Source organism: Glycine soja, chromosome 15, assembly GCF_004193775.1.
Source record: "Glycine soja cultivar W05 chromosome 15, ASM419377v2, whole genome shotgun sequence".
Classification (NCBI taxonomy): domain Eukaryota; kingdom Viridiplantae; phylum Streptophyta; class Magnoliopsida; order Fabales; family Fabaceae; genus Glycine; species Glycine soja.
The window spans coordinates 8907936-9029831 of NC_041016.1; the positions used below are offsets into that span (position 1 = coordinate 8907936).

Sequence of the window (121896 nt, forward strand, 5' to 3'; positions counted from 1 at the left end):
AACATATACAACTTTTTTTTTCAATTTTTTATTATATAACATTGGTTATTTAAATAATCAATGTTGAAAGTCCTTAATAATCGATGTTGAAACCTGTTTTTTAGTAGTGTTGGTCGTATTGGTTCCACTATTAGATAGGTCACGCAATTAATCAGGGATGACTCGGTCAAACCAGACTGGTTAGTACCGAATCCTGATTGGATTGACCCGACCCGACCGGTTTTACAAAAAAAAAATGAATCACTTCTACAACGTCGTTTTGATATCTCATTATTATCAATTGTTATTTTGGATTTTGAAATATGAATGAACTTTTCTTACTCAAATAATGTTAATTATATACTTATATATAATAGGTACATATATAATTTTAAATTTTTAATATATATCGGGTCAAACCGGACCAATTACTGACTCACCAGTTAGACTACTGACACACTGACCCACTACCTTGAACTTGACTGAGTCAACGATCAAACCGAATTTCACAAGTATCGCTTCCATTCTCACATTCTTTTAGAGTGTGTTTAGATAAGGAAATTTAAAATTCTGAGAAATTTTAAATACTTCAATTAGAATTCTTTTATTTTCAAAATTTTGTGTTTGAATAAAAAAAAATTAAAATTGTGAGGATGAAAGAAAATGAAGGCAAAGAAAAGAGAAAATATGGTTGGTTTGTGCTTCCAAAGAGAAGAACACTGATGCAGCATAAGAAGTCGCACAGGAAATGGGACACGACGATGTACCCCATCACACCCGACTATACAGTTAACGGCACAAGGTATGACTCAGGCCCTCTGCGTCGGTGAACACCTCCGCCGCGTGATGGATAGTGGCGACTGCTCCCCTAACTAACAGATGTAGTTCTATGTGTCCCCCTACCTCCACACTCGATCAATGCTCCACGAGCTCAAACGGTATTTCTTGAATAAGAGGATCATCAACGTGAGGGAAGAGTCGCAAGTTCGAGAACGAGATTTCAGGAACTTTTCAGGTGGAAAAGAAGATGAATGTTATAAAAGAAATACGCGAACGTTTTGGAATATTATATAAAGAAGAAAATTTCAATTTTTCATCTTTTAGAAGAAAATTGAAATTTCACATTTTTAATTGTTTAAAATTCTATTTTAAAATTCCAAAAATTTAAATTTTTCATGAAAAAAATCCAAACAATAAATTTTAAATTACATAAATTTAAATTATCTGAAAAATTACTTTTTTTAGTTAAAATTTTCTATCTAAACGCACTCATTCCGCACCAAAAAAATTATTTTACTTCGTTTATACCATATTAACCTCATGCTGCGTTTTTATTACCCTACTTAAGTTTTTGCCTTTTGTTGTGTGTAATGGATGTTGGATTCAAATAAGGATACACCATCCATTTAAGCTTGTCATTAGTCATTTGAACAGAAATAGAGATGTGTAAAGTTCCCATTTGAAATAGCTTTTGAATATTTTAATATCCAATCACTTTTTGATCTCATGCACAATAAGGAAGGTAGGTGATCTTTTGCTTTCTTAAGCTAATCACACGTACCCCGAATCTTTGGCATCACACGTCTCAATCCTATATTAAGTTTTATATAAGTATTCAAAAGGATTTTGAGTATCATCATGAAATGTGCCTACGTAGCATATTAGTTTACGATATGTTAGTATACGATGTTGTATATACAATATTAGTTGTTTCTTCTATCTCTTATTTCTTTTATTTCAATAAGCTGAATTACGCAATATTCTATATGAAACAAAACTTCACCAAAAGAGCGTTGAGAATAAAAATAATTCTAAATGTTCAAGACGCTTAACAAGAGTAGTGAAGAACGAATAATAAACCTAATTGACTGGCAAATTCTTGTGGAGATTACTTCATACATTTTTTTTTTTTGCTATAGTTGTAGATTCAAACTACTTTTTCAAATGATTGAATTTTAAGTTACTTTATGTAAACATCAATAAATATATGAACTAAGTTAATTGACCCTATTGGTCCAGTCTCTGCGTGGCATTATCTTTACTTTACATTGGGTTACTCTGCCATGATAAGCTTTGATCACTGGCCAGTGAGGGTCCCTAATAATTTCGATTTTATAATTTCTTTTTAATGACAAAGATCTTCTTGTTTGCCATGTGTCACTGCCAATCTTGACAAATTGACCGTTCCTTTTTATGCGAAACGTACTTAAAAATGCCACTACTTTTTTTTTTGACAAAAAATGCCACGACTCAAAAATATCCATTTCATAAAAAAAATGTTGATCATAATAATTCAACCAACTTTTTTTCTACTGGAATAATGTAACCAACCTAAAATATTATTATTTGTTATTGAGTTATAGGTAAATGGTGACTAACTCCCTGTATAATTATGAGCGTGTGACATTGTTATGTTACCTGCAGTAACAAGTGTTTGAAATTTATTGAGAGCATATATATATATATATATAAAGGTTAAGCGGATGAATAAAGGTTATGGATACGAATAATCCTCCGAACAATAAAAAAATAATAATACGCTTCTTTATTGAGAGCATATATATTTTTGTTAAATTCTTATTTTTCAAGTTTTTCATCATGAGATTCATTATAATGTTTCCAAATATTCATACCCTTCAGACCCAATGATTTTCATGATCAAAACCATGTTGAAAACCATGGGAAAATGGTAAAAACAAAGTACCTTTATGATGGACAAAATCAGTTTTTGGAATTTGTTGCATTTTGATTCTTATTAACCATGGTTTCTTCATCAAACTTGTCTTAATTAATTCCAAAACATTAGAATATGAGATCTCAGTGGTTTTCCCATTAAAAGAATAATTTTAGCATAAAATCGCATTGTTTAGTGATGGGTGTCTAAACTCATTTTGGAAACCATTTTCGTTTTCAGATTTTGGCACCACTTTTGGTCCATTATTTAGGCTTATTTTTTTCCCTTGAAAATGGTTTAAATTTAATCATCTATATGTCATTTATTGACCAGAATCTAGAAACTCGTAAAATGGTGCCAAGATTATAGAAAAAATCGCCCCAAAACATGATGGGTAGCGACTCAGACCCTTACTGAAATAGTAATATTTTTATTTTATTTTGGAACACAATTTTAAATCATTTCTTAATTGATTGAAGACTAGTTGTAAACTTGTAAGTTGTAATAAGAGACCAGTAAGTGAATAGGCAGTGATCACACAAAAGCAAGCTAGTATGATGCCAAACAAAATCAAGCTCAAAGAGGGAAGAGGGGGGGCAACAAATAAATAGAAAGACCAAAAGATTTGAACACAAGAAGGGAAGAAGTTGCAGTAGGTCTATGCATGAAGCCAAACGAAGAAGTCAAATTTTGTGATAAAAAAATAATGGCAAGGAAAGATATGAGAAAAAAAGGACGAAAGGAATAAAAAGAGAAAAATTGAAGTTGCAAGAGGAAAATGGGGAAGCAAGAAAAAATGAATTTTATTTGTGCCAATAAAACAAAGTAACACAAAATAGCCAGTGATCCCACAATTATTTGTACCCGATCTCTCTGTTATTGTGGAGCATCTGCTTTATTGCTTTACGCATTCTCATTTTTTAAAAGAACCTTATTTTATAAGTTTGTTTTTTTGGTTAAATATAATTTTGGTTCTCTTATCTAATTTAATCCGTAATAATTTAAGTTTTTTATTTTAAAATAAAAATATTTAATCTCTTATTTTAAAATAAAAATATTTTAATCCTTTTATTTAAAAAAAAATATATTTTAATCTAATTTTTAATTTTACGTATATTTTATTTCTTTTATATTGATTCAATTGAACCTTAGAATTAATATATCTATAAGATAGTGTGAAAAAATAGTTTAATTAAGTACAATGTAAAAAATAAAATAAAAAAATAGAAAATTAAAGATTGGAGAAAAAAATTTAAAATATGAGAATTAAAATTATAAATTTTTAAAAATTTGAAAATTAAATGTATTTATTTTAAAATAGGAGACAAAAATTATGAATTTTTAAAATAGAAAGAATAAATATTTTTATTTTGAAATAGAGAAACAAGTTCCATATTAAAAAAAAAGAGACCAAAATTATACTTAAGTCTCGTTTTTATTTTCCCACTTTACAATTCGTTTAGGCTTCTGTTTGTTTGGGCTGTTGTGATTAACTTTGGGCTTCTGTTGTATTATTAGGAATTTGGCCCTTTACACAGTCTTTTTTTTTTTTTTTTTTTGTATCAACGACACAGTCTTCCCCATAAAAAAATTGTCACATAGTCATTGTGTACACGAACCCTTTTTGCAAAATTTAAAAGCCGAAAGTCAATTAACCTAACTTTAGAAAATGAGAGAATCTGTTAAATAAAGGTACACGGGGACTAAAGCAAAAAAAAAAAAAAAAAACTGCTCAAATGTAAGAACTAAAACATATTTAAGACTCTCTCTCTAAAAAAACATATTTAAGCATATTTATGATGATTTTAATTGTATATTTGGTAACACCATTTTTTATACAGCTAACAACTTAACTCATCTCACTGTTAATGTTTGCAGTAATATATTCAGGAATAACACTGAAATTAGTAAGACATGCATAGTTGCTAGACGCCCTGCTAAAGCATGGGTCACTAGATTGATCTATCTTTTAATAGAACTAACTTGAAAATTAGATTCTAAACTCACTGAGATATGATGAGACTGAATTTGGAAAGATCAATATAAGAAGTTTGTATTGCATCCACTCCCCTCCTCTAACTGGAATACTCGCGGACTTCCAATCTATTAAGGCTTTGGCAAAACTCACCCTTGTTGTCTTCAAGACACATACCATAACCAATGCCCGCTTCATCCCCATATTTGGTAACACCCTTATTCTCTATTTGTTGCGATTATTTTTAATTCTATATATCTTTTAATATAACTAATGTTGCGTCCACATATTTTTTTCAAATTGATTTTTTAAGTTATTAATTTAATATTGTTAATAAAATGTAAAAGTCATTTGAGTTCCGATAGCATTGAAAATCAAAAGCTATTTGAATTAATTTTCTTTATTAAGAAAATTTAGCTAGCTTAATTGTAATATCTTGTCCCATCATTTTATTGTTGTCACCAACATTATCATTATTATATAAATATATGCTTTTAAATTTATTTTTTAATTATTATTTTAATTCAAATTAACTAAATATTAAAATAATTAATTTTTATTTATAGTTAATTGTATAATTTTAACTTTGTTGTTTAATTGTGTAACTATTAAAATAACTAATGTGTATTTTACGTTATTATAATTAATGAAAGAGTTAAATTATACTTTTAGTTATATTATGTTTGACTCATTATCTTTTTAAAAATTCAATTTTTTTATATATATTTTTAAAATAAGTCAATGATTATTTTGAAATAATGATCATTTTCAATTTCAAAATATAATTTTGATTGTTTTAAGATGTGACATTTATCTTACTAGATGAGTGTAAAGTATAAAATTTAAGTAATATTCAAATTAAAAATAATCATAAACATAATAAAAATGACCTTAAAAAAATAATCCATTGAACACCTAAAAATTGAAAAAATATATATAGGTTTTTTTTTTTTAAAATGGAAGGGCAAAGCCCCAACAAAAAATCTAAATCTATATAAGTGTTACCACTTCAGCCACTGGGAGCCATTATCCCTGAGCTAACTTCTCCACTCGACGAATCATCTAGAACCTTACACAAGTTGGAAATGAACCGTCCAACCTTGGGCCCACTATGCAGTCTGTATTTGAAGCCTAAATTCAAAAGTAACTGAAAATATTTAATTTTAATCAGAAAACAATACTCGATTCTTATTTATAAAAAATTAAACTTAAAATGATATTTATTCCTTTGGATAAAATCTAATTCGTAATATTTATTGTTTAATTATTTTTATGTTTTTAAAGAAAAATGTATTATTATCAACTAAGTTAATAACTTTTTTTAATCTTAACAAATCAGATAATTAGGTCCTAATATAAAGTCCTCTTTAAAAGTGTAGAATGAACTGGTGATGTCATAGGAATTCATTTGAAAGTTGATACAATAACTGAGGTGTCTCCCTTTGTGGTTACATGGAAAAGAAAAGAAAGGAAATTAAGAGGGGTAAACACCCCCTAAGGGAGGAACACGGTACCTGAGCAGCAGGTGATGAAGACCCAACAGGGGCATCCAGAGATGCAAAGTCTCATCACTAGCCAGTAGTGCCTGTGGTTCTCAAAAGACAGCTGAGGGAAGAAAGGTGGCTTCTCTTAGAACATGAGAAGTATTGGCGGACAGTGCCTTCGAGTTAGCGCCATGATGTCTGCAATGACAGCATGTAAATGAAAGGTTGTGGACAACTCTAGAAACCTAAAGCCACGTGACCCTCCATCCAGAGTGAGAACCTCTCTTTAGTAGCTACCATGACTCATACTTGAAAACTACTATTGATTATCTATGTTTACTTTTCTTGCTTGATTATTGTTCAGTTTTTCAATATACTAATGTGTACGTACGTGAGACTTTATTGGGGTCTGTTAGAACGTGAATTTGAATTAGTATCTAGTCGACAAGTTAGATGATATGGTAAATTTTGTTGTTTGTGAAATAACTTTGTGAGTGACTTTTTTGGATTGTTGTGACTTGTACAATGAGAGAAAAAAAAAAAACTTGATCCCTTTCTTTGCCTTGACAGTTGACACTCTTAAGGGAAAAAATTTGCTAAACATAATCCTCAATTATTAAACATTTTTTCTCTCCTTTTTCTTTAACTTTTATGAAGACTTGTTGTCTTCACGACATATTATTCTGGCTGATACCAATCTTTTTCGGTGTAGTGACTGTGATATTTGAAATTAAAGAATATGGGAGTAAAACATACGCGCTACTTGTGTCCCAGTTTAAACACTTATGAACCTAGCTTCCTATAATAATGCACGTAATAGTGCACGACCAGCTCTGAAACATTTACGACAAAAAATAACTCAGAAAATTTTGAGCAGTTAGTGGGGGGTAACAGAAGATTTCTGAAGTCATCATGAAACAAATTCTTGTGCATGCATATTATATTAACTAAAGGTGATAAAATTTATTTTCTTGGAATAAGAACGTCTGTGGAGAGGAAAGGGAGACAAAATAATTCATCACCCAAAAAATAGGAACGAAAAAAAAAAACAATGAGAAGTGAAAGGGAAGAATTTTTTTTGGATAAATATTTGAACGTCTGAAAGAGAAAGAAAACTTAAGAATTTAATAGTCATTTGCACTTATTTTATAAAACAGTTTTATATTATTATTGTTGATATAACTTATAAATAATGATTGTAAAAATTAATAAACTCATCATGATAAAATTTGTCTGTGCATAACCCATATTGTTATTATAAAATTAAAGAGAGAAAGATATAAAGTAAAGTTATTATTACAACAACATTTATATAGCATTTTATTATTTTATCTCTATGATTGTATTAATGATTAAATTTCATACTTTTTTTCTTATTTATCTTTTAACTGTAAAATCTCTTGTATAAATGATTGTACAAAAAGAATTGCCAAAAAAGAGTGCGCAGCTCAAATACATGTTGCATGCGATAAGGCCACACCACAGCATTTTAAGCAGTATATGGACACCTAACAGTTTGCGGGCCATGTTGCGTGACCTGGAAGGAAATATTGAATGGTTTTAGATGCTTTGGGACCTCAGTATTATGTCTCCCTCCCTCTTCTTTCAACTTAATTTGTTTCCACATTTTCAATTTTTCCCCCAAACCTTTTTTTTTAAAAGCTATTTCGATCTTATTTTCTATTTTTATAAACATTTATAATGGAATAATATGATCTTTTGTCGTAATATATTTTAATTAATCGTCTTAATTTCTTCCATCAAATGTGACCTTTCATCACAACCTCAGGAAAGAAAATCAATGGAAGGATTTATTGGCTAAGAGACAAGAGTGATGCTCAAATGCAACACACACTGAGAAGATCTTAGACTTACGGCAATAAAATTAATTATGTTGTTGGTTTTTTTGTTATTCATAGACATCAAACTCAAGTATGAGATAATATATAATAATTTATACATAATGCTTGATCAATCGAGTTAAATTTCCTTATAATTATTTTATCTTAATATTTTACAAAGTATTAAAAAGGAAATAAATGTAAAAAAACATTTAAGATTTTTTATTTAATGAGTAAGAAAATTAATAAAAAATAATGTTTTCAAAAAATTGATCTGACTTTAAAGGAAGTGAAAACAATTATTCTTCATTCATTCACGGTCAAATCAGTTTTAATATATATATAATTTTAAAAAAATAAGTTAGATAAAATTTTAAGTTATTGTAAAAGGATCATATCCCATGTCTTATAAGACAAAAAAAATAAATCATAATGAAGAGTTGAATAATAACAATCTCTAAAGATATTATGCATGAACCTTTATTTATTCAAAAACATTTTAGAATATTTTTTTAAAAAAAAGTAACAAAAAAAAGACAAAAGGTTTTTTTAAAATGACCATTTTAATTTTATTTTTTTTACGTTGATGCTCACTCTTATTGGTTTTTACCAATTTGATTTTGTTCTTGATTAGTTATCTACTTCACCATTTTTTTTTTGGATTATCTTAACCAGCGACTTGATGAATTCTGGGTTCAATTGAACCAACTAATCTAGTTCAGTTTCAATAATTATAATATGAATTAAGAATTAAATATATTTATTACAAAACATCATCTTATTTTCACTTAATTTCTATTTTCAAAATTTTGTACAAAAAGTAATCAAAATATGATTATCTTTATTTTCATTGATTTCTATATAAATATTTAAAATCAGAAAACATTACAATAATAAAGTACTATCATTTTAGAATTAATAGAAATATATACTTTGCCTTTAAAAAATCATTTTTACAATTATTTATAAAAATAATATTAAAAAAACATTTGTCAAACTAAACAAACCTTCCTAATTCCTATACCTTGAATAGTTCAATCAGATTCCACAAAACTTGGCTTTTTTTTTTTTTTTAAAAAGAATTATTTCTTTTAAAGATCTGATTCCGCGCTTGGAATCACTGCTCTGCAAAATTGGTGACCAATGCTTCAAGTGCAAGCCTTCAACATCCGAATTCCGAAATTAAAATGCTTAAAGAACATCTTGTTCTCCTCAGTCAAGTGCTATATGGAATGAGGTACTGCATGTTACCTCACTCTCAGCAAAGTGTTGTTTCATTTTCTCCACAGAAGAAGGAAAAACAGTAATTCATAGAATGACTTTGTTTCGTAGTATCAAATTATAGGTCAATCTCTTGGCGGTTGGCACTTGTCTAATGTGTTTTTTCTTTTGTTAAGTTACATGTCACTTGTACTCTTGGAACTTTTCGGGGCCCAACAAGGATAGGGATATATCCAAAGTATGAGAAGACTGCAAAAGTCTCTCTCTCTTTTCATTGTGGCCACTTAGAATGCATTGCATTCATGATATATTGCCATAATCAAGGAAGCTCTCAATTATAAATTGACCCAAAAAAGTCTCTCTCTCTCGCTCGCTATAACTAATTCTCTTTTTTAAACAAGTTAGCATTCACGAGACACCCTTGAAACTTTTCTGCCTCTGAATTCTTCTTTATGCCGCTAAACAACCTAATCTTACTAGGAAAAACCGTGAAAAAAATCCTTCTTCTTCTTTCAAATGCTAGCAATTTCATTTTCAATTTTTCATTACACCCCTTAGCATTTGGCTACAAGCAATGAAATCCCAACATGCTTCTCTGTTGTTTCTGCTTGACAGTTAAATGCTGTTGAGAATTTTTATTTTTATCCATCACAATTCACAACTTTGATACACCAAGTTATCATAGTTTTTATTTTATTTTATATTATTGGTAAGAATAAAAAACAAGTATTCTGAGAGTTTACAACAATTTACTGCTCAATCAATCGAACTAGACCCCTAGATACGAAGTTATCATAGTTTGAAATGAAGTAAACCGTGGCCTAGTTAAGTAAGAATGACTTTCAAAGGGTCTTGATTGAATATACATACTCATCAAGATGGTTTAATGAAAACCCACAAACACTCTTCATTCTTAGTTGGAGCTCATGTTTCAAAATCAACTCTCATGATGAAAGTTTCCTATGACTGTATGTTTTGAAAAGCATCACATCATAGCAAAGTGCAAAGGTTTCACAATCACAAACTTGTTTTCTAGGTTCAATGGCGGGGTCATGTTTCCACGGGCTTAGGCTAAGGATGTCTAAGAGTAAAGCTTTACCAGACCCTTCATCTTCCTCCAAGACCCAGTTGGAGAGTGACGCGGAGAACGTAGAAAGGAAGAGATTTGATAGCATGGAATCGTGGTCATTGATATTCGACTCAATGGAGACATGGGAGACTTCAAAGGAGGACCAGGAGGGAGAAAAAGAGGAATGGGCTGCAGACCTGTCTCAGCTTTTTATAGGTAGCAAGTTTGCTTCTGGAGCTCACAGCCGAATTTACCGTGGAATCTACAAGCAGAGAGCTGTTGCTGTGAAAATGGTGAAGATTCCATCCCAGGATGAGGAGAAAAAGGCCTTACTAGAGGAGCAATTTAACTTTGAAGTGGCTTTGCTTTCACGTCTCATTCATCACAACATAGTGCAGGTTCGGTTAATCTACTTGTCCTAATGGTAGTTTGTTTGGTTATCATTTAGGGGGTTTTGTCTATGTGGATCTGAAACTTGGAGGAGTAAGCAAGAAAAGAGCAAAGTTTGCGAGTTAATTTATATACTGTACATAGTTTTGATTTTTCCCATAAAGAGGCACTGCTACTTGCCACTTTAGGGAAAGAAAATGATAAATTTTATAAACGAACGACTAAGGTCTTGTTTATCTTAGTAATAGTTTAAAAGACATAAAAAAGAGGAATTTAAATAAGTAGGTTGGCTCAATAACATATACAATACACCTAATTGCTTCCAAAGATTGAGTTTTCTATCTTTCTTATTATTTTGTCATTTTTGGATGAGTACTGCAGTGATTTATCTTCTTTTTTTTTTTTTTTTTATGTTGAGGTGGGGCAGAGTCCCGAAAAAACAAATTACACACAAACTAAACGAGGCAAAGATAACCCCATAGCATCTCTAATTAGAGATTGAAAATAGAAAGCAGGAGGTAAATGGACTAAATGATTTATTTTTGTACTTGGCGTTCTGGAAAGACCATGAGGTATCCTATTTTGAGTATTAGACAAATTTGATTTGGCCTTTGCCACAAAGTAATTCCCTAGTTTTGAATGTCAACAACCACAATGGAAATTTCATATTTTTAAAGTTTATATCAATGGAGGATAATTTTTTTCTTATGAATTAACTTTTGAGATTGAATTAGATTTATATTATAATATGATAAAGTGTATCTTAGTAGTTGTTATTGGTCTGGGCCTGTTGGGCCATCCATTATAGGACCAACTGCATATTAAGGTTGAATTACATCTAAACCAAATTTTAAGAAAAGTCTAACATTCATTCATGTGTGGTAATTGATATTGTAACCTTTAGCTGCAGAGGTTTCTGAAATGCCTCTACTAATGGATGCATAAGCTTAAATGACCCTTAATTTACAGTTTATTGCAGCATGTAAAAAACCGCCCGTGTACTGTATCATAACAGAATACATGTCACAAGGGACTCTGAGGATGTATCTAAACAAGAAAGAGCCGTACTCACTCTCAACGGAAACAATACTAAGGTTAGCTCTAGATATATCAAGGGGCATGGAGTACCTTCATTCACAAGGTGTGATTCACAGAGACCTCAAGTCAAGCAATTTGCTTCTCGATGATGACATGAGGGTTAAGGTGGCGGATTTTGGTACATCTTGTCTTGAAACACGATGCCGGAAAAGCAAAGGGAACTCTGGAACATATCGTTGGATGGCACCGGAGATGGTTAAGGAAAAACCTTATACTCGCAAAGTTGACGTGTACAGTTTTGGTATTGTGCTTTGGGAGCTCACAACTGCTCTACTTCCCTTCCAAGGAATGACACCAGTGCAAGCTGCTTTTGCTGTGGCTGAGAAGGTAACATGGCTATGCCTGAACTCTAAATGATGTCTTCTTTATTTTGTTAATTTCTTTTAGTTAAACGATTGCATCACTTCTCTGCTTGGCAATTCTGATAGTTTTATTGATTGAATGTTTTTCTGTAATCCCTTTTGGACTTATTCTTGTCTGCTCTACAAAATTCCTTCATGGTACACTAACGCCTTAGTTGGCCTAATGATAAACTAACTATATTTTTTGTCTAATTTGACACATGACATAGTTTTTGGACTTCGGGATGTGCATGGTTGGGTTTCACAAAACCAAATCAGATCCTATTTGAAACCAAACTGGATTTTAAAATCAAACTATCTTTTTTTCCAATACTAGTAGAGTTTTTTACCAAATCAGTTTCAAATTGGCTGATTAACAAAATTGGATTTGATTCAAAACTGGATTTAAAATCAAATTTTAATTTAAAATAGGTTTTAAAACTAGTTTTTGAATCAGAATTTATTTCAGAATTGGTTTAAAATTGGTTTTAAAATGAACTTTATATAAAAATAATAATTCAAAATTGAAATCAGATGTGGCATTGTCTGAAAGATGATTGGTCCGGCAAGTTCTTTGGGTCGGTATTATACTCAATGATTGGTCGGACAAGTTCTTTTTAATCAGAATTATACCCAATAATATGGGAATTTCTGCCTTGAAAGAGTTTGACTGCTAAATAAGGATGAAGGAAATTGTCCTTTACACATTATTTGTTCCCCCTAATGGGACTGCGAAGAAATGTGATATCTCTGACATTTAATTTTTATATGCATCTGGTGTGATTAGATGCAAAAAGGATCAAAACACAGTAGCTATGCGGGTTGTCCCTTTTAGTATTAAAAGAAATAGTAGCTATAGTTACTCTAGTAACAGAAATATCTATGAATAGCATATCCAAACAGGAAGTTTGACCTGGATCTCTCCCATTACCCAATCTTTTAAAACCTTATACAACAAATACATGTACAACAAAAACAATTTTCAAAACTTTTATCAATCCTCTAATTGACCTCTTAGAGAATCGTCTCTAAGGCAGAGCTAATTGGAGAATCCTGATCATCTAGGTGCTGATGCCTCATCTAGGTGCATCCACATTCATGAGGCTTATGAGTATCTTTTGCCATTTTACCCATTCACTTCCATTTTAGTAGTATATGTGACTGAATGGATCAATACCATAGTTTCAGTGCCAAAATATCTTTATTCAGGGAGTTCTGCTTTGCAGAGAATTATAATCATGTGAGGACAAAACATTTCAGTGTCACTCCTAAAGGTGAGGACGAATCCAAAAGACACGGCATGGAGTAACCACTAATTATATATTGTAACTACAAATAGTTTTTCTCATGATAATTTCAGTGTCACTATCAGTTTATCATGGTTTACTTGGCCATAGCACTTCCTTATATAATACAATCTTTCTTCAGACAAAGCAAACTACGTACCTCAGCTCAGAATACATATAGCATAAAATGTGTGTCCACTAATCTTTATTTCCATACATAGATAGTTATCAGTAGTCACTAGTCAGTGTAATTAAACTACACAAACACAACTAATAAATGACTCTACTAGTTCATGTTGCATCTCACCTGTTGTTTGAGATTTAAAACCTGACATCATGGTAGCAATCCCCGAATTCCCGTAATGGAAATCTTGAATTACTTGAACCATGTGAGGTAGGTATTGGGTTACATGTGCAGAAGCAGAACCTAACATGAGCAATGATCATGGATTATTTTAATCAAGACTCTTCAACTTTTTTGTTGAAAAGTGTAATAGTCGGTGCATGTGTCTTCTAGTCCTAATAATGGGAAGCACCGATGCATGGGCCTTTGGATGCATGTTTTCCCTCCCTAGTCCCAACAAGCATCCCTTAATGTCGCTCAACCTGATAAAAAAAAAATGTATGACGCTAACATAGTAACATTTGTGACATTTTGGTGCACACATTTGTCAAAAGTAGTCCTTGGACTATGCATAAAAGGCTAGCCGCTATGGTGTTATCTCGATTAGTGCTTTCCCACGAGGCACACACATCCCCTTAACCCCATAAAAAGAAGGAATAAACAGCATTTTTCTCTAAAATTGTGGGGCGTTATTAGAAAAATGTCAAATAAATCTCTCAAATAATAATTTGTTTCATCTAAATCCTATCATTTTTTATTTTTTTATTGATAAATATTAATTATTAGTTTGTTAATTTTTTATTATAAAAAAAATCAAATTCACAACTTTTTTTTTCTTTTTCTTTTTTACTATTCAATCAATTTTATATCTCCTATTGATCCTTAAACATATTAATTCACACATACTAAGTATTATACTAATGTTAGAAACGAATACTTTTATAGGATTTTCTTTAACTGAGAGACTAGTGTGATAACATCCAATAACTTTGAGGACAGAAGTAATTGTTAACTCTAAAAATAAACCCTGGGATTTGCTGAACTCCTTACACTACTTGAAATCTTTGTGTACCTTGTAATACTTTTTAAGTCATAAGCATGCATAATGAAAAGGCTTAATGCTGTCATAAGTAAGTAATTTAATTTAAAAACTGATTGAATTATTGTTGATCAGAATGAAAGGCCTCCTCTGCCAGCTAGTTGTCAACCAGCACTAGCACGTCTGATAAAGCGATGCTGGTCAGCAAACCCCTCGAAACGGCCAGATTTCAGTGATATTGTGTCTACTTTGGAGAAGTACGATGAGTGTGTGAAAGAGGGCCTAGCACTGAGTCATCATCATTCATCAGGCCTAGTCAGCAGAAATGTTATTATTGAACGCATAAAAGGCTGTGTATCAATGAGCTCCTCCATACCTGTACATGCTTGATTCCCCCCTACAAGGTATATATATATACATATTATTGTCGTAATCTACCATATGATGCTCTTATTACTTTATAGAGTCCATCATATAGTTTGTAGTTATACACGCTTCTTGTTCTCTCAACTGTGTATTATGTAATTGTACTTCAGGAAAATGTCGAGTTTGGCTTTTTTTTTCTTTCTTTCTGTGGCAGTAAGATGAGCTATTAGGTTGACAAATGAAATCAAGAATTGTATCACTGATGAACGTGTCATACAACACAATAATATGGTGAGTTTTGGATCAGTCTAGTAATTGTATGTGAGGGCATATGGTGGATAGTATGTGTGGAAATATGGTCGATCAGTCTAGTAATTGTATATGATAGCTTTAAAGCTTTTCTTTGGTGTGGTGGGAATTTTCACATCATCATATCATATTAAAATTTTGGATCAGTTTCTCTCTTTTTAAATGTATAGTAATTTTAATGTGACTCGATCTACAAATTTAACATGACAGAATCACTTGAAAATTTAACATTTGAAAATATAGGTTCCTCTCTCCAATACCCCTGCTTATTAATTAAATTCGTGTGGGTTCCATTCTACTGTTGATAATTCCATTTCGAAAATAATATTACTCGCGTGAATTTTAACTAGTTAGAAAAAAAAAGTGTTGTAGGCATTGTTAAAGAGTGTATGGTTAATACTCTTAATATATTGTGGCTCTATGCCAAAGTTGAGTCAAGGACCATATGTAATTAGCAAGATAATTTGGTTTTAAGTTCCTAAAGAGTAATATTATTTCTTTCTACAAATCTTTCTACAACTTTATAAAAAAATATTAAATAAAAATTAAATACATTTAATATTTTAGAAATATAAAAGACATATATAGTTACCACATAAAACAAATAAGGAAGAAAATTAGTAGAAAGATTTAGAATGATTTTTTGAGTTAGAGATAAAAAATGTTTCTCAACTTCCTGGATGAAAGGGTAAAAAATTAATCTCACTGAATAATAGTTGTCAATCATTCAAGAAAATTTTAATTTACACTTGGATCATTCATTATTATTGCAAGATGCCAAAATTAGATGTTCCAATTACTTCTTCTCATGTTTTTTCATATATAAAGCCCATTGTGCATTAAAGCAACATTCACAATATTTAAAAGATGGCAGCAAAAAATCAAATCGCGAGAAGTAAACAAACAGTTTTAAGAAATAAATAAAAAAATCAACACTATTAATTAGTAAGGCATAATTGTGAAGAAATCATTAGATCCTTAATGGTGAAGAGAGGATTTGTTTCATACTTTATAGTTAATTACTTCCATCGAAATCAAATATCATAAAAATATAATTAATTTACCTTGATTGAGAACACTAATTAACTTTAATTAATTTTTTCAATCTCATTTTAAAAATGATTTTTATTTCCTAAAATATCTTTTAGACTAATTGATGAAAGACTTTATTTATTTGAGAACATGTTTCAAATGCAAATACTCTCTACATTTTAAAAGTCCTTATTGGTATTACAAATTACAAGAATTAAACAAAAGCAAAATTATATAAAGCATATTTTAAAAATAATTTTATTAAATATAATAAAATTTATTTATATATTTTAAATCATCATACATAAGTTTAGATTTATTTATATTGAAGCCTGCATAAAGTAACATTCATGATATCTAAAGTTATAAAACTAATTATTTCACGGAAATCAATTACGATATTTACTCTTAGTCCTCTTTTCCTCTTCCCTGTTATCCTTATTATTTTATTTTCACTCACTCAATCTTTCTAAATAATAATTTTGGCTATTATGCCGCATGTATAACGAACAGCAAACACAGTAATATGAAAGTAGCTCACCAACTACCAACAACAACCGGAGGCTAAGCGAACTCAGCAACAGCATCCATTCACCAAACAACTCTGAGGGCAAAGTATCATCAGCAACTAGTACTATATTCCACCTACCTCCAACGCAGACATCAGTCTTAAAACTTCACAATGTTGGAACCTCAGTGTAAATGATACCCTTGTCCTTGATTTTAAATATTTCCTCATTAAAGTATCTGTTTGTTTGTGAGGAAAGAAAAGAAAAATAAGTAAGAAATAAGGTATAATAGAATAGAAATTAATTTTATAAAATAATTTTAATTAAAATTAATTTTAAATTGATGTGATTTATATTTTAATTGTAAATAACCTAATCATTTAATCCAAAATTATACTTTTAGAATTTATTATAAAAAAACAAAGTTTAGTTTATGTTAAAAATACAATGAGTTCAGTTGATTTTGCATTAGTGTATCTTATTATTCTTATTTAAAATAAATTCAATAATTTTAAAGTCGACTCAAATGTAATTTAAGGTAATATGTTTTAAGATACTTCAGTTAATTTTTAAATTTTTTTTACTAGATGAAAGATTTATTTGATTAATTGGTAACAAACTTTTTTTTATCAGTTTCTAACTTCTTTTCAAAATATATTTGAAGTAGTATTTTTTTTTTAAATACTAACTTTTATATTTTCTTTTATTCTTATCTTTAATATATTTATTCAATTTTTTAATTATTCTTTTTAAATAAATCATAATTTTATTATTTTTCTATTTTTTAAACACTAACTTTTATATTTTTTTTCATTCTTATTCTCAATATATTTATTCAATCTCTTAATTACTCTTTTTAAATATATCATAATTTTATTATGTTTTTGTTATTTTATACTTTTTAGTTATTTTAATCGTTAATCCTACTAAACACTTATAATTCAATTAACTAATTTTTTTAGTTTCCTATTAATTTTTTAATTAATTTTATCAAACATAGTCTAGATCCTTTATTTGTTCACAATCAAAAATTAATATTATACTCTAAAACTTCAGTCTATTTTAACACTTTATTGATCGTTGTTATGAAGCTTAAGTATTGTTTTTTCAGATAATTAAGAATAAATTAGATGAATTAAAGTATATATCGTATCATGATCGGAAGAAAAAAAATCCAAAGAAAAAAGTAGGGATTTAAGAGAAATTGATCCATCATCTCTATGCTCCTAGTCTAATTCGTTCTGTATATACAGTACTGCTTTACTGTTTTCATTTTCTTTGTATTGAATCGGTAAAAGAATACTATATTAATTGTAAAATATAATGGATAATGACTCTACTTCAGGGTTGGAATTAAGATAAGAAAGCTGCTGATGACGGGAGTATTAAGAACGTAACGAACTTAGTCGATGGCTAGATTGAGTCAGAAGAAATTTGACCAATGAAGACATGATAACCATGGATGGCCTTTTAAGACTCAGTAAAAGCCTTTGAGAACATAAAATACATAAAACTAAGTCAAATACGTCTGGTTTGGATCAGAAATAGCTGATTTTTAGAGTCGTTATCATACGCACTCGCTGAGAACTTAGATTGACTTAATGTTATTGAAATGAAAATAGCAAGTAGGTGGGAATTATCTTAATAACAAAACCTCAAATTATTTCTAACGTTGTGTTTCGTTTAGAAGATAAAAATAGATGAGAAAATTTTAAATTAAAATAGAACTAAAAGATGTAGATCTCACAAAAAAAAAATATAATTTATTTTTAATACTATTTTTTTCCTTTCTATCAACCATACCATAAACGAAAACGAATGGTATTAAAATAACGTATTTTTTAAGGCATTTTTATCATTAAATTACATTTAAAATTTGTTTAATTATTGAATAAACGAGAAACAATGGTTAAATTGACGCAAGAGTGCAAAATCTTGACTTTAGACTAAGTCCTAGCATCAATGTATATATTTTTTCTATTGGCTTTCACATAGAGTTGTTGAAGACAGTCAATTCAACCTTAACTACAAAGTAAGCACAACAAAGATATATGCTCCACGCTCTCATAACCATGTTTTCCTTCATGAGTTATGTGGGTTGTTTGTTACTATTTCCAAATTCTTTGTGTTGAAGTTGGATGAGTTTTTCTTTAATTAACTAGTTCAAAATGAAAAGGTGAACTCGATTTTTACTGACTAAAATCTTTTGATTTGATCCTATTAACAAAAGTAGTATAAACTTGTAAAAGATAAAAATTCTCCTAGAAGCGATGTTCAAAATCTCTCTTATTATTTTCACATTTATTTCATTTCATTTATCTTATCATTTTTTTCTTTGTTACTATTTACTAATTTTATAGTCCAAATGGTCTTCCAGGAACTTCCACTTACTTGATGATATATTAAACTTAAGTACCAAAAAAATACTTAGGTGCCTCCAATTTTAGTTGAATAGAATGCATCTTCATTTTAAAAAAAAAAAAACAAAAAAAAATGAACTACCTAAGATTTTGATTCAGTCAAACCCATCAAGTTAATTGAGTTGAAACTCATGCTTAATTATGATTTTTTCTTAAGTGTCATTTAGAGTTACATGAGTGTGTTGAACAATTAATGTATCATTTTTCTAACTTAACTACTTGTATAAAATATCAAATCTTAGGTATGAAATTATCTTAAATACTAAGAGAAAATTTTTGCTGGTCATATTTATTTTACTTAAAGGAAATGCGCAATTTTGTCTTTTCACGTTGAAGAAAGGCGTATGAGAAGATACACGAGTTCTCTTTTTCTTTTTCTTTTTCCTTTTTTTGAAGTAACAGTTCTGTTATTTTAACATCGAATTTTGAATATCATATTTGATATTTTAAATATATATTTTTTATTTTTTACTTAATTTTTATATGCAAAAATGTATCAAATGAAAATAATATTTTTATACGACAGTATGGTAAATAAATTTTAACCAAATTTTAGTATAAATAATTGAGTTTTTTTACTCAATATAAGTAATTGAGATTAAAACATAAAAAATATGTAACTTTGAAAAGATACGTAAGTTTTATAAATAATAGTAAATCCTTTTGCACTCATAAATAAAAATAACTAATTTTACATTAATTAAGAAATTTAATTGACATTTTTTAATTTTTCTAATCTCAAGTAAAAAATAGATTATTTTTAAAATGTCTTTTATTAGAGCTTGTTATCATGAATAAAGTAAGTAATTGAAAATAGAATTATAATTACATAAGGGTATTTTAAGAATGATAGTATTAAATAAAACAAAATTAGTTAGATTAACTTATATTTAAATCTAACATAGAGACCACTTGATATTTTCTCAAGATTTATATATAAATAAAAAAAGTTTCCTTGTTTCTTAGACTTAAATATAAGTAAATTTAACTAATTTCACTCCTAATTAATGATATCATTCCTAAAACATCTTTTATTTAATTGCAATTATATTTTCAAGGAATCTATTTTATTTATGGTATCAAATTTCAATGAATAACATTTTATGAATAAGTTATTTTTTTATTTGAAATTAATAAAATTAAATGATTCCAACTAATTCTCTTAATATATGTGAAAGTAGTTATTTTTACTTATATATAAGAATTCATATGGAGTATTTAATTTTGATTATTTATTGTTCAAAATCATTGTGGAGTTTAGTAATGATTCAATGATCTAGTCTAATTTTGAAATAATACTTCCTCAACTCATATCTAAGAAAAAATAACTAGTTTTATATCAATTTAAAAAGTTAGTTAATATTATTTAATTTTTGTAATTTTAAGTAAAAAAATAAGATTATTTTAATTTTTTAAAAAATTTATTATCATAAATAAAAAAGAATCATTAAAAATAAAATTAGAATTAAACAAATAATATTTTAGGAATAGTAATATTAAATAGGCTAAAATGAATGAGATTTATTTATTTTTAAGTCTAAGATATAAGATAATTTTTTATTTATATATGAATTCAGAAGAGCATTTCCAAATTCTATGGTCCTAATATCTTGTTCAATCGAGATATGTCTTGGAAGACATAAGTTGGATGTCCTAACCTATACTAGCTAGTATGCTAGACAATACGATAGACACTGTCCGTCAAGAATGAATTTCATGCTGCAAGTTGCAAGATTATTTTTTTACAGAAGCTTAGGTATCTCCTTTTTGTGTCTAAGAATTGAAGCAACATAGAAGCTTATTCTTAACGTGCTTACGAAATGGACGTTTCCAATTTATCTGAAACATTTAGGAAATGGAGCATTAAGATTAATTCTTAATTATAATCTTCTCTTATGAAATCACTGATATTATTGTCTTTATCTCCATTAACACATTATCGTCGTTGTCAATATTGTTATTATATTTTCACCATGTAATAACAATGAAGACAAGATTAGTTTTAAAGGTTTTTCATTCCATCATAATTTTTTTAATTGTGATTTAATTTTTATAATTAAGAGTTTATCTGAAAATTGTGAGAATATTTATAAACGTTTTAATACAGTGAATGACATTGTCAATTTTTTTAATCCAAGTGATACTAATTTGAACAAAATCTTGAACGGTAAACTTACACTTTCTTTTTCCATTTCTCATCGATATTCTCTTTTGAAAACAATTTTGTTCTTAATATAGTTAAATATTAATATATGTACACTTTTTTCAATAGATATTTAGATTTTTGTTCCTCACAATCTCACATTATGGGAGACTACTACTTTCACTTAACCTATCCTCCGTTAAAAACTTTTACAATATTATGAGGAATGGAACTTTTTGCATTAAAAACAAACAAATATGATGTACGTGAAATCGTGAATAGCTAATAGTAGTACATTATATAAGGCGTGCAAATAAAGTTACTCAAAAGAAAGTTTTAGATGACTTGAGTTTATAAGGTAAATCATATTCTTAATTAGTTAATCTTGACAAGCGCGAGACACTTCCCTTTTTAGTTGATTAGTAACTCCGACGTCTAAAATCACCTGCAAAAAAGAATAAACAATTCTTTTTGAGGACCTTGCAAAAAAAACAATTGTTTTTTAGGGGGTTCATATCCTTGAAAAGAAAATCCGAACTCCATTGAAACATCTTTGTACATATTGGAATGCAACGGAAAAATCAAACTAATTTATTGTTACATTTGTTTAACAGAATTAGATATTTTGTCAAAGAATTTTTCCTTTATGTTTCTTGGGAGTATATCATTAACAGATATAATTAAATTCATTGAGTTTTTTTTTTTTTTTGGTGAATGAATTAAATTCATCGAGTTTACTTCAACTTTGAGTCTCACAGAAATTAAGCTGCAATAATGCATGAATCGTCCTTTCATCGTTGTTAAGAGGTGTTTGATTTATAGGCATCCATCTAATTTTAGTATTTAAAATGTTTAAATACTTTGGATTAGCTGTACAAATAAGATATTTACATTTAATACACGAATGCGATCGAGATAATAAGAAAATCATAAATGTTCATCATCTGACATTTTTATTGTTTGTACCCATTGGTACATTTTAAAATTTACAAGTACAAGTTTTCACATAAAAGTTCATGTATTTTTTGTAGGAATTACTTTTCAAAACAATATTTCAAATAAAAAATTATAGGAAAAAATTTGAAAATATTAGCATTAGTTGTATTATAACTTATTAATTTGTTTTCTGTACCAATGAATATTTTCAAGCTTATGAATTTTATATTATGATTAATTTATGGATCATTAAAATAAAAATATAACGGTAAACATTATTGATGCATGAAAGCATTTCTTTTTATTTTGCTAATGTTGTTCAACTATAAACAATACTTACTAGTATTATCAGTTATTAATTGTTTTCATAAACTATTCATTAATTTGATCGCTATTTACTGTATATCCACAATAATAAGGAAATGTTGTTTTCAAAATTTTAAAGTTTGATATCAAGCATTGTCAACTAAATAAAAGTATCACACACGTCATTTAGAACATCAGATTATACACGAGAATATTACATACATAAATATCTTGTACTTAGATAACATTTATAAATATTTAAGATATTTATATATCTAATATTATTGTGATTATTGGTGGGGCGTGAGAGTTAAAATATTTTGAATACGAAACAACTAATCCATTCACTAGGACGATACAAAACATATGGAGCCAAAGGCAAGACCTATGTGCGCCTACAAATACCAGTAATGTAGTAATACAAAATGTTCAATATCATCAAAGTAATGAATTTGGTTTGCTCATTACGACTTAGTGTGTGTTTATTTTATAAGTAGTACATGTCTTAAATGTAAAACAAAACGAAGAATTTTGCTAAAATTAATTGGGAAGTAGTAGTTAAAAACTTGGAATAATTGGTAGATGGTGGTGGAAGTGAGGTGGATCTTTTAATTAAAAAAGAGTGTCATGGAATGAATAAATGAAAATGGATCTACACACCTAGGAGACCAAAGTTTTGGAATTGAGTGTCTATTTCTTTTGAATCCAAGCCCCTACTTTTGCCCACCTCCTTCTTCGCCACACATCTTAAGTCTTATCCCTATCCTTCAACTTTATTTACATAAGAAATTTTATTCGTTTTTTACTATTCATCGAAATTACAAAAACATGTAGTTCGCACTTTAATATAAGTCAGTTTTTGAAAAAAATTGTCTTAAAATAAATATCATTTTTTAATATAACATTAATTACTCATTTCAACAGTACTCATGATAAATATTATTTTTGTTTTTAATATTATTTTTTCATTTATTTAGTAAGATTAATTCTGTAAATTTATTATTTTTATTTATTTATATATTAATTTTTCTTTATATGCGTAAGATAATCTCACCCAACATCTATGGCGTTCCGATCTTTCCGATTTCTCACACGCTTCGCCAAACCCCACAACCCCTTCCCCTCCACGCGCCGGTCCCCACTCTCATCTCTCCACGCGCCTCCACCTCACCACGACCAACCCAACCTCGACGACCGCCTCGTCCTCGACCAACTCTCCCACCTTTTCCCCACACTCACTTCCAAATCCCAAAACCCTGTTTTCCCCAATCCACACCCAAATGCAGCAAACGCTGTCGATGCGTTTTTACCCCCCGAAGACAAACTGCGCGGAGTATTCCTCCAGAAGCTAAAGGGCAGGGCCGCAATCGAAAGCGCGTTGTCCAACGTTGCTGTCGACGTGGACCTCGACGTTCTCAGTAAGGTTCTAAACCATGGAAACCTCAGTGGTGAATCCATGGTCACGTTTTTTAACTGGGCAATTAAACAGCAAAGTGTTCCCAAGGATATTACTAGTTACCACGTGATTGTTAAGGCACTAGGAAGAAGGAAGTTTTTTGATTTCATGATGGATGCGTTGTGTGACATGAGGCGAAACGCCATTGATGGTGATTTGTTCATGTTGTCTGTTGTTGTTGATAGTTTTGTCAGGGCCGGTCATGTGTCTAGAGCAATTCAGGTGTTTGGGAACTTGGATGATCTCGGGGTGAGGCGTGACACCGAGGCTTTGAATGTGCTTTTATTGTGTCTGTGCCGGCGGTCTCATGTTGGTGCTGCGAATTCTGTTTTGAATTCGATGAAGGGAAAGGTGGATTTTGATGTTGGTACTTACAATGCTGTTGCTGGGGGGTGGTCTAGGTTTGGTAGAGTGAGTGAGGTTGAGAGGGTTATGAGGGAGATGGAGGCTGATGGGCTTCGTCCTGATTGCAGGACGTTTGGATTCCTTATTGAGGGTTTGGGAAGGGAAGGTAGGATGGATGAAGCTGTTGAGATTTTATGTGGTATGAAGGAGATGAATTGTCAGCCGGATACTGAGACTTATAATGCAGTGATTTTCAATTTTGTGTCTGTTGGGGATTTTGAGGAGTGTATCAAGTATTATAATAGGATGCTGAGTGATAATTGTGAACCTAATCTTGATACTTATGCTAGAATGATTAACAGGTTTCTCAGAGCGCGGAAAGTGGCTGATGCACTTCTGATGTTTGATGAGATGTTGAGGCGAGGAGTTGTGCCTTCTACTGGGACCATAACGACTTTTATCAAGCGTTTGTGTAGCTATGGTCCACCGTATGCAGCTTTGATGATATACAAGAAGGCAAGAAAATTGGGGTGTGTGATATCGATGGAAGCTTATAAGATACTGCTTATGCGGCTTTCTATGGTTGGAAAATGTGGAACGTTGTTGAGTATCTGGGAGGAGATGCAAGAATGTGGGTATAGTTCGGACTTGGAAGTTTATGAGTGCATCATTAGTGGTCTTTGCAATGTAGGACAACTGGAAAATGCTGTTCTTGTTATGGAGGAGGCTTTGCGCAAGGGGTTCTGCCCAAGCAGGCTAGTATATAGTAAACTAAGTAACAGGCTGCTTGCTTCGGATAAATCAGAAAGGGCTTACAAGCTGTTTTTGAAGATCAAACATGCCCGTTCCCTTGAAAATGCAAAAAAATATTGGCGTTCTAATGGTTGGCATTTTTGAACAGGCATGCTAATCAGAAGCTCTTACAGTAGATCCTCTTGTTTGCTCTTCACTTAGCTGGTCTTTGAGCCTGCTTGGATGCTTATTTTGAAGCTGATCCCAAGTGCATCAATCTTTCCAACTTTATGCGAGGTTGGGTAAATTAATTGGAGAAAAATAACTTTATCAACTTCGAAATACAATTTTCAACTAATGTTTTTCTGCCATGTCTTCTACTGTCTCTATCAGATATTTCCGCCACCATTGAGTAGCTTTGGATTAGTTTTTTTTGGGGGATTTATTTAGGTATCTGGTTGCTTCTCATTGCTATTTGGTTGATTGTGAGAATCGTAATCTCCTACATGATTGATTGAGTTCAGCTGCAATCTGGTTTTTCCAATTGTTTCCATTTGATTTTTGGAAGATTGTGAGGTTTGAAATTGAAAGTTTGTTTTATTTTTCTGAAACAATGAGTTTAGGGATTTCGGTTCTATGCTAGAGTTTCTCCTAAGATGTTTTCTGATAAGTCAGCCAGACAAACAATAGTTTGTGGTTTGGTTATTGGAACTTGAAGGATTTATCCATTACAAGTTGAATGATCTTGGTTTGGTTATGCTGTGCCTTTGGAAAAAGATGACTTTGAATGGGTTTGATAATTATCGTTGCTGAATGACCTTTGCTTACACTGGTTGGGAAGAATGGAAGGTGACATGTCATTCACACAAAGGGGAATTTCGTCCAGTCTCATTAAGAAATAATTTCTGAAATTGTATTCATTTAAAGATGAGAAATCAAATTTATAATAATATAAGAGTTGATTATACTTAAAAAAAATCAGATTCAGAATTATTGGATAAATAATGCAAAATGCTGATATAGGAAAAGCAAATGCTGCAAAAAGTGTTCCAATGAAAAGATTCAGTTATTTGAAGTCGATCTTATAACAAATTAAAAAGAAAAATAATTTTGCATAGGACTAAGTAAAAATGGTAACAAAAGAAAATGGCAATAAAAAATAACAATTGAACGCATTCACAAAAATCAAATAAAACAAATAAAAAATGAAACTGACCCCAATATTTTTCTATTATAACCTTATAAGATGAAAACTACTGCCTAGTTGACATTTTCTTCTTTGAAAAAGTAGAAGGAATCATAAATCATAATATTATTTTCTAAAATGAGAGATTTATCTTAGGAAATAAAGTAAGAAATTATAATTATTTATTGAAATATTAATAATTGAAATTTTTATAATTATGTAATTTATTCTTTAGTCAATGACTATATCCCTTTAACAGCAGCAAAAAATATGTTAGTAAGGTAAAAGGGTACTTAATTAACCCTTTACATATTTGTTCAAAATTAACCTGCTGTTATCTTAAATAGCCTAAATGATAATATCCTAAGCACTCCTTAAACAAAATATTAATATATTGTAGTCATCATAAAAGAAAACCAACCCCCTACATATTTAACTTATATTCCTATGAACCTATCCCCCATAAACCTGATACCTCGTATAACCGTATCTCATCATTTCCTATACCAATCACAAACCAAAAAGAAAAGTATCATCCCCTAACACCCCCACTCGCCACATGTGATAGGAGAAGAAAAAAATCTACAACACATAGAAAAAGAAAGAAAAAAAAAAGAGCATGAAAAATCTTAAAGAATTTGATCCAAATTGTTTGATGAATGTGTTATTTATATTTTTTTATTAAATAGTCTCATAAAATTCATTAAAATTTATCATAACAAAAAATTCATAAAAAAATTAACTTTTAAATATCACATGATTTATAATAAGTTTGAAAAAAAATTAATTGAATAGCAACTAATTTTATTGTACTCTTAAAAAAAAATCTTAATTGTCTTATAAATTATCACAAAACTTATTTATTTTTATTATTAAAAAAAATTAATTAAATACCACAAAATTTTAAAAAAATTAAATTCTTTAAAATCTTAATCCAATACATCCGTTGATCAATGTTTGACAAGATTTTTGTAATATCAATATGAAAAGAAAATCCAAAATATTTGTGACTAACAACTTATATATTTTAAAAAAATATTTAATTTGACAAGGTCTTCACAATCCCTGTTATGCATTATAGAAGGAGTTCTGGTGGAGGGGTTGCGCATACAATACTTGTCTGCTTACGAAGTTTTTATCGTTCTATGACTTATTTTGATGCGCCATTGAGGTGTTTGATACAGTGTTGTGACATCATGACGCCGCCATAACGGCATTTTGATTTTGTAAGAATGGCCTCCGCCATCCATTAGGCTCTATTTGGTCTCATATAACGGTGTCTGCCATTTGAGATATAGCGCAGGCCATGGCCGATTGTAACATTGTGGCGGTTTACGACCATTAGAAACAACCCAACCCAACCCAAAACATAACTCTTTGTTATTATACACCAAACCCTTCATGTGCATATCCGAATCTCTTCTCACACTCACTCCAACCCTATATGCGAAAAACCTTCCCTCTGTGCAAAGCCATTTTTCCATCTGTATGTCTTAAAATAAAAAGTAATGGCAAGAGTTATATTTTGAAGGTTGATGAGAGAAATTATATATATTAAAAGGTAATTTAAGAATAAAAATTATGTATACCAAAAGAAATAATTATTTTTATTAATATATATATTTTGTCCATCACGCCATCCGTCATATTGACATGACACATAAATGTGCTCACTGTTATCCACCATAAAATAGTATATTGATAACCTTGCTTTGATATAATAATATTGAATGTATCTGACATCAGAAAGATTAGAGATTAAACGGTCTTCTTACTGAATATTAAATCAATAATTAAAAAATAACAAAAATATCAAATTTACAAATAGCCTTTTAGACTTTAATTACCAAAAAAAATCCTTATATTACACGACAAAGACTATATATCATTAAATGAACAAATGAGTTAACCTATGTTATTTGCAACCTAAATAGAAGTAAAAGTATTTATTGGGTGGTTTGATTTGATTTTAAAATTAAAAGTCATCTGGGTTAAAAATAAAATAAAAATACAGTTTGAATTAGTTTGATTCAAACCTTAATCAAATCAAATTAATCTTTTATAATTCTATAAACTCAATTTATATAATTATTATGCAATATTATTTTTAAAAAAAAATTCTATTAAATTTTGTTTAACATATTTTAGTTAAAAATTATTATTTTTACTTCCATTTCACAGTAATATAAAATGATATTACCAAATCTTTTTTAACATAATTTATGTATCACTTATATTTAACATTATTTTTTTTAACATTATTAATACATTCTTTTAAAAATAATTTAATACAAAGAAAAATACGTATCTTAATTATACAACAAAGAAAAATTAATAAATTATTTATTATTAATTACCACAATAAAAAACAATGTAATTACAATATATGATTTATTCGGTTTGTTTTGATTTTTATATAACAAAATCTGAAACAAAATTAAACTGCAAAAAATGTCATTTTTTTAAATTGTTTTGTTGGATTTTGGTTTAAGTGATTTTTTTTTTATCAATTTAATGGTTTACAGATAATTATAAGTAATGTCCTATTTAAAATGGTAATCACTAAATTTTAAGTTTTGTAATAACCAAGCGAAAGAAATCTAAAATAATTTAACACTAACTCCCTTTAGTTTTTATAAAATATTTAAGTTGACAAAACTCTGGTATTGACCAAATACAAAAGAGATTTAAAACGATTACCATTAACAGTCAATTTTCATAATAATTGTCTAAATAAGAATTATATTTAAACCAACTTTTATGTAGGGAGACAACACATAGTTTATTTTATTTTTTAAACTCAAGACAACACAGAGATGACGGAATGTAATTAAATCCTCATTTGTATTAATTGTTTTAACTTCTTAATGTGATATTCTCAGTTATTTCTCTTGGTTTATAATAAACAAGCTAAGTATTTTAATTTCAATAAAGATTAAGACATAATTAAAAAAAGACTACCAGTAATTAATATTATCACTTTTTTAAATCGTAAAATAAATAAATAAAACTTTTAGAAGTGGACGGTTAGAAAGATACTGAACAAATTATATATTACTAACATTTCTCTTACTCAAACACTACTTAAATGTTTTATTTTAAAAATTAATTATTGATTAATCCAATAATCTAGAAATAAGAATGGAATAAAAAAAATACAAAGACATATTATAAATCAATTTCAATTTTAAAGATAATAACTCAAATGAAAATTATAAATACTACTTATTTTTAATTATAATTCTTTCATTTTTAAATGATTTAATTTTGTGTAGTAGGTAAATAAAAGTAAAACATGACCTTGAGCAAAGAAAACTACATCAATAAATGAAAATATGTACCAAAAAACACATCTTAATTTGTCACTACATAATTGTACTTTATTTTAAATATTATTTATAGATTATTACATTTTAGATTTTTATACAATTTAAGAAATTTAATTAAAATAACTTAAGGTATAAAACATTTTATACTATTATTCAATTGTAGATTACAATATAATTAAAATTTTGAAAATTTACAAAAAAATATTTTGAAAATTATATCTAAAATAAATTTTTATTAATTAAAATATAAAAATACTTACACTAACATATATCAAAATTAAACTCAAACTTAAAACTTAAGTTACTTATTAATAAAAGTAATAATATGTTTGGCATACAAGAATAAAAGCCCACTAGAAGGAGAGGAAAATAATCTATAGACATATCTAATGCTAAATGATAGATTGAAAAGGAAAAAGAGAAAAATATGATAACTATTATAATATAATAAAAAATGTCGAAAGGAATAATAGATATTAATAAACTATTATAATATAATAAAAAAATGTCGAAAGGAATAATAGATATTAATAAACTATATGAGATTTAAATTTATATATCATTAAAAAACAAGACAACAACAATGAAAATTTATAAATATAAAATGTTATGAAAATTGTCAATTAATTGAATGAACCCTTAATTTCAATCGAGGTACACGGGGCCAAAATGTCATTCAGATTAAATAAAATATGAATGAAAATGACTAACTTTTGTGGAAGAAAAGATAAAACTCGGACTTTAATTATATTCCAGTTCAATTTTTTTATCATCTAATTGTATATTATTAAATGTTAAACCACTATTTTTATAATTAATTTTTTTTAATGAAATCATGACATGTAGATGGTAAAACATTAAAAATGCTGATAAGTTTTTTCTCTCTCACACCTAAACCAAAATAAAAATATATATTTGGACACCCTGATGCTATTTTAAGAAAATTATACGTATAATAAGTGATATGGAATAAAAAGAGAAATACAGAAAAAAAAATATTGATAAATGATTTAAAAAAATTAGGTGTGCAAACATCATGGTTAAACCAAAAATACTACATGGTGTCCCAAACTATTAATCGCTCTCATTTCACAGGTTTTGTATGAGTGACAAATTATCTCATGAAAATGAGTTCTTAAAAATCTTTTGACAAAACAAAATTTATTACTACAAAAAAGATATCATTTGTAAGAAAAATAAATTTTGAATTATTTTTTGTATAAATGTTTAAAGGCTTGATTTTCCAATTTTCCATGACATTCTCGTGTATTCGGTTGTAAGTTTCCTTAGAAAGAGAGATATCATGAACAAAAGCACCAAAAAGTAGAAAATTTCCTCGAAGACATGAAATGGTCAAATTCTACACATTAAATTGAACAAACAAATATACTAGAATGAGAAAAAACTATCGTATCAAGGAGAGGAAAAAATATAGCAAATTAATCATTCTTGACTGGCAAACGTACCAATTAGCACCTTGTACAAACAAGGCTCCAGTGAAATTCAACACCGAAATTGAACAACAAATATACTAGAGTGAGAAAAAAAAAAACAGTTCTTCCTCCCATAATTAAGCCAAGTTAAGTACCTAAAATATTTGAGGAGTAAATAACTTTTTTCACAACTATTAAAAAAAATTGTTAATAAAAGCTATGAGGCACCACCCACCACTTTGCCATGAATTGAAAAATGAAACAAGAGGATTCATAACTTGATATGTATTATGACTTGATTGAGAGATTATATATAACAAAAAAAAAAACCCTGAATTACAAAACCAAACGGCCATTTCTTTTTAGACATTGCAGGGTAGTAGCAGTGATTAATGTACAAAAAAAAAGGAAAAAAGAAAATAAGAGAGGAGGTGTAAATCTTAAAATCTAAACCTACCTTTCCTCTTCTTTTTTCTCTTCATTATCTAATTTTCTTCTTTCATTATTTTTTCTCTTGGGAATTCATCCATCATTCATTGGCTCACTGTCCCCACGCGCCCCAAATCCTTTCACCAACGAAACTCATGAACCTTCTCACCGACCCTTTCTCTTCAACCACAACCCCTTCACAACTTTCATCGCCACTAATATTAGTGTGAATCTCCACCACCGGTTCCGACTCGGCCGATTCGCGACTCGGCGAACTCGCTAACTCGGAGCGCTTCAACTCGCTCGAATGCGCGTGCTCGTGCGTGTGATTACTACTAGTAGTAGTGCTACTACACCCTTTCTTGTTGTTCCTCTTCTCTTTCTTTCCCTTACCGTTCTTCTTACCCTTGTTGCCCTTTTTCGAAAGCGAATCCTCGTAGGCGTCGATGATCTCGTGTATGAGCTGGTGATTCGGTGACTCGTCCCACCTAACCCAGTAACTCGTGTAGCAGCAGAAGCAACTGCAGCTGAATGAAGGGGAATGTTCGGTTTCCGCGCCGGTTTTCCGCCGCGCGTTGCCGGAGAAGGTGGAGGTGGAGGTGGCGGAGGAGGAGCAGGAGATGAGGTAGGAGAGGACTTCTCTGTCCTCGGGTGAGAGCGCCGCCGCGAGGGTGAGGATGGCCGCCGGGAGGAAGGAGAGTTGGTCGGAGATGAGGGGTGGCGACGGGTGAACCGTCCCTTTATGGTAGAGCTTCTTCATGAGGAGGGAGAAGCTGGTGATAGAAAGAGAGAGAAAGTGTTGTGGTGTGGTGTGGTGCGTTGGTTACTCTTCTCTTTTCTTTTTTCTTATCTAACGCTGAACAGAAAGAGAGAGAAAATGGGAGAGAGCTTTGGACTTTGAAGGGTTGGGACAGTTCATAATCAATTAATGAGGGTCTCCTTTTTCTTTTAAAAAAATTACTATTTTTTTTTTTTGAAAGCATGAGATATTGATATGTTAATTTTAAAAAAATAAAAAATTAAATTTAATCATTCAATATGAAAAATATAATAAATTAATTAGATTGTGTATGCTTGTTATTTATGGCACTTTTTAATTTTTGCTAAATATTGGAGAGGTTGGTGACGTAGATTTTGGGTTAGGGAAATGTTCCACTGCTTTATGTTATGAGTGACATAGTGTAGGCTTGTTATTAGGGCAGTGTTGTGATGGGACCATGTCTCTCATCTGCTTCTGGTTTTGAACCCCTTTGCTTGTAGGGATTTCATATATCTTATTGCAGTGCTGTTACTGTTATCACTTTGTTTAAGGAAAGAAAAGAGAAAAATAACAATCACCAAAACGCGAGTTTGGGTCTTTTTAATTACGCGTTATTTGACTTAATCACATTATTTATGTGTATGGTCCTTTTCTTCAATAAACATTCTCATTTAAAAGAAAATTCATGTACTTTATATTAAACTAATAAAAAATTACAAATCAAAGAAACCAAAAATAAAAAAATTTAAAACTGAACTCATATTTATGTATTTATTTTATTTATAAATTTATAACATTATTTATGATTATATTTTTATCTCTTATATCTTTATAACATTATTAAATATATTTACCAAGTTCTGAATATTTATTTTAAATAGTATATTGTTAAAAAATTATACTATTGCTAATCATATAATGTCTTATAGATGATATATTTGATATTTTAAATTTTTTATTATGTTTATTGTATATTTTATAATTTGTTAAATATTTTTTTCGAAAAAAATAAAAATAAAAAACTAAAAATTAATTCAATTCAAAGTACTTTTAATTAGATTGTATTTAAATTATAAAATTAAATTGATTGAATAATAGATTAAGAAACTTAAAGTTACTGGATTAAATTATTTTTCTTTTCAAAAGTAATTTAACTTGATCCATCAACACTCAAATTTTTAGTTGAGAGGTGTGTCTAGATGTAGTGTGTGATGGTGTCTTAAGCAAGATTATCGTTTGGTTGGTCGTAATATTTTTATTAATTACTTTAATTATTTTTATATTAAATAGTCTAATAACAGTAACTGTGATATTTTTGTTGAAATAAAAAAAATTATCCCAGCAAAACTAAATTTTCTCACGATTTTTTTGTTTGGAAAACTTGGCTAAAAATAGTTCCAAGAATTTTACTAGAATATTATTTTTTTAAAAAAATATATATACTAAAAATATAAATAGTAATTATTTGTATTGTAATTTATAATTATTTTTTTTCTTATTATGTAATAAAGAAAAAAAAATCAAATCATAAACGAATTCTCAAATTCTCAGACTCTCTTCTCCTTCTATTATTTTTTTGGTGATTTCTCTTTCTAAGTTGAGCCATCATAACATCGCCAACAACTGCCGCAAGTACGTCATAGGGTTTTGTTTGGTGGGATTGGTTTGGCCTATATATAAAATCTATGATGGCCTTTTTACTCCCTCACATGAAGTTGTCACTTCTATTATTGTTATTATTATTATATCAATTCTATATCGTTATCTGCATAATGCTTTATCGTGAGCAGACTTGATTTATCTTCTTGATATTTAGTTTTTATAAACACAAAATTTGTATTTCTTTAATTTCAGCTCAATTTAGTCGAAAGTAATATATAATTTTACCATAACTTGTTATTTAGATCGTGAACTTTTAACCTTGCGTGGAGGTGAAACTTGTTCTAGTTCAAACTTTCATTTCAAATTTAAGTCGTTTTTTCTCGTGATTAATATTTTAGTATTAAATTAAAAGATGATTGAGTCAAAGAGATCTAGTTTACCTAAATTATTATAAATTTGTTGATATTATTTACGATGGAATTTTACTGATAAAAAAGTTATTGAAATTTTCATGCCAAACCGATCCAAAATTCACATACACTGTTGGCAACGTTGGGCTTGAAAGTTGAAACTATATATATATTTTTTAATTAAAGGAGAAAAGGGAGCGAGAAAGGTGTGGCTGAGTTTATTTGGATTTGAAATTAATCAAATGAGTGTTATTTTCAAGTATTTTAAAAGTATAGGTTAGTAGGTTACATTAACTTTGGTATACATAAATAGAGTTTCAAATCATTTAGATTAATATAAAATTTTATAAATAAATATATATTATATAATTTTTAAAGGGTTTGCTATGATTTATTGTTTAGTGTAAAAATTAATTTAAAATCATTTTTAAAACAAATTTTAATAAACTTGTTGTAAGAATTTATAAACTTGAATAATAGCGTAAAACTTATTTATATATATGGTTAATATCAGGTCCAGACATTTTTTCTGACGGCAAGAAATAATTTATAATATATTACCACACAAAAAAATATCAGTAGTTATCATAAAATATGTAATGTTATCATAAAAAATCCAAAATAATTATGCTTTTATAAATTATCATTATCTTTTTATGTATTTTCATACTTTAAAAATGTTATATAATTTTTTTAGTGTCAATTCTATCAAAAATTAAAAATATAAAGAAATAAGATTAATATGAATTTATTTTTCCTTTTTTAATTCTTATATTTTCTTACATTCGTTTTAAAACAATTCATCTTATGGGATACTATCTATTTTTCTGAGGCAATTTTTTATTATTATTAAACTTACAAATAAAAATAAAAGAATCTTGCGGGGGCAATTGCCCCCACATCCTATGACCTGCATCCGCCAATGCTTAATATATTAGTTTTAGTTAAATTCAACTTTCAATCTAATGATATATTTTGAAATAAATCATTTAATTAAAATATTCAACAATATTAAAATAGATATATCTTTTACCAATATTTTTTATCCGCATTGAGATTTAAAAACACATTTTTTAAATATGTATTAGATAGACATTAGTAAGTAGTGGTGCATATTTCGGTCAACATTATTTTGTATATTAATCCTGACATAAATATGAAATATATACGATTTTGTTGAAAGCGATTATGATTGTCTGTTGTGAGTCATCAGCACACCAACAAGATGTGTATTTATTTTTTAATATAATTTATGTCAAAGATTAAGATTCAAATTAAATTATTTGGTTAAGAAATATAAATTGTTATTATTTCTAACATTTTAAAAAATGAGACATAAAAAATTGATGAATATATATTTAGAGGAATTAAAAAGATGTTTAATCCTAACTTATATTCATATATTATTATTTTAATACTTGCATGAATTTTCATAAAAAATTTTCTTGAACGAGAGTATTTTAGAGATTTTTCATTATCTTTTATTATTTCAATCTATCATTTGTATTATTTAGTTCTAAATCGAATTTTCATATTTTTAAATTTTTTATATATAATAAAAAATAATATTATATCATAATATAATTTTTTTATTATGAATGTAAAATAAAATATGTTAAAAATATTTGTTTATTATAATAATATAATTTTTAATTATAATATAATTCTTATGTTTAGAAGTATTTACATGTTAAAAAATTAATTATATAAAACAAATATTTACTCTGTGCAAGCACGTACTAAAATATTAATTGTATAAAAAAATTGTACAACGTAAAAAAATGAGGCTACGAAGCAAAACAAAGGGAAATGAATGAGCTAGGTTTCAATTCTTCCTTAAAGCCAAATACTTACTAACTAAGAAAGCTTAACAACCAAAAATATCTTATAAACTTTGACCACGCCACATCTTATTTAATGTAAGACAATATCCGAACATAATACTACAAAAAAGACAACATCCCAGCAAGAAAAACTCCACACTATATTTAAGAGAGGAAATAAAAAAAAATTAAGACATTTGGTTTGTTTTTATATTTTTATTTTATTCAATGTATTTTTTATTGATAATTATGAATTGTTATTTTATTTTTATTTTCAAAATTTCACAAATGAAATAATACAAACCAAGACAGAGTAACTAAGGCGACCATATATGGATGTGCGAAAGAAATATTTTTTTCCTTCCCTTTTAGTTCCTCCTTTTGGGCAAAACAAAATATAACACCTTTTTAAACTCTATTCCATAGTGTTTTACTTTTAAAATGCATCAAACACAAAAATAAAATTTAGGCTTAATTGCATTATTTTACCCTCAAAATTTTACAATGTTGCTAATGTTATATCCCCTTCCATTTCTTTTTTCCATATTTTGTCCAAAACAACACAAATTATGTTCTCAAGTTAAAAAAATGCCACAATGAAGACATTTTGTGGTAGTTGTTTTTCTTCTTTAAACAGCCTTAATTAAAACAATTTTTCATTAATTGTGATTTTTTTACATAGGGGTAAAATTCGTGATATTTCATAAATTAGAGGCAAAATTCACGGAAAAAGTTTTAGGAGCCAAAATTTGAGACATTATTATAAAACTTTTGGGACAAAAAGTACAGTTAAGCTTAAAATTTATGTTCATCTCATTCTAATATGTCAAACCTTGCTGGAATTCGTACTCAAGTTTTGAGCTGCAGATTGCAGAACAAGAGCGCAATGTGTACACCAAACATGAATTTAATATCGTTACTATTTATCTTGTAAGGCTCTAAAGGATTTTTGTATGGTGATGATGATTCAACTAGAACTTTGAGACCGAGGGGGTTATAAATTACTACAACGTGCTTGTTTACTAATCACTAGAATTAAACACCTAACCAACTAGTTTACGAGCTAAAGTGATTTTACAAATCATATATAGTAGTATAGATGAAGTCAAATCAAGCTTGCAAGTTGCAACCAACAAATTGTGGTTTGGAGGGTTCAAGATGGAAAGGAAACACGAGTTTGACAGTTGTTACAATTTATCCAGCTCTGAATTTTTGAGCAGTGATGATTCAAGTAGCACTTTTGGAATAAGAATAATAGGAGAGGGGTGGGGAACATTATTGATTACTACAACGTGCTTGTTCACTACTAGAACTTCAACTCTTAACCAACAAGTTTTATCAATGAGATAGTGACCAAGAGGCTTTGTATGCTTAAAACATGATAGCTATAAGATGCATTTCATCTGTCTTCTTTAAGGATTTCAGATGTTTGCTATTTGTTGGGTACTCCATCTTCATTATCCCAAAAGAATCATCCCTATTTATTGACTTCATATTTGGCGTTTTGCCTAAAGAAAAAATAGCAAGTAGAAGGATTAGGTAGGTAGAGAAAAGCCACTAGCAAGAGAGAGAGGAAAATTGGGTTCATAACGTTAAATCTGATATTGTAAAATTGGGCACACATGTTTTGGATAATTGGTTATAGATAATATTACTTTACACAGAGACAATCATGGCTTAAGATTTTCAATAAAGTCTGTTGTTATATAGATAGTGCTCAAAAGCCAACAGCTTTTTAGTAAAAAAACAGTTTTTGTCAACTCGTTGTCTCAAACCCTAGATAATATGGATTACCCCATAAGTAATATCCAGCTCTGAATTGGTCCCCCCTAGAAAGAAGCAGAAAATGCAGCATAGCTACAGTAGCAACTTGCAAATAAATGAAAAAAGAGGGAAAATCAAATTGGCCAGAATTCCAGAAAGTAAATAGGGCTCAGAAAATAGCATTACTGGCTATTTTGTTATTTACCACTTTTGCATCACAATTTTCTGATGAAGTACATTATGCACCTATTCATCCATCGTCAGATATCAGAAAGTTCCAGGCTTTTCAGTTGCTTACATTTAAGCTATTTTCAGCTCAAAGATTATTGATCCCCTTAATTATGATCCATGATCATCATTGCTTTAAATTTCATAAATTAAATCTTTAGCTTAAAGCAGATTATTCCATTCACCCAAAGCGAAAAAGAGCAGAAGTATAGTGTTTTTGTGAGATATAGGAAAAAGAAAAAACTAATGGTTAGATGTATGAAATGTTTAGCTGAGGTCAAAGAAATTTGTTAAATATTGACAAGAATCGAATGCAAAGATCAATCAGAAGGTTTCCCCATTAGATCTACCATAAATATGCGATGCAAGATACTTATCACTTGTGATTCTCTCCTCACCAACATCTTTCAGCCATTGAGTTAGAATAACTGTCTCTCAAACCATGACTCTAGATATAGTAACTCCTCATTGCTTATAGAGTGGTCAAGATCAGGATAAGGCTGCAATTAAAATACATGCTAGTATCATGATGAAATCAAGGGGTTCTATTGGAGGTTATAGAAAATTAGTATTCAGTTAAGAAGTTAGATAGGAATGTGCTCTATAAATAAGAGCATTCCATTGTATAACTATAATCTTTTATCAACCATTTTACACTGAGTGTTTTCTATGGAACTCCTCTACTATTCTTCGAGTTTTATGATCTTTGGCCTCATCCAATGGGGCATTACTTGCATTTCTTCTCTGAATTCTAATAGGGTCAACGAATGAATTATTGAATTGTTGAAAACTTGAAATCACAGCCACAGCCAAACACCAATTTTTTCAAGGAAGGGGAAATCTTATTGTCCGGCTTCGAACAAGACTGTTCAATCGACCATTCCTTGGGACCACAATATGGATGTCTGCAGTCTGCAGACTTTTATTTACACTAGGTCTATAAATTAAATGGATGAGTTTTTTTTTTTTTTTTGACAGAAAATTAAATGGATGATAAGCATATACCGATTGAATAAAATAGTATTTGGAGACAGAGTATACAAATTAGTATAATGCCTTAATTAAAAACCACATACTCCCCGTTGACTGATATAAAATCACGTATATTGACTGATGTAAAGCACCTATTTGGTTTAAGAAAACATTTCCTGTTTTCACAAAGAATTATAAAAATGTGACATGAATATTTTTGTTTTCACCATTTTATATACGAATATTTGAAAATAAGAAATAAAATGAAAACAAGATGATAACTATTTACGAAAATAGAAAATAGTTAAGTTTGTGCCAGCAGGCAGCAGTTATTTCCTTGTTTATTGTGACATGCACATTGTGAACAACTTTAACATAATTAAAGAGATGAAGAGGTAAGTTACAGTTGCAAGGGAGTGGAGGGGAAGGAACAAAACAAAGCTTGGAGCCATCTACTCCTCACCAATTGATGATGTATTCTTCTCAATTACCACTAAATCCTAAGTCCTAACCCAGCGTCCCAGCCCAACTTTTAAATCATACAACCATGCCCAAAAAACAGAAATATAATATTTTTATTAAAATTTTCGATAAAAATATGCCAGCTAAAACCCCAAAAACTAAACAAGACATATCATTTACAATTTTAATAAAATATTTAAAATGTTAATTTAATTCAGTTTTTAAATGTTTAATTTAATGATCATAAATACATTAATGTAATACAACTAATACTATTTTCATTCATTTATAAATTATATTATCTTTTAGTTTGATTATTGTAAGTTTAAATGATTAATATTTAAATAATATTGATTTCATTTATTTTTTGGCATGCTTAATTAAAAACATCTGTATATAAGTATTTTTTATTTTATACTATTTTTTTTTATAATTTCGGTCTACAATTGGAAAACAAATTGCAACTGAAAGTACATTAAATAAATCAATAAAATACATTTTATTACATGTATGGATCATAAATAAAAAATATGATTTAAAATTATTTGTGGATATTGTTATCTTTTAATCATTATTTGTTTCTAAATTTTTAAAATGAATAGCCATTAAAGCCATATTAATTTTTAACAAATAAAAGGTATATATTTTATTATCCATATTGATAATAATTGGAAAAAAAATTCTTAATATAATATGAGTAATTACTATTTTAACTTATTGATACACTTTTCTTTTTTTAATCTTATTATTATTATTTTAATAAAAATATATTCAAACAACATCGATTTAATTGAATTCATAAATGATTAGTTATAATGCCTTTCAATTTGTTTACCCACAAGACGTTACACAAGTTAAGTTGTTAGTAGTTTGGACCTTCTAAACATATGATAGTGGTTTCAATTCCTAATTTTGTGAATAGAATAATATTTATAGGGAAGAGAAGTTGTCCTTTAGGGATTAGTATAATTATCTAAGACTTTTAACTTTTCAAAAAAAATATTTTTTTTCTTCTAAATTTGTATAACAAACCGCAACTGAAGTATTAATGTAAATTATAATGATTAGATATTATTTTAAATTATTTATGATTACTGTTAACTTTTAATCTTATCCTTCTAAGTATTTACATTTTTATTTTAAAATTTTCAAGCACGTGATTATACTAGTTTTCCTCCCCAAACCAAAATAGGTCAACGTGAGAAAAGTGTTGACCGAGTTCAAGACACGCGTCGCAAAGTGATTTGACTACGGTTGCGGAGTGGATCTCCTACATCGTAGATGATTACGGTATATAATAATAATATAATAATATTGTATATAAATATGTTGTTTTTCTCTCTTTGCCGCAGTGTTAGAAGCTGAACCCGTTTCGCCTTCGATCAAAGGGAAGAACAAACATTCAATTCATGGCGGCTGCAAAGCTTCAAGCTTTATGGAATCACCCAGCTGGGCCTAAAACCAGTGAGTTGATTTCGTCGAATTTGTTATTTTCTCGCGCTTCTGATTTTCATTGCTGAGTGGTTGATTTTTTTACCTGAACTTTTTTTCTATACATAAATCAGCGGCAGGATTTGGCATAGATTACGAATTTTGATTTATTAATTTGATAAAAGGTCATGTTACTGCTTGATTTACAACCTAAGTTTTTTTTTTAAAAAAAAAAAAACCTAATTTGACATTGGATTGCATCTTGAGAAAAGGGTTTTTTTGTGGTTGAAACGAAACTGTTGGTTAGATATTTGGGAATGTTGGAAACTTGGGCTTCGTCTATTAGTTTAATTTCTGAACATAAGGAGACGGTTGGGTAGATAAAATGAAAATGAGATGGATGACCTACAAAAAATTGAATGTTAATATTTTGTAATCTGGGTAAAGTGGAAGACACCAGCAAACAAACTTGTGCATTCAAATGAGATGCTGCTTTGAAGGGTATGATCATATTCAAATATCACATTTTTTTTAAGTATAATGTTTGCTAGATTTTGTATGAAAAAACTGGAAATGCAGTCCTTGTTTGCAGTAAATTGGAAGTATGATCTTGGTGTTGTATTCTAACTTGATTTAAAGAGTGCAGTGGAACTTGAATTTGTCTTTCTGTAAAGAAAAAATAATGGTAATTAGTTTTGGAGTTGCAGTTGGAAAGTTAACAATTGTTGAATAAAGAGTCCAGTGCAGTCATTTATATACATAGATTTGCTTGTGTGATTGTGTTGTACTTTGTAAACATCACTTGCTCAAAGTACCAATACCAAGTAGATTGTATTTTACAAGTGTACGGCATTAGTTTCCCACTGATTCAAATTGTTCTCTCTTTTTATGTTTTTAGTGACCAATGTTATTATCAAGTGTTAACATTGTCATTGTCGTCCTATATAAATGCATAGATTAACCCATTACTTTATGCAGTTCACTTCTGGGCACCTACCTTTAAGTGGGGCATCAGCATTGCCAACATTGCTGATTTCTCAAAACCACCTGAGAAACTTTCCTATCCTCAGCAAATAGGTATGCATGTACATAAACAACCACATTTACTGTTATCTATCATAGACCAGTCTCCCTTCCTCCCCTCCTCCCCCCCCTCTCTCCCCCTGTCTCTGTCTCTGTCTCTCACGCATGCACCCACATATGCTTTTTCTTATATTTGATCCTTATCTGCATATCTGGGTTCCCTGAAAGGTGTAGACTACACTTAGTATTCAAGTTGCATGCAGTTTTAGGGTATACCATTGTGTATTGGGTTTTGTTTATATCCATACATTGCTGATTACTTTTTTGGTTTTTATGCAGCGGTCACAGCTACTGGAATTATCTGGTCTCGTTACAGCACTGTAATCACCCCAGTAAGTTTGATTTTTTCTAAAGACAGATTTCTTTTAACTGGTCCATTTAGACGTGATTGACATATTTCTTTTAACTAGTTCATTTAGACATGATTATTTATGGACCTCCAAAGAAAGCAAAACTTTGTTATTACCTTCATCACAGTACATGATGTGTACATAATTCTGGTTTGTAGTTGCATAATTCTCTTGTATTGCAAAAGTATGACCTTGTTACAACTATTTTCCATGTTACAGAAAAATTGGAACCTGTTTAGTGTAAACATTGCAATGGCAGGGACAGGCATATACCAACTATCACGCAAATTGCGGTAAGGGATATTTATTTAATTTTGTTTTGGATGATTTCTACTTGATGACCTTGTGTTCTTGGGTTCTAATCACAATCAGATTCTTCCCTCATGTGAGATTAAGTTTGCATACATCTCACTCATCCTATGCCCCAAAATATTGGGTCCATTCATCAAAAAAATCAAATTTTGATATTTTTGCACAAAGTTTAAAGAAGGCAATAGGGAGTGAAGAAAAACAATTGCAATTTTATTTTAAACTCTGCAATGTGATAACCTTAGCTATATTTTGGTACTGTTGCAAAAATTGTTGTTGACACTAGAACCTATTCTCCATGATAGATATATTAACTTGTGTTACTTTCCAGGCATGATTATTCCTCAGAGGCGGAGGTGAAGGCCGTCACAAAAGAATGATGTTAAATTTTTTAAAATCTCGAAAGTTATTGTGTACTTGGATGCAGATGCCCAGGCTGTAATTTCCGTTATATAATTGTATTCTTACTTGGTAGTTCATTTGTACTTTTGCAAGTTTCAAACTGTCAAAAGCATTCTCACTTGTGTGTTTTTTCCATCTGTATTTGATTGGGGTAAAATAAGGGAATCAAGATAAGTGGGCAACTGAATACAACTGGTCCCTAATGGGCGTCTTTGATATTTCTTATTATCATTATAAATCACAGGTCTTAAAGCAATCACACTTGCAGTTCATCTGCCACTTAAAACTGGTTAGCATTCTAATGCACCACGGTATATGTGCTTTTTAGATAGCTTAAATATTGCCTAGATTTCGAATGGCTGAAATTCAATTCCTGTTAAACTTGTAATTTTCTGCTTTTAATTTTAGTTTTTTTGTAAGTATTTTTAAAAAAGAAGTGTTGAATTGATCGTTTTTTGTTTTGTTGCTAAATGATAGTGTTAACGTGACGAATGAAGTCGTTAAGTGTCATCATCAAATGATCAGTACCAAAAATTGTCATCAAATGATATTAAATGTCATGTTATTCATGTCACAGGCTAAAAAGTAAAAAGTGTCATATTATTAGTACAACACCAGTAAGATTGCAACATTTTATACTTAAATTTTTGTAAATACAAAATAAAATATTACAGAGACTAAAAATAAAATAAATTTACAGGATTTAAAAATAAAAAATTAAAAAGTGACATTTGTTGGGATGGAAAAATATTCAAGGCTTGATTTGGTTGAGAAGAAATGGAGTGATAAGGGACAGAAGTTTTTAAAAATCAGTGAATCTAAGTGGGTGATTGGACAAGATTAATAAACATGAATTCAAGTTTCTCTCTCCACGTACGTAGTTTAAAATACACACAGGAGCTATGGAGATTAACTTCTAATTCTCGAGAATCTATTTTGTAGAAACAGAAAACAAACATGCTATCACGCTTCTACACTACTTTAATTCAATTACTTTTTTCTCTATTGACTTTCTTTTCTTTTCTTTCTACTCTACCAAATCAATCCTAAGTGTTACCATTACCATTAAACCACCATCTCCATTAAGTATGGTGGATCTGAGCTAATCTTTGAAATAATCTACCAAAAATGAAAGATGAAATAAACTCAGACCATACATGATGAGGAAACCATGGTAGTAATTGTAATTCAAAAGGCCAAATGATTTAATTCTAGTCAGTAGAAAAGCATCAGAAGCACATTTGCATCAGGAATGCTATTTATTTTATTTTGAAAAAGAAAAAAAAAAAACAATTTAGCTCCACACCATTGTAGTTTCAAAGTCCAGAATATCCTATTTCAATAAATATCTGGAAAAAATCTGTCCAATGATTGGGAAAAAGGTACACTATCCGTTCCTCCAATACATATTACATTCAGCCCGGCAAAGAAACTCAACAAAAAAAATCCATATTATAGGCATATTCGTTACAATAATCCAACCTAAAATAACCAGTGGTTGAACATAAAGCCAGGGGAAAATTCCCTCCCATCAACAAGGTATATAGACTGAATCATTTATGTTCTCACTATCTGGAGAATCATGAGACCCCTGTTCATGTTTCAGTACCACTTGAGTTAACTTGCATTACTGGCCATCTCTCGTTTGATTAGTTTTTGAATCAGAATCATGTTCATCATCATGTGATGTCAAGCCCAAACTTAAATCCAAGGTGCTTTCATTCAGATCTTGGCGCACCACCTGATTTTTGTACTGAGACTGAAATATAAAAGACCAAAGTCGCTATTAACATATTAAAAAGAAATGGGATCAAGCCCTTCACTAGTCACTGCTATGGACTTTAAATTTAGTAACAGACACAACAAATTAGAGAGATGTAAATCACTTATTACATGATTGTAATGCCCAATCCATAAATTTTTAAATTGCCTAATTTGAAGCATAAAAAGTGTCCAAAGTTAAAAATGAAAGATCAGAACCTTCATTGTCTGATTTTAACCTTTGTAGAATAGATTGTGGGCTGCAGTTATTACTTTCTAGACGATACTTTAGAAAAATGGAAGAAAACGTGGAAAAACATGAAGTAAACAAAAGAGACATGAAAAGGTTTACCTGACTTTCTTCCATTGGGACATCATTTATGTCAGGTTTTTCATCCAAAGTCTCATTCTTGCGAGTTGCCTCTGCTGCACCTGAATCAACATCAATTGGTTTAGATTCCTCGTCAACCTTCTCAGTACCCTCATTTTCTGCAGCCTCATTTTTTTGCTCCTCTAGTAGAGCAACCTGCATCATCAGACAACCAAGATTACCACACCTTCCCAAACCTAATTACCAATTTGACAGAATAAACCAGTATTGATTTATTATCATCACAAAAAGCATGAATACAGAATTGATTCATAAATGGTGTAAGTGTACCACAGATGACTTCAAGTACACCAAGGATCAAAAGCTCTGGCTAGTCCAGCATAGTTATTACTGTTGAATATCATCAGTTCTGTGACAATTTTTAACAACTCACAAATACAATACTGTGCATTTGAAAGCAAAATAACTGGTGATTCTTGTTCTGAGGATGTGTTCATACTTCATGGGAAACATGACAAACACCAATGAATGTTGCACATACGATTTCCAACATTAGTGCATCCAATGCAACACTATAGTCTACAGCAATACAACACATAATTATGTCCCTCAAAAGACTATAACATCCATTTGGTTTGACATCAAAATTAGTCCAGAAGTGTCTGTTTACTTGGACCAACAACTTGATGTGACTGGTTTGACACCAACAATTTGTTCCCAAACACATGCATATTCAACTAAAAACCATCTACCGACAAGGAAGTTGAATTAGCCCCTGCCCCAAAACAGAAATACAGAAGTTGAAGAGAGAGATTAGGATCTACGCATGCAACAAAATAACAAATGATTGAAAACCAATTTGGCTGTGTGAAGAGTTCTCACAAATGGACCCCCTTTCCATCTCCACCAAAACAATCCTGGTCTCCAACACTTTGGTTATCATTCTATTTTTCTTTTTCTTAGAACTTTAGTTCAGATATTTGAGTGATTGAGTAACTTAACTTTCAGCACTAGAGTTGTTCTTTTCATCCATCACATAAATTGCAGACTTGCCATTATCATAAGTTGTTTCTAATCCCAACCTTGGACCAAACTAACCCCCCTTTTTGATAAGTTTTCTCTTTGATTAATCTTTATTTTATCATCACTCATCAACTCGAGGCTCTAGCTCAAGAGAGAATTACCATACTTCCACACCATCTTGGTGCATTCAAACTACATTGACTTTCATTTCTTAAACAAAGAACTTAGACACTTGGGATGGTAATAGCTAGGTGGGGGATCATCATCTGTGTTTCTTGTTCTTGATTCAAGTTTCTTAAAAGTTTAGACCAAATGATAGATCAAGCAGTACTGCAGAGAGGGTAGTTTCATACTATGACATAAGAATATAACCCAGCTAATTTACACCCCCCCCAATCCCTCGATTTTTTTTTTTTGTAGGAGTTAGAAAACAAATCTGTTCTATCTTAATGTTCAGAAAGTCACCAAAATAAAAAGGCATTTTCATATTTTACAGAGCAATGAGAGAAAATTTGATCTTAACAAATTAAAGATACTAGCATTTCTTATCTTTCTTTCTTTCCTCCATTGTTTATAATCACTGAGAAAAACAGATTCTATGATATATATGTCCAAGAATCAGAAATACCCTGCACTGTCTTGATGAGCTGATTGTAAATTCCAATCAGAATTACACCTTGGAAATTCAAATACTCACAAATACATACACAGGAAGCAACCAACGAACAACAATCTCGATTGAGTATCAATTAGATTCCGCCTCCCAATATCCGAACAAGCAAATCTTAACAGGAAGAAACTACAGTTAACAACCAACAATTTGTAATCCGGTTATTCCTACATTTGCTCTCATTATCTTTTATAGATAAAAATAATTAAGAAAAAATGGATTGACATCAGGACACGACTTTCAACCGTGTTCCAAAACAAAGGGACAAAAAGAAACAAGCAAAACCGAATAAGACACAAATTATCATGACATTGTAATAACTACAAGCAAACCCATTTATACAAATGCAAAAAAAAAAAAAAAAAACATATCACACGTGTCACCAACTATACAAGTGAAATTTCCATCCCATATATTTTAAATTTAATGAGTTTTCAGTAAAACCCTAAACTAATAAAAGGAGCAGAAGAATAATACCGGAACATATTTGAATTTTCTTCGAGGCGGTTCCGCGGGTGGCTCCGGCGGCGCGTCCTTGGCATTACCGTTAGCGTTGGCGTTGTTGGTGGTGTTCTGGCTTTGGGTGAGAGGGGTCCACTTGTAGAGGAGAAGATGAGAGGCATTGGAAGCGTGGTTATTGGCGTTGGAATTAGAGGAAGCAGAAGAGGGGGACACGTGGATCCATTTCTTCTTCCACTTCCGCACCGGTCCAGTGAACACCGTGGCCGGTCCGTACCGGGTCGAGGACCGCCCCAGCCGGGCCCCAACTCCCTCCATCTAGCACAGATCTCCCAACTTCCCGCTTCCGATCTGCCTCCGCTAACACTAACACACACACACACACGTTTTTTTTTTTATAAAAAAAAAGTTTTATTTTACGATAATATTTTGGAATTCTCTCCCTCTACAAAACCCTTTCCTTTCCTACACATTCTCTAAAGACAAACAGAGCCTTTCTTTTTATCCCCTGGCTTCCGTCTATGGGTGAAAGATCCAGTGCGTCACTTTTTTTGTGGTGGTGTTTACGCAGTGGCCAATCGAGACCGTTCATAATGTGCAATGTGTCACTGTGTAGTGTGTATGATGGAAATGAACCGTGTCGGATCTCATACGCTTTTGTTAAAATAGAATTTTATAACTTTATTTTTTCAACCACCACCATAATTAAGTCTTTGATTTGAAACTTAATGACACTTAAAGCTAAGTGTATTTAATCAAGTCTTTCTTCATAAACTCAAGGTCAACTCAAATTCATTCATTGGATACATGTATAACTATCAGTAAGTTAAAATTTAGATATTAAGTTCATTTGTTTAAATTTATTTATTAAAAAAATGTTTTTTTTTTATAAAAAAACTAGTGTGTTTATTTAAACTATTTTTACTTTAAAAAATAGTTTTGTGCTTTTAAGAAACAAATTTTATATTTTTCTTAAAAAATCATTTAAAAAAGACAACTATATTAGAAGTATATTTTATATTTTAAACAAACGGACGCATAACCTTTAGATTCATATACTGTGTGACTTACTGGCAAAAAGAGTCCACCATAAAAGTGGTGGGAACAAATTTATCATTTCCTATGAATGATAGTAAATGATTGTTTTTAGTTCTTCCTATTCATAGAAATAGCAGTGCTACTTCTCATCATTATCTCCAAGTGATAAAGTGAAAAGATGAATACATACAAATACAAATGACACTCCAACTTTTAAGTCAAGCTGTCTTCCAATAGAAAGGCAATAAAGGAGGAGATTATGTAGTAAAGTCTGAATGAGTTTGGTAAGCTATCATTGTTTACTAGGATCCAAACTTTGTTCTCTCCCTAATGGCTTTCGTGAGATGTCTTTACACCATTAACACCTTGAGTCACATAATAAAATATTACCATTTAAAATATCATATTTTATCCAAAATTAAAAATCCCAATTTTTTCTATTCAATTTGAGTCTTTTAAATCACATCAAGTTTTGAACTTCATCATTTTTCCTTAATAAAAATGGTGTCCTCTTCTTTTTGTTTATGTTCTTTCCACCGGAATTCTATTACCTTGGTAAACTGTTTTTGCAATTCCAGAAGCAGGCAAAGCTTGAATTTCATTTGGAATATTTTATTTGTTTATTTAAATTTCCAATTCACCATCCTTCCTCTTCACAATTTTTTTTCAAGCATAATACTATCCCAGTGCTTAACTCTTGTTTGTGTTTTGATAATTATTCCAATTGAAAATGTTGGGTTATTTATTAGATTTAGATGTTGTGTTGGTGGGGCTACATTTACCAAGGGAAGGGTTGGAGCATAAAAGCTGTACCCTTGATCTTGAATGTGCCATAGTGGCTGTAGCTATATCAATTCCATTGCAGAAGCTAACTGGCCCGTTGTTGTGATATCCTTTTGGGGTCTCTGTCAACAAATCTGCTTACCGAGCTTCTCACATTCACTCTCTTCCTCTTAAAAGTTCATTTTTCTTACCCTTTTGGGTTTGTGCTGAGAAGGGGAGAAGAGGAAAGTAAGCCTAAGATTTCGCTTTTTTTGAAGACCCTTCTAAACACTTGCAAATTACAATGGTCACTTTCCAGGCAATCTGCTTTTGATATTTCAGCAGCTTGCGTCTATGGGTGCCTACATACATATTGCATACACTCTTTATTTTTTTCTTTGCCTTTGCTAAAATTTGAAATTCCTATATGTGAATTTATCTGCTTCCAACTGTCTTTACTTGTCTATCCAAATTACAGTGTAGCTACCACCTGCCGATGATGATAATAGTCACCAAAACCATCTTTCAGGACTGAATGGCATTGTCATGCCTTGCTGTTATTATTCTGCGATTCTGAGGCCGTGGCTATATAAGTTTAATTTTATTTTCGTTCTCCCTCATGTATTTTTATTAGTTTCAATTAATCACTTTGTTTTCACTCTTGTATTAATTAGACTTGCTAAATAATCTTAAGGCTTGCAGATTTCTAGTGACTTGATATTATGCTTATAGATATTTGCTATGAATATTATAGTACTGCCCGGACAGAAGGAGCCTTGGAAATTGGATTGTAAAGAAAGGGAAGATATTAATTTTTAAAATAAACAAAAAATATGTTAAATTTATTTTAATTTGTCAGCCCTCTTCTAAAATCATGCTCATACTTGCCCTGGTCCTTTTTATAATAAATAGATTTTAGTGTAAAATACTCGGCAGTGTTCTAAAACAGCAGGTCTCTGAGCTCTGTAGTATGAAAGGACTAATTGCCTGATTGTATTTGTATCTGAAAATGTAACTTCGTTCGTCCGCAACGAATTTTTCCTGCTTGAAATACTGCATGCAAAATTGAGTTTTTGCCGATGAAGACAACTTCTCTGTTTCCCTCAATGAGCCAATACAAACAATCCCTCAAAGAGCGATACTGAATTGGTGGTTAGCCTATAGTTCCTTGGATCTCTAAAGTAGAAAATTAAGGGGGTGTTTGGTTTGATTGTTTTCTGTTTTTATTTTCACTAGAAATAAAAAATGGTGATGAAAATGTATTTGGTTGGATTTCTGTTTTCAGTAAAAATATTTTTTCGAACGAACCAAAAATTGAAAACAATAAAATCTCATTTTGAGTTGAAACTAGAGACTCATTTTGGATAAAATGAAAACGCGATAACAAAAAATATGATTTTAAACAAATTTAAAAATATGATTTATTTGATGCTTGTACATTAGTGATCTTACATGTAAAACAGCTTTTTCCGAGGCTTGTGGCTCTCTTTCTACATGTCTAAAGAACCCGCATATCGATGCCGTCTTCCTGGCATGGACTGATTCAGTGAAGAGGACTTTGAACTTCATCCTTGAAGTTTGTACTCTTTTCAAGTTTCAAATATTGACATGATAATATTTAATTATAATAGATTATAATGTAATTATTAAAGGAGACTGAATTGTTGTAATGGTCATAGTCATTATCATTATTATTATTGTTTCAGACACAATTATCATTATTATTGTCATTATTAGTAATATCATTATTTTAGCTTCTATTATTATCATTACCAATATTTATTATGATTATTTTCATTATCATTATGATTGTTATCACAATTGCGTGAAGGTAGTGAAAGGTGTGAAAAAGATATTGAAGGATGAAGCTTGAAGGAAAACCTTGGAGGAAAAAAAAAAGGGACAACTAAAAAAGTTTAAAAGTAGAACAAGTTTAGATAAGGATGATAATGGGTAGGATATGAATATAGTACTTACTTCCATACCTGCATTTAAAAATAATATTTGTACCTGGTTTCAAATCCACACACATAATAATTTTAATTTTCATTTTTGTATCTATATATCCATGTGTGTGAGAGAGATTAAGATGTTAATAAACTAATATTAAAGCATTTCTTTTGTTTTAATATGTCATTTTTTATTTTAGTCCCAATAAATTATATTTGTGTTAATTTTAATTCATGGGGATAATCATTTTGACATCATCAAGTGATGATATAACATGATGACATAATCATTTTGTTTGTCATATCATTTTCTTTTGTAACCAATAGTAATTATAATGAAAAAAAAAGAAAAATAAACTTAATTTGGAGGAACTAAAGTGAATTTTTTTTAAGGATGAAAATATAAAAAAAACACTAAATTATGAAATAAAAAATATATTTAATCCTAAATTTTTAAAACTTTTAGGCAATTTTCTTGATCATATATTTTTTCATTTTATATTCTTTTTGAAGTTTTGTTGAGTCATAAGCTTTTGTCTTGTTTATTGTTGTATGGTATGAAAATAAAGGCATCTAAACTACAATTGTTATTGAATAAGGTACTGCATCATAATTACAATACTTACAAAATAATACATTGATATACGGAAGATGTTTAGATAATATTATATTTAAAGTTTTAAGTCTGTTTTTTTCGCAAGCTAAAGTTTTCATTAAAAGTCAAGCATGAGATGCAACTTAGCAAAACACCACAAACTGAAAGTACAAATTGGACAAAATAGAAAGTTGATATCTAAGTGCACTATACCAATCCAAATGGCATCAACCTACCAAAACCCTATTTATGAGTTTGTCTAAGTGATAAAATTCTTTTATGTGATATCTTTTATGGATTCTTATTGAATTAAAAACTATTTTCTTTATAGTTGTGTAATAATAATCTTAAACCAATGCTAATTATCATATCACATGACCATAAAGAAGACAAAAATTTCAACTCAATAAGAGTCATCAAAGGATATTATATGAAAGAATCTCTTAAATTTAAGATAATACAACCATTTTAATTTAAGTTCTAAATACTCGTATAGTTTCTCTTGTCTCACACAACTACAATTACTTCCTTTTGCTGGTGGGTACATATATTCCCCCTTTTGTGACAACAGAATATAACAGAAATGAAATGACTCTCCCAAAGTATAGATTCTCTTGATTGATAAGTTGAGCTTTTATGGGTTTGTCCCCCATAACTTTTTTTACATCTCATCCCCACTTTTTCTTTATTTAATGATATTTCTTTGGCTTGTGTTTCCTTTCAGCTCCAATTAATAGTTGTGTCAACCTGATAGATATTACTTATTTGCGGCTGAGTATTCAAGTCGATCTTTATTAAAAAAAATTAAGCTTTAAACAGATCTTTGTAATCCTCTCTTTTAAATAATCGATCCATCCATCTGCTCTCCTTATTTATCTCTATTGAGGGATATCCATTATTTCTCAATTTTCATTATTGGAATGAGCTCAAGCTTTTGTTGATGTTTGATCAGAGAATGATGAAGACACCTCGAGTTCTAATGATATCAAAGAATTTGATTAAGATATCATGATGTTGTAGAGATGTAAACTTATTGTCAAGAAGAATTAAGGTGGCATTTGGTTTGAATATTTATTCTCTGTTTTTATTTTCAAAATTTATAAAACATATATTAACAAGAAAATATTCTAAGGTGTTATTACATTTTTACTTCTTCAAAAAAGATGAAAAAGGTTGATTTGTTATTTTCAATTTTGAGTCTGTTTTTTAAAATATTTTCTGAATTTTAAACAAACATAATTTTACTCTTATTTCTACTTTCTTTGAAAATAAAAATAAAAAACACTCAAAGCCCTACCTAAGAAATCTTGAATGATCATAGGCTTTTCTTTCCCGTCTTAATTGGAGAGTTTTGAACAACTTGGACCAAAGTAATTGGCCTTAATAGAACAAATGTTGAAACTGATGTGATATTCGTGAGTGATATTGTGACAAATTTTTTTTTTTCTGGTCATAAATGGCAATGTTGAACACCTGAAGTTTTGAGACTGAGTTGGCTGTGGCAATAGAGCAGCTAGCAAAGCATACAGACTCGTACTAGTACTAATTTTTCTTCTTCTTTGGCTTCGATAAAAAAAAGAAATTGCCTAGGAATCATCATCTCATTAAAATTGCAAAATTAAAAAAATAGTAAAAAAAATGATGCATTTAATGATATTAGAATCTGAGAACAATGAAGAACGACTTTTGAATGAAGCAAACTTGTTATTGTGTTGCTTCTGCTGGTGTTCATTATTGAATTTGACGATCTAAACTACTGTAATTAAACTGATTTGAATTAGTTTAATTTATATTTTTCCACTTCAAATTTGAACAAAATAAATTGAAGCATGCATCTAGAGACGAGAATGGTGAAGTGGTACACTCACTATATATGGTCCGCTCACTATACACAGTTATTTCAATTTTAAAGTGAGACTATCTCGATCGTTTTCTTGAAGTGCTAGAGAGTTGAATAATTTATATTGTAATTTAGCTTTTGGTGAATAATTTATCCACATATGCTATACTAGTAGTTTATTCCTGATGATGTGCCACTGCGTGGCGCAATGCAATTCATTTTGGGGGACCACTGGCACTAGGCATAGGAAGTTGGAGGCAGACCAATAAATGTCTTTGCAATTATCTTTCAACTGCTCTCCCAATGCCATTTGGATTGGATTTGAAGGCTGTATATATAGATCCTTTTCCATTTGCCAAGAAAACGATTCTTTATCTTACTGTACAACAATTTTTCTTTAACATTATCTTCCCATATAAATAAAAGAAATGCTAGCATAGCAATGAACCTTGCTTACTAGTTACCACATCTATGATCTACCTATAAGACAAAAACATGCCAGAGCTGTGCATCAAAGAAATTGTTCTCAATTCAGCACTTTTTGAGGCTAAGGCACTTCACAGTTCACACCACCACTCATGAAATCCAATTCCAACCATCAAGAAAAGCACTTCTATACAAAGTATAATGAATATGACTTCAATCATGCACCAAGGTTATCAGAATTAAGCACAGCTGTCAAATGGCCGATTCTGAACCCAGTAATAGTGGCATAAACATCCCTGCAATTGTGTGCTTTAACAGGTCGCACTTCAAATCCCATGGACCTTTTAGGAAACAAAGACTCATCAGAAGACAATGGCAATGATGCCCTTTTAGTTGCAACTGCATTGGTTGTTCGCTTGTAAGCACTGAACCACTTGGCTTGCATGTACATATTTCTCCTCCATGGTGGTATGTGCAGGTTCATTCTTTTCATGGATCCCTTAAGAGCAGTGCACATCAGCCTTGCAACCTGCTTCATCTCTTCCACTTTACCCACAAATATCAATGGGAAAACATCTAGCAAGGAAGAATATTGATCTGTGGGACGAGCTATTTCGAACTTCCCAGCAAGGGAGACTTCAACTATGTAGCGTTTTCCCTTAAAATTGACATCAATGTACTCATAATCACCAGCTGTTAATCTTCCATTTTTCTCCCACTTGGATTTGCAAAGACCTGCATAGAGAGGGGTATATAATTTATTAAACCAAGTTCCATAACTAGATGACCATTTCAATAATATATTATTTTACTACAATATAAGTATAGTATATAACCATATACTTATTGGTATATGCATGCGGCTCATCAATTGGCAACTTGATATGTATGCTATTTTGAACGTAGAAAATAAAAAATAAAAAAAATACTGTACGTGCATCCTGACTGGGGCACATGAGTATGATGAATAACACTTTCCCCTCTCGAACGATCTAGATGTAGAGATAATATAATAGATTAATCAATTTAATGAATTGATCCAAGGAAATAAACCAAAGGAATGGGAATCATTTTTTTTCTTTCTAGCCAACCATTTTGAAATGTGCCAAATTAAATTGATGATCGAGTTGAATCAAAATTAAGCTCATTTAGCTTGGAGCAAGACAAGAAACAAGAGCTAAACGTTAATAAGGTAGGACAAAACTTAGATGTTGTTCTTAAGTATGTTTGGTACTGTTCTCAAATAAAAACTAGAAGAATTTTATCTTAATAATTGATTTTTAATGTAATTCCAATTCTGATGCTAAAAACACATAAGAAACTGTATGTAATTTTTGTTTGAATGCTATAACAAATCAATTATATATAAGGACCATAATATTAGTAGCATGTAATACTAACCAGCATCAAAACCTTTTTCTCTCAACAGAGACATCAACCTGCGTTTGGAATAGTTTCCAACAACAACTCCAAACGCAACTTCAGCCTCTCTCCTAATTTTTTCTTTGTCGTCCCTTTCATCCTCATCATCATCATTCTCATAAAGCAAACTCCGCAACATTTCCCTCTTCTCCGAATAAGACCACTCAGTTTTTTCAAACTCTTCTTCATCGTGACCTTCACGAACATCACCAACTTCTTCTTCTTCTTTTTCTCCGGTTGTTGCCTCGTTCTTCTCCATGAAAGACTTCACGAGATCAGACAAATCGGTCAAACTCTCCGGCGAGTGCTCGCTGCCGCTGCTCTCGCAGAGCCCCACACGTGCCACATCAGCGTCAAACGCCGCCGCCACTCTCTGAAACCTCACTGGAATCCTTGCCATATCTAAAAGAAAGAATACTATGCAATATGCATCACTGTCACATTTTTCTATTATATATATCTTTTGTCTTATGTTGCGAGGTGTTGTGCATGCAGATGCTTGTGTTGTGTTTGTTTTGTTGTTTGTAGAAGAGGCCAGGTTCAATGAACTTCAAATAAGCGTCTATATTCATTGAATCAAACTCAGATTTTGCCACGTGCAGAAGTCTGGGATGAATTTAAGTTGTATTAGACATGATAAAGTAAAAAAAATAAGGTAATACTATAATATAATGTGATTTTATTAGATTTGTTGCAAGTAATTAATGTATGTGCTGTATATAAGTATGTATCAATTTTTATATGGTATCTTAAAAGTTAAAATAATTAAATTTGAGGCTGCTAATATCTATCATACTCTTTTTTAGCTGATGTGCATTCGTAAAATATTCCAAAATTTTAAGACAAAAATATCCTATTGGCCTATTCATTTAATTGATTTTTTTAGAACTGTTATAGTTATTTTAAAAGGAATAAAGAAAGCATTTCTCTCTCCTTCCTCATCTCAGCCATCTCTCCTTTCCATTATTCATGCAGCATATCTTGTAAACTCTAAATTGAATTAATGTTTACAACAATAATCTCAAGACAGGTCTCTCTCTCTCTTCTGTATGTACGTGTCTTTGTGAGAATTAAACGGATTCAGTGTTTGGGTTCCGTTAATTTATGCTTTGTAGAGTTTAGCCTTGATATATTGCTCTAAAAATTCACTTTTTGGTTTCCAGATTTGAGGCTTCATTCCACAAGGAAACTAGTGAACCAAAGCAATGATATTTTTTTTTTATGATATTCTCCTTGTGCTATACCTTAGTAGGTATATTAAACCGATTTTTGTTGCAAGCTTAAGTTTAACTTAAGAAATTATTACTAGTAAAATAGATTGTTGTTGTCAAATTATGTTTTGATTCTTTGTAATAATAACATTTACTCATTGGATTTGCCGTTTACAAAGGCTGTAATTTTTTTCCCATCTAGTTTCACTATTAGCCTTATGTTAATTTTGTCGATTAACTGTTCATACTTTTTGTTTGTTTTCTAGTTCCATTAAATATCAAGACTTTTCCCTGTGACATTTTTAAACAACATTTTTTTTTCATTTGATTTCGTTAAGTATTAGGAGTTTCTTATTTAATCTCTCGTTTTGTTAACATACAAAACAATATACGGGAGGAAATTTTTGAAGGGATAAAATAAAAAATAAAAATAAAATGGGAGAATGAATAGAAAAATCATAATATTTTAAAGACTAAAATATAATTTATTTATTTATTGTCGAAGGGGATAGAGTTTTAATAAATACATTTATATACAAATTAGTGAGGCTTTTCTTTTTTAACTGTGAAAGCATATATGCGATCTAGCCCTTATGCTTTTGTTGGGCCAAATGGGCCATGCCTGAAGTCGGGCTATTTTCTCACTAGTCCATATATCATGTGCAATGTCATTAGGAAATTGCTATATATACCCTCTTTATACTAATGCACTCCCCCTTTTCACTTTTTTCCTCCCCAAACTATCCTACAATACACACTCCCCTTGTCCCTTTCTCCCCCATTTAATTATTTTTAGATCTTCAATTTCTGTTACAATCTAATTATTTTTACTACCCCTGTTGATTTTTGCTACCACAATTTACATGAATTAGATTTGATCTAGATATAAAATTTGTAAGTAATTCCAATTGAGTATAGAAATTGTTTGTGACACATTCTGGTCCACGTGTGAGTTTGGGCAGATATTAATGTGCTTCACTTTTCAGTTTTGATTTCAGATCCGAGAGATTTGGTGGGAGGGTCCAATGAGATGGAGAAGAGGAACAATGGTTTGGTGCATGAGTTGTTAGCTAGTGTATATCACCTTACGAGACTAGAGTATGGTATAGATCAACCCGAAAAGGTCTGCATAAAAATATTTGTCGCAAGAAAAAATCCCAGAATTCCTTCCATTTTCTGGGTTTGGAAAAGTGCGGATTTTCAAGAAAAGGAATTGTCTTTGACTCTTTGGAAGAATGCTTCAATCATGAAGTTGGGGCATTTTAGGAGGGAGTTTGTTTTGCCTGATAGGTTGAGTTGAATGTGTTTGTTGCTTAAGCATCCAGGCGTTTTGTGTTTCCATTAAGTATTAGATTTACACTACTTCTTACATAGTCTTGTGTTGGGTCACGGCTTGTGTAGATAAGGATCCTTTGGAGAGTTGATGCTCAAGGGGTTCATAATACAATCAAAGATGGTGCCTCCTCAACGTGGAAAAGAGGAGGAAGACATGAATATATTGGTTAGGGTAAAAGGATGGGAAGTGTTTTTTTTTTTTTTAAGAATTACAGAGAGGAAGAAAGAGATGAGAATGCGTTTAGTAGGGTAGTTTGGGAATAAGAAATGAGAAGGGAGAATACATTAGTATAAAGGGATTGTGGAAATAGCAATTGCAATGTCATTATTGGCAACTTTTGGTTTTTTTTTATCTTAATCATATGATTCAATAGTAAAAATGGATTCTAATTAATACAGAGTTTAACTGGATAATAACTGGATAATAAGTAAAATTTGACTATAAATTATTTTTGTTAAGAATCAAATTTAAATATTATTCGAACTTCAACCTTAATTTTAACTTATCTGCAAACACTTACCAATTATGCTAATGTTTTGTTTCGTGCTTCATTATTCTAAAAGGCTCCACTGTCCTTTTGTTTGGCCGGGGAGGCAAACTTTTTTATTTATATTTTTTGCTAATGAAAAATTTTCACAAAAAACTTCTAGGAGAACTACCAGAGCAACATCCGCACCAAACGCATTACAAATAAATTTGATTATGAATTGTATTATATTGCCCTCATTTTAAATATAAGAAAAAAAACAATTTACCGTAATTAAAAAAGTTAGATCACTATATTTAATTGTATCAATTTCAATTAAAAAAAATTAGTTTATCCTTCATTAGAACTTGGTATCATGAATAAAGAAGAGATATTGAAACTAACACCTTAATTAAATGAAGGATAATTTATAGATATTAGTATTAAATAAGGTAAAATTATTTTAAACTTTTTTATATTTGATACCAATAAAAGAGTGGTTTTTTTTTTGTATTTGAAATCAGAGGGAGTATATGTTAAGATTGTGGATGTAAAAAAAATGCAAAATTTTTTAATAACTATTTGCCTTAAATATGTTTATCATACTTGAAAAATAGATTATTTTTACTTTACCACCTAAAATTCACTTTTGTTCATCTCCGTGTCTAACATTTTTTTATGTTTCACTGTAGTATTTGTCGTTAGTCTTATTCGGTTAAGTGATGGTATGATAAACGAAGTATCACGTCATCAACGCCTAATCACTGACACATGTACCCAAGTTTTCCACATCATTTTTTATTATTCAAATTATTTAAAAAAACCAATTTTTATATTAACTAACTAATAAAATTGAAAAGAAAACCCTGAATTGTCTCTTCCCCTTGTCTTTGTCTATTAAAATTTACTTTTTTGTCTCTCTCACACCACCTCTATAAGCATGTCATGTTTAGTGCTTCACTACCAAAACACTCTCTCTCTCCTTCATCTTCTACTTCCTTCTATTACCTAGTCTAATTCTACTCTCTTTTAACCAAATTATCTTTTCTCTTTTCTTCTAACCAACCATGTCTACAACATAAGGTTTTTCATGTTAGTTCGCTTTATCTTCTTCTTCATCTCCAATTGAGTTTAAAGAGAAGAAAGTGATAGCTAAAAGGGTTTGTTATAGTTGTCCTTAACAATGATTATGAATATGATCTTCTTGTTAGCTGAGAGATAGAGACTATTAGTAGTCTCTCTCTCTCTCTCTTTGTTTGTCTACTTGGGAACAAGAATGAGTGGCGGCTTTTGGAGTGGGTTGGGATTAGGTTGAGGATTACGAGTATTGGAAGATGGACTGGGGACTCGGAGTGCCGCTAAAAGCGATGATGCACGACGACACTGACAGGCTGTGAGGATGGTGAGGGTAAGAAGAGAAGTGCGTGGTGGGAGAGGAGCTTCGAGGGGGGCGTTAGCAAGGGTGTCGACGAAGATGGGGCCAAAGACGTCATGGCTGAGGTGTGTGGAGAAGGAGTTGGTGGTACGGCGAAGGAAAGAGAAGAAGAGGCAGTGCAATGGTGGCCAAAGAAGGGAGTTAGTTTCGGTTTGTGGTGGAGGAATGGATCTTTGGAAGAGGGTGAGAAGATCGAGAAGGAGAGGAGGAAGATGACGAAGGAGAAGGGGAAGTAGGAGTGCTTAGGAGTTGATAACGTGAAAATTTTGGATATTTGTTAATGATTAAACATTGATGACGTGACATTCCGTTTGACACGTCATCACTTAACAAAATGAGACTAACGACATGTACTAAAGTAAAATATTAAAAAAAATTAGGTACGTAGATGAACAAAAATCAATTTTAAGTAATAAAATGAAAATGATCTATTTTTCAACTATGAAAAACATATTTAAACCTAATTATTTAAAAAGTTATATCTGTAATATTTTTTTAATTAATAGTATAAAAACCTTTATATTAATAATTTATCAAAATTAAGCTCATCTTAACATTCTATCACTTTTCATTTGAAAGTTTAATGATCAAATAGAAAAGATATCTTTTTTTAAGAGAAGAGAAAAGACATTTTGAAAACTGTCGTAGTATTCGTTTAGAGAGAATGATGTATATACAGTACAAAATTTTAAATTGTGATCTAATTACAACTTATAATTTATAATATATAATACATGATAAATTTATTGATTTTATAATAAGATTTCACTACAGTTTGGATTTGTTTTTTATTTAATTGGTTTAATTTGATTATTTTATTAATAAAAAAATTCAATTTTATCTCTTAATTTTCAAAATCGCATCAATATTGTCTTACGCCTAATTGATTGTAACAATATTAGTGAAATTGGACAAGTATCACTTTCATTCAATGTGGCCTCTTATACTATTACGATCTATTAGATGGAAAGCATTATATTGATGTCATTTTGAAAATTACGAAATCAATTGAACCAAATAAATAAACAAATAAGATTAAAAGGGTAACTTAACCTCACAAGTTAATAATAATCTTATGATAAGTTATACGTATAATAATTTATGATTAGTTGATTATGTAAAAAAAATTACATTGAAAGTGAATATAAATTAAATTTTTCTTTTTACCTTTTTCGTTAATTTCTTTTTTTTTCCTTCACACTTTGTACCGAAGTCTCTTTTCTAAGAAAATATTTGGTAAAATTGAATTATAAACCATAAGTTAGGAGCTAAAAGCTTATAAGCTACTTACTCAATTCCCAAATAACTTATGTTTTAATGTTAATAGAGGAACATGGAGCAAAAACACGAAAGTCACAAGTGGGTTCTTAGACTTGTGAAAATTTTGGGCCTAACTCAATTCTACTCCAACGATAATAAGAGGATAGGCACGCCAAAATGTTTCTTTAAGTAAAAAAGGATTTCAGGTAAATAAGCTAAGATAAACATGGAAAAAAAATTAGGAACTTATAAATAACAAAAATCTCGAAACTTCCCTCCTTCAAATCCTAAATTCTTATTATATAAGATCATTCAAAATTTATCAAACTTTCACCAAATTCATACCTTGCAAAATTTTAAAAGAAGAATCAAATTCAAAATTCATCATAAACTCCAATTATTTTATATTTTAAATTAATCTCATAAAAGATAACATAATATTTTTGTAATTAAAAATAAAATTATATTTTTTAAAAATCAAACCGTTGTCAAGGTATTTTTATAAGTTTGGCCCATTTTAGGTTCATAAAATTATATTCTTAAAAAAAGAAGTATTCATCAAATAATATTTATTTGAGTTTAGTGTTCCCTTTATGATAAGTATTTCATACGATTGATATTCATGTTTTCATCCCACATTGCCAATTCCCGGAACCTCCCACTTAGAGGACACAAATGAACCCCATAAGTGACTGCTATTCTATTCCCATTTTTTCTTTTTCTTTTTCTGGGATGGTTGTTGGTTGCATAATATTTCATTTTTATCACGGACTCCCCTTTTTATTGTACCGAAAGTTTTTCAGTGGGGCTGGGGAAAAAACCTTTTAAATCAATTTTTGAGTTTGTATTAGTTGGGCATTTCAATTTTACCTCTATAAAGAGTTATTTATTTTAATATTCTTTCATTTTATTTTTCATTAGCATTTTACACCAAAAATGTTAAAATAAGTAGCATCTTATAAAATTAAAAATTGTCAGAATTTTTTTAAAAATTTTCAAAACTAAAATGCCTAAACTAATTAAAGTGTCATGAAGGGTTACTTACACATTTCTCTTAACACTCTTTCTTATTAATTTAAAATATAGGTTTTTTTTTCTAATTTATTATTTTAGTTCGATTTAGTCATCTATTTTTTTGTTTAATTTGATCTTCTATTTTTTTTGAAAAAGTTCAATTTGGTCTTGTTACCTATTCTCGCAAAATTGTCAGCAATGGAGTACACGTGGCAAATGACATGTCCTTCCCTTAAGTGAACACGTGAACACAAATTTAACGACGTTATGCAAAAATGGATGATGAGGACCAAATTGAACCAAAAAAAAAATAAATTAAAAAATAAAAAACTAGTTTAACATAAAATATATAAAATTATGAATAATATTCATAAATAAAGAATAAGACCTACACAAATTTATAATTTTCAAAAAATTTGGATAAATAACAAAAGTTTATTAATAATTGTATTAATTAGTAACATTTTTTTCTTATGAGAAAAATAAGGAATACAATCAAATGTGATGAAGGGTAAAGTAGGGGGGCAAAATGGTTTGGCCCACTCCACCATCAACCTCCCCCCCCCAAAATATATCAACCCTCTTACATTTTATATATATATATATATTTAAAGTATTTGTTTGTCTCGTTTTTGTTGAATTAGTCTATCAAAATTAAAATATTAAGAACAAAATAAATAATAAATATATTTTAATTAATTTTATTTTCTTATAAATATTAAATAATAAGTACTTGTTAAAAAAATTGAATGTATCACCTTAAATTTTTTAATAATAATTTATTTAGATAAAAATAAACTAATTAAAAATAAAGAATCCAATAATGTGATGGAGGGTAAACCGGTAAAGTGGTCCATGAATGGTGAAAATCATGGAAGCCCTTCACATTATTGTGGTAAAGGGCATAGAAATAGAAACAGCTAGAATAAGAGTACCTTCCATATACACACATTGACACTACGCAATTGACAATTGGTTACAGTGAGTGTGGGAGGAGAGTCACAACTCACAACAACCAGTCCTTGCTTTGCATCGTGTGAGTTTGGGAGAGGAAGGAAGCTACTCGAAAAGTGATTCCTTCCTCGGCGAAAAAAAACCAAACCATTCCTTTATAACCATAAAGTGCCTTCTTTTTTCTTCACCACCACTCCATTACTCTCTTCACACTCCACACACACACACATACATACCTCTACCTTGTGTTTGAGATTGAGGAATATAAGAAAATGAAAATGGGTAAAGGGATGATTTTTATTGTTGCTCTGGTGGCCATTTGCCTTGGTGGGAAATGGGTGGAAGCGCAGGTGCACCATGTGGTCGGAGCAGACCGTGGTTGGGATCAAACCTCAGACCTCGTTTCCTGGGCTGCAGGCAGGGTCTTCAGGGTTGGAGACCAAATTTGTAAGTCTCTAATTCTCTCTCTTTTTATTTACCAAATTATAGGCAAATGCCCAGTATTTTGTTCTGTTTTTTTTTTTTTAATACTTTTTTATAAGCATAGCTCAAGGAACTAAAAAAATATTTATCGTGTAAATCATAACAAGATATGATAAAATAAAAAAGATTATTCACAGATCAAATTTTATTTATTTCAATAAAAATATTTTTACTTTAATATTCTTGACCATTTTCCTTAAATACCGGTTAGCATTTGTCTATTTTTTTATAGAATTTTTTTCTTACATGATTTGGGGCTTGCCGTTGATTATGTTATTGATGTTCTTCCCGAAAAGCAACGAATTAATGAAAGACGAGTATAACACGTTTGCTTTCATAGATTGGCTTTCCCCGTCTGTTTATGGTTTCATTTAAACGGCGGAGCCCAGGCACTGCGGTTGTTAGATTGCGTATCTTCTAGGTTTGCTTTCGTATATGTACCATTTTTTCTTTTCACAATGGTGATATTGATACTGGTGAAAGCTTATTACAATATTACCTCGTACAAATTACTCAAATTCCCAATAGATCTTAGTTGTTTCATATGTGTGCCATTAATCAGTGGAAGCATAGACTTGGCTCCTTTTTGGAATCGCTTTTTAGGAATTTTTTTCAATGTTTTTTTGTCAACAAATAAAACCTACTATCTTTTAATTCAAGCACCCACTTAAATAAAGGAAATAAAATGAGTTAAAAATGTATGGCATTATTATTTGAACAGTGTTATTAGTAGGTAGCATTTATTTTAATTTGACGCAATACTTGTATTATAAATTTATGTTAGGGTTATAACATGCAAGGATGAAATGAGGAATCAAACAATGACCTCAAAGATAAAAATGAATTATAAAAATATTTTTTTAGAGGAAAAATGTATCATAAAAATAATTATGTTATATATTTATATATATAATCTTTCTATAACTCCTTATAATTTATTTTTCTGCCTTTCTCTTTTCATCTTATTATATTTTTTTTTCTCTTAAAATTTTTTATGTCTCTATTTTATAAGATTTTGTATAAAAATGATTTATGGAATATATGTCCCTTATAAAAACAAGTTTTGTAAGTATCAATATCATGAGACATTTAATTTCTTGTCCTTATGCAGTGCTTCTCTATTTAAATTAATAAATAATAACTCTAGGATTTTGTGGGCCTGTGCACGTGCCAAAATGAGCAGGGCTTACCTACTCCGTGACTCAGGGATTAGTCGCAGAGCTGAAAAGCAAAGAGGAATATGAGGCATGTGATGTGAGCAACCCCATCAAGATGTACACAGAGGGTTTGCATACTATCCCACTTGAGAGTGAAGGAATGAGGTATTTTGTGAGCAGTGAACCAGAGAATTGCAAAAATGGTCTCAAGCTACATATTGAGGTTCTGCCCAAGGCTGATGAACGCATCATAGAGTCTTCTACCCTAACAGATGAGGCTGTGGCGCCCACCACTCCTTCTGGTTCAGCACGTTATGGGCACAACACTATGTTAATGCTCACGGTTATATTGTTTGTCGTCATAGGCCTTGCTTACTGACACCTGTCCCAAGCCTATATGCGAGAACAATTGGCTCTATATATGTATCTAAGACACTATTTTGGGATTTGGGACCTTGCTATGTGCTTCTAGTTTAAGAAGGATATTTTTATAAGACACTATTTCAGGAATTTTTTATGTCTCTATTTTTCTCTTAAGAAGGATATTTTTTTTGTCTTGTATTTATGGATTTACCTGTTATCTGGAGTCTTGAACTAATGCGTTTTTAAGAGTAGGATTCTTAATTCCTGAAATTACAGTGACTACCTATTGCGCTATCAGTAACTATTTTATTTTCCTAAAGCATTTCGAAATATCATGATTGATGAAATTGCTCAAGCTACATTTTACAGTTCACAACATTTATGAATGGCCACATAACACGAAAAATAAGTATTGTTACTCTTGTACAATTTGCATCTCCCAGAAGAAAACTGATCTTCAACGAGTTTTAAAGCAAAAGTCGTACACTTAATGGGCATTAACTTAATAGTATAAATCTCAAAGATTGGGCCCAAAATGTGAAAAATATACATGGTATATGAACTTATTTTCTTCTTAATGCTGCATTTTCCGTCAAAACCAATCATTGGGGTCTACATTGTCACTTATCTCTCAGGATAACATAACTGGCTCCACTTGTAGTCTTCTGTATCTTAGAGATTCTCTTAAGGATCTCAGCAAATGCTTGCTTATCCTGCATGTGGCAAAGAAGCACAGATGCAGTTTAGCCATCAATCCAAATGGATCACCCGAAAATTGCTAGTAAATAAAAAATACAAAAAAGTCCAAGTTAGAGAAGACTATTACACCTTCACCAAAAGGGGAAAAACTTTTAAAAAATTCAGGAAAAGAATATAAAATGTTGGCGCAAGCTGGGTGGTAGGAACAGTTCCTATGTTAGGGCAAGGGAGAGGTGTTTTTACCTCCCATTTAATGCAGCTACCTATTCGTTTTGCTTTTGAGCAAAGTAGCAAGCCATGTTGGGCTTTTACAAGCTAACAGTTAGTTATAGTAATATTGTAGAAACTACCATTCAATTTGTGGTTTATCTTCAAACACTGTTTATCTCAATATCTGGGATGGAACTCAAGCTAAGAAAAGGTATCAGATAAGCATTCTAATCCTTACTTAATACATATTTCATGCATCCAACATCTATCCAAAAGAACAAGGCAATAATTCACTATATGATTATTAGTTAGATTGCATCATTTTAATCCAACATTGACAGAGTCACAAATTCATTCTTAAGAGTTAAGTGTATTAAAGTGAGCCCCATAAAAATTCTCTGTATAACATAATTTCCAAAAACTGGAGCCAATTTAGGAATTCTAGTAGACTAAATGCTGATTAGGAATTAGACTGGGGCATGGGGGAGTATGGAGCAGTGAAAAGCAGACTTGGATTATAAAGATAAACATATTGTGACCATGACATACATTAATTGGTTATAAGAATAATTAAGCAAACATATCAAGTTCTATCGAGGATAAAGCAAAAGTAACACTAACCTCTGAACATCTTAGTCTTGCCTTAAATTTAGCTACAAGATCCTGAGTGGTCACCGGAGTCTTCTGCCTTAAAACAGCCCTAATTTCTTCCTCACTCACAGGTCCAGAAGTGGTTGTGGAAGACCCGGCCTTTGATGACAATGGAGGTGTACCTTTTGGAGGTGCACTATTTTTAGATGCAGACCCATTTCCATCTTTGGTGGACACTTTTGGTTCCTGATTTAATAAGATAACAAAGAATTTCTATGATATCTATAGGAAAACCTTTTGGATTAGCATCTAAAATCAAGTTCTTTTTGTAACAGAAAAAGTTTCTTTGATAAAAGAGTCTTCTAAAAAAATCTCATCTTATAAACAAAACAATAAAAGCCATATGGTGTTTGAATCCATCAATGGAAAAATTGCTTCCAAGTTAAATTAAGAGCATTTTTTGTCCAAATCTTCTCAAAAAAAGTTTTCCAATTAAGTAGTTGCAATAAAATACCTTTCTAAAATAAAGCTAAGTGCTAAATTTATCAAAGTTAACCAAGCAGCCAACATTTTTATGAAAAGTTAAAGTAAAGCAATAATTGTAATAATCAAGAAATCTCACAAAAATCAGTGACTTACATTTTCTACCTTCACCTTCTTTGGAGGTGCAGTATTAGATGGCTTTGCTTCTTCATTTAATTTTCTCTTCCCCTTTGAAGACTTTGAAGAAGGTGTTCCACGAGCAGGTCCTGTTGCTGTTGGCTTTGAAGGGCTGTTGTCAACGGGTTCTTCCTTAAGAGCATCCTTTTGCTTCGTAGCAATGGCAGGAGGAACACCAACATCATCCTCCACCTAGGCAAACAAAAATGACTCATTAATCCATGAAAAATGCTCAAGTCCAGTTCAAACCATATGCAAGGTTTTCCAGAATTCCAGTGAAATCAAAACAAATTAACCACTTCCCCTATCTGAAGTCACAAATGCAAAAGGCTCACCACAAAAGGGATTGCTGCTTGCACTAAAGCTATGTTTAACTTTTTCATCTTATCAGTGGCACAAGGAACAATTAACAATTATAGTACATCTATCAAAAGTTAAAGAAAATGGCGAAGTGAAAAAAGAAGAGAAGGAAAAAAAAACCCATACATCATCGTCATCATCATCGTCATCCTCTGCATCAGATTCATTCAGACCACTAGCTTTTCCAAGCAGCTTCTTCAGTTCTTTCCCAGATTTACTCAGACCTCCCCCCTCTTCATTATCTTCATCCTCTTCTTCCTCATCCTGCAATTGCAATTATAGGAATGATTTATGAGGGAATGCTGTCCACTCCAATTTATACCATATGTAGAACATAATATAATACATCAAGGATGCCTGTAACCAAAATGATAATATCATAACATGGCTGAAAGGATATAGCATAGCATACTACCATGTAAAAAGGAAACCAAGCCACTCATGCAAATGAGCAAAGTAAACCCCTTAATAAAATGTAGCTTAATCAAGTACTGAAGTTCTAATCCTGGAATCAATAAAGAGGCCTCTCTGTTGAAGGTTATTTCAGAAAGAAAATTCTCTTCAAATTTATCTTTTATGTTTTCCAACCAAGAAAATGACTTACTGATTTTGTGCTTATTTTCTTCTCATAACAAAGTAATTAAATCCAGTGAGGATATAGCATATGGAGAGCTACAAGATAAAAAGGGGGGGGGGGGGGGGGGCACAAAATGCTGTAGCCATTGTATCACAATAATTTGACATCCATAAATAAATCCATACCAAATACATAACATCAATTATAGAAGCTAAGACATGGAAGTGGCAATATAATGACTAAACAGAGCACCATTAGATATCCAAAACTAACCTGCTTGATTTCAGGAGGAGCAGGAACTTCAGGAGCCAAATCCTCCCTTTCCTCGGGATCATTGCCAACAGCTTCATCATCATCAGTGAAAATCTCTTCATGCTCCCAATCATCACCTGTAACAGATGTATGATTCAGAACATTGTATAATTCATGGTGTCATGTTTATGGCTTACCGTGCATGATTGACTGATTTTCTAAGAAATGTTACATGGGAAAAGATGAACAGCTGCTGCAACATGCAAATAGATGCTTTCTTGACATGAGACAGCCAAGTCTAATGTGTCTATCAGTCTATTACTTATTGGTTTGCAGACTGTCAAGTCAGTCAACTTTCAAACAAGATGTTCTCATGAGTTAATTTTCAAAATCTTTTAATTTCTTTGTCAGCTTTTTTAATAGTATTAATAAAAAAAAGTCATATTACTAGAAAATAAGTAAACTTTATTAGACACATTGAAGATGCACCTGCCCTGTAATATTTTTTACAATTCAAAACTTTTGATAAATCACGCACACACAGCAAACTTATGGCCACCAGTATTGACAAGTTATATGAATTCTATAATCCTAGCTAGTAGCTACATCCAAGTTCAAAATAAATACTTAAAAACAAGAACTATATGAAGCCTATATTTGATTCATGGAAGCATTAGTTTATTTATTTATTTTTATTTACTCTCTAAGCAATATCCTCCAGTGAGTAAGCAGATACACAAGTCACAACAATGAAGTAATCAAGTTAGATACTGTAAAAGAAGGCCATTTTGAGAACTCCTATAGAACTGAATCATATTCAGAAGAGAAATAGTTGTTTCCTCTCATCTCCAACATTTTATGATGCATATCCCACCTCAGCAGTTGCATAAGTGTTATGCCTATCTGACTGATTATGGCATGCAATTGCATAGTAGATAGGTCAACACTTCATAAAACTAATCAGAAACATCATGAACAAAGAAGGCAAGATACTCACCCTTCTCAACATCGTCGTCATCTAGATCATGGTCCCCTCCCCTTGGACCTTCTTCATCATCATCACCAGCTCTTTTATTTAGTCCAAGTCTACTCTTCCTTTCTGATTCCTCCTCTTCATCCTCCTCTCCCTTATCAGAGACATGACCTTCATCATCCTCACCAGTTTTTTTACGGATTCTCACTCCACCTGTGTTGCTTTCCTTGTCATCAAATTTCCCATGTTCACCAAATGCAGCTGGGCCATTATTTGCTGCTTTCATCATCCATCTTTGATATCCATCTGCAGTTTTCTTTCTATTCTTCATCTTCTCTTCTGCTTCCTCCAATGTCAATTGCTTATATTGAGCTACCTTGTTAAAGTTGTACCTAAAAAGACAAACATGCCATACAAGTTACAACACATCTGCTTACTATTTTTCAACCGGTAATAAAAAAATAGGACATTACCAAAGAAAAGAAAAACAAGCAAATTTCATAGGAGCATTCTTCTCACAGTCAAACACAATCCTTAACACAACAAGCATACCAAGAACCAGCAGGAATGGCAACAAACTCCTTCCTTTCCTTCATTAGCAGGTAATATGTAGCCGATTGGGAACCTTCTAGATGACCCTGGAACTGGGACTGACCCGTTTCGTCCTCCAAGAGCCAAGGCTTGTTCTTGTACTTCTCCTATGTAATGCAACAAGAAATTATGCATCAAGAAAAACACGATCTATTACAATTAAATAGAAACTATTCACTTCCGTTTTTATTAACGTAGATCCATCTCCCTAATAATCATCCACTTGGCAATTCAAGCTTTGAACTTCGACATTACCGTGACATGATATGTCGTTGTATTCCTAAGCATAAAGTAATACTTAAGTATTACAAGTTTCCAATTTTTCAGAGAGCATTTCTTTTGAGAAATACAGTGCTTTAAAGCACTCCTTCTAACTAAATACCACGCTTGGAAGCTATAACGACAAAGCAACAATAATAACACAAGGATAGATTTCAATACCCGCAGAGTATCAGTAATTTGGCGTCCGTGCAGTCCATCCTTCTGCAGAGACCACTTGTTCTCAGCACTTTTCTTCTTCGAAAAATCAGGCAAACCGTTTATGAACCTTCCAATGAAGTAATTCTTATCATTGGTAGAACTTGCACGAACATTATATTCCTATCACAAACAACCGAATATATCATGTTTAATTAGCTTGCCAGCGCCGAATAGAGTAAAATTAGAAAGCGCCAAAGTAAGAGGGGGAAAAAACCGAACTCGAATGAGGCGAGTGAGGGTGGCCCCACAATCGAAGCATTTGGCGCGTTTCTCCGCCATGGTTTTGCCGCAGCTCAAGCACAGAGTCATGTGCTTGCAATTGCTTCCGTAGAGATCCGTCGTTGATCCGCATCCGCTACAACTCGACTTCAATTGCAGGTCCGTCGACATTTTTCTCTGCGTCTCAACACCACAAACCAGAGAAAACGTTCACCGATTCCGAGAAACACACAAATTCTAGGGTTCCATATTTTAGATTTCTGTTTAACAATTTTGTGCTCAGCATCTGAATCTCATGGCAAAATTCCAACGCAAAGCTGATACAGCCAAGCCCAATAGACAGCCAAGCCCAATATATATATATATATATTACAAGTAAATTAGTAAATTGGGAATAATGACTCAGATGGTCCTCACAATGTTATCAGACATGAGAATCGGACTGGTTATTATTGAATCCACAGGGTATTGGGTCAACAAGTTATTAGTTGATTCTATTTATATTAAAAAAAATTAGATAAATCTAAAGTATAATAAAATTCAAAATATATTTAGAAAATATATAGTTATAAATTAGTTTAAAATTTTAAACATATAGCATTTTTTTAGAATTTAGTGTAAATAACCTTAAGTTAGAATTTTAAATATATATCAATGTTGTACAATGATAACCATAATTTAATACACACAAGTTAATGAAGAAAAAATAAAAAATTATCATAATTTTATTAATCTTAAATTTTAAGATGTGGTTATATTTGATGAAACAAATAAGTAAATTTATAAGTGTAAAATATAAATTGAATTTTTTAATATGAGTGATGTTGTTTAACTATATAAAAAAAATTAAAAAATACATGACCTGTCTAGTTATCAATTCAAGGTCACGTAACCGATCCAACAAGTGACTTAGAATAATTGGATGTCTAATTTGCAAACAAGTGAATTGACATGACTAGTTCGAGTTGGGTCCAATAATTATAATTCTGAAATTTTTTAAAAATTATACTTCTTGGAAGTCTTTTTCGTCCTGAACCATCCTTTTAACAAACACACATACTTTATATACAAATCAACATTTAAAATTATTCATGGTGATTGAAATAATATTTTTTTAAGAGGAGGTAAAATATCTCAATTAAAACAAAATAAAAGACTAAAATTACAATTTTTTAAAAAACGTGAGACAAAATGTCTCCATTAAAAAAATAAGGAGACTAAATTTACGATTTAAAAAAATAAAAAAATAAAAATTACATTTTAGTCTATTGTTAATCTTTATTTTCCACCTAAAATAGGGTTAGTTTTGTCAATTTATTTTAACATTTCAAAACATCAATTATCGTTAATGCACATGAGTGACTAAATTATTAATCTCCGAATTATGGAATTCTTAATCATTAATCTCCGAATTATTTTCAAATTTCTATTTGAAAAATATTTAAGAACTAAATATGCACAATATTAATGTTATTAATTGGCACAATATTAAAGCTATATATTTTTCTTTTGTTTTTTCTTTGTAAGTGGTTTGATCACAAACATATTACATGCATATAGCTCTTATCATAATCCAATAAACGCATCAGAAGATCGAAAAAGATTTGTAAAAACTTTCAGGGTTTTAGGACTTTTGCTTTCTTGTTATCTATGAATGACTTAACGTTTTACATTATTTTTTTTCTTTTTGTATTTTTGTCTTTTCTTCTTAAAGAAGTATTTTTGTCTTGTTAATTATTGTGTGCTTGGCTTTTCTTTTTAATTGGTTTGAGTACAATTGCGAAGCCTTTATTCAAAGGCAGATTTTTTCAACACGTAATGTTTTTTTTTTTTTTTGTATTTTTCTTCTAATAGTTTCAACAATTTTTCTTTTTTTTTAATACAAAAGTTCGAGCACAAAGTCGTTGCCTGCCACTACCATTACAAAAGAGCAAAAATGAAGATGAAAATAACAACTTCTCATGAGAAAATGACTACAAAACCGTTACAAAAGAGCAAAAGTGAAGGTGAGAATAACAACTTCCCATGATATAATGAGTACAAAACCATTACAAATAAGGAATTTGATACATCTCTTTATACATATCGGTGGGCATGCAGGTAAACCCATGAAATCCGTTACCTTGAAGCCTGTGCTGCGAAACTCGCTTTCTAAGGGACATGCTAGGTGTACATTGTTGGTGCACCCAGCAATTAGGTGAATGGACAAAATTACCCTTGTGTTAAAAAAAATAATTTATTCTTCCGGAAGAACAATTTGTGTTCTACCAGAAGAACCTTCTTCCGGAAACTTTCCGGAAGAACAAATTGTTGTTCTTCCGAAAGAAGGTTCTTCCAGAAAGTTTTCAGAAGAAGGTTCTTCCGGTAGAACAATTTGTTCTTCCGGATGAACAATTTATTCTACCGGAAGAACCTTCTTTCGGAAACTTTCCGGAAGAAGATTTTTCCGGATAAACAATTTGTTCTACCGAAAGAATTTTCTTCCGGTAGCTTCTCCGGAAGAAGATTCTTTCGGTAGAACAAATTGTTCATCCGGAAGAACCTTCTTCCGGAGAAGTTACCGGAAGAACTTCTTCCAGTAACTTTTCCAGAAGAAGATTCTTCTGATAGAATAAATTGTTCTACCGGAAGAACTTTCTTTCGAAAGAAGGAATTATTTTTTTAATACAAGAGTAATTTTGCCCATTCACCTAATTGTTGGGTGCAATAGCAATGTTGCTGGGTGCACCTAGCATGTCCCGCTTTCTAAATAGGTTCATTTTTATTGAACCCGTGGGTTTTGCGGGTAGCCCACATTCACAAAAAAAGAGAAGAAGAGGAGTGCGAGGGAGATTGCTGCAGTGCAAGCCGTGTGGAGGTTCATTTAGGTTTAGTGTAGTGTTGTGAATTAGAGTTGGACCTTAGGTCAGGGGTTTTAATTTTGCTAAAATACCCCCATTTTTTGCTAAACCACATACCTTATTTTATATTTTAATCTTTAATAGAGATTAAAATATTGGTGGGACTCTTGGGTAAGGCTAAAAAGTTCACTTTTAAAAGGATTCAAAAAATGAGACTCATATATATATATATATATGTAAGTTTCGTGGGTAGCCTGTGCACCTGAAGCCATTTGTCCATGTATTTTTATACATCAACACGTGAGAAACATTATCCTAGAGAAATAAAAATCCAATAAACAAGCCTGACACACCTAAGGCATTATCTGTTTAACTCTTACACGCTTCATCTCCTATAAATATTTATTTAAGCGTCGAAATCCTTCCTTGTAAATACACAACTAGAATTTGGCTTATGTACAGACTTCGAATATTCCACCCCAGATATTTGATCTCGTGAACTAGTAGTGTTGAAAAATAATAAATCTAATTATCCACAAAATATAATAATAAATCCTAATTGCTATTCCCATGGGTATTAGTCTAGGGACAAACATATTTTTTAGGACATGAGATTTTGGTGAGCTCATGTAAGCCTAAATAATTATAAAAAAAATTCCCCTTAAAAATTTAATAGTAATCTTCATATCATGATTTTTTATATAAAAGTGATGATTAATCTTTGTTAAAAATTATAAATATATTTAAGGTGAATATTTTTCTCTGAATACAAATTATTTAATATCCAAAAAATAATTAAAATTTAAATCGCAAACTACTTAATTAAAAGATAAAAACATATAAATAATTATCATATGTGAACTAATTGGTTTCCAATCATGAGTTGGTTTCAAATCATGAGTTCTAATCCTATTCAAGGTGAGCGGATGCTTCGAGTGGGAGGTAGTTGTGGCTATCCAGTATCTAACCCCTTGATACCTTCTCAACAACCATCCCATAATTCGAAATTATGATTCAATAAACAAATACTTTAAGCCAAAAAAGCCAAGTAAAAGAAAAAAAAAATCTTTGAAACAATTATTCAACTCAATATAATTTTTAAAGAAAGAAATTACTTAATATTCCTCTATAAATATAAAATACTTTAATTTTATTTTCATTTTTAGTACATAAATAATTTTTAAAAATATAATATTACAAATTTAAATAGTTTTTTTTTATAAATATTATACTTGTATCAATAAATCATTAATCCGAGTAAGATTTGATATCGTAAAACAACTAAACAAGATCTCAACTTTAAAGTTCTGTGAAAAAAAAAATTAATTAAAAAGAGAAGATCTCATTAATCTTTGACGGAAATCAATTACGACAAAATGAGTTAGTATGTAGTATCAAATAACATGATTAGAAATAATAAAAAGAATACTGTAACAACTGTATAAAATAAATCATGCTCTTGTTCCTGATACGCACTAGTCTCTCTCTTTCTTCTCGGTCCAGTGTCTCTTTCAAAGTGCTGCTGCTGCCAGCATTGACCTGAGCTAGAGCAGTAACCGTCATCACCACTGCCAGTACGGTACCATGGCTGTGCTTCAATCTTTCGTTTCGGTCCACCCAGATTCTCACTTCCCCATACAGAACCTCCCCTACGGAGTGTTCAAGCCCCAATCCGCTTCTCCTCCTCGTCCCGGCGTCGCCATCGGAGACTTCGTCCTCGACCTCTCCGAAATCTCTTCCGCTGGTCTCTTCGACGGCCCTCTCCTCAAAAACTCCGATTGCTTCCTCCAGGTAACTTCCTCAACTTCAATCTGCCTTTCACTTATGTTTGGGTACAAGTTGGTAACGTGTTTTTCTTTTTTTGGGGATTTCAATGCACATTTCTGAATTCCAAGACACAAAATGAAGAAGGAAGAATTTGTTGCTTTGAGAGTAGAAGTACTTTTGAGTTTCTTTATTTGTTATCCAAACATGCACTAACCAATCTGGGTAACTTCAAAGCTCAAAAAAAAAAAAAAAAAAAGAAGCGAAGGCGGAAGAGTGTACCTTAATTTTAGCCTAAGATGTCGTAATTTATGGATTTGTCACAATCTTTTTGTTTCCCTGAAAAACTTGAAGGAAGAGAAGAATGTACGTACCTTAATTAATATTAGGATGAACACTTTTACTCTCTCTCTCTCTTACATCTTTTTGTGTAACATGCAACGTTGTTTTCATTTATTTTTTAATTTTTAATATAAGGTTTTACGATATTGGGTCGTGATGGGTATGGGAAATGGGAAACTCTGGTGGTCTAACTGTATTATCTCTGTACTGTGACAGCCTAATCTAAATAAGTTTGTATCACTGGGAAGGCCAGCTTGGAAGGAAGCTCGTGCCACTCTTCAAAAGCTTTTATCAGGTACATGTAACCTTACGTTGTTTCTGTTTAATTTTTTAAGGCTTGTATGATTCACTTCTTGCTTTTTTGTTTTAAAAGCTGTTTTTTAAAATGATTCTACATCACTCACAATTAATTTTTCATCCAAATTCTATTAAGTTTTGAAAATTGTTTCCAAAACAAGTGTTTTAAAAACTAAAAACCCAGAAATGGGAGATGTTTTCTCATTATTTGGACAAACAAATTTTAGAAAATAGAAAAGTATTTTTGAAAACAGTAAACAAACAAGGCCTATTTGTTCACTTTTTTACACTGCACTGCTTATGAGGGTGTACATGCATGTTAAAGTTTGTGTGAGCTGCAATGGCTGGTTCTTATGTCAATTGGGTTGTTTTTAAATGCAGCAACTGAGCCAACCTTGAGGGACAACGTGGTTTTGAGGCAGAAATCACTACTGCCTGTGGTATTGTAAATCGGCATTCCTGATTTATTATTTTAAAATGGTTGTGTTGTGTTTGTCACTTCTTTAATGATTTTGGTGCTTGAATTTTCAGAGTACTGTGGAGTTGCTTCTCCCTGTTGTTGTTGGGGACTATACCGATTTCTTTACGTCTCTGCATCACACTAAAAATTGTGGGCTCATTTTTCGTGGGCCACAGACTCCTGTTCTAGATAATTGGTGCGTTGATTTAAAAGACTTTACAAATTTGATTAATTTTTTTTCTGTAACTAAAAAGTTAATCTTGTTTCACAGGTATCGCCTGCCTGTTGCCTACCATGGACGAGCATCTTCTGTTGTTATTTCCGGAACAGATATTGTTCGGCCAAGGTGATAAGTTTTGACGCTAACTGTAAACTTTTCTGGTTGAGTTTGTGTGCTTGCTTAAATGGCTTTATGAATCTTCTGTTTTTTTGTAAGTCTTATGGCTATGAACATATAAAGATATATCACATCAATGTTTGGTTGTTTATCATACTTCATGTGTTGTATGTTCATGAAAATAGAAACATTTTATGACAGTACCGGGTTCTAGTTCCTTTTGTAGACATTATGCATTTAATTGCTCTGCATTCTATCTCACAATGTCATGCCACTTTGTGCTTTCCAGAGGTCAAGCTCATCCAATTGGCAGCTCTACTCCCTACTTTGGCCCTTCATTAAAGCTAGACTTTGAGTTGGAAATGGTTAGCTTGTTTTTTACATATATATTCTCAGGCCATTTTACTCACTAAAATGCATATGTAAATTTTTATTTTAAAAATATGAAACTCAAGATTAAACATTGTTTCAATTTCTTCTTTGTATATAGTTTGTTCTAAATGAGTTATCTTGGTACTGCATTGTTTTTCATTTATTTTATTTAAGCTTAAAATCTTAGTTTATTGGCAGGCTACTATTGTTGGACCTGGAAATGAATTGGGAAAACCTGTTGATATTAACAATGCTGAAGATCACATCTTTGGACTTGTTGTAATGAACGATTGGAGTGGTAGTTTTCCAATTCAATATATTATTTATTTATTTATTTATTATTATTATTATTATTATTATTATGCCCAATAATTGATGCTCTACTGAATTGTATTTGGCAGCTCGAGATATTCAGGCATGGGAATATATTCCTCTTGGTCCTTTTCTTGGCAAGAGTTTTGGTAAGATGTTTCAAACAATTACTTAATATCTTTTAAGTCCTAATTGAAAAAAGCTGGGCATTTGGACTTGTGCAGTATATCCAACATGGATGATTGCATGTGCCATTTGCTCTAGACAGAAACCATCACCTTTTGGTCATTATTTTAGAGTTAATCTTCCTTTATGGTGCTAACTATAATTATACAGGAACAACAATATCACCTTGGATTGTGACCTTGGAAGCATTAGAACCTTTTGCTTGCGAAGCCCCAAAACAGGTAACTGGTTTCTTTCTTTCGAGATTGACATTGTAGGAACTTTATAATTTGGTTGTTCATGTCTAAAGTTCAAATTAACCTTAGCACGTTATTTACATTATCCATAAAATGCAGGATCCTCCTCCACTTCCATACTTGACTGAAAAAGTATCCAGAATCTATGATATTTCCCTAGAGGTATTTCAGAGTACCTTTATATGCATGTGCTTCATATTATTTCCTCTTGTATCTCAGATTAATGGCATTTCTTTATGGTCCTTATGTACTGCTGTATTTGAAGTAGACTTTAGGATTCTTTTTCCTAGACAATAAATGATAAGAACTTTGGGAAAACCACACCACAAAAGCTAGTGAAAAAGCTAGCTGTTGTCGTTGGAGAGCCCAAAACCTTATAAACCCCACACTAGAGTGTAGAATCCCATGCTTCCAGTGTGGAACTAAAGTCCCATACCTTGCAATTGGATCCTAACAAAATACAATTAATTTTTTAGATTATTATGTTAATCATAAAATTGTTTTTTTCTGCAAGGCTCACATAAAACCTGCGGGGCATGAAGATTCAGGTGTGGTGTCACGGACTAATCTAAAGCACTTGTAAGGAATTTCTCTTCAACTAATATTGACAGCTCAGTTTATTTAATTAGTTCTCTCTCTCTCTCTCTCTCTCTATATATATATATATATATATATATATATATATTAGCTTGGAAGGCAATTGCGATCATGTTGTTGATTTAAAAGATGTGAATGGCATGGAACTTGTTAGTATTATTTTGTGCATAGTTTGACTTATGTTTGGTGATATATTCTCCTGGGTACATAGTGCACAAGTAGGCTCTGTTACATCTTTCCATTCCATCGTATAATTGCTTGCCCTTGCCTATTAGAGAAAGTTATACTTTGAAACAGTTATACATAATACAAAAAAATCACACTTGTTCTGCCTCTTTGTAGATATTGGACATTGACCCAACAACTTGCTCACCATACAATCAACGGTTGCAACCTTAGGCCAGGCGATCTCCTCGGAACTGGGACAGTTAGTGGTCCTGTAAGATTCCATATTTTATGCAGTCTAACTTTTTTTTCAGTTAGAGGGAATTGTTCCTTTTCAACTGGTCAACTAATTTCAGTTAAAATACGTGCTTTTCACTATAGGAGCCGGAGTCCCGGGCATGCTTGCTAGAATTAACGTGGAATGGACAAAACGCGGTACCAGTGAATGGGTTAAATAAGAAATTTCTTGAAGATGGAGATGAAGTTATCTTAACTGGATATTGCAAGGTTACAATCAATTAAGATCTTCAACGCCTCTGTTTTGCTAAAATGCTGTTATCTTTTCAGTTTTTCTTGAGAGATTTGTTAGTTTTCATTTCCCAGTATCTAGTTTTTAACTATTCAAATTTATGAATTTCAAACTTAGGACCATGTTAGTTTTGTTAATTTTTGTTAGTTGTTAATATTAGCTAGTGAGGGAGTGAGTTAGTTGTTGATGCCTATTAGTTTGCTGGGCTGAAGTTGAGAAGAATTAAGACATATTGTGTATAAATTTGAGGGTAGTTTGAGAGAGAGATCATCTCGTCATTTGTGAGAAGATAGAGACCTTTGGGCATTGGGAAGTGCAGATCCTTGAAGAATTTCTGCAGTGCTTTAATTAGGGAAGATTTTCCCTACTCTCTGTAACAACCAGATTTCTATCAACTGGTGTCAGAACTTTTATCTTGTAGTAGTGGGTATTGAATCTTGAAGATGATTCAATGATTGGTGGGGTACAATATTTTGAAGCCGTTGGAACATGATCCAGAATTAGCTTGTCAGCTTTTGATCCAGGAGAAGCTATCAAAGGCTTTGAAAGCTCTGAGAGGTGGTGCTCTTAATTGGTGGCTAACATGGAAATGGCATTACCCAAATGCAGCATGGTGGATCTTTGTGAAGGTGCTGGTCAAAAGATTCCAACCAGAGCATGATTTTGATCAACTAGTTTGGGTCTGGAAAGAGGAACAAGAACTATGGGAACCAAGATGCAGTAATGAAGATATGGAGGTGGAAAACAAGAAGAAGCATCATGGGAGAGACGAAGCAAACCTTTGTAAACCAGAACCAGAAACAAAATTAGAGATCAACTAGGATCAAGGTGACGGAGAAAGAAGCTATATTGTGAATGCAAAAGAATAGAGAATAACAAACCTTAGAATTGGAACTCTTCAAGAAAATTATTTTTCAGACTCAACAGACCCAGCCCAATACACTAAAGAGGGAGAAGGGAAAGAGGGAAATGAAAAACACAACAGTTAGATTGTTTTCATGATCTATATGGAGAGTACTCAGATTGAAGAGAGGGACTTTGGGGTAGAACTGTTGAACCAGGAAACATAAGTAGATGATGCTATGCAATTGGTAGTGTGGGCAAAAATTTTAGGGTATCAAGAGCTCTACACTGCCTTCAAGAATTATGACTCTGTTTTAGATATAAAAAAGGTGGACTGTGGTGGGTTAAAAAATGCATCAGAGTTCTCAACCATATCAGAAGATAAATTGGAAGATTTTGATAATTTTCAGCGGCAACAGGTTAGTAAAATAATTTAGGGTATGAAGAGCACTACACTATCTTCAAGAAGTATGACTCTGTTTTAGTTATCAGGGTGGACTCTGGTGGGTTTAAAAATGCATCAGAGTGTTCAACCATATTAGTACATAAATTGGAAGATTTTGATAATTTTCAGCTGCAACAGGTTAGTACAATTACAGAGACACTGAGGCTCTGTTTCATGGCAAAAAAATGCCTTAGCAAACAGGGCACCTGTTTGTGTTTGTCCCAGGAGGGGTTGGGGCCATTTTGAAACTGCAGTAGTTGAGTTGGCTTGATTGTTATGCTGCAAGCAGCTGGAACCTTGGTGAGACTTGTTCAGCTGTTCACCTTGAGGACAAGGTGAAACTTTAGTGAGAGTATTGTTATGTCTGTTAATATCTGTTGGTTGTAAATATTTGTTAGTTGTTATATTAGCTAGTGAGAGAGGGAGTTAGTTGTTTATATCTGTTAGTTTAATGGCTGAGATGGAGAGGAACTAAGGAAGATTGCCTATAAATTTGAGGGGAGGTCGAGAGAGAGACAAGTTGTCATTTGTGACAGGATTTAAGTTCTACATTGCTGTAGTTGGGGAAGAATTCCCCTACTCTATTAATAAGATACCAGGTTTCTATTTTTTTTTGACGGAGATACCAGGTTTCTATCAGACTATAGCATATGGGACCAATAACGAAAACATACAACAGAATCACTGCTAATTTACTTTCTCAAATATCTGATTAGTTGTGTTGTTAGACCTGAATTGCTGCAGCAGTCCTGCTAATTTAGTTACTTGTTGGCATATTTCCAAGGGGAATATCATTTCCCCAATTTCTCTATTTTCCATATTGGTATTGTTCTCACTTATGCCCCAATTATAAGCATTCCACTACAATATTAATCAGCTTGATTTTTAAGAATGTTATTTTGATATGAAGTTCTTGAATAGTTGCATTTTTTTTGACAGTTTTATAAGTGAAGAGTCAATGGCTGAGCATTTGCAAAATTGATTTTGGTTAAGATTGATCTTTGCTTGGAAACTTTTACAAATTCTCCATCCAATGCAAAAGCTACATAGTTGCTTCCACTATAATCAAATTGGGCTACATTTTGCCATTTGAAACATTCACCAAACATTTTTCTAAACATGTTGAAAATAGCTTCAATTCCCGTTTGAGCCTTCCAAACCTACACATAGTAGGGGTTTTCTTTTCCTCTTTGGACTATGGCTGAGCATATATGACTGCAGCATACCTCTAAATTAGACTGCTCAGATTGTTTTAAAACGATGTGCCGTACTTATTTTGATTATAGCCGAGGCAAGTTTCTTGATTGTCACATTGAAAGTTTTATTATAATCATGAAGCAGTTCTTGATCTTTCTTATTTACTAGTTGTATGACTTGAATTTTTATGGTAAGATATAAAATTCTTGCTTTGCAGGGAAATGGTTACACTATTGGGTTTGGTACCTGCTCGGGCAAGATTGTTCCCGCAGCTCCCTGAGGTCAGTATCATTTCATAGTCTTTACCAGTTGTGGTGGGAGGAGTTGTAGAATCAAGTATCTGGCTCCTTTCCACATAGCGTGTTTTATTTACTCGGCTCATAATTTGACTTTAATAAAGCTGGTGTTTTATATTTTTCTTTTTTATGCTATAGTGTGGATCCAACATTGGAATAAACCAATACTTATAAAAAAAATATTATCAAATTCTACAAAATCATCCTGCTGCACGTGGTATAATAGTCGTATGTTTACAAACAAGGCGATTTTCGTGCCACACCAGTTGTACGCTGTAATGCCAAACCGAACCGACCGCCCAATGCTAATAATGTCCAATGTATACACAATTACTGAATATACGCCGGGTGACATGTTTAAGCAAAGATTTCAGAGTTATGAAATAAGTCTTTACGTGATTTGGGTGTTTTTCTTTGAAGTCTACTTTAATAACTTGCATAATAAAAATTCACCTTAAAAGTTAAAATTTTCAGTTAACAGTTTACACTTGACACTAATTCTAATTGGGAAAAACAACACAAAACATTTTTGGTCCTATTCAAATCTGTTTTAACATGATAATTATAACCCCCTGCGAAGTTATCAATATCTCAGTTGGATAAATGTCATTTTTGATCTATTATATTTTAGTTTTTTTTTTTTTTTTACTTTTGCACATTAAATTTTGAAAGTTTGATTTTAGTCATTTATGTTTTCAAAAGTTTTATTTCGATATATTAAGTTTTAAAATTTTTATTTTGACTCTTTGTGTTTTTAAAATTTTTATTTTATCCTTTGTTTTTTTGAAAGTTTTATTTTGGTCTTTTTTGATTTCTGTTCTAATAATTTTTAAATAATTAATTTAAAATAGTGTAACTAAAAATTGAAGCAAAATTTAAAATTATGGCAATGCTACATTTGAAGCTTCTCATCAGTGTTGGGATTCAATGTTTTTTATGTGTTGATGTTGGGTCGCAGTATGGCTATTGTGTTGTTTGGTAGATGGATGTCGTGGATCTGATTGGTTTGCTGTTGTAATGTTGAGAAGGTTGTAAATCTTAGTGGAAGGTGGTTGTATTATTTAGGTTGTGGTGGTGATCATGGAGTTTGCATAAAAAGAGAATGAAGATTAGGAAAGTAGGTATTCAAATGTTATAAAGAAAATGATGGTTTTAGTTGTTATTATTTTAAATTAATTATTTCAGAAATTAAAAAAAAATCAAAATAAAACTTTTGAAAATATAAAAAATCAAAATGAATCCTGTCAAAATAAAACTTTTGAAAAACATAAAAAAATATAAATACTAAAATAAAATTTTAAAAATTGAATATATGAAAATAAGATAAGGCCGACACATAATAGTAAAAAATGACACTTAAATATCTAATAATAATGATTTGCTTATGGAGATAATACGATCATGTGGTATCCATCCATCCATGGACGAAAAGTTATCAGAGGATTTGAATTTAAACATGAAAGAGAAGAGTAGTGGGAGCCGAGGAAGGTTGGAGAAAAGCAAGTGGGGTCCCGCATCAACCAAAAGGTTATCATCCATCTCATTTCCACAACACCTACGCGCCAACATATTTCAACTTCATTCCCTTATTTTCACTCTTTTCTCACTCACTGTCCAATCCAATGTGTGACTATCAAACTCCCCTTTTCCCATGAAACCCTCTTCCACCACCGTCACATACCCCTACCACCATGGCCACACTCCACAACAACCAACCAATTCCCCGTCCAGCGCCGCCGTTTCCATCCAATCCGCCTACCGCGCCCACCGCATCCGCGTCCTCTACCGGAAAATCGCCGCCATCGATGCCGAAGCCGATCGGCTGCAGCGCCTGATCCAGCGGCAGGACACGGTGGACGCCGTGCGCGCCAACCACCTCGAGAAACTGCGAATGAACGAGGCGCTCATGGCCCTGCTGCTGAGGCTGGACTCCGTGCCCGGAATTGATCCAACGGTCAGGGACACTCGGAGGAAAGTCACCCGTCGGATCGTGGGCCTCCAGGAGATACTGGACTCTGTCTCCGAGGCCCAAATCGATGAGTCCAGTTGGTGGCCCATGAAGAATTGGGACGAAGTCTTGGCCGACATGGAAGAAAGTATTTGTCTGGAGAACGGTGGCGATGAAATGGAACGGTTTTGCGCTCAGAATCTCGGATTTCGCTGCCTACAAAGGTTTCTTCGTGAACCCTGATTCATCCCCCTTTTAATTATGTATGTACGATTGTACGTACACACACGCTTTCTTATGTGTTTTTGTAATTGTACAATATAATTAATCTCTATAGTTGCTTACCTTAAAAACTTTGTGCTTTAGCTATAGACTATATAGTAAATACAAAGCAGTGAAATAAATATGGTCTAAAGGAATTAACATAATGTCAAAGAAAGTTGATTGGCTTACTTGGTAAGAATACCTCTCCTTAGAATGTGAGTTTGAATTTTGTAAGTATATCCGAATGTGCTTTTTGAGCTCTTATCGTGACCCTAATGAGTTTCTAATCGAGTCGGGATTCAATTTGGTTAAACTTATTTTAAATAAACAAAAGTAGCAAAGATAATTAAAACTAAAATGAACTGATTTTACAAGTTCCAATTCCACTATCATGTGAGAACTTAGAAGATGGATAATAATAGGTGTGAATATTATGCAAGCTTTATTTCAGCAGCGAAGTCTGTGTTTGGCCTTAATAAGCTCCAGGTAAGGGCGGGCAATTTACCCAAACTTTTTGAGTAAAAAAGGTAATTAAAGTAGAGTGAACTGCTGATGAAAAATTCAGAACTAGTGCAAGATACATGGATTATTGGACTAGCTTAATATAGTTACACATAATGGTGGAGCCAAGACGAGTAATTAAGATGATGAATCGTGTGATAGTTTGTTGGGGGGAGGTGCTAGTTGACGCAGCTGCACTTGCACTTGGACATGCATCCCTTGCAGTCAGAGAGGGTGGGGTAGGTGGTGTTGCAGTCGCATTTCTTGATGCAATTGGGCCTTGAGCTGCCATCCCACAAGCACCGAGCCATGCAGTGTAGGATTGGTGTGCAGGGAGGACAAGCGTTTTTCATCTGGTTCACAATGCAGTCTTTGCATCCCCTTCCATCTGTGGGTGGACAACTCATGATAGGTGAAGCCACCATCATCATAACCAGCAACAGCGCCTGTGCTTGTAATTGGAATGATACTATGCGCTTCTTCGTCTCCATGTGAACCTCAACACTTTTGCTCTTCACAAGTTGTGGAAAAGAATAATAGTGTATGCTGACAGATATATGGTAGCTATGCATAATGCATGCCACTTCGACATGTGTATAAAATTTGGACCGAGGTTCGTGTCAAATACAGAATTCCAAGATTCACATAAGGCATCGGTAGTGTGGAAGCATTAAGTTTCTTGGCAGGCCTTGCAATTAAACACAACATTTACTCTTATATGACTCTGGCAGCTCATGGCTCTCTCGGTTTGCACAGCCATATCTATCCCATCGCAATCCTTTAAGCAAACAAGCGTAATCAATGGAGAATAAATATTTTTTGTATTGAACTTTTTTCCTGTAATTTTATTTGTAAATATTTTATATTTATAGTATCTTTTTAAAGATTGGTTCCTTTATTAATATTTGTGAATATTTATATGCTGATAGGAAAGTTAAAAAAATTTATGCGACAATGTCATGTAAAAAATTAATATAATAGGATGAATTCTTGCTAGAAACTACTCCCCCCCGCTACAAAATACAAAATAAGTGTTATCCTTATTATTTTACATGACCTAGGAAAATTAATAAATAAATGTTTAATTAATATTACATTAAGAAATTAAAGTCACACTTATTAGAAGTATTAATAAAAAATCATTTAATATTACATTAAAAAATTAAATATAACACTTATTTTAGATTTTTTTTCTAAATGCGACATTTACTTTGTTAAGCGAGTTATACTATTTTTTTTATTTTTTTTTTTAGATTTAGAATTCGTGTTATTACTGAAATGATAATGTCATGATACGAGAGACGATGGCATGAAAGCAAAATTGATCAAGCCTTCGGTTAAACCCATAATTAAATGGATTGGATTGTATAAGTTTGTATTTGTCTTTTCATTTGTGAAAAATGACGGATTTAGAAATTTTAAGGTGTAAAACATGGCAGGTGGCTTACGTAATTATGCGTGAATATAGGACCGCTGCCGCTAGGAGGGAATTTTCTCAATTTATACAGTCAAGTTTGGAAAATGAAGTGGAGGCTATTTGGCATGAAACAGGAGGAGCAAAATATCCCAATCTTGAAAATGATGGATACTAGTAATAAATTCTGGGGCAGTAACTCATCGTTGCTGAAGCTGTGGTCCATACCATGATGAAATTGTTTATCTCTCCCTCCATCTCCATTCCTCCACCTTCTCTCTCCACCACAATTGTATAATAAATTTATTTTTTTGGATTTTAATATAAATAAATTTATTTTTCACCTGAGAATAATAAAATTAAATTATTTTAACTAACTTTCTTAATTTATGCAAAAAAAAATATTTTTGTTTATATATAAGTTTAAAATACTTATATATATATATATTTCGTTCAACTTAACAAAAATTGAATTTTTTTTTCATACACACACAAATAATTGAAGGGAACTTTCAGAAGAAAAAATGGATTATGAGAGTGTGTGACTTGAACCTCACATAGATATCTGACTTTATCTTATCTGTCACATTTGAATTTATAATTAAATGTGTTTTTTTTTTCAACCACCAAGTAAGGCTCTTACAGTGAGGGTAGGATGGTTTTACTTGAAAAGAATCATTTTCTGTGATCAAACTCGATTATATTCTACATGAACAGGTTTTGTAAGATCCAGTAAAATAAGTAATGTAATATAGTCTGAATTATATCATATTTATTTCAGTAAACTTAATAGTATGACAACGCATTCATTTCCTATGCATTGATTCGATTTCTGATACTATCGGAGTGAAAAAAGTAGATCTAAAGAAAAACGCGGGTTGGATTATCTTAGTAACAAATAAATTCTTTGTACGTAAAAAGTTCCAAGATTTTGTTGGACAGAATAACAATTGCAAAGTTTGAGACCACCCAGAAAGCATTATCAATTTTAAAAGCCTCCTCGGGTATTGAGCGTTTATCAAAGTTTACTTAATAAGAACTTTTTTTTTTTTCAATAAATAATTGTTTGTAACTTCGAAAAAAGAGAATCTAGTTTATTTTCTTACATAGAATTCTCATATATGTGTGAATAACACGTACATTTTTTATATAGATACATTCGAAATCTTTGATTAGTGCTCGAGCCGGATGATGAAAAATTATCATATCCAGTTCTTTCAGAGGATGGATCCATAAGAATTCACCTATATATCCCAATAACAAACAAACCTGACTTAAATGATCCTGTAGTAAGAGTTAAATTGGCTAAGGGAATGGGTCATAATTATTATGGAGAACTTGTATGGCCCAATGATCTTTTATATATTTTTCCAGTAGTAATTCTAGGTACTATTGCCTGTAACGTAGGCTTAGCGGTTCTAGAACCATCCATGATTGGGGAACCCGCGGATCCATTTGCAACTCCTTTGGAAATATTACCCGAATGGTATTTCTTTCCCATATTTCAAATACTTCATACAGTGCCCAATAAGTTATTGGGCGTTCTTTTAATGGTTTCAGTACCTATAGGATTGTTAGCAGTACCCTTTTTGGAGAATGTTAATAAATTCCAAAACCCATTTCAACCACATCTTTTTGATTGGTACTGTAGTTGCCCTTTGGTTAGGTATTGGAGCAACATTACCTATTGAGAAATCCCTAATTTTAGGTGTTTTTTCAACTTATAAAATTGATTCAATTTTGAAATAAAATAAAATAGAATATCATGTGTATTATGTATCTAGGGAGAATTCTTTTTGAAGCGATTAATCCCTAGATACATCTATTCCATTTTAAGTCTATTCCAAACATATGGATTTTTTTTAAAGATCTAAATTACATATTTTCATCCCTATTGTAAGTTTAGAAAAAAAAAATCTATATATATATATACTACTGCACAGTACAGTCTAGACAACCAGTGCATCCTGCATGCATACTATTATTGGTAAAAAAAATTCAGGTCCAGCTTCGAATTAGATTTGTTTAACCGCAGGGTCTTTAATTTTCGGTTTTTGTAACTTGCTGTGGTGGGTTTTGAAAGTTGAAACTACAACGCGGCTTTACTGTAGCTGGCGTAACGTTAACGTTGAAGGTGTCCCATGTCCCGTGGGAAGATAATTCGGTAGCTAATAATATCCTTGCTAGTTGGGTTCTATCAGTTCTGGAGTACAGCCCTCACACTGTTTTAGAATGACTTATATATTTTTGCTTGCTTTCTTTTAGAATGACCGACAACATTAATTTGTTTAAAATCAGACAATATCAACATAACTCAATTTTTATTTTACAAGGTATCTCCTTTGCGTTAGATGGAATGCAAAGTAAAAAACCAAGGGAATCAAACATATACTAAATTAGATGGAGCGCGGAGAAAAAATCCTCTGCAGTATAGGAAAAAACTTGATGAAGAATTTTGGATCATTAGTGGTGTGAGATTTGCAAACTAATCACTAACGAACAAGACTCGGAAGAGCGTAAAGATGTTTCAGAAACTGGGTCAAAGCGGTAAACTCTGTGGTTGCCTTGTCATAAACGCGACATCGCGCTAGCGCGGGCAGAAACAACCCCATCGCTGTGTAGACCACAAACACCAACGTTAGCAGCCACGACAGCAGCCTCGGCACCTGCCACTGTTTCCCTCTGATGAGAAGACTCTTCTTGATTCCGACCTCGACGGCCACACACACCCCGTGGATGAGAAAGAAACACGTGGCGTCCCACGAGGGCTCCCATGCCTCCCACGTGCGTTTTTCCCGCTTGATGTAGTAAAAAACCAGTTCATGCATCAATCCGGAAACGGCAAAAGAAGCGAGAATGGCAGGGAGTGGGGCCCACTTTCTCCCCAGGGCACGGGCAGAGAGATTCATCACGGGTTCGTATACGGTGGGGTGCAGGACGCGGTTGACCATGATGTTCCACCTTTTTCCCCAGAAGTCTTGTAGGGATGTGCATAGGTATGGCTCGTTGAACTGCGGCTCCAGCTGAACCCCGATAAGCTTTGTAGTTAATGCGGAGATCATGGCGAAAATGAACTCCAATCCAATGTACATGTGGAGGCCATACAAGAAAAGTACAAACTTTGGGTGAAAATACTCTTTTTTCCCGTATATAGGAATCAGAGCGGCTAATATGATAACCATTGAGGTTGAAGCGTAATTGAGGGGAGATTTGTGTTTCTTTTTGGGGATTTGGTCTTTTGGGTCATTTTGGAATTTGATGGGGAAACATGCCACGGGGACGAAGTGAGATAAAGAGAGGGAAGGGTTGGAGGATAAGGGGCCCTTTCCAAAGGCAAAGAGGATGAGTTTGAAGGTTGAAAGCCAACCAAGGAAGAAAGAAGAAGGGCCTCCAAGGTGAATGGAGATGAGTCTTAGAGGGAGGAGAAGGAGGATCACTATGGCTGGGAATAGGGCTATGAGTCTTGATGTGCCTTCTGGGATTAGCTTCCCAATTCTGTGGCAGTAACACATTGTAGCTGGAGCTATGGTCCATACCATGATGAGATTCTTAATCTCCCCCTCCATCTCCATTCTTTCTCCACAATTTTTTTTACTGTATCAGTATTAGTGTACCCCTGCGGTTGGAAGCAGTGTGCAATGCCATTATATAGAGTATTTTTATCGGCAAACTCAAGGACAAAAAACCCAAGAGTATGGTTTTAGGTTTGTTAACTGCGAGGTCTTTAATTCTTTATTTATTAGTTAATAATTCTTTATCTATTAGTAAATGACTTGAGATTGTATTAAATTAAAACTAAAATACAAAAAATGTCAAGTCCTAACTCTTTCACTTTTTTTCTTTCTTAACTTGCTATGGTGGGTTTTGAATTTACGATTTATGACACTGCTTTTACTTTAGTGGTGAATTTGAACAGGCTAACGATGACGTTAACGTAGTTCAAATGGTCAAGGAGGCAAGTGCGCGGTGGTGGAGCTGGAGCATATGCAAAAGTAAGTAAGCATATCCTGTTTGCTTGTACTAATTTGTTAATCTGGCACTACGTTGACCCAGTTGGGTTTTAGCTCCAAAATAAATTAATAAAAATGAGGAATTAAACAAGATGGAAAATTTGATCTCGTGCATCACACGGAAAATGAATATTCTTGTAAGATTTTCTTCATCATCTCTATGTCTTTTCAACTCTATGGAAAAGGTACATGAGAATACCTACCAATGCATTTCAGCCCACTCCATCAGACGATGGGACCACATAAGGCCTAAAAATTGCGGCATAAAAAACACATCTCTTTAATCAAACAATCGGCTATCCACAAAATACACATTATATATGGCTAATGGGCTAAGTACCCTTCCACTCAATTGACTACCAAACCAAATAGGAACAACATCTTTGCAAAACAAAGAGAAAAACATGTTCGATGGTCTCCATAACAAGGACATTCTGGATCAACATCTTGCATTTTCCTATGGAGATTCATCCTAACAGGCACAATATTCTGGTAGACCCTTTCCACACTAAGTTTTGGCACTTTGGAGCAAATTTGACTTTCAAATATCTTGCTATAAGTATCTTTTTGTTGCACTAGAGACAGTTTCAAAGTTCCAAATGATAGTCCATTTTCACTAAACACACCCCATTTTCTATGGCAAGAATATTTTCGATTTCCTGATTTGGAAACATAGTTCTAATCATGTCTTCCTTCCAAGATATGGTTTGTGGATCTATCAACTCAAACACCATCAAGTTTCCATCATCACTTATTTGAGGCTGTGTGGAGATTCTATTGTCAAATCAATTTGGGATCCATCTGTCCGACCAAACCTTAATATGTTCATCCCATTTCCCACCTTCCAAATAGTCCCTTCATCCATGATTTCCTTTGCTAAGTAAATGTTGGACCATGTGTAGCTAGGAGAAGATCCTCTCCATGATTCTAAGGCATTGGTATGTGGAAAATATTTTGCTTTTAGAACTCTAGCCATAAGAGAATTGTTATTTGTTGTGTGTTAACAACCTCCACCATTACTTTGCTAACATAGCCTTATTTATTGAAAGCAGTCACCATTCTAAACCCCATGCCTCCTTGTTTTTTTTACTTTAGCCATTTTTTCCCAATTGAACCAATGGATCTTTCTTTCTTGCACATTCCCACTCCAAACCAAAAGAATTTTGCTGTAAGGGACTCAATTTGATCCCCTCATCACCTATTTGAAGAATCCAATCAATAATTTCTTTTATTTGCTCACTTGAGAATTCAACATTTAGCTTATGTTTGTTGTTAATTTTAACATTTTGCATGACTTTTGTATTTTTATTGCAATATCATGAAATTAAGAACGTGTTTGACTTTGATTAATTGACTGCCAGGTCTGTTCAGTACATCCACGTGTTTGACAAAAAAACAAAAAATATATACTAAAACGTTTGAACCTAAGACCGAATTAGTACGGGGTTTTACCACACTTTTTTTTTTCCTTTTGGACTTGGCCGTTTGGGTTGAAATGTTGAATGTTCAAACTGTGAACTAGATATCAACAATGAAGTGATGAACTCAAAAGGAGGAGACAGATACACTACCAATGGAAGCAAGTCAAAAAAATAATTGGACAAAAGAAAAGGGGCCGAAAATATTGCTTTCCTTGGACTTTTATTTTTTCCCCAAACAAAGCAAAAAAATCATTTTTTAATAAAAAATGTTTGAAAACTAAAGTTAATTTGAAAAGGGTTTAACTATTTCCGCATAAAAGATAGAATAGCTTCTGCCATAAAAAAAATTATTAAAGAATCATACCATAAAAATATATTTTTTAAATTGTTCATGCGTGGCCGTGCTCACCCAAAGTTAACAATTCCCACAAGTTCGCAGAATAGATAACAAATCAGAATTCAAAACCATATTTATTACTTACATTGCTACCCTGAGAAGAAACAAGGAGCATAGTTGTGCACCAAAAGGCAAAACTCAATTTTATTGACAAAACTATCTATCTATCAAATGAATACCACAATTTCATCTTCAAATCCTCTCATCATTGTTCAAATTACCGGCCTCAGACAGGATTAGAAATAATTAAACAATGAAAAGGAAGCAGCTAAACACTGAAGGAGATTTCAGCACAAAATAACAATGATTTAGGATTGAACATGTCACTTAAGGACAAGTCCGTTGACTCCTACTGCCATTCCTTTCGAATATCAAAAGTGTAGTTAATCTCTAAGTAGCACTTGTTGTCATCATCAACAAACTGAAAAAACGAGAAACAAAATCAGAAGTCAATTAGGTTACATTAATCCATATGCAAAGACTTTCATTACAACAGAAGTTTCTACAAGAATTAAATGAGTGTCTCGTAAATTTAAACTTTAAATAAGTGGTTGAAGGTATGCACATGAAGTCCGGCATCAAATTTATTAGAACACTTATTGGTGGGCTGATAGATCCAAACTAGGCATTAATTCAGCTTCACTAGATGTCCAAAATAATGTCATAATATCAATAAGGAAGCAGTAAGAGTCTAGTTTAGAATGAACTCCTTTTTTTGTAACCCATATACATTAACGCAGTAACTCTCTAGTGAAAGAAAGTAGTTGATTCATTGATAAAGTTGCTTGAAAAATGCAATGGGATAGTAAATACTAAATGCACAAAAGTTACTAGTTTCTTTTTCTTTTTTTTTTTTTTGCCTTTGTCTTGGGTCATTGTCAAACAGTATGCAGCGAGAAATAATCTCTTCAGTGTTAAGGAAGCACATCGTGATACATTACCTTACTTCTTGCTGAATATTGTCCTCTAGCAAACATCCCAGATGGTGTTGTCTCTTCAGGCATCTCATGTGTGTAAGGTTCTGCTTGAGGGCTGAAGGTTCCAATCATTTCTTTACTGCTGTCAACTGTAACGTAACAAACAAGGCTTAACAATGAGATAAACTTATGGACAAAATCTGATGATTGAGAGAGTCATATTGCACGTACCTTTGATACCAGTTTTCCACACAGTGTTGGTGTATTTGAGACCTGAAACTATGTTATTCTCAACCTGGAAAGTGAACATTAGCCTATAACGACTACCCTCTTTCAAAGTAAACCATAAACCCTTGGGATTTCCTCCCTCTGGTATTGCAAGAACAATGTCAGGTCTATCAGCAGACTTAATTGCAAGGCTAAGGATCTTCACATTTGGCTCCAGAGTTTCTGAATTATTCACATTACAAACAAGAAGTTAGGTGACGAAAAGTTTCACCGGAAAAGATTTCATGAGGGCAAGTTACAATGGAACCATATACCGATTCAATTGTTTGTTGAATCTCAGTAAATGAAACCATGTTTTGAATATTCCCAGTTCAAATTATATCACTAATATGTATAAACCATTAAAAGAACCTTGGATATGAATACATTTGCAATTACCAAATAATGATAACATGTTAAAATGGTAACAGTATCAATGTTAAAAAACTGAAATGAAGAAATGAGATATTCAAGTCTCCAAAAGGTGGTATAATTTTTATTTATTTATTTATTTTTCTTTTCTCAAATCCATGACCAAAATAGTTAATTCAATCTGGGAAGAATGATATTTCTTCGGTTTTAAGACCATGATTCAAAATGCTGAAATAATTCATCATATAATAGGATAAATGAATAAATGGAAGCCAATTCTACACGGAATTACCTCCAACAGAATTTATGTCAACACTTCCAAGAAGCTGCTCCTTCCACCTCCTCAAGCTCTCATCATCCTATACACACACACACACACACACAAATGAGAGAGTGGTTGAAAAATTCATATATCTTTCCGAAGAGAAAACAAAGAAAAACAAGAGAAACCAAAACCAAACGCAACCTTATCCTTCTCGAGTTGTTCCTTTAAAGTGTACTGAGGGCCTAATTCAATCTTCCTCTCCTCATCATCATCATCTTCATCCTCGGTAGCAGCAATGGAACTCTCACTCCTGTATCTGCTGAGGGTCCCTCCTCCTCCTCCTCCTCCTCCTCCTTCATCTTCACTTTCTTCATGATCAGTACCAGCTTTTCCCGCGTGCACCCGAGAGGCATCATCATCCCCTGCACCCTCATTGTCTTTCAATTTGTCATCAAAACCCATGTCTTTCGCAATGCCCAGAGACATCAACAACCCATCAACGCAGAGAAAAAGACAAACACCCACACACACACACCCACTTGGTAGAATCTTCCACGCAACGAGAATGGCAAAATAAAAAGACTACCTTGGGCTCAGAAAACAAAAGAGAAAAAGAGACTTGGAGGAAAGAAAGAAAGAAGTGGGTCAAAGAATCCCACAAAGGTAAAAACTACATGGAATAGAAAAATGAGAGATAACTCTCGCATCAAGAAAAGACGCCAAGAACGCAAAGGAGAGAGAGAGAGAGAAAGGGTGTTTTTTTTCTTTATTTTTTATTCGGGAAAATAACAGAGAAGGAAACGGTCATGTGGTGATCCGAAAGAGAGGAACTTTCAACGAGAAAATATGGTATGAGAGAGAGTGAGAGAGGTGGGAAGATCGTGAATGTCACTCTCTTGTTGCACTTGCTTCCACGAAGACCATGATTCGAGGAAATCTTCTCTTCATCTTTAACATGCACAAAAGTATACATTGTATAATAATGTAGAGGCTGCAATTTGCAGAGCCAGAGAATAAAAAATAGAATTGAATAAAAATTACTATGCACAAAACTTGTTTTACATATAATAATAATAATTTATTATTAATTTGAGTGATATTAAAATTAAATTTATTCACCTTAAATAAGATTTTAGATTTTATTCTTGTAAATAAAAAAATTAAAAAAATAAGAGGTTCCATAAAAAATGATTAATCATATTTATAATAAAAAAAATAATTAGCAACAAAGCTAACAATGACAGTAATAAAAAAAAAACTTCTTTACATAGAAAATGTCAAAATAATGAATCTAAATGTCAAAATGGGTTAGTCAACGAGGTTGAGCTAAACTTGTTATAAATTGTAAGGGTAAAGCTAAACTAGTTTGATAAATTATAAGGTTTAGAATTTAAATTTTAAACTCATCTTAAACTTGGACCGTTTTAGTTTGACTCCATCAAGACTCTATGTAGACTTAGCTTAAAAATATTAGAAGAAAAAAAAACCCAAAATTTGGTTTTTATTATGCTTGATTCTCATTTTAGAAACATAAATTAAAATTATACTTTTTTATTCGGCCATTACAATTGACACCCCATTTTGGGTTAGCATGCGTTGAACCAAATAGTCTGTATTACCATCTATAGTGAATAATATACCACTAAGTGGAGGAGGATTGCTAACAAAATACACTTATTCTAATACATTCTCTATCATTTATTAGAATTATTAACACTACAAATATGTAAATGTTGTCTAAAAAAACAAATTGGTAAATGACTATCATTAAATAAAAAAGAGATATAATTAATAGGTAATTGTTAGTGTCTTTCTGTTCCTGTAACATCAAAGAAGGAATATAAGAGATCCAAATCTTGTCTTGAAGGCTACCTTGTTAAAGCCAAACTGTTACTTTTTGTCACTAAAATTAATAAATTGGCCTTGGCATGATTCAAAAGACAGGTTTCTAGGAAGCTAGTTTCATGAAGAATAAGAAAGCAGTTAGGGACGACACGGCCAGAACAAGGTATAAAACTCTTTTAGCCTTATTCCCGAATTCTGACACCATAAATGAGGCTATCTTCTCCATGAATTCTCCCAAGCCTATTTTCATTTTCTGCATGAGACACGAAAAGGGTAGTAAGGCGATTAACACCAATATTCTAGTTTAAAAACTTGATGTTGCTTACCAGTCCAAAGGGTTTCAAGTGGAGCAGTGGTTCCATAAACGTCTCAATATTCCTGAATTAGACATAAATGATGCTATGAACTATGAGAAATCTTAATTAGTAAATTCAAATATTGATATCTTTTCTCAATCTTTCGCTGAGTTTATGATCCAAGATTAAACAAACCTTATTACTGCTCTTCCGTGGTAAGTGTGGCTTATGTGTAAGCCGAAACCCTTCCAAAGGGGAAGGTGTATCTTGTTCCATTCTGCAACGTAGAAATTGTAAGGACAGCTTCTTATTACACAAGTAATTCATAGAAATTAACCATAATTTTGATTTCCTTGCTATGATCATGGAGGCTGCTTACCGAATTTCCACTGGAGACCAACATTTACGCCTTCATGGGGAGTCGGTTTAAATATAATTTGAATGTTGTTTCCTAATATACTTGTCAGATAAGAAAAGAATTCCAACACTTGCTGCAATGCAAAAGTGGTGCACCACAAGACAAATATGAATCTTCACCAAAAAAAAGAAAAAGAAACAAGACAAATATGAATTAGAAGATATTTCACATCTAGAGTTACGGCCTTCTCTCCCTTAATTTACTTTGGTCTTGTTTTGATGACAAGCTATAGGAGTGGCTTTGGATAAAAAATGGATGCTTTCATAACAAAAAATATATTATCATTTAATTATAAATTACAAAATCAATAATAGAGAGAAACATTAAGTATGATATAAGATTCACTAATTTTATCATTTTTAACCAAGATAATAACACGTGTTTAAAATAATGAGTTAGATAATATATTATTAGCATTTATTATGATTTCTATGAGGAAAACATAACTTATATAATTCCTTAAAGTTGCTTGAATATGCTTATCCAAACAATGAATTTTACCCTCAAAAACGGAAACTAAGCCTACCTAAGCAGGGAGGAAAAGATACCGTTCTTCCTTGGAAGGTTTCGAAGAATGAGAGGAAATTGCTCACACGTCGGCGCTCATCTGCAGATAATTCGTGTGTGTTTTTGTTCTTGAAGGCAGAGTACAGTTTCATTACTGAGTCCAGGGCATGATCATCTTCCGCTTCTGATTCTGAGTTATTGCCATCAAAGGCAATCAGGGATTGGCCTCTCTGCAGCTTCTCAGAATACAAGCTCCTATGACACGAGGATTGGTATGAAAATGAAGATAGAGAATTGCTATGTGCACGAACTTTTCTTGTTAGATTATTAGAAATGGTAATATTACAAGAATTATAGGTAGCAGAAAAGGACAGTGGGGAAAATGAGGCAAATGTTTTGCATTTTATGGGACCAGTGATTGAAAAGGATGCCATCTAAGATGGAACAATCTCAAGTTTTCAACATGGGGGGAAAAAGCAGTTCAGTTCCGCATCTTCTGACTAAAAGAGACAGAAAACTATATTGTATATAGAAGATGGAAAAACATGCTTAAAGCCAAAGGCAAGGTTTAAGAACATTTGATGATATGAAAAGGGGTAAAGTAATTGAACCATGCTTCAACCGCAAAGCTAGGTATCACGAAGTCTTGTGCTATTTTTTTTGGTGGATAGTCTTGTGCTATTATCCACGATTTCAATCATATATAAGAGATCAAAGGGATTTTAACGGATATAGAAAAAGAAAATCATCTTTAGAATGATAATGATGATTCTAATTAGAGTAGTTTTGATTGATCTAGTTCAATTGTCAAATAAGATGCATGAATTATTATAAACTTTTAATATTATCTTTGATTCTCATGAATAAAAACAAATCAGTAATGATGAGAGTAAATATTAGTTTTTTTTTTAAAAAAAAAAGAGTAAATATTAACATTAAAATCACTTTAGTTTTATACATATATATAAATATAATTTTATATTAATTGATAATTATTTGATACATCATCCATATAGTAATATATATATTTTTAAAATATATTAAATATAAATATGAATTTTTTGTTATTTTTTAATTTTGATGATGATTAACATAAATAATTAAAATAATATAAAATTATAATTTAAAGATTAATTCAATAAAATTCACGTTTTACTTAAGTTATATTCATTAGATTATCAATAATTGAAAAAAAATAATTAGACTATCGATAGAAATGTAATCTTTATCGATCCAATACATGTATTATACTTATATAGAACCTTGATTGTTTATGCTAACAATACAGGCGTAAGGATAATTGCAAGACGTTCTGCATGTGCTTTCTTCTTTAGTTGAAGTAGGTGGCTTGAGGAGTTTGTTCCAACTAGCTCTCCAAAAGAAAAGTTTAATTAGGTATCTTCATTTCCAAAATAACCTTTTCCTTGGCAAGATTGCATCGTCTGATCCATGTCTAATAGTTTATAGGCATAAATTTGTAACGAGAATACTATGTATAGGAAGAACCACCCGAAAGTGAAACATTCCCCGTGTTTCGAGGTGGCAAAATATCTGGGTCTTTGGACAGAGAACAGAGAAATAGAATAGATAAAAAATAAAAAAGATAAAAATATTAAAAACATATATTTTAACACATTCTTTTGGACACGCTTAAAAATAAGTAAAAATATATATTAAAAAATAAAGTGAAAAATAATGATATTTTGTTGAAGAAAATATAATAGAAACATGAATAAAAATAAGCGAGTCCCAACAATTTTAATAGAATTCCCTCCTCAATCACTTGTAACAAATACCAACACTAATACCTGCTGTAAATTGTTTGTCTCGGTAGAAACAAACACAGCCTAAATATATATTTACATTATATCTTTTTTTTAGTTCTTACCTATTTCTTTCTTCTCTGATTATTTATCTTCTATTTTCATGCATTTTATTTCTCTCCCCCACAACCATACAGACCATAGATTGTAGATCCACATCATGTTAAGGAATTTTTAACCCAACTCGCGTAGGTTTATCTTTGGTGAAGTTCAAACCAATAATGCAACCGTAAAATAAAAATTCAAGCTGAACTTCAACAACTATTTTTGTGTGTTGAATAATAGTATTACTTTTGGGCCAGCAGGCCTAATAGATATCGAAGCTCAAACTAGGTTGGCCCAAATCCAGGGAGATAGCACGCTTTATCTTTGTTGCAGGTTTAAACTAGGGAAGCTCCATGCATTTTGGATTTTGGTGAACCATATTTTCGGCCAAAAGTTCCTATAATAGGTAATTAGAGGTTCCAAACTTTATTTTGTGGAAAGCTACCATCTTCACTCTTCAATAAGAGAAAGATTTGGCTGTGCTTGACATATTTGTTTAGCTAGCTACTTTATGTTTTTAGAGAGCAGGGCAAGTGTGGGTAGTATTTGTGGGTTTTTTTTTCTAAGGCGAAAATAAAATTTAAATTTAAAATATTAAATGAATTATTAGGGCGTGTCTAAACATTTAAGATCTTAGGAAAATTTTATATTTAAAGATTAATTCAATATAATTTTTTAAATTTCATTTTATTTTTCTATCGATTACAAAATTATATAATTATGTATTTATAACCTTTTACTATCAATATTCAAAACAAAAACAAAATATCTATTTTATCTTTTAATGTAGTTAGTATCAAATAGGAGTTGAGTAATTTTAATTTTAAAAAACTACTTTCAATAATACGAATAATTACAAGTAGGATAAAATATATTTTTCTTCCTTAATTTTCAAACTTTTACTCCGTTTAGTGTTTTAGTCATGGCAGTCTAGATGATTATTAAATGCAGCAAGATAGTTTTATGTTTTTGGAATTTTTAAAAATTATTATTTTTAAATTTTATGAAAAATATTAAAACAGTTTTTTGGGGATTTTCTTTTTAAAAAATTCCAATAACTGTTGTAAACTTTTTTTAAAAAAAATATATGTCTGAATTAAATAATAGAGGGAAGGGAAAATTTATTTTTGTTAAGAAATGGATATAGTGTTGTAAGCAGTAAACGTAATACAAGAAATCAAGAATTAATGTTGCATAGTAAGAACTAAGAAGCATATACATTGAATGACGGTCAAGCATGTGATCAATTGAGAAGGATTGTTCTACCATAATTATAAGTCTCAAATTCAATTTTTAATATGTAACTACATCAAATACAAAAATACAAATGATCATTAAATGAAAACATATAAAAAATATGACATGAGTAAACATACAAATGAATTTGACACCACACTTTAACCTAAAATCTTAAAGTTCGAGTTTATAAATTTTTTCTTCACTTATATGATGCTCAATTTTCTATTTCTATTCAACGTAAAACTTTATCTTATATTTATACATTTTTACTTCAACATTTTCAAGTACATACTCCCAAGGTGTTTGTTTTCATCTTGATGTATTCTATGCACGCTTCAGCAGAAGAAATAATTTATAACTTTTTTTACAATTCAACATATTTGATGTCCTCGAAACACACACTTCAAACTGTGATTAATCCTCGATTCCACCTCCACGTTGTCGTGGTTCTAAGAAAATTCAAAAATACAACATAAAATAAACATAATAAGCATACAGGTATTTGCTATTAAATGTCAAAATCACAGTGGTTGGAAAATACAGTCCAAAATGCAATTAATCCAAATTTGCGGATTTTTAGAAAAAATCAATATTTCACCAATAAATTTCCCCTCTAACTTGTAATCATTGAACATGTTGAGTGTTACCAAATCTTGAGCAGGATGATGAAACAGGATTGGGGGAAGTTGGTTGTTGAGCACTTCATGGAATTCACAGTACACAAGACAGCAGGTTATATATACATTAATTATATACTCAAACTGTTGCTGTTGGAACTTTACCATCCTCCGTATTCAAAGATGTTGCTCCTCATGTTGAGGGTTAAGTGATCATCAATAATTTTGAAGCGTAATCGTGATTTCATATATTTATCCCATTATTTTAGATTAGGTTATGTCCATAAAAAGCATGAGATCTCCCATTAAATTTTGAACCCTGTACTCACTACTATGTTCGAGCCATCCCATCCGCTTCTTTTTTTGTAAAGATAATAAGCATCACTCACGACAGGTAATCATACTTACAATTGAAATTCAAATTTTTTAATTAAACTGAAACAATCTCGTGTCATTTTGGTTACTTCAGAATTTTTATCAGAAGCTTTACGATATATTCTTTTTGTTAACTCAAAAAAATTGATTTACAAGCTTCCGGAACAGACACAAATATTTGCTAATAGATTAGATCTAGTGCAACTTTCTTTCTTCCCCCAAACGTACGTATTTTCTCCCTCTTGCTCCTAACTAATAAACTAACCCACTTTTTTGTCTGTTTTTTCTTGTTTGTGTATATTCCAATAATATGGGATGGCAGCTGGCAATGCAATGCTGCTAAATGAAAAAGAACGTAATTGTACGTGGTTGGGAAGGAACCTGTGATCTAGAATATTGTTAAAGATTCAGCCAACTTTATTTGGTTAAGGGTTGGGGTGTTAAGAGTCATGGAATCATACCATAAGTCCAATCTATTAGAAATTTAGATATAAAATCCATTACAATCATTCACGACAGTTAAAGTTATTACAACAATATCACACTATCCCTTTCCCAACTTTCACAAAGGGACCTAGTATGTTGCTAATTTGGGACACAAGACGATGAAGCAAATACATTATCGAAAAATAATAAAAGAAAGTTCCAAAAAGAAAGATCAGAGTGAAAACGATGTTGGCCAAGTGGTCGTTTTCCAAAATGAATCATATGTCTCCCAAAAGCAACTTCGACAATGAGTCCCCGGGCTTGACTTTTCAAACTGAACGTCACAGTATTAATTCTACTGACTATTTCTTTTATGAATCAATATCTCTAACACCACACCAACACACTGTTCAATTTTCATTTTATTACCTATCATACACACTCGCAAGTTTTCTTGATTCAAAGCATAACCTTTCACCTGTTTCAAGTGAGGATATGGCCATTCAAACAAACGTTCTTTTCTTCACCTTTAATTATTCTTTAAAAATAATCGAGTTGATGGAGTCCACTCAAACAAAAGCAACATTACTCCAAACGGATCCACATGCATGATCAACACATAAAGACGTTCTTTTCTCTTTAATTACATAAACATATATAAAGTTTATTTAAAAGGATTCATTAGGATGCAAAGGATTTGAAACATACCAATACTAAGTATATAATACCACTTAGAGGATCTCTAATACAGTTGTTATTCTGATTTCTGACAGAAACGGTATGCATAGGAACTCAAAACTTTAGAGCTTCTCTAATAGAAATTATATGTTCACAAGAATAATATAAAGCAACTTGTTTAAATTATAAACTTTTGATATTTTATTTAGTATTTTTAAAAGTATATGTATATAAATAAAAATATTAATTTAAAGGTATTTAATAATATTTTAAATATAACTACATAAATGCTTAAATTATATTTTTGAATTAAAAAAATGTTGTATTAAAAATATTATGCTTATTAAAATTTATTATTACGTTATGTTCTTTTTCTAAGTAATTATATGATAAAATATCTATATGAAATGTATAACTTAAAAAATTAATGAATATATAATTATTTAAATTTGAATGTTTATTTTTTGTTATTATGAATATTATGTTAACATATTTATTATTCATAATGGGTATATATTGTTCTTTAGGGTCTGAATTTATAAGAATAAAAATATAATGTCCTTTATAGAGAGAGACCATTTAGCAACGGATTTGTTAGGGAACGTTGGGTCGCTTATTTGCAATTTCTTGTAGTCATTATTATTGTTCACTAAATTGAACAATAAAATAGACATGTGTGCATATACATAATTTATTTCTTGATTTCTATTCTCAAAGAATCAAATATAATTTTAGTTTTTCGATTTTGTTTGATATGGAGTTTTGATTCTTTTATTTTAAAATAGACTTTTGTTCTCTTTATTTTAAAAAATTTACAATTTTAGTCTAATTTATAATTTTTTGTTTTGTTTCTTATATTTTAACCCAATTAAATCTTACACCTATCATATTCATTTAAATTATCATCAAGAAATGATCTAATTAATGAAAATTGAGGATTGTATCAAAGGAAATAAATTTTGACAAAATTAAGAATTGTATCAAAATTATAAATTTTCTAAAATAGAAAGACCAAATGTCTTTATTTTCAAATAAAATGACCAAAATTGTAGATTGAACGAAATAAAAGATTTGTATTTTAGCCTAAATTAACATATTATGAATCATTTTAATTAGTTTAATTGTGTATTTATAATATCATTCATTTTAATTATTATTATTATTATTATTTGTGAAATATACTTAATAAATAAATTAAAATAAAGTGTGTGTGTATATATATATATATACGATAATTTATATATTGATTTCTCTCAATGATTATAAATTAAAATAACATATTATGAATTATCTTAAATGTAACTACATATTTATAAAATTATTAAGTTTAAGTAATATTTTCGGAAAATATATTTTATAGTAATCAATTTTAAAAAAATGAGTATGAGTAGTAATTTTTGTGCTTTAAAATGTCTTTATTAAACCAAAGTAGTCTTTTTCGATAGTTTAACATACTAATTTGATTAATTTGAAAACATATGATAAATTATGAGAAATATTGTATTAAATAAACGCGTGTTATGTCAATCAAAATTCACATCACTTGTGACCAAAATAAATAGAATTTAATATAACAGAGACACTTTAAAGGGTTAAGGTGAAATTTTTTTAATTTAAAATTTAAATAATGAACCAAAATTACATGTTGACTTAATATTTAATATTACTACTTAATATCTAAATTTTAAAAAATAATTTTTAGTCATCAAAATTCCATAATAAATAACATTTTTCCATTTAATATCATTATCAAATATCATGATATTTAATCATCAAAGTAGTATAATAAAAAGCATTAATATGAACTATTGAATTCTTCGTTAAATACAGTTTGATTCATTAAATTTAATTATACCCAATCAACGACTGTCAAGTTAGAACTTTTTTTTCCAGGTCTCCTTTACTATATATATACACATAGATAGATGGGATTCACTTAATTTTATATGTTAAAATATTTTCCTTTTTCTATAAACGTTATAAACTATTTGGCTAATAAGCCAACATGGAAAAACTTTATGTAAAACAAATTAGAAACTGTGAAAACTAATATTACTGCTGCTCAAGGCATGTAACAAGGGTGAAAATAGGTATATTATACTTTATAACAGATTACTCGGGTGATTTTTAGTTATAAGTTTTAAAAAAAATTAAAAATAAAAATCGATTTCTTTTTAGTTTTAGTTTTAGTTTTTTTTCTCTAATTTTTAGTTTTATAATAAATTCATTTTAAAAGTTTTCTATCATATTAAAATTAGTTTAATGATGTGTTTGTGTGAAGGTAATGACGATAATATTAATTATGTTGGGTGATGTTAGGGGCACAGGTAATGCAATAACATGTTAGTTATAGTAATAAATGTGTTAATGTTATTGATGGTAATTGATTGTAACAAAATTTTACAATATTGAAAATAGTAATAATGGTGTGTATATGATCCTAGCGAATGGTGGTTAATCATTTTACATTTAGAGCTTTATAACTTTACAATTGTAATAGTTTTTATTGTTTAGAAGAAATTTAAAGAGAAGAGAGAGGTTTAAATTAAATTAGATTAAGGTTTATGTATTTGATCTTCTTCTCGGACATGTTATCCTTGTTGTTGTTTACCACTCTCGTGTATTTTTCTCTGTCTTTGTTTCTTTATGCATCTAAAATCATCGACTTTGCCTTCATTGCTAAACATATCTCTTTCATTCTTATAATCTCAACAACTTGTTCTCTTCGAGAGAGAGTTTTTATAGCATAGCAAAACTTTGAGTAAAAGACAAGTAAAACCAACATATTTTGGCCACACAATGATCAAAGTAAAAATCAGGAGCACCATAAGTTCTCACGTTTGATTTTCTTCTCGAATATATCATCCTTATTAGTTTCCACTTTCTGTGTGTTCTTTGTCTTTGTTTCTTTTGCATCTGAAATCGTTGACTTCATATCCATTGTTACACAAACATATGTCTCCTTCGTTTTTATCGTCTCCAGCAGCGGAATCATTGCTCTTTCCATGGGAAAACTCTTGCACCATATCAAAACTTTGAGAAAAGAGACAAGTAACACCACCGTATTTGTAGCCACACATCATAAAAATCAAAGTAAAAAAGAGTAGTACCATAAAAAAACAAAAAAAAAAACCTGTAATTGATTGAATATATGTAAATGCTCTGTTCACAGAGCTGACAATTATTTTTAAGAGGCTACTAACAACTTTATAACTAAATTTTTAACTCCATTATTTCTGTATTTCAAAACATGTTTCTCTCTCTCTGTATTTCAAGTTCCTCTTCCTTCTTATGTAAACTTAGATTTAGGAAAGTAAAGTATATAACGCAGCCGGTGGATGTGATCTATCGCTCAATAACTCTACAGAGCAGTAATTTTCTTAATAATTTCATGGTTTAACCATTTTAAATATAATTGTGTATGATTTTCACTTATGAGAGAAGTTTACTTTCTTGCTCACAATACTAGACTTGATGATAATTAAAAGTAGCTGTCTGAAACCAAACTTGGATTAATTGACCGCAGCCAGTTGCCATGCTTACATTACTACGGGAGTAGACGCTGGAAGCAGCATCATTAATTAATTATTATGCATTCTTAACGAAATTAAATAGTTAGGCTTGAATAGAATATAGGAGAAGGGAATCTTGAGAGAGTAGGCTAGGCCACACATGAGGATGGCGATAATTGGTCCACATCATCAACATTGAATGATTCAGTCACCTGGTTGGAAAACCGAGGCATTGCATGTTATGTATGTTTTTGTTATCTGAGGGAATCACGCCCATAATATCCAAGACAGCCATTCAAATGTGTAATCCTCGTTAGCATTCACCTGGCATGTTCTTATTGGTCCAAGGTTAAGCTTATTGGCTACAAATCAAATCCATCATTAGTTTACGTTTCAGAATGTCTCTCCACCGCCCCTCCACTTTTCACCTAAACTTTGTCGCTTTACAGCCAATCCCTTCTTGCTTTGCTTTCTTGTGGTAAAAATATCATAAGAATTGAATTGATTACATCAACTTGTATTACTATTTTTAAATGTTAATTCAATTCAATTCTGATTACTTGATTTTCAATATTAGTGTCTTTTTAATTAATATAACCAAACAACGGTAGAATGTCGGAATGATGATTCATGTTTCAGTCATCATTCAAAACATTGCTAGAAATTTTCCCTACTTTCGATCAAATGCTTGGATTACCCAATATCATGTGATTTTTTTTTTTTTAGCAATTGTAATCCAAACATCTTCTACGACTATTGATTTATTGTTTTTAGAGAGTAAGGTATCATGTTACTAAATAAAATTCTATCGATTACAACGATCAAATTTAAGTAACTAAGCCCACAGAAAAATCGGGAGATGCAGTATAGGAGTAACAAAACAGATTGAACCCTTCTTGTGTTTGGTCCTTTTTGGGGATTAGGTTGGAGTTTTTGGATTATAATCCCATTTTAGTCAGTCAAAAAATAGTTGACAGAAAAGTCAAACAAGCCAATTCAACTCATTTTTTTTAAGAATTAATATTTATTTTAATATTTTATAAATATATTAAAAAAATTAATTAATTTATTTTTTGTCCAAATAAATTATTATTCAAAACTTAAGGTAATACATTAGATTTTTTAATAAGTATTTATTATTTGATATTTATAAAAGATAAAATCAATTAAACTATATTTATTATTTAATTTTTTTTTAACATTTTAGCTTTGACGGATTAACCTTTCAATCCAATCAAAAATAGGATGAACTATTACTTTCAACCCATATATGAAATACAAACTTGGACAAATTAACCCATTTTTATGGATTGGTGGCGAGATGAGCTAATCTGTTTTGCCACTGCTGATGTGGGAGGAGGGAAAGGTTCGAAATTGATAATTTAGTGACAAGAAATTGGCAAAGCAAACATTTAAGCTTACGTTCAGAATTGGAATTAATATTATCTTGATATCATAGATGACCATTATTATGAAGATCCACGATAATGTTTTATAATTTCATGATCAACATGATAGTGTCTTAGCGCAAAGGAGCAATAAGACGTGTAAGGGTTAAAAAGAAATATAAATAAAGGACAAAAGCTAATTTTGTATTGTGAAATGATCCAATCACCTCACGCAATGCATCCCTTTGTAAAACTACAAAATAATATTACGGTACATATGCCCACATTTATTAATGGTATCTATTTTGTTATGCAATTAGTCTTTAAATCATTTTTTTATGATTCACGATAATTTATAACCAAAATGTTATCACATAATATTTTAAAACGTTTATCTCATCCAAACGTATCAATTTGAAGTGTATAGTATATATGTTTGAATTTTGAAGAATACTGAATACACAAGTTACAAATATTTTTGTGTGGTAGAGAATGAATGGTGTGACGTGGCTGATCAGAGGGCTAGAAGTGAGCCTCTGTCACGAGTGTACGACGTGGAAAGCATAGCCATGTGGGGCCATGTGAAATTTTAATCTTTTGGAAAAGGGGCTATGAGCAATGCAAATGGCACCAAAAGTTGTCCACGCAATTAACTTCTTTTTTTGGGTTGTTGTTTTTTCTTTCCTATTTTTTCTCATGTGGACCCACCATTTTCATTTTGGGTTTTGGAGGTTAATGATGCCCATTGATGATGGGCCCCACATCAAGCACCGGCCTATTTCCTTTGTTGCCTTTCCATTTGCCATTTTTCCAAACTCCCAAACGTCCATTTCAAATTTTGCTTCATGCTTGGCAAAAAAAATTAACGTGGCCTTTGCTGTTTATTTTTGTTTTTATTTTTATTTTAAATTTTTTAAGATTTAGAAAATATATATCAAGAAAAAAAAAATATAAGGTGCCATCATATTTTTTTATTTTAAAAAAGACTGACAACGTTAATATGATATTTTCAATTTTAGGTATATTTTTTAAAATATTTTCATTTTTAAATTTTAGAAAAACATATTTTTCCTTTTTTATATTTTCTCTAAAATAAAAACAAAAAACACTTAAAAGTCACCGAATAATCTCACAAACCTTAAATTTTGGCTAACATCTTAACTTGACCAGAACAGGGAAAAGCATACTCATCTTTTCTTTAACATGTTGAGGAACAAGCTTCTTTCACATGATAATAATACCATGCCAGAGTTGCTATGTGCCCACTAATTTAATTACATTGAATTAGAGCTTGAATTAGACAAAAATATTACTTCAATCAGTACAACATCCATTAACCAAGGCCCGATTTTGTAGGTGTATAACAATGCCAATTATCTACAGAAGTGAAGTAATTAAATTCTCTGTACGTAATGAGATGAAGCTCGTTTGTGTTGTTATTGTCTTTGAAAATTATTATATCTTTTGTTCATTTGTTTTCCATTATTTATGATTGCTCCATTTTTTGCTGCCTAGCTGGCTAGCTTTTCGATCAAGGGAAACGGTGGGTCAATTCTAAAGGGTAGAGGCCTAGTAGAGCACTATATTATTCTAAAAGTTTTATTCACAAATATTTTTTACAGTTAAAAGAGAAAAATATATAAAATAAAATAAGTGATATAATAAAAAATTAAAAATGAAGATAAATTAGAAAAATAATAATGTAAAAAATATATAAGTTAAAATAATAATATAGCTCCGAAACATATAGAACCCCACTCGTACGAAGGACAAACGGGGTCCGTTAGTAGTCATCCTGTAAATTTTTGTAATTTGAGTATACATAATTTCTTTTAAAAAAGCGATACTAGTTTGGTTCTTTGATGATAAATATAATGATAGAAAATACTATTTGGTTTAAAATCTTTAATATGAAAAGGATTATGAATGCGTAATAACTAATCATAATTAAAAATAATGTTTTATTATGTGAGTTGCCATACAAAATTTTATTCACTCGGATTTAACATTTTTACATCAAAATAACTTAAAAAGAGTAATTTGGTTTCAAAATAATACTAAAAGGATTTATATTATATTATATTTAGTACAAAATAATAACATGAAAGTAAATTGGTTTCACTTAATTTCTATACTATACACTTACCCCAAATAATTGTATCGGTAAGATGTCATCTAGTTGATAATTTTTTTTATGATTTTCATAATAAATAATTTTTTTAATTAATATTTTAAGACACCACACTATTTTTTTATGTTATTTTGAAGAGAGAGAGAATCAAAAGAAAAAACATTGACAACTGGTCATACTGGTGTCTTTTATTTTCTGTCAGTGACATGAGCCGTCTCTGTTTGAAAAAGATTCTTCCAAGTGATCACACCGCACACACACTCCTTCTATTTCTCTCTTTGGAATTGCTTATACTATTCATGACTCTGCATCTCTATATAAACCTCTCTCACCTTCGATCACCACACTCATCACAACCACTCTTAATTTCTCTCTGTCTCGTTTACACATCTCTCCAACCTTTCACTTTCGTTTCTCAGTTTTATTCGAATCCCTCTCTCAATCTCCTTTCCAAATGGCCAGCGTTGAGGTAATTCAAAGACACAGTTTCGTTGTTTATAATTTTGCCTCAGCTGGTTTTGTACATTCCTTTATTACTCCAACGTGTGTAGCAGTGGTAGTACTTTATATGGTTCCTACGTGCACACGGTGAAACTCAACACTTTAGTAACTAACTGTATATATACAACTGTTTCTTCACTTTCTTACTTTCTTTGTTGTGATTCATTATCGATCAAAGAACCAGTTTGGTTTTTTATTACGTGCGAACGTACGATCTAGCAAGTTATGTATGCGATGGTACTAGCTAGTCTTAATATACCGCACTTTGATTTTAATTTCTTTTTGGTTTCTCCCGATCTATCTTTGTTTTTGTTGCTGCGGTGTTTGATAACCATCATTATATACGAAGCATAAATTATATATTACTGCGGTCAACCACTTAAACTACACGAGATTTGAGGGGATCAACTTGTTTCATAGCTTTCTTAATTGATCATTGATTAATTGAATATATATAAATCACGAACCATTTTCCAGTTGATGATCAACATTTGAAATATTCATCGGTGTGTGGAATTGGATTGTGATTAGCAGTTCTATGTGGACCTAGTTTTTTGTTCTTGTTTATATAATCACAGTTGCATCATCAGAAACAAAAAACATTGATCAATTTATTACGTAAGCTTTTTTTCTTGTTTTTTTTCGCTAAATAGGCTATTGTTAATTTCTTTAAAGCTCAAAAACCAACATATCCCAGCTAGTTGTAGAAGCTAATTAACTCCCCCGTAGCCACGTTGAACTTCTTCAAGCTTAAAACTTAAAAGAAAAGGAGAACAATTAATTATATCACCAAGTTGACACTTTAATTTATAAGTCCTATTAATTTCATAGTAGTATTAAACAATTTACGTTTATCTTATAAGTAATGAGTTTTGTACTGCACCCCATTTATCTTAATATCTCATGAACTATTTCTCTTTATTTTTTTATTCCTATCACATTTCTTTATTTTATCTCACCTTCTAAGTGTCAAATAGGTTTTTATTGGGTGTGCAAAAGTCATTTTAGTTATCTTATAACACATTGTGCTAGTGCTGATCATGTGATGTTTCACTTGTGTGTCTCTATAGTCTATACCATCAAGTTATTTGTTTCTCATGTTTACAAATCCACCTTTGTTTAAGCTTGGCACTAGAAGACTTTGTTAAATAAAATTAGAAATCTCACAGGTTGCACAGCAAACACCAACAACAGTTCCAGAAAATGAAACAACCGAGGTAAGCAAGACCCAGGAAACAACCCCAGTCACTGAGGCTCCTGCAACAGAACAACCAGCAGCTGAGGTTCCTGCAACAGAACAACCAGCCGCTGAGGCTCCTGCCCCAGAATCAACCACCGAAGCACCAAAGGAAGAAACCACCGAGGCACCAACAGAAACAGTAGAAAAAACAACTACAGAAGTAGCCCCAGAGGAGCCTAAAGAAGTTCCAGTTGAGACCGAGGAGGTGGTGGCAAAGGAGACAGAGGAAGAGAAGCCAGCAGAAGAGAAATCAGAGGAGAAAACTGAAGAAGTGAAAGAAGAAGCAGAGGAGCCTAAAGAAACTACTGAAACAGAATCAGCAGCAGCAGCACCACCAGCAACCACAGAGGAAGAGAACAAACCAGCTGAGTCAGTTGAAACCCCAGTAGAGGTTCCTGTTGAGAAGACTGAAGCTTAGACCTATGGACAGTGTGAGTGAGAAAAACAAGTTTAAAAATGGTCCTAGTTGTGGGGATCAGGTCTACCATTTTGCATGCCATGTTGAAAAGCCTCTTTTTTTTTTTTCTTTTTATTTCTTTAGTTTACTTTATTAATATTATTATATGATGCTTAAGTCTTTGGTTGTATTATGGAGGGTACACCTACGTGTAAGCACAACACTTGGCTCCACATCAGCGTGCTTGCCACGTGGTGACATGAGAAATTCTGGGAGTTGTGTATTGAAGTGAGCAAGCTGCTGGTGCTGGAGTTTAGGGGTGATGGTTTATTGGCAGGGTTACATGAGTTTGTGATGGTGTGTTACTGTGTTTCTTTAGGTTTGAATAAATGATATTTACTTTATAATTTATATTGTTGTTTGTGCAAAAGAATATTTCGTTTTTAAACTTGCTTTCTTCCACATTACACTTTTAATATTGCAAAGTTATTATATCTGAATTCATATATCTTCGATCAATTCGTGTTATAATTATATATTTTCTATTAATTGAACATGAACCAGTAGACTTACCTAGGTATTAATGAAAACTACCTAAGAATTTTCTGTTTCCTAGCGGCCTCACATGTTTCAAAAACACAATAGTACACAAAATCTACTTATTATTGTTAAATATTTCATCAATATTTTTTATTTTTTTCTTTTTTATTACATCATAAATTTTGTAACACCTATATTTTCTCTCTCAAGTGTCTTATAGCATAATTGGATATCCACAAAATATTTTTCTTCCAAAAAAAATTACAAGGAGTTGGAAGGTAAATAATAAAAAATAAAGGACAAATAATGGATATATCAATAAGAAAAAAAAAACTAGATCAAATTATTTATATTATGTTCGTCAAGTTTTCTAATTATATAATCACAAGTAAATATCTATTTAAAATTATATGATACATTTTTAATAGAGATTATTTATTCTAAAAAAATATGTATTATCATTTGATTATAAAACTTGTTGGTAGAGATATCAAGAACTTATGCAAGCTTTTGCCTAATAAATATTCTATGGCAATGGATTGGGATTTTTAACACTGCATTATTATGCTTTCTAATAAATTTTTAATGGAAAAAAGATCATTTATTAATCAGAAACTGATATCGAATGAAAATTTATCATTTAGGAATATTGCAATAGAATACGTAGTCAAATATAAGTTTATGCCAGTGTACGCACTATCAATTAAACAATCGCAATGTAGGGCGGGGGATCGCATCTAAGCTCTTATTATTCTTAAATTATATTCCTGACGTCACAGATGAAGGCTTCTCCTTCCTGAAGACAAAATTCAAAGAGAAGATGCAAGTTATAAAAATTTTGAAGGCGACCAGTGGGTGTTTGGTTTTGCATTTTATCCTTTTAATATATTTTGTTATGTTTAATTTGACGTTGAATAAGAATTTAAAATTGATTTTAAATTAAAATAATTTTAAATAATTTTAAGTTGAATTTAAAATTTTATATTAAATTTTACTCTTATTTTTTTTATAATAAAACATGTAAACATAAATCATATCTCTTTCCAATCAATTTTAACTAAAATTAATTCCTTTCAAAATCAATTTTATCATTCTCCTTCCAAACCCACACTAATTTAATTTACAAGGAAGAATAGCGCTGTGAGCTTTATTGTCCAAACTTATATACCAAAGCAGGACGAACAAACAGTGTTATCAAGAATGACCACATAAAAAAATCATGAATTTTTCTTTCCTTCGATTCTTTTTCATTGATACTTGAACCCCCATATATATTATAAACATTTGACACAAGATCAATGACAAAGCATCCAGAACTGCTGTAAGAAACAGAACTAGACAGCCTTGAGAAGAGATAAATAATCCTATCCTACCCTATAATTTGTACAAATTTGAGCACCGATATTCCAGTATGCTGTTAAAACCACCTCTACCAAAATTGCAGATTGCAACCAATGTGTTCTTGAGTGATGACTTAAAAGCGATCTTGCATGACAACCATAGATGAATACCGGGGGAAACACAGCTGGTAAAAACATGTGTGGGATGAGAGCAGGTGATTGTTAGGTTCCACAGTCCTGCAAATTTATAGAGAGGAAGACAAACCTCGGAAACCTTCAACTGGTAAATATTTCACAGACGTCCAAAACAAAATAAGAACCTTCTTTTGTTGTTCTGACATTCTCCCAACAATCTGCCAAGTTTTCTTTCCACAAAATATAATATTAAAAATTAATAACTTAGCGTCTCCAATCAAATGTTGAAAAATGAGTTATTTGAAAAAACATTCAAGAAATAATTATTTCAGAGGCTTCAATAATCACAACACTTTTAGTTAAAAGGAGATCCTAACCAAATAAAAATAAGACAGGAGAACTTATTCTTCAGATTTATTGCATCTCAATAAAACTACTACACTCTAGCATTTTGGATTAATCCACCATAACACTAATAGATTTTAACATGATTCTGCGATTCAACATGAAAACAGGTTATTGATTATGTTAGAAAATTACATTCTATCTGAGTAAGTGCTCAAACTGATGATAATCATTAACACAATTTTATTAGCCAGGTTTCAGCAAAGGAAAAATATGTTATGCGCTATGGAATTTTCTTTTCATAAACAAAGTATCAAAATTATAATTCATGCTTCATAACAAAAAAATATATATATATCGGGAGACATGACCGAACTTATGGGAGACATTTGTAAATAACGTAGCACATCAAAGGTTGAACTAATCAGGGAGGGCCTGACGAAAGAAATAATTTAAAATAAACACAGATGAGAACTCTAACTGGTTGATGACCAGTTAGGAAAGTAGATTTCAATAGTGGTTTTAAGTTGTAACAAGTGGAAAGGAGGGAAACTTTAACAAGTAGCCAAGACAGTGATGCTTTCTAAGAAGCAATAAGGCAATAAAACCCCTTTTTGCTACACTGGACAAAATGGAAACAGAGACAGACATATAGGACACCATGCAGCAGATACCTGCTGACCAATAAAGCCACTCCTTCTTATAAAACAAAATCATATAGGGGGGAATTGATTTAATATGTTCTTGAATGATAAAAGTGTAATAAAATTAGAATAGCAAAAGCAAAGAATCTGAAAAAAAAAGGAAGAAAGGGTGGAAATATAAAAAGAAAATATATAAAAAAAAACAAGGGAAGATCAGTATGCTACAAACCTCCTAAAACCATGATATATGACGATCAGTCTCTTTATAACCCTTGTACTTGGTATGTGCCTTCCAATCTTCAATAGAAATGCCATTTTCACTCCCATGCAGCATCCAATCAAGATCTTCAAGGTCTAAGCATTGGAAGAACTGTTGGAGCTTTGAATTGGAAAGGATAGCAGCAAAACCCTTGGCAAAATGTGGTACCTGCTCAGATATGGATATTACAAAACAACTCAGTATAAGAAGATCAACATACTTCTTACTATTCATTACAATGTTTTCCCACCAGGGCAAAGCTCAACCACTTTCCTGCATCCTAATTCCTCCACCTCTCTAACAAATGTCAGTCCCGATGCATCTGAATCAATGAAATCAGCATCCATCTCTAATATTTGCTTGCAGCTTCTATACAAGTAAGGATCTGCATCCCATATATCTTCTAAAGTAACACCATTTCCAGCCAATTGCATGAAAAACACTCGATCAAAAACAATACCCACTTGCACCTTTTTCCATCAAAACCAATGCAATAACACGACCAGAGAACCTAAAGTAATCAAGCTGCCGAGGATGTACCTTAGATGCTGCAGACAAGTAGACAAAGAATAAACTAAACGTGATTGTTCAAAAGAGCTCTAACAATATCAACTGATAAAGATATACAACAGAACACATCAATACTCAACACTGACTAAGCAGCCATAGTCCCTAATGTTAACAAATGGGAACTCAAGTTTAGTGACAAAATGCTATATGATTAGACGTGATACACTGATAGGGAATGAAAGATAGCAGCAGAAGACATATTCAAGGAGAAAGAAACAAAGATGCAGACACAGGACAAAGGGGTGCAGATAGCAGCAAAGGCAAAGAGGACCATCACAAGGCCCTCTTACCTTAGTGACCACGTATAGAGAAGCTTTGTTGAGAGGAAGCTGACGTGGCTTGGATACTGGTATTGCTAGGGAGGAATTGTTGGTAATGGGGGGACAGCATAACCATATTTGAGCACCAATGATTGCCTCTTGGCACAAGATGACAAAAGTTGGTAGTAGGAAAACTAGTATAAATAAAGCAATTGTAATTCAAGAAAATGTGTGAAATATCAAAGCTTCCGTTTCCTGCCTTTCTTTGGCCTCGAATTCAGTTTATCTTCTCCTTCTTCTAGTGCCACTAACAATGCAGCAACAACAATAAAGGGATATATTTTAGAGGAGTGCTAGTAATATAGGGTGGTGTAACCCGCAAGGCAATTAAGGCAAGTGCCTTAACCATTTAATTTTGTTTTTCTTTCGTGAATTTTATTCTTTAATAATTCCATTTAAACATATAAAATATAAAGACTTGTGTTCCAAACTTCTTATTATTTCAATAGACATCAATATGCAACATATTTATTATAATATCACAAATATCACTCATTAATTAATATATAAAGTAAAAAAAAATGTATTTTGTATTGGCCTATTATTTTTTTGTATGGAAAGCGCTGTTGATTATTTGACTTCATTAAATAATATACAAATTAAAACTAATAATTGAATATATTATTTTTAAGATAATTTTACCATTTTTAGAGGTAATTTAATTAAAGCTAATAATATTTTTTATTGGGATTTAATTTGAACAATTTTTACATTATAAAAATATTTTTGTTTTTTATTTTGCATCCAAAAAATAAAAATTTTGGGTGAAGAAAACTTAAAAAAAAACTAAGATTTAGTGAAGTTATTGAATATTACATGTAAAAGATCTTAAAAATTAGAATTGCTTAAAATCTATCTAAAGTCAATAATATTACAAGATAGATTAAATAAGTTAGTAACTTATCTATTAAGAGTGAAATACTAGAATTAATTGATTATAAAACATTAATTGATGTATTATTTTTCCCCTCAAATTTTTTGTCTTAGACCTCAAATTCTTTAGACCCGACCACGTAGTAATATACTCTAACGAACGAATATAGATTCTCTGCTGCATGTTACCTGTGAAACCAAAAAATACAAAAGAAAAGGGAGAGAGGAAATAAGAAAGTTGAAAGAAAATATAGTGAGAGACAGAGAGAAATATAACAGTGATAGAAGGGTCATAAGATAGGCTGGTTGAACATATAAAATCATGATAGACTCATCAAATAACAAGTGGAATCACAAAAATTTGTAATTTATAATAAATTTCAATCAATCATAGGAGATGTGTTTAAGAGAATGTGTTAGACAGAGATACTGCTAGCATTTCTCTATTTTTTTATGTAATATTCGCCATGCAAAAAATACTCTATTTAAATTCATATACAAACAAAAATAATTAATTAAGAAAATTAATTAACATCATTTGATTTTTATAATCTCAATTAAAAAGAAAGTTATTTCTAAAATGTCATTGGAACTTGCTATCATAAATAATTGAATCATTGAAAATATAATTAGAATTAAATAAATAATGTTTTAAAAATAATAACATTAAATAACGAAATTAGTTAAATTTACAAATTTTTTAGTTTAATATACAAGATCACTTTTTTAACGAGGGAGTAACACTTTTACATCTCATCTTCATTCTTCTCTATTGCATGTTCTATTTCAATGTTGAAATAGGTTGTTGAGGTTGTTTCTATATCTACTCCATTTGTGGAATTTTTTCATTATTTGTAATATTTTTTTGGGTAAGTCATGTTTTTTAATATTTTTTCTTAATTACATATTTTCATGCACCTGTGTTCCTTTTTTATTATTTATTTTTCTAAACTGCCTTATTTTTTCAATATTCATTTGTATTCATTGTTTTGAATATTAATACACCCCATTATTTGCTTTTACATATAATTTTTAAATATCTCATTTGGTAGTATTTTTACTTTTGAGTTAGCATTTGTGTATGTGGCTTTGGTAAGTTTTGAAAACCTTCTTATTGAACTTGATGTACTAGCTGTGCAAATTTGCAATTTTTCTCCTAACAACCCAATCTTCATTCAAAAAATGCAACCCAAAATTTAGTTTAAATGATTGGCAATCAGACTTGATGGTTCAAGAACACATCTATTACTTATAAAAATTCCATTAATAATCAAATTCGTTAAGTATTCAAAACTTAAACAAAGAAAATTCTTGATCTAGAATAAAAAATAAAAAATTTCTTCCTCTAAATATATTCTAACCATTGGAAGCTACTGCATGAGTCTCATTGATACATTTTCACACATCCATGAGGTAAAATTGCTCTTGGTCCTTGAGGATTCAGGAATTCAGAAGAATTTCAATAACAACTGCCTACCGCATCCAACTTCTAAATTGAACGTGATAAATTTGAAAACATGAACAAATTGATGGTTAAGCACTAGACATCAAAACGTTAATACACTATCCGGTAATTTCTTGTAAAAAGTGGAGATAAATTTTGAAATTATACACTATCAGAAAGCTAAGTGCATGCTTATAACAAATTCTCCAATGCATCTACTCTCTCCATGTCAGATGACCAAAATTTACGAAAAATCGTATTGAACATATTGTGAAAGTATACACACAAGCGCTAAATAAGCGTTAGTTAAATTCATTTAAGCAACAAAAGATTAACATCCTAAAACCACAAGTATCGAAGGACAAGGCCAGCACTAGAAAGCACTTCAACTTAGTTTCATCTAAAGGACAAAAAGCCTAGTGTCAAATCCTTCGTTAATGTAAATTGTCAACCTTTCCGCATTCAATTTGCAAAGTCCACCTACCAATAAACAAAAACAACAATATTTCATGTCAAGTTAACTGCAAAAATTTAATTACAGTTTGCTGGTACAACCAGATTAACACACGTACATACATGACACTTCTTTACAACCAAACCACTGAGGCAATCCAAGCTTAGACAAAACCATATAGGCCATTTTTTTTCTATTGCGGAAAGCGAGTGTCTTACGGGATCTTAGTAATTGGAGACTGTTAATAAGTGAGGAAAGCAGCATTTGTATATTTGGTATCTGTTCTTCAGTCATTGTTTCCTTCTTCAACATTCTGAATGGCAGGTCTGCAGCCCTTTCTTTCACTTTGGTGGGGGGCTTTGTTCGCCCCTAAATCGCTAAGAAAACAAAAGGTGCAAAAACTGTACAAGGAAAGAGTCTTATATCTTAACAGGCAAAACGGTGTCTCTGTTCCTGCTCTTGATCAATTTAACTCGTCCTGTGAACCAGGGCCACGAATTTCATCATCAGAGTCAGATAACTCAGCAAGTAACCAATAAGAGCATGTTTGTTTCAGAGTTCGTCAAACGTGGCACACATCCCAAAGTAAAATATGTAGCTGATAGTATTAATTTAACTATACATTACAGTCATTGTAACGGAAGCAACATTTTCTTACTTTTCCTCAACCTCCCTTTGGCTTGAATCAACTGCAAAACAAACCCGCCGAGCCAGTTTCAGCTACCCCCATGTACCATTGCTTCTTCTTCTTAGACTTCCTCATAATGTCAATTTGAAACCCTGCGACAGGAAGTCATCCCTGGAAAAATTTGAATTCCATCAGAGTAAGGTGTTGAAAGATCAATTTGGCACAGCAATTTTCACAAAATAAATTAGAGTTAAATTTCTGTGCATTATTTAGTGTAAAAGCTTATACACGGTGAATCATGGTAGGTGTAACTCAATACCATACTAGTACATGTTAGCCTGTAATTAGTTGTTAATGTAAAATCTTTACCGGTGCATATACTATTCGGCAGAGTATACATAAATTTGAAGCAATTATATAGTGGGCAGAATATAGACACGAGTTGAATATCATTGAAATGTCTCTTCAAGAGTTATTCTTAGAATGAATAATGTGAGAGGCCTAATTCAACCCCAAAAGTTAGCTCTTGAGTAAGGGTTGCTCCTCATTTATATATTTTAATTTAACTTTATTTTTAGACTTAAGTATTTTTCAATAGTTATCCTTATGGGTTATTTCTGTTTTTTTTTTTTAAGGAAGGAGTTGAGTTAGTCAAAGCCAACTCATAACCAGATATATTTTGTAACACAAACATAGACACACAAAAGAGTAGTAAGGACTAAGGATCATGAAGGGCCCGTTACATTGAGATATTTCTTCAAAAAAAGAAATTAGGCGTGTGAATAAGTAAGTACCTCGTCTTCCTGGGACGTTCGCATCCTAAAGCACGCGGCTTCCTACAAATTTGACGAGGTAAGAAGTATGGTGGTACGAGGGTTCCCAAACAAATCATGGCTTCATTTAAATTAGGCAAACCCTGAATTTTAACAAGGGCAACCTCTTTCTTTTCCAGGTCATACCAAAACAGCCTCTTCCTGTCGTGTTCCAACAGAACCTTGTTCCCATCGCTCGAGTAGCCCAACGGCCTCACGCATTTCAACGATCTCATCTCACGCGACTCCTCGAGCGTGAACACCTTACACCAACTGTCTCTACGGTTATACTCCCTCATCACCCAAACGTCGATTCTCGTTTTGTGAAAGTTCACGGTCATGCAGAGGGAACCACCTAACAGCGCCAGGTCGATCTCGAACCCGCCGTCGACACCTCCGGTGTCAGGAAGCGGGAGCTCGCGGAAGATGTCGTGGGTGAGATCGAAGGCGATGATGAGATCGGGTTGGTCGGGTTCGAGTTTGCGCGTGACGACCCAGTGGAGGGAGTTTCCGACGAAGACGCCCATGGTACGGGCGCAGCAGAGCGCGTAGGGCAAGCTGGGAAGTGTCTTCCAGGCGTTGGCGCGGAGCGTGTAGAGCTTGACCTGGGAGTCGAAGGAGCGGTCATGAAGGTCGACGAAATAAGAGATGCGGACGAGCTTGTAGTCGCGAGTTTTATGGTCGAAGCCGAAGCCGCAGACGCGGGCGGCAAAGAGCGTCGTGTCGGGGTGACGGCGGCGGGGGACAGGGAGGTAAGGAAGAATACGGTGTTGGCGGAGGGAGGGGTTCCAAAAGGCGATGTCGTCGGCGACGTTGGATATACAGAGAAGGCCGTTGCAGGAACCGAGGAGGGTTATGCTGTTGCTGTAGCACATGAGAGGGTGGTTAAGGGATACGGGAGGGTCTAGGGTTGGGAAATTGGTCTGGTATAGATCGGAGTCCACACGGAGGATGAGGCTCGTGTTGGAGGCTAAGGTCAGGGATCTAGTCAGATGAAGCCAGTTCAAGTGCTGGCTGTCGATTAAGGACTTCCATGACTTGGACGTTGACCGGAATCTCAGTAGGGATCTGACCGGTAACCGGGAGAGGATTTCGGTTAGCACTTCGCGCGGAAGATGATCCGACATGGTAAGAAGAACAGGCTTTGTTTCTTCTCTCTTTGCCACCGACCAAAACCACCACCACACGATGACTTAGATTAGGTGATAGACACATATCCAATTCAGTGCTCTACTACTAGCGTCCTCACTCGGTATATAAAATGTAATGTAAAATCATAAATACCATGAATTTTCTCATTTGGCTCCTTTTTTTTATTTTGATATAAAGTAATCTTAATTAAAAATAATAATTTATTTTTATTGAAAACCATCGATACATAGAAAATAAATATTTTTTAATATAATTTATTATATACATAAGAAATTAAAAATACAAATTTTTATCACTTTTGTTAATTTGTTGGTTTATTTGGCCCTTTCTTTCAGAGGAGTATTCTCTGCCAGCAGCGACATGGGCCGTATATTACGTCTGCTACTCCAATTAGTTTAAAACGAATTAATTGGCCCTTAGCGCTGCCTGCAAGCTTTTACTTTACTTTTAAAAGTTAAATGCGATAGTTGATTAATTAAAGAGTGGTCCTATAGTACATATGATTAAAAACTAAAGAGAGAGAGAGACATGAACCTTTTTTTATTGAACTATGGTTTAGAAACAAGTTAGGTTCACCTAATTAAAAGAAAAATAATGAAAGTAGTTACTGTAACGCATTCTGTTTATGAAAGTGGGGCTGAATTCCTAAATCAAATGTTGACTTCCTACCTTAGTTCTCACGTTGGGATGTGCGTTAGACAACCACATTTGATTGCACAAATAAGCAATAATAAAATGTCTTGTCGACATTTAATATGTCAAGGACCGAAAGGAATTTATTATCTCTACAGAATTAAGTACGGAATAGGTTAAAAAGAAGATTCAATCTTGAAGCACCAATGAACAATTGCTTGTTGGCAAAGTCTATGAATATATTAGAGGTGTCAAGCCTATTGTTAGTTGGTGTTTTGTAATATGGAACCCAACAATTCCTCTTAAGATGTCTTTCATTTTGTGGCTTGTTAAAAGGAACCGGCTGCTTACTCTTGACAAAGTTGTTTTTTTGAACAAGGGTTCTCTCTACCCTTTATGTTCAAATGAGACTGAGTCAAATACTCATTTGTTCTTTTCTTGCTAGAAATCTCTTCAAGTTTGGGCTCACATTCGTGATTTGGCTCCTTTCTGCATGCGTTTCACTTTTTTACAGCGCATTACTTACTCTTTAATTAGGGGCAGATCTACATCAGGTGTTCAAGTAAAATTACGTTGTCTGGCTATAGCAATTACAGTCTACTGCATCTGACTGTCTATGAACAAGCAGATTTTTGAAGACTATCAATTTTCTGTAATAGAGGTTATTAGCAAGATTAAGTTTCTTATGTATAAATAAGCG

At 31.5% G+C, this 121896-nt stretch overlaps 15 protein-coding genes and 2 non-coding genes across 21 annotated transcripts; 9 read left to right on the top strand and 8 right to left on the bottom strand.

Moving 5' to 3' along the window:
* The first annotated feature begins 9545 nt into the window (after positions 1–9545).
* LOC114387598 (serine/threonine/tyrosine-protein kinase HT1-like) lies at positions 9546–15198 on the top strand. The gene is made up of 3 exons (XM_028347798.1): positions 9546–10641; positions 11603–12058; positions 14657–15198. Exons 1-3 carry the CDS (start codon positions 10216–10218, stop codon positions 14909–14911), a joined length of 1137 nt encoding a protein of 378 aa, XP_028203599.1. The 5' UTR covers positions 9546–10215; the 3' UTR covers positions 14912–15198.
* An 8396-nt stretch (positions 15199–23594) lies between these two features.
* LOC114388508 (putative pentatricopeptide repeat-containing protein At5g43820) lies at positions 23595–25812 on the top strand. Its single transcript, XM_028349024.1, has one exon. It carries the CDS (start codon positions 23606–23608, stop codon positions 25238–25240), a length of 1635 nt encoding a protein of 544 aa, XP_028204825.1. The 5' UTR covers positions 23595–23605; the 3' UTR covers positions 25241–25812.
* Positions 25813–31272: 5460 nt separating this feature from the next.
* Positions 31273–32364, bottom strand: LOC114386763. The gene has a single exon (XM_028346805.1). It carries the CDS (start codon positions 32210–32212, stop codon positions 31565–31567), a length of 648 nt encoding a protein of 215 aa, XP_028202606.1. The 5' UTR covers positions 32213–32364; the 3' UTR covers positions 31273–31564.
* An 8436-nt stretch (positions 32365–40800) lies between these two features.
* On the top strand, positions 40801–43304 carry LOC114388089 (mitochondrial pyruvate carrier 4-like). Its single transcript, XM_028348424.1, has 5 exons — positions 40801–40937; positions 41883–41981; positions 42267–42319; positions 42557–42630; positions 42978–43304. Exons 1-5 carry the CDS (start codon positions 40883–40885, stop codon positions 43024–43026), a joined length of 330 nt encoding a protein of 109 aa, XP_028204225.1. The 5' UTR covers positions 40801–40882; the 3' UTR covers positions 43027–43304.
* A 1055-nt stretch (positions 43305–44359) lies between these two features.
* On the bottom strand, positions 44360–47773 carry LOC114388088. The gene is made up of 3 exons (XM_028348423.1): positions 47311–47773; positions 45162–45335; positions 44360–44807 (listed from the first exon to the last, which is right to left on the bottom strand). Exons 1-3 carry the CDS (start codon positions 47608–47610, stop codon positions 44676–44678), a joined length of 606 nt encoding a protein of 201 aa, XP_028204224.1. The 5' UTR covers positions 47611–47773; the 3' UTR covers positions 44360–44675.
* Positions 47774–49166: 1393 nt separating this feature from the next.
* LOC114388800 lies at positions 49167–49271 on the top strand. Its single transcript, XR_003661593.1, has one exon. It is a non-coding gene; the product is annotated as a small nucleolar RNA snoR109 (small nucleolar RNA).
* Positions 49272–49582: 311 nt separating this feature from the next.
* Positions 49583–49674, top strand: LOC114388814. The gene has a single exon (XR_003661607.1). It is a non-coding gene; the product is annotated as a small nucleolar RNA SNORD96 family (small nucleolar RNA).
* Positions 49675–53803: 4129 nt separating this feature from the next.
* On the bottom strand, positions 53804–55774 carry LOC114387700. Its single transcript, XM_028347904.1, has 2 exons — positions 55304–55774; positions 53804–54637 (listed from the first exon to the last, which is right to left on the bottom strand). Exons 1-2 carry the CDS (start codon positions 55722–55724, stop codon positions 54120–54122), a joined length of 939 nt encoding a protein of 312 aa, XP_028203705.1. The 5' UTR covers positions 55725–55774; the 3' UTR covers positions 53804–54119.
* Positions 55775–62979: 7205 nt separating this feature from the next.
* Positions 62980–65205, top strand: LOC114386703 (uclacyanin 1-like). The gene is made up of 2 exons (XM_028346741.1): positions 62980–63447; positions 64667–65205. Exons 1-2 carry the CDS (start codon positions 63273–63275, stop codon positions 65017–65019), a joined length of 528 nt encoding a protein of 175 aa, XP_028202542.1. The 5' UTR covers positions 62980–63272; the 3' UTR covers positions 65020–65205.
* A 107-nt stretch (positions 65206–65312) lies between these two features.
* LOC114386702 (transcription initiation factor IIF subunit alpha-like) lies at positions 65313–70948 on the bottom strand. 2 transcript variants are annotated; one of them, XM_028346739.1, is made up of 9 exons: positions 70616–70948; positions 70358–70516; positions 69878–70023; positions 69350–69717; positions 68374–68489; positions 67650–67787; positions 67143–67355; positions 66534–66749; positions 65313–65781 (listed from the first exon to the last, which is right to left on the bottom strand). In XM_028346739.1, exons 1-9 carry the CDS (start codon positions 70784–70786, stop codon positions 65635–65637), a joined length of 1674 nt encoding a protein of 557 aa, XP_028202540.1. In that variant the 5' UTR covers positions 70787–70948; the 3' UTR covers positions 65313–65634. The 2 variants fall into 2 exon arrangements, with proteins under 2 accessions (XP_028202540.1, XP_028202541.1); XM_028346740.1 differs by having other exon boundaries at positions 65313–65716; positions 70616–70943.
* Positions 70949–74900: 3952 nt separating this feature from the next.
* On the top strand, positions 74901–86004 carry LOC114386806 (fumarylacetoacetase-like). Of its 2 annotated transcripts, none has more exons than XM_028346860.1 (15): positions 74901–75246; positions 75778–75856; positions 76240–76298; positions 76390–76514; positions 76590–76664; positions 76945–77020; positions 77226–77325; positions 77429–77488; positions 77676–77746; positions 77861–77923; positions 78276–78340; positions 78701–78797; positions 78905–79030; positions 81755–81818; positions 85986–86004. In XM_028346860.1, the coding sequence occupies exons 1-14, from the start codon at positions 75040–75042 to the stop codon at positions 81815–81817; spliced, it is 1266 nt and encodes a 421-aa protein (XP_028202661.1). In that variant the 5' UTR covers positions 74901–75039; the 3' UTR covers position 81818; positions 85986–86004. The 2 variants fall into 2 exon arrangements, with proteins under 2 accessions (XP_028202661.1, XP_028202662.1); XM_028346861.1 differs by lacking the exon at positions 85986–86004 and adding an exon at positions 81972–82232.
* Positions 83224–84282, top strand: LOC114386807 (BAG family molecular chaperone regulator 5, mitochondrial-like). The gene has a single exon (XM_028346862.1). It carries the CDS (start codon positions 83485–83487, stop codon positions 84022–84024), a length of 540 nt encoding a protein of 179 aa, XP_028202663.1. The 5' UTR covers positions 83224–83484; the 3' UTR covers positions 84025–84282.
* Positions 86005–88243: 2239 nt separating the features above from the next.
* Positions 88244–89675, bottom strand: LOC114387354 (acyl-CoA--sterol O-acyltransferase 1-like). The gene has a single exon (XM_028347527.1). The coding sequence runs from the start codon at positions 89530–89532 to the stop codon at positions 88453–88455; it is 1080 nt and encodes a 359-aa protein (XP_028203328.1). The 5' UTR covers positions 89533–89675; the 3' UTR covers positions 88244–88452.
* Positions 89676–91845: 2170 nt separating this feature from the next.
* LOC114387204 (rho GDP-dissociation inhibitor 1-like) lies at positions 91846–94556 on the bottom strand. The gene is made up of 5 exons (XM_028347344.1): positions 93811–94556; positions 93637–93703; positions 92937–93155; positions 92730–92854; positions 91846–92209 (listed from the first exon to the last, which is right to left on the bottom strand). Exons 1-5 carry the CDS (start codon positions 94093–94095, stop codon positions 92138–92140), a joined length of 768 nt encoding a protein of 255 aa, XP_028203145.1. The 5' UTR covers positions 94096–94556; the 3' UTR covers positions 91846–92137.
* A 370-nt stretch (positions 94557–94926) lies between these two features.
* On the bottom strand, positions 94927–97331 carry LOC114387771. 2 transcript variants are annotated; one of them, XR_003661407.1, is made up of 5 exons: positions 96695–97331; positions 96130–96241; positions 95946–96027; positions 95781–95832; positions 94927–95707 (listed from the first exon to the last, which is right to left on the bottom strand). XR_003661407.1 is itself a non-coding variant. In XM_028347970.1 (5 exons), the coding sequence occupies exons 1-5, from the start codon at positions 97107–97109 to the stop codon at positions 95558–95560; spliced, it is 789 nt and encodes a 262-aa protein (XP_028203771.1). In that variant the 5' UTR covers positions 97110–97331; the 3' UTR covers positions 94927–95557. The 2 variants fall into 2 exon arrangements, 1 of the variants encoding a protein (XP_028203771.1); XM_028347970.1 differs by having other exon boundaries at positions 96717–97331.
* An 11891-nt stretch (positions 97332–109222) lies between these two features.
* On the top strand, positions 109223–111462 carry LOC114387968 (putative surface protein SACOL0050). The gene is made up of 2 exons (XM_028348275.1): positions 109223–109378; positions 110580–111462. The coding sequence occupies exons 1-2, from the start codon at positions 109364–109366 to the stop codon at positions 111066–111068; spliced, it is 504 nt and encodes a 167-aa protein (XP_028204076.1). The 5' UTR covers positions 109223–109363; the 3' UTR covers positions 111069–111462.
* A 6334-nt stretch (positions 111463–117796) lies between these two features.
* On the bottom strand, positions 117797–120710 carry LOC114387045 (F-box protein CPR1-like). 2 transcript variants are annotated; one of them, XR_003661220.1, is made up of 3 exons: positions 119394–120710; positions 118630–118770; positions 117797–118449 (listed from the first exon to the last, which is right to left on the bottom strand). XR_003661220.1 is itself a non-coding variant. In XM_028347145.1 (2 exons), exons 1-2 carry the CDS (start codon positions 120536–120538, stop codon positions 118731–118733), a joined length of 1185 nt encoding a protein of 394 aa, XP_028202946.1. In that variant the 5' UTR covers positions 120539–120710; the 3' UTR covers positions 117797–118730. The 2 variants fall into 2 exon arrangements, 1 of the variants encoding a protein (XP_028202946.1); XM_028347145.1 differs by having other exon boundaries at positions 117797–118770.
* Between the last annotated feature and the right edge of the window lie 1186 nt (positions 120711–121896).

What these genes read in the sequence shown, in the direction of transcription:
- LOC114387598 (XM_028347798.1), top strand. Translation starts at nt 10,216, where the DNA reads ATGGCGGGGTCATGTTTCCACGGGCTTAGGCTAAGGATGTCTAAGAGT. An exon ending in TTCATCACAACATAGTGCAG is followed by an intron (nt 10,642 to 11,602) that starts GTTCGGTTAATC and finishes CTTAATTTACAG; the next exon opens with TTTATTGCAGCATGTAAAAA. An exon ending in CTTTTGCTGTGGCTGAGAAG is followed by an intron (nt 12,059 to 14,656) that starts GTAACATGGCTA and finishes ATTGTTGATCAG; the next exon opens with AATGAAAGGCCTCCTCTGCC.
- LOC114388508 (XM_028349024.1), top strand. Translation starts at nt 23,606, where the DNA reads ATGGCGTTCCGATCTTTCCGATTTCTCACACGCTTCGCCAAACCCCAC.
- LOC114386763 (XM_028346805.1), bottom strand. Translation starts at nt 32,212, where the DNA reads ATGAAGAAGCTCTACCATAAAGGGACGGTTCACCCGTCGCCACCCCTC.
- LOC114388089 (XM_028348424.1), top strand. Translation starts at nt 40,883, where the DNA reads ATGGCGGCTGCAAAGCTTCAAGCTTTATGGAATCACCCAGCTGGGCCT. An exon ending in CCCAGCTGGGCCTAAAACCA is followed by an intron (nt 40,938 to 41,882) that starts GTGAGTTGATTT and finishes TACTTTATGCAG; the next exon opens with TTCACTTCTGGGCACCTACC. An exon ending in TTCCTATCCTCAGCAAATAG is followed by an intron (nt 41,982 to 42,266) that starts GTATGCATGTAC and finishes GTTTTTATGCAG; the next exon opens with CGGTCACAGCTACTGGAATT.
- LOC114388088 (XM_028348423.1), bottom strand. Translation starts at nt 47,610, where the DNA reads ATGGAGGGAGTTGGGGCCCGGCTGGGGCGGTCCTCGACCCGGTACGGA. An exon ending in GAAAATTCAAATATGTTCCG is followed by an intron (nt 45,336 to 47,310) that starts GTATTATTCTTC and finishes CTGATGATGCAG; the next exon opens with GTTGCTCTACTAGAGGAGCA. An exon ending in TCCCAATGGAAGAAAGTCAG is followed by an intron (nt 44,808 to 45,161) that starts GTAAACCTTTTC and finishes TTTATATTTCAG; the next exon opens with TCTCAGTACAAAAATCAGGT.
- LOC114387700 (XM_028347904.1), bottom strand. Translation starts at nt 55,724, where the DNA reads ATGGCAAGGATTCCAGTGAGGTTTCAGAGAGTGGCGGCGGCGTTTGAC. An exon ending in AGAAAAAGGTTTTGATGCTG is followed by an intron (nt 54,638 to 55,303) that starts GTTAGTATTACA and finishes CTCTCTATGCAG; the next exon opens with GTCTTTGCAAATCCAAGTGG.
- LOC114386703 (XM_028346741.1), top strand. Translation starts at nt 63,273, where the DNA reads ATGAAAATGGGTAAAGGGATGATTTTTATTGTTGCTCTGGTGGCCATT. An exon ending in CAGGGTTGGAGACCAAATTT is followed by an intron (nt 63,448 to 64,666) that starts GTAAGTCTCTAA and finishes CAAAATGAGCAG; the next exon opens with GGCTTACCTACTCCGTGACT.
- LOC114386702 (XM_028346739.1), bottom strand. Translation starts at nt 70,786, where the DNA reads ATGTCGACGGACCTGCAATTGAAGTCGAGTTGTAGCGGATGCGGATCA. An exon ending in ACGATGATGATGACGATGAT is followed by an intron (nt 67,356 to 67,649) that starts GTATGGGTTTTT and finishes TTGTTTGCCTAG; the next exon opens with GTGGAGGATGATGTTGGTGT. An exon ending in CAAGACTAAGATGTTCAGAG is followed by an intron (nt 65,782 to 66,533) that starts GTTAGTGTTACT and finishes TTTATTTACTAG; the next exon opens with CAATTTTCGGGTGATCCATT.
- LOC114386806 (XM_028346860.1), top strand. Translation starts at nt 75,040, where the DNA reads ATGGCTGTGCTTCAATCTTTCGTTTCGGTCCACCCAGATTCTCACTTC. An exon ending in CGGACTAATCTAAAGCACTT is followed by an intron (nt 78,341 to 78,700) that starts GTAAGGAATTTC and finishes GCCTCTTTGTAG; the next exon opens with ATATTGGACATTGACCCAAC. An exon ending in CTGGGACAGTTAGTGGTCCT is followed by an intron (nt 78,798 to 78,904) that starts GTAAGATTCCAT and finishes TTTTCACTATAG; the next exon opens with GAGCCGGAGTCCCGGGCATG.
- LOC114386807 (XM_028346862.1), top strand. Translation starts at nt 83,485, where the DNA reads ATGAAACCCTCTTCCACCACCGTCACATACCCCTACCACCATGGCCAC.
- LOC114387354 (XM_028347527.1), bottom strand. Translation starts at nt 89,532, where the DNA reads ATGGAGATGGAGGGGGAGATTAAGAATCTCATCATGGTATGGACCATA.
- LOC114387204 (XM_028347344.1), bottom strand. Translation starts at nt 94,095, where the DNA reads ATGTCTCTGGGCATTGCGAAAGACATGGGTTTTGATGACAAATTGAAA. An exon ending in GTGGAAAACTGGTATCAAAG is followed by an intron (nt 92,855 to 92,936) that starts GTACGTGCAATA and finishes GTTACGTTACAG; the next exon opens with TTGACAGCAGTAAAGAAATG. An exon ending in AATATTCAGCAAGAAGTAAG is followed by an intron (nt 92,210 to 92,729) that starts GTAATGTATCAC and finishes TCGTTTTTTCAG; the next exon opens with TTTGTTGATGATGACAACAA.
- LOC114387771 (XM_028347970.1), bottom strand. Translation starts at nt 97,109, where the DNA reads ATGGCATCCTTTTCAATCACTGGTCCCATAAAATGCAAAACATTTGCC. An exon ending in TGGTCTCCAGTGGAAATTCG is followed by an intron (nt 96,028 to 96,129) that starts GTAAGCAGCCTC and finishes TCTACGTTGCAG; the next exon opens with AATGGAACAAGATACACCTT. An exon ending in ACTTGAAACCCTTTGGACTG is followed by an intron (nt 95,708 to 95,780) that starts GTAAGCAACATC and finishes TGTCTCATGCAG; the next exon opens with AAAATGAAAATAGGCTTGGG.
- LOC114387045 (XM_028347145.1), bottom strand. Translation starts at nt 120,538, where the DNA reads ATGTCGGATCATCTTCCGCGCGAAGTGCTAACCGAAATCCTCTCCCGG. An exon ending in GAACGTCCCAGGAAGACGAG is followed by an intron (nt 118,771 to 119,393) that starts GTACTTACTTAT and finishes AAATTTTTCCAG; the next exon opens with GGATGACTTCCTGTCGCAGG.